At 42.8% G+C, this 137575-nt stretch overlaps 1 protein-coding gene across 1 annotated transcript; it reads right to left on the bottom strand.

The window, feature by feature from the left end:
* Window positions 1-47464: 47464 nt before the first annotated feature.
* On the bottom strand, window positions 47465-134165 carry LOC126176847 (neural Wiskott-Aldrich syndrome protein-like). Its single transcript, XM_049924035.1, has 4 exons — window positions 133993-134165; window positions 74791-75018; window positions 69989-70263; window positions 47465-47944 (listed from the first exon to the last, which is right to left on the bottom strand). The coding sequence occupies exons 1-4, from the start codon at window positions 134129-134131 to the stop codon at window positions 47675-47677; spliced, it is 912 nt and encodes a 303-aa protein (XP_049779992.1). The 5' UTR covers window positions 134132-134165; the 3' UTR covers window positions 47465-47674.
* Window positions 134166-137575: the final 3410 nt, after the last annotated feature.

Genomic DNA, 137575 nt, shown 5'->3' with positions numbered 1-137575 from the left:
CTTCCGCCGACCACTGGCGACAACATCGATGTACTGTGGAGACCTCACGCCCCACGTGTTGATCAATTCGGCGGTACGTCCACCCGGCCTCTCGCATGCCCACTATACGCCCTCGCTCAAAGTCCGTCAACCGCACATACGGTTCACGTCCACGCTGTCGCGGCATGCTACCAGTGTTAAAGACTGCGATGGAGCTCCGTATGCCACGGCAAACTGGCTGACACTGACGGCGGCGGTGCACAAATGCTGCGCAGCTAGCGCCATTCGACGGCCAACACCGCGGTTCCTGGTGTGTCCGCTGTGCCGTGCGTGTGATCATTGCTTATACAGCCCTCTCGCAGTGTCCGGAGCAAGTATGGTGGGTCTGACACACCGGTGTCAATGTGTTCTTTTTTCCATTTCCAGGAGTGTATTTATAACATTGGGAGAGCCAGCCATGACAAAACTCTACCATCTGGTGAGCAAAGTGTATCAGACAGGCGAAATACCCTCAGACTTCAAGAAGAATATAATAATTCCAATCCCAAAATAAGCAGGTGTTGCCAGATGTGAAAATTACCGAACGATCAGTTTAATAAGTCATGGCTGCAAAATACTAACACGAATTCTTTACTGACAAATTGAAAAACTGGTGGAAGACGACCTTGGGGAAGATCAGTTTGGATTCTGTAGAAATGTAGGAACTCGTGAAGCAATAATGCCCCTACGAATTCCCTTAGAAGATAGATTAAATAAAGGTAAACCTACGTTTCTAGCACGTGTAGACTTAGAGGAAGCTTTTGACAACGTTGACTGGAATACTCTTTCAAATTCTGAAGGTGGCAGGGGTAAAATACAGGGAGCGAAACGCTATTTACAATTTGTACAGAAACCAGATGGCAGTTATAAGGGTCGAGGGGCATGAAAGGGAAGCAGTGGTTGGTAAGGTGGTGAGACAGGGTTGTATCCTATCGCCGATGTTATTCAATCTGTGTATTGAGCAAGCAGTAAAGGTAACAAAAGAAAAATTCGGAATAGGAATTAAAATCAAAGGCGAAGAAATAAAAACTTTGAGGTTTGCCGATGACATCGTTATTCTGTCAGAGAAAGCAAAGGACCTGCAAGAGCAGTTGAACGGAATGGATAGTGTCTTGAATGAACCCTAACAAAAGCAAAACGAGAATAATGGAATGCAGTCGAATTAAATCGGGTGATTCTGAGGGAATTAGATTACGAAATGCGAAACTTACAGTCGTAGATGACTTTTGCTATTTGGGGAGCAAAATAACTGATGATGGTCGAAGTAGAGAGGATATAAAATGTAGACTGGCAATGGCAAGGAAAGCGTCTCTGAAGGAAAGAAATATGTTAACATGAGTATAGATTTAAGTATCAGGAAGTCGTTTCTGAAAGTATTTGTATGGAGTGTAGCCATGTATGGAAGTGAAACATGGACGATAAATAGTTCAGACAAGAAGAGAGTAGAAGCTTTCGGAATGTGGTGCTACAGAAGAATGCTGAAGATCAGATGGGTAGATCACGTAAGTAATGAGGAGGTAATAGATAGAATGATGGAGAAGAGAAGTCTGTGGCACAACTTGACTAGAAGAAGGGATTGGTTGGTAGGACATGTTCTGGGTCATCAAGGGATCACCAGTTTAGTATAGGAGGGCAGCGTGGAGTGTAAAAATCGTAGAGGGAGACCAAGAGATGAATACACTAAGCAGTGCCATAAGAATGTAGGGTGGAGTAGGTACTGGGAGATGAAGAAGCTTGCACAGGATAGGGTAGCATGGAGAGCTGCGTCAAACCAGTCTCTGGACTGAAGACCACAACAACAATAACATAACTCCAAATTAATAGTTGTAATTTCCACATGCAAATTCTTTGAAACCATTATGGAAATGAAAGAATAGAAAAGACATCAAAATAAAATATTTCTATAATTATGAATCTAATGCCACATGCTATATCTGACATAACATCGTTCGGTAAATTAACAAAAAATATAGTACTATTTATCTGGAATAACACAAGATTGCTAAAGTAAATGAATCCAAAGCAGTTAACCAATTGGAACAGAAGGTAGTTTTACACAACCTTTGTCCATAATTTCGGCAGATGTAAACCCATTTTCTTCAGAAACGAACGAACCTCTAAGACAGTGTAACAGCAGTAACTACAAACGCGCTAACTCACCTGTCAAAGTTACTTGCCACACAGAGATTGGATCTCCACAAAAGTATAGGAGTATCACACATATCGTAAAACGTAACTAAATTAATAAAACTAGTACTATCTAAAAAATCACATTGGAGAAACACCAAATAATGAATCGATTTTTTAACCAAAGAAAATGTGCTATTAGCGCATATCATTTTATAAGTTATTAAACATACTGTCTCTTATGATCAGGCTTGTCAAATGTGAAAAATTAAAAATCCAGAAATAAAACCAATCAAATCAAATAAAAACTTGGTTCATTGATTCATAGTACCTGCTCCGTTCACCGCCACCACCCACCAGCATGGCATGAGGTCTCAAGATAGTCTAAAACAGACCAAAACGTGTAACCTAAAAAAAAAGTTTCTTGCAGTTGTGATCGTTTATATTCATTTTATTCTTTGTTTTTCACTATTCTCTCATTCCCCCCCCCCCCCCCCCTCCCAATGCTCTTCCACATATTGACCATTCATCATGCAAGCGTACTTCTTCACTCTCAGTGCATACACCACCTGCCTTGTTTTCCTGGTGTTCACACTCTGTGTCCTTTCAGCTGGAGCACAGCTCATAGCATGGCCTGACATTTTATTTCACTGGGTTTATTTCTGGAGTTTAATTATTCTCGCCTAATAAGCCCTGATCATAGGGACCAGCATATTTAGTAACCCAGAATGAGATTTTTCACTCTGCAGCAGAGTGTGCACTGATATGAAACTTACTGAGTTCGAGTGTCGCACACAGTGTTAATCTGTCAGGAAGTTTCATATTTAGTAATGTATACAATGACGCGCACTGACAGCATATTCTCTTAGGACAAATGTCTCATTGCTTCATTATTTGGTGTTTTTCCAATGTGAAGTTTTAATGACTACCAGTTTTATCCTTTCAGTTATCTTTTACGATATATGTTATATTCACACCCCTTTGTGGGGCTCTAGTTTCTGTATGATGCATAATTTCGACATGTTTGTTTCCGGGTTTGTAGTTATTGCTGTTAAATTGTCTTTGGCTTACACGTATTTCTGTAGGAGACAGGTTTTCATGTGTCAAGATCATGGTCAAAGGTTGAATAAAACTACCTTTCGTTGCAACAGTGTGGCTGCTTTGGACTCAATAACTGATCTCTATCCATTGCTGAAGCGCAGCCTTGTTCAAAATAGTGAAATCAGATTGACCTATTTTCATGATACAGCCTGGTAGTGTAATAAACTATTGAGGTAAACTCTGTAAAGTATATATAAGCAGAAACTTCATCCAAGAGCTAATAAGCTTACTAAATATACAGAAACATGAATCAGGATACTTTACTATCGAAAACAGGCGTAAGCATGGTTAAAGGCCTGTGGTATCATAGATTTCTCTAACTGAGATCAAATCCGTAAGATTCTTACTTGTTGTAATATCCTCTACATGAGATCAGATATAAAATTTCTGTGACGCTGTATGGAATACGCATAATAGTTAGTCATCCAATAAAAGTTTAGCTGTTTGTGGACTTTTAGGTAATAATTGAATATAGAAAATCCTTTGTTAATGAAAGAACAACTTGTAATCATCATCATTATCATCATCATCATCATCTCAGCCTTTTGCTATGTCATGTGGGGTTGGCGTTGCTTTTCTGGATCCTTCTCTTCCATAAATGTCTATCCAGTGCTTCTTTTCTGAGGCATACTTTCTCCCGTAGGTCCCCTGCTACCTTGTCCTTTCATCTCAGTTTCGATCTTCCTCTTCTCCTTGATCCTTTGATTTTTAGGTCTTCAATTCTTGTCCCCACGTAGTACTCCCCTCTTCTCTGCACATGCCCATACCATGTTAGCCTCCTTTCTCGGATCTTCTTCCATATGAGCCCCACTTGCACTGTTACCCTGATGTACTCATTCCTTAGTCTATCATTTCGTGTCACCCCACTCGTCCACCTTAACATTCTCATTTCTGCCACTTCCACCTTTCTCTCTTGGGCTTTTGTAATTGGCCAAGTTTCTGTGTGATACATCATCGCAGGTCCTACCACAGACTTGTAAAGCTTTCATTTCACTTCATTCTGCAGCTAACCTTCTTATCACACAGTACTCTACTCAGTTTCCTCCGATTCATCCATCCACTATTTATCCTGTGCTATATTTTGGCCTCCAGTCCTCCATGTAAGAGCCTAGGTATTCAATTTTCTTGACCAGCTTCAGTTGTTCTTTTTGCTGGTTAATACATACGTCTTTGGCATCCTTTGTACATATATACTTTGTCTTCATCTTACTAATTCTCATTCCCATTTCCTCTAGAGCTTTTTTCCACTACTCAGGCTTGTCTTGAAGTGCCTCCTGGGTGGGTTCACACATTACAACATCATCGACAGACATCATGCTCCAAGGTGCCTCTTTTTCACATCTTTGACTAGTACATCCATGACAAGGTCAAAGAGGTATAGCCTGAGAGCAGATCCCTGATGTAGTCCTACTCTCACTGGAAATGCCTTTGTTGCACCTGCACTGCTCCTGACTTGTGTCAATGCACCTTCATACATGTCTTTTACCACCCTGATATATTTTTCTGGCAGGCATTAGCTTCTCAGACATCTCCATATCTCTTGCCTCGGCACTCTGTCATATGCCTTCTCAAGATCGATAAAGGCCATATGCAGTTCGGCTTGTACTTCAGAGCCTCGCCATAAGTGGCCTTAGTGCAAATATTGCATCGGTCGTTCGTCTTCCCAGGATAAACCCAAACTGTTCTTCACATACTTCAGTTTCTAGATGCAACCACTTCTCAATTATCCTTTCCCAGATCTCCATTGTGTGGGACATCAGTTTTATGCCTCTATAATTGTCACAGTTTTGGATAAACCCTTTCCCCTTATATATGGGGCCCAATATACTGCTCCGCCATGCATGCAGCATACTTTCTCCTTTCCAGATCTTCTGCTTTAGACCCCAGAGAACATCAGTTCCCAGACTCTTCCATGCTTCTATTGGGATTTGGTCTGCCCCTAGGGCCTTCCCATTTTTCATTTTCTTCATTGTGTGTTCGACTTATTTCCTACTTATACTTTGTGTCATTTGTTCATGTATATCTCCACCTTTATACTTCTCTTGTGCATTTTCCTCATTCAATAGCCTTTCAAAGTATTCCCATCACCTATTCAGGATTTTCTCAAGGTCGTGTAATACTGCACCTGATTCACCCTTTATATGCTTCATTGATGATACGTGCTTGGTCGCCTTATCTCTTGCTTTGGCAATCCGTAGGAGTTGCCTGCCATCCTGTCTTCTTTCCAGCTCTTCATACGCCTCCTCCATTGCCTCAGCCTTTGCTTTTGCCACTGCTCTTTTTGCCATATTTTTTGCAATCTTGTAGGCTTCCCTATCCTCCTGTCTTCCTCTTAAGTTCCATTGTTTTTTTTTCCCCTTTCTTCACTTTTATCACTTTCTGTACCTCCACATACCACCACCATGTCTACTTATCTTCTGAAATGATAATTAAATTAAGACCTACGCTGTCGACAGCCGTTGATATATATCAACATGGATAGTTGAAAATGTGTGCTCTTATCAGGACTCAAACCCGGGATCTCCTGCTTACATGGCAAACCCTCTATCCATCTGAACCATCAAGGGCACAGAGGATAGTGCGACTGCAGGGACTTATCGCTTACACGCTCCCTGTGAGATCCACATTCCCAACTTAATGTCCACACACTACATTCGTAGTACCCCTGCCCATTACACTAAATACTCGCGGCAGACAATCTTACCAAGTCCCATAAGAGTTCAGGCAATATGTGTGCATCTGCACAGAAGAAGAAGGTCAATGGCTGGTTAGCCTTGGTGTTGGCGATCATTAGGTCAAAAGACACAGCGTATTCTGGAATCTTGTTGCCTGCTGCATTTCTTTTTCCATAGCTCCATCCACCATAAATTCTGTCTTCCCTATTCCTTCTCTCAGCAACATGTCCATTTAAATCTCCCCCATTATCACTCTTTCATTGTCTGGTATTTCCATTGTTACTCCACATTTTCCAAAATTCGTCTTCCTCTGAACACCCTGTCTGGGGTGCACACACACTTAGAACTGTGATGAGGTCTCCTCCGATAGTAAGCTTTACACCCATAATTCTGTCATTGATTCTGTCCACTCCATAGAATTCCTCTTTTAGATCTTTATCCACAATAGTCCCTACTCCATTTCTGGACTCTTTGTCCACACTGCTATAGAACAACTTGTATTCTTCTGCCATTAGTTTGGCTTTGTCACCCTTCTGCCTAGTCTCTTGTAAGCACACGATATTTATCTTCCTTTTTTGCACCATGTCTACAATCTCTCGACTCTTTCCCTTCAATGTCGCAATGTTTAAAGTTTCGACTTTGATTTTCACTTCATTCCTTCTTTCACACCCTCTTCTTTTGTTGGATTCTTCACAAAACGTCTACCCCGAAGATCCGATTGGGAGATTATTACTACAGAACATTTACTTTGAGAAAACGAATTGTAAAAATCATAAGAAATTAAAATCAAAATCTTGAATGTTTAAGAGTAAATTTTAAAGAAATAAAATTTTTGTTTACCAAAGCTTATGTTAAATGACATGCTTTTTTGCCCTAAGTAAGAAAATTACAAAGTATACATTAAAAACGTTTTCAACTAGGAAACAGAGTACATATTGCATGAGAAAGAGTCCATTACATTAAAATAATCATTTCAAATTTTAAGCACAGATCAATTTTCAATTGTGTAGTTAATAAGTGTGTTCTGGGGTCCATCTGTTCCAAATTAGTTCCAGACAAATTCTGTATATAACTTGTGCGTCCAGCCATAGCTATAAACGAGATGACATTTAATATCATGGTTAAATTGTTTACACTTGCACATTACAAAACTTGGTCCCTGTTTTCTTCATATTAAACATGTTAACTGTCCATATAACATGTTAGTAATTACACTCAGTTGCGAATACAAAGATATAAAAGAACCTGGTACCCAACATAGTCCCAACTTCTTTTTCTCCGCAAATAATTGTCCTTTGTCTTCGTTTGGTTACCATAGACATTATAAGTTTCACTTAGCCCCTTGTCTTGATTGTGTCATATTTTTGTTTGTTAAGGGGGAGGGCTGATAGACAATTTTATATAAAACAATGTGAGTTCTTACTGACTACTTGGATGTGGATGCCTTTATATGCCAGAATAGACAAAGCAAATTGAAATAGTGATATTCAGTCTAGCAGTTATATTTAGTCTAGTTAGTATATCTGGGATTTTCTACGTGATCATTTAAATATAAAAGCTGTTTGATATTTTCACTCAACATCATGAATTTTTCAATATTTTCAACAGTCCACAAAAATGGTCAAATTTGGACAAGCATCTTAAATACACAGTGTAATAAATAATGGTAAGTATACAACAGGTTTAATGTAGTACCAAAGACAATGTGCATACATAGACAATTAAATGGTCATCACAGCAACAATTTTTGTGTTGTAAAATTAATTAACTTCAATTTTAATTAATTATGTGCCATTTAAAGCTGTGTTATATAACTGGCATACACCAAGATAAGAATAAAAGAATTTGATCACTATAAAATATCTTTAAAGTAATGTTTAACCCATAATGCATTACACAGTAAAATTTCTCAAAATTCCTTGTGTTTTGACAAGTAACACAAGCATGTATTTATGAAAACGGAGTAAATATTAACAGAACCCTTCTCAAATAATGGGCATAGAACTTACTTTTTAGTTAAAGAGATGTTCACAATAGACTTCCATTTAAAGAGAAATTGGCTTCAACCCCAGCACACACAAAATTAATAAAATGTACACAGTAATACAGAAAAAACAAAATATTCCTAGTTTCTACTTTCTGTAATCTTACAGTGTACTATGAAGTGTGAAATGTATCTCCCAGGTTCACTCTGCCTTTGCTAAATTTATTGCAGCCCGGAAATATCTATATTTTTAAATAAGAACAATCCATGCTCTTGTTTAGCATTGAATAAGCCCCTAATTTTTATCTGTGTTCAGTTTTCATTTAGCATGTCAGATATTTTCAAACTTTATTCAGTGGGTGTTAAATTTTTTATAGTCAGTAACAACATTATGTTTTCTATTTCATACAGATCCTTTCAGTATCCTTCTCATTTTAAAACTTGCCATCGCAATAAAGTACTCAACAAAAATTCACATACCACAAATATGTCAGATCCATTTGAAGCATTGCATAAAAATCATTAGCATAACCATAGAAAAAACTACTTCAACATGTAGCATAAGTAACCTTAGTCATTCTTCAAAACCATAGACAACATACCATCGCAAATGAGAGTAAACAAAATTACAAAACAACACATCAACATCCCTACATCATCGTCACAGAATATCATGAACATCTTCACAATACTATAAAATACAGTACATCAAACTGAACATATTTCTCAAACTCCATATATGACAATACAACACATACCACAAACCAAGAAACATTTTACAATCCAGCTGATCTTTCAGACATCTACCTGTATGCAGTGTTCTTTTGATCTGAGAACTATCACACTCTATTGAACGTTTCTCTCGCAATGACACAACAGTAACAGAACTGACACAGCTTTCAAATAATATAACAATTTCATTTCCCTTCAAGAGTTTTCACTCATTGGAGTTTAGATATTTTTTTGATGTTAATAACTGCTGAATTTGATCACAAAATACTAAAATATTTCCAGTCTGATTTTTCAAAATAGTTAACAAAATTTCCTCACCATTTATATTTAGTTATTTTAGCACAGCAACACACAAAATACAACATCTTTGTTTATACAATACTAAATAAAAGAAAATTATTTTTCAGAAGAGCATGAAAATCATTCATTATCAACTTTTGTGTACATGAATTTCATAATGTCCTACACATGGCAAAATTTCAAAATGGAGAAAATATTATTTTATCTTCATCAAAAGAATTTTCAATGTAAACAGTTGTGCATCTTATTTCTTTCTAGTCCCCAGATAATTTTCAGTTGATTATGCACCTTTCTGTGTACTGTACCCATTTTTGGTGAGATTATCATAAGACCCCTATATACTAACAACATGGTTCCTAAACTAAGCTTGTAGAACACAGATTGACAGTACAAGGTAATCAAGCGAAGATTAACAGATGAGTAGAAGGAAACAGGCAGTATAGACATAGAAAAAACTGAAATAATACTGCAGGAGCACCACTGCCATGGGTTTGCACACATACAATTACCCAAAGAGTTCGTAATCCTCTGAGGGTACTATGATTACAATTCTTCACCATCAATTTCCTGAGTTTCATTTGTTATCACTGTTTCAATAGCTGACCTCAGTTTCACCATTCTCTGTTCGTTAGATACACTACATGCTGTCATGAAAAATTTGTAAACTTCCTCTTAAGATTTCAGTGAATTGTTGCCAAAACATGTTACTAGTAAAACTGATTTTACGAAGTCCTCTCCACATTGTAGCTTCTAACTTTGTCAAAACACTTCTGAAATCACTGTCGCACTGAAATCCACTACAGAGAGTGTTATATTATTTATGAATTTGGTCCAAGCAAGTTAATAGTCAGGTGTCAACGCACAGAAATCTTAAATAAGAAGTTGTGCTTTTAATTCTCATGTGCTTCTAAATATTATCCTTCTGACTGTCTTATAAGTGCTAAATGAAGTTTTCCTGCATTCCACAACAGGTAAACTTATATATGGTAAGGTTGTGTCCACACTGGTTTCTTGTATGACAGCAATACTGCTAGTTTCAATAACGAAATGTTTTTCTTCAATAATACAATCGATTTTGCTGCCATGTTTCTGGATGTTGGAGTTATGTCAGCACTAGTTTCCTTAACTGAATGGTACTCTTTGACAACACAGCTGGTTTTATTGTTAAAATAATTTATCATATTGTTTGAAGAGATTTTTATTCTGACATTTGAGTGATAACTGATTCACTGTTGGCCTTCACAGTTCATTCTGTCTCCCCCATTCTAGATTCCAAAGGGTTTGTATTAGTTTTTATTTCAGTTTTCTTTTCTTCTATTTGAGATTCCATATTTCCTAATTTAAAGCTAATTTGTCCTAATACTGAACTCAGTTCATTCGTGTCAGGCTTTCTTTCAACTTGCATCTGGTCTGAGTCTTGAATCACATTTGATGCCTCTCCCACCACTTCACTCTCAATTTCTTCATTGTTTTTCATCATGCTAGAAATTTCCAAAAAACACTCACACCAAGGGTAAATATTTTGAAATTTCTTATATACTTATTTTGTCTCTTCCTTTATAGTCTTGTGCAATGATCTTGTTTGATTTTTTGTTTTCATGTACTGGTGTTATTTCTTATGAGTAATTATGGTTTTCAGAATGGGTGTCAGTTATTGAATCTTTTCTCCACACACTGCTTTAATCACATAGTGTTTAGTTCCCATATCATAGTATGTTTTTGAACAATATATTTTATATTAAAACTTCAGCCAACAAATCTTTGTGTCCCAGCTCGAGCTCTAAAGTACAAAATTCCTTTCTCAGCTATTATCTTCACAGATAATAGTTCTACAATGTATTGTGTATTAGTGAGTATGACTGTCAATGCACTAATTGTAGTCAAAATTTTAAGGAGAAAACTCTCTGCCAATTTAAAACATTTCAGTTAACTTACAGTTGGCATCACTGTTCAGGAGTTCCAATGTCTGTACAACCTTTTTTTTAAAAAAAAAATCTTTAGGTCCTGGGCTTTTCAGTAGAATAGGCAGAAGTTTGTTGTTTAATTTTCCCATATCTGCCATTTATTTCCAGGCACAAAATCATAAGTACTCTTTGCACGCACTAAAGTAAATAAAATTGTTACACAACTTAGTACATAGTTGTTCAGTGATAACTACTGAAGTGCTTCATGTCCTGCTCTTCAGTGAATGAAGTGACACTTATTACTCCAAAACAACAAGTAATATCGACTATGCCTTGTTCTGAAAGCTTCTACAACAATCCAAGACTCAAATTAATTATTTATGAACTTATGTGTTTGAAGATTTAACATAATTCTAAATTAGTAAATGTAATTTGCACATATAAATTCTTTGAAAGTATTATGAAAATGAAAAACATAGAAAAAGATAGCAAAATAAATAAAATATTTCTAAATTCATGGATCTTATGCCATGTCATTAGTTTGGTATAATAACAATTGATAAACTAATAAAAAAAGTTAGTGTCATTTAACTTAAATAAAATTAGATTTACTTAAATAAATAGGGATAGCAATGATACAGTTATGTTTTACATGCTTTCAATGTCATTTACAGGAAAACTAATTTTCATGATATAGCCCATTAGTATGTGAAACTATCGATCTACAATCAATAAATATATGTATATATATATACATATACATACATATATACATACACACACACACACACACACACACACACACACACACACACACACACACACACATATATATATATATATATATATATATATATAAGCCCAAGTTTCACTTGAGAACTAATTAACTTCAGAAACATGAATTACATGTTGTACTAGTGAAAATGGCTGCAGACATGGTCAAAATCATGTGGTATTGTAGATTTTTGTAATTAAGAAAAATTGCATAAGAATCTGACTTATTACAAGAGAAGCGAAATCTGTCTGTAGTCTAAAAACATTATTTTGTTTTAAAAATGGAACTTGAGATATAATTTCCCAGATGTAATTCAACTTTTAAATGAGAGGTGTCTTCAGTGGATGTTATGTAACAAGAGACATAATCACAGATTTAACAATAGTTCACATACTGTTTGTCACAAAATTAAATGAGTTAATCTTTGCCTATTCTGAATATATCTCTGCTTTCTGTATATTTGATTTATAAACTTGTTTTCAGTAATGGTACATATCACTTCTTTACAATATGATGAATAATTTTATGTCTGTTTCATTACATAAATGTATTTTTGAAAATTGAAGCACTGTATACACAGTAAACGATTATTTCATAACGGCTGCTTAACAGTCTTCTACCTGCACATCAAGAAAGTTCAAAAATGCTCTTCCTAGTTCACATGCTGGCTGCTGTGGCATGTTCTCAACACTGACTACCTTCTTACAACATTAGTACTGGGTGTGGGGGCAAGTAGTCTCCAATACAAAGTTGGTACAAATTGTAGAGGGAGGACAAGTCTTGACAACAACAAGTACATTCAAATGTATGTAGACTCCAGTTATTATCCAGAGGCTTGCGCATGATCGACAAGAATGGAGTGCTGCATGAAATCAGTATTCGAGCTGAAGATGACCACCACCATAACCACCACAGCAACAACAACAATAACGACATGTCTCGTAATATGGCTTACTCATCACCTGTAACGGACTGTTGTGCAAAATGTGACAGATTTCAATCACCTCCTTCCCATCCTCCCCTTGGTCTAACATTTTTTGCATTTCATTTCTTATTGCCTCTTGCTCTGACACAGGTACTCAATAGAGTTTCACACTGAAAGATTTGTAGTTTGTTACATCTAAGTGACACTCAGAATCTTTTACCTTAACATGTTCTCAGAAAAAAATCTTCTAACTTGTGCTAACATTCTAAACATATCTTTTCTTTTGCTCTGTTATCCCTTGTATGTAATTAATCTGTCGCCTAAATGAAAGAAAATCATATTTCGATATGGTGAGATGAGCTTTTTGTCAAATAGAAAGGATCTGTACGTTTCTTGATGTTATTTCTATAATCCAAAAACCATTATTATTAACAAAAATGTTGCACCAAAAGCCTAATAAAATGTTCACATCTTCTCTTCATCAGGACACACCAGACTCGTCTTTCTGCCGCCCTAAAAATGACAGTCACACCTCTCACATCTAACAGCATCTCTGCTGCAGCGCCTCGCTTTGTTTATCTTACGTATACCTCTTTGGAAACATCCAGCAAGTGCCACTATATCTGCTCCCTACTGAAGGCTGTGGATTCATAAACGTAGTACTCAATACACAATTTACTATTCATATTAATGTATACAAATTTATACATTTTACGTTTTGTACCCAAAGGGGCAAGGTGCAGTTGTCTGCTTTCATGGCCACAGGGTCAGATACCTTTGTGTTGGCCATTCAGCCTTTGGCCTAATTTTTTTTCTTTATTGTAATTTCATTCCTCTGCCCCATATGGGCAGGGGAGGGCTGTCAGCGGCACAATCTGCCGCTCTTCAGCCGAGTGACACAACAACTAAAACAAGAATAAAATGATACACACATAAGGCGATAAAAAAGGGGAACAAAAAACAGAGTAAGGGGAGGAAATGGAGGTAAAACTACACTGACATGGAGACGTCCATGGGGGACAGTTAAAAAAGTCACCAGAAAGTTAAAACACACAGTTGGCGATTCTTAAAACACAGAGAAGACACTGAATGCGCATGCACAGGTTAAAAGTCGGCCACAGTATAAAAACACACTTAAAACCCACTTCGAGCACACACGGCGAAGAATAAAACTGCCAGGTGGGACCTGCCGAGGGAAAGGCCAGAGAGGATGGAAAAGGACGGGAGAGCAAGGGGCAGCAGGGGAAGCGGCGGGATGAAGAGAGTAGGCATGTCAGCAGCTACACTATGAGGCAGGAGACACGTGGGGCAGGAGATGAAGAAGGAAGACAAGGCAGGAGGAAGTGCAGAAACACTGAAAGGGGGCACAAGAGAGGGAGGGGGAATAGGAGGGGGAAGCCGCTCAGTAGGAGGGAGGGGGAAGAGAGGGAGCCTTGAGGAGGAGGCAGGAAGATGGGGTTAGAGTTGGTAGGATGGGTAGATGTCAGGGCGAAGCTCATCATCCGGGAGGGGTAGATGGTGGAAGTTGCGTTGGGAAGGAGATGGAGGGTGTGGAGATGGAGGGTGTGGAGATGGAGGGTGTGGAGATGGAGAGAGGGTGGGACACAATGATAAAGGCGTGGCAACTGGTTGGGGGTGGAGAGGAAGGGAGACACCATGGGATGAAGGGGATCAAGGCGGCGGACAATTTATAGTGTGCGGATGTGTTCAAGAAAAAGGAAAAGGTGGGGGAAGGGGATGAGGTCGTAGAGGATGAGCGTTGGGGACGGAAGGCGGATACGGAAGGCTAGGCGGAGCGCATGGTGTTCGAGGATTTGGAGGGCTTTATAGAACTGGGGAGGCCTATTTGTCTATTATTCTTTAATATACTATTTGACTAACTTCTGTCAGCTATGAGGGAACCTAGCTTTTACCAAATGCGTTATCTGTCATACATTTTACCAAAAATTTTCTTACACTACTGGGTGGTTATAATTAAATTTTCCGTATTTAAAACGTTATAACACGGAAACTGATAACTGTACGAGTACCAAACTTGGTAGCATTGATGTCCAGAGTATGCAGTTCATGATTTCCATGCGTCACAGCGCCACCGTCTTGTTCCAACTATGACCGACAGGTGCCGTGATCAGTCATCGAGATTCGTAGTTTCACACGCCTAACCACTCGCAGTGCACTTATGGCGAGTCAACATGAGCTTGGACAAAATGAGCAGGGTGTTATTGGTGAAGCTCTATTATCAAAACAACAGTAACGCTGCAGCTGCACTTCGAGAATATCACCGGGTGAAAGGATTGCGAAAGGGCCCTCTTTCTCCACCTGCTGTGCGGAGCACGATGAAGAAGTTAGAATCAACTGGAGAACTGGGATTCTGTGTTACGACAGTTGAACATCCTGTGGTCCACTGTACGGAACATACAGGGTGTTTCAAAGATGACCGGTATATTTGAAACGGCAATACAAACTAAACAAGCAGCGATAGAAATACATCGTTTGTTGCAATATGCTTGGGACAACAGTACATTTTCAGACAGACAAACTTTCGAAATTACAGTAGTTACAATTGTCAACAACAGATGGCGCTGCGGTCTGGGACACACTACAGTACGATATTTTCCACATATCCACATATCCACATATCCACCTTTCCGGCACGTTCATCCGTCACGTTCCCAGTCCGTTGAAATTTTTCAAACAGATCCTTTATTGTATCGCTTTTCGGTCCTTTGGTTACATTAAACCACCGTTGAAAACTTCGTCTTGTTGCAACAACACTGTGTTCTAGGCGGTGGAATTCCAACACCAGAAAAATCCTCTGTTCTAAGGAATAAACCATGTTGTCTACAGCACACTTGCACGTTGTGAACAGCACACGCTTACAGCAGAAAGACGACCTACAGAATGGCGCACCCACAGACTGCGTTGTCTTCTATATCGTTCACATCACTTGCAGCGCCATCTGTTGTTGAAAATTGTAACTACTGTAATTTCGAAAGTTTATCCGCCTGAAAATGTACTGTTGTCCTAAGCATATTGCAACAAACGGTGTATTTCTATCGCTGCTCGTTTAGTTTTTATTGGTGTTTCAAATATACCGGTCATTTTTGAAACACCCTGTACTTTGAACCATTCTGAAGTGGTATCTGTACAAGATCCGTATCGAACAGCAGTTTCCACCACAGGACTCACAAAGACGTGTTGGCTTCGCTCTCCACTTCCTCGCAAGGATTGAAGTTGACGTGGGCTGGCGCTGGACCATCCTGTGGACAGACGAAGCTCAATTTTCTCTGAAGGGTGAGGTGAACACACAGAATTGCCGAGTGTGGGGATCTTCACCCCCCAGCCACTGCGCATGAAGTTCCTCTGTATGGTTAACGTGTCACCGTATCGTTTGGCTTCACGGCTACATTCATCATTAGCCCATTCTTTTTTGAACAGGTTGGCGCTCAAGGACCAAAGACGTTCAGTGCGACTGGCCAGCGCTGCTACGATATGCTTAGTGAGCATGTTGTACCCGCCTTACAGGAGAGAGGCGCACTGAACTCGACAGTTTTCATGTTTTCATGCAAGATGGGGCCCCATCGCACATCGCTCGTGAAGTTCACCCGATTCCCCGAAACACATTTGGAAACGATCTAATTATCAGCCGCTCTTTTCCAAATGCTTCACCAATACGGTCACCTGATGCCTGGTTGTGGTGTAACGTTACGAGTCAAGATAGCTGTAACGGAAATTGAACAGCGTAAAGTTATCATTAAAAACGCACGCCGCGCGATTTAATTGAATAGCGTAAAGTTATCATTAAAAACGCACGCCGCGCGATTTGTGACGATTTGGTTCGTCATAATAGTAGTAACATGCTTTCGAATACAATTAAAATATAACGGCGATACCTGTTTAGTGTTATTGGAAACAATATGTAGTAAATTAATGAGTAAGGTAGCCGATCATATAAGAAGAGGTGAAATTGGGCATATTAAGGTGTTTTGCTTTATGTCGACTAAGCCCATGATACGGCGTCTTTTTTTCCGTTTACTCTTAGAAACAAAACAAATAAGTAACGAAGTGCTAATTGTGCGTTGTGAAAAATATAGGAGCGAATTTTAAATAGCTACAGTGTATGATCAGACTAACAAATGGACATTCAATTACGCGAAATAGCGGACAGCGAAGTGTGGTCATTAAATTGAGTACACCTACAGGGCGGTCAATTCCGGGATAAGTCTATTCGCAGCTCACGAGGGACGCGGTATTGAGACCGGTTTTTTTTTTATTATATCACGGAGAGCGGGCTTCAGTTTATAAGAAGGAGAAAAGCTGTATCATTATCATTGACTGTTGGTGTTAAACAACCAAAACTGTTCATCAAAGGGTTTCGGTGAATGAGTGGTGAATGCGAAAAAAAAATGGCTCTGAGCACTATGGGACTTAACATCTTAGGTCATAAGTCCCCTAGAACTTAGAACTACTTAAACCTAACTAACCTAAGGACATCACACACACCCATGCCCGAGGCAGGATTCGAACCTGCGACCGTAGCAGTCCCGCGGTTCCGGACTGCAGCGCCAGAATCGCACGGCCACCGCGGCCGGCGGTGAATGCGAAATGAAACTGTGAACGAAGTTATGTTAAATAAAGCAGAAGAGACAAGACAGTTTGGTCGTATCTGTTATTATTCCATCAACCGTAACATTTCTTCTCGTTGTACGAAGCCTTTATAGACGATCGTTATGACAATTTGCTTTGAAGGGATCTCGTTACGAGTTAAGTTTTGGGGACCTGGTCAACAGGGGATAGTTCTTAGATCTTAGCTACTGCAGCTATTCTGGAATCAGGTGCTACCGTGACCGTTGTGTGTTGTCAATGGCTTAAGGTCATCATATCTCATGCTGTAAGATCGACGCGCCTTTCCTCTTGGTATAACGGTGTCTCACGGTAACAACGACAACGCCGACGACGAAGGAAGATACGGTAGAGTGGGACTACCTGAAGGACAGGGTTTACCAGGGGAACATTCACACATTTGATAAATTGAATCAACATATCAAGAGAGGTATCCAGCATACCTACGGACATGCTTCGTTCTGCTGTGCAGTCCTGTGCTTTCTGACTCTTCTAGGCACTGATGGGAGCCGTATTGAGCCCCTTTTGTAGCGGCATTGGTACCGGTAGATAATGGTATAATGTACCATAGCAGCACATTGAAAGTGTTTCAACTGAATTGATTCTGCATTATCTCTCTTCCCCATATCCTTAACATTAATGCTACCAAATTTGGTACTCGTACGGTAATTAGTTTCCGTGTTATAACGTGTTAAATAGGGAAAGTTTAATTATAACCGCCTGGTATATTAAAATTACAAATAAATCAATACTTAACATATGTAAGGAAATTATTACAAATTTTGTCTGACATCTAAGGTTGGTTGGTTTGGGGAAGGAGACCAGACAGCGTGGTCATCGGTCTCATCGGATTAGGGAAGGAAGTCGGCCGTGCCCTTTGAGAGGAACCATCCCGGCATTTGCCTGGAGTGATTTAGGGAAATCACGGAAAACCTAAATCAGGATGGCCGGACGCGGGATTGAACCGTCGTCCTCCCGAATGCGAGTCCAGTGTCTAACGTCTGACATCATGCAGTCCTTTTCCACATTCATATTTATGACAGTTGCATGTGCCTCATTTAGTTTACAACGAAAATTTGCATCTTCCCTGTCCTTCGTTTATCTGTTGTCGAGTCGTCGACGTGAGCTGGTTCTATTGTTAGAAGTTCCTCGCCGCTATTATTTTCTGCACCACGAAGAGCATTTTTCGATTGAGTAATGAAGTGTGAACAGTTCGGCCTCGACTCTGGGTAACTATTTACACTTGCCTACGGATTCCGCAAGCCACGACGGTCTCCACTGCATCGTGAGGCCGAAGGACCCTGCTGAACCATCTAAGTCTGGATCAAATCGTGACCTTTTACCTCTCCAGTAGCACATACGTACCACTGTTCCACCTATTCATCTCGGGAGTGTGTATTCGTTAAACTTTCTGCATCGCAGATGATGAATCACTTGGCGACTGAGAACTTGAACCGTTGCACAGCACTCTATTTTAAGCACGACGTGGCAATTCCACATATCCGAGGTACGTTGCACAACTTACACAGCATTCTTTCACACGTATTTGTACTTCCTAATACGTCCGTTGGTTTTTCACATATTTACAAAATATTTAAAAGGTTTACTATCTTTAGGTTCCAAAAATCGTTTTCTTAATTGCATTTTTGGATCCATAAAAGTGTTTAGAACCCAAACCTGAAACGGTTTTTCCGAATACGGAACGGAAATGTTTGTGGTTGAACAAAAGAAATGCACCTGCCTGTAATCGGCCTTTTACACGCACCAGTTTTCTTCTTTTCGAGGACTAGTTATTGTACCGGTGCTTGGGAGGAAATACACAAAATTCAAATGAAAGTCTGAGCGCGTGTGTTTGGAAGTTAGCCCCCAAGCATTTGCATTCTGGTGTGAAGACTGTGGAGATTGTGACTTTCTGGCAGTGGGCAGCTTCAACGAAGGGTATTCAGCAATTCTGGAGACCATGACAGCGACGGACGTCACCCTGAGACTCTATTCGACGCAGTTCGCCAAGCATTCGGAAGCCCACCGGATTCAAGCGGCCGAAAACCTTTTGTCACCGGCCGTACGAGCGGCTCTGGAGCCGCGCAGGATAATCCAGATCGAGCAGAACGCCCTCGATGTGGAAGACGAAGGACTAGTTTATGGACCCGGAATAGCAGATTGAATGTACGTTGTATAATATTGCATTTATATGTAGTCAAAACTTCAAACGCGTTTTCCTCGAAATGACCTTTTTTTTATCACGCAATATGGTAACTTCAAATCTACTGAACCGATTGGCATGATTCTTTGTTTTCGACGAAGCTAACTAAATTGTCTAGGAGTTGTACCACTTTTTTTCCGATCCATCAACTATAAATCGGTGAAAGCACTATTTTTATCAAATTGCCGCCGTTTTGTTTCCCATGATCCAAATAACTTAAGCGAGGTACAATTCCTAAAGAATCTTATATACTTCGCTAACTTCAACTCAATTTTGATTTCAGACTAGCCGGCTGACCTGTGACATACCGCGCGTGGAGGTCAACATCGAAATTGTGTTTCGTTCTGACGGCCTTTGGATTTTTTTTAGACCGGAAATGTAGAAGAGCAGTTTCAATTCTGCCAGCACCTTGTCTCCTACCTTCCAAACCTCGCAGAAGCTCTTATGCGAACCTTGCAGAACTAGCACTCCTGGAAGTAAGGATATTGCGGAGACATGGCTCGCACAAACGAAAAAATGGCTGACATCGAAATAAGTCTCCAAGGAATAGCAAAGCAACTGGAATCACTCAACAGAGGAGTCCACTGGACCTGACGGGACACCAATTCCATTCTACACAGAGTACGCGAAAGAACTTGCCCCCCTTTTAACAGCCGTGTACCGTAAGTCTCTAGAGGAACGGAAGGTTCCAAATGATTGTAAAAGAGCACAGGCAGTCCCAGTCTTCAAGAAGGGTCGTCGAGCAGATGCGCAAAACTATAGACCTATATCTCTGACGTCGATATGTTGTAGAATTTTAGAACATGTTTTTTGCTCGAGTATCATGTCGTTTTTGGAAACCCAGAATCTACTATGTAGGAATCAACATGGATTCCGGAAACAGCGATCGTGTGAGGACCAGAAAATATTAGATACAGGCTCCCAGGTAGATGCTATTTTTCTTGACTTCCGGAAGGCGTTCGATACAGTTCCGCACTGTCGCCTGATAAAGTAAGAGTCTACGGAATATCAGACCAGCTGTGTGCCTGGATTGAAGTTTTTTTTAGCAAACAGAACACAGTATTTTGTTATCAATGGAGAGACGTCTACAGACGTTAAAGTAACCTCTGGCGTGCCACAGGGGAGTGTTATGGGACCATTGCTTTTCACAATATATATAAATGACCTAGTAGATAGTGTCGGAAGTTCCATGCGGCTTTTCGCGGATGATGCTGTAGTATACAGAGAAGTTGCAGCATTAGAAAATTGTAGCGAAATGCAGGAAGATCTGCAGCGGATAGGCACTTGGTGCAGGGAGTGGCAACTGACCCTTAACATAGACAAATGTAATGTATTGCGAATACATAGAAAGAAGGATCCTTTATTGTATAATTATATGATAGCGGAACAAACACTGGTAGCAGTTACTTCTGGAAAATATCTGGGAGTATGCGTGCGGAACGATTTGAAGTGGAATGATCATATAAAATTAATTGTTGGTAAGGCGGGTACCAGGTTGAGATTCATTGGGAGAGTCCTTAGAAAATGTAGTCCATCAACAAAGGAGGTGGCTTACAAAACACTCGTTCGACCTATACTTGAGTATTGTTCATCAGTGTGGGATCCGTACCAGATCGGGTTGACGGAGGAAATAGAGAAGATCCAAAGAAGAGCGGCGCGTTTCGTCACAGGGTTATTTGGTAACCGTGATAGCGTTACGGAGATGTTTAACAAACTCAAGTGGCAGACTCTGCAAGAGAGGCGCTCTGCATCGCGGTGTAGCTTGCCCGCCAGGTTTCGAGAGGGTGCGTTTCTGGATGAGGTATCGAATATATTGCTTCCCCCTACTTATACCTCCCGAGGAGATCACGAATGTAAAATTAGAGAGATTAGAGCGATTAGAGCGCGCACGGAGGCTTTCAGACAGTCGTTCTTCCCGCGAACCATACGCGACTGGATCAGGAAAGGGAGGTAATGACAGTGGCACGTAAAGTGCCCTTCGCCACACACCGTTGGGTGGCTTGCGGAGTATAAATGTAGATGTAGATGTAGATGAAATATCAATAAACATTTTGACCACATTTGACATTGGTATCTATAACACATCCCGAGAAAGAAATTCTCAAAGAACATGCTTTTTTTCGGGCCAAAGATAGTAAACCTCCCCTTAAATTACCCTCAGATGTGGCTTGCGTAACCATCTATGTATTTCAGTGGACATAGCACACGAAGTTTTACCTAATCGTATAACACTTAGGCTAAGTTTATGTGAGATACACTGTACTCATTACTACTCCTCAGCTGATAGAGCTGCACCCATGTTTAGCTCTTTCGACGTACTGAATATAAATGTATCCTAACTTAGTGCCGGACCAAGACTCGAACTCGGGACCTTTGCCTTTCGCGGGCAAGTGATCTACCATCTGAGTTACCCAAGCACGACACACGACCCTTCTTCACAGACTCAATTCTGCCAGCACCTTGTCTCCTACCTTCCAAACCTCGCAGAAGCTCTTATGCGAACCTTGCAGAACTAGCACTCCTGGAAGTAAGGATATTGCGGAGACATGGCTTAGCCACTGCCTGGGGGATGTTTCCAGAATGAGATTTTTTCACTCCGCAGTGGAGTGCGCGCTGATGTGAAACTTCGAGACAAATTAAAACTGTGTGCCGGACCTAGACTCGAACTCGGCACCTTTGCCTTTCGCGGGCAAGTGCTCTACCATCTGAGCTACCCAAGCACGACTCACGCCCCGTCTTCACAGCTTGAATTCTGCCACTATCTCGTCTCCTACCTTCCAAACCTCAAAGAAGCTCTTCTGCGAACACACTTTTAATCTGTCAGGAAGTTTCACATCAGCGTACACTGCGCTGCATAGTGAAAAATCTCGTTCTGGATAAATGTATCGACTTATCCTCCTTTCCATAAATTCACACATAATCCCAATTATACATAACTTATAAACTAATGTGGGAGGGCTTTTATTTGGTACATTCCACCTCCAATTCAGTTCTTTCACCAAGCAGGGCGTCCTACTTTGTATCATTTCCTACAAAATTCTTATTAGTACATAACTTCTTAATTACGCATAACTGGCCATAGGTCAGTCAGAGTGTTCATTACACATACGCACACAAAGTACAAATGGGTACATTTACTACTTTTGCTGATAACATTTGGTCTTCTACCCCTCACAGTGTATGTTTATCAATATTTCGTACTTCCTCACGCTCTGTTCGACAGTGATTTGCCTGCTGTACTGTGTTTTTGTAAATACTGCTTATCCGCCGTAATGAACCTTTACTTACCATAAGACATGTAGTTGCTAACTATGCAAAGTTTTTGACATTTTATCAGGCGAATTTTTCTTTTCTTTTTAATTCCCTCGCATGCAGAACATTAGTTTTTCGTATTCGCTTTAATGGACAGGTAATTTTCAATAGAATAGCGCAAACTATTGTACAATTGTCATACCTTAATCGGTTGTAGTTTTATATATGTATGAATAGCGTAGTCCTTTGTTATTGTAAGTAGCTGTAAATCGTGTAATACTGAAGTGTAGACTTTCACGGCCGGAAATATCATGTCCATTATAATTATCCGGGCTGTTATGCCGTGGTCGGTTGATGAATTCTGTGTCGATTCCCAACGTTTCGTCTCCGACTGCGGGAGACATCTTCAAGAGGGTCCGTAGCTCGATGGAAGGTCCAACACACCCACTGGCTCGCTACTGACTGCCGCTAAATTCCGTGTCCGCGCGCTCCCACGCCGCGGCGTGACGTCACGTGTTTTGAAAACGTCAGTGCAATTGGCCGCTGTCCGTCGCCGTTGCCATCACCCAGTAGTGGACGAGTGGTACACATCTTCTTTAGCACCGGCATCCATATACCGTTTAATTTCACGCCCTCCTCCTTTCGGTTGAAATTATTTGGGTGTTTAGCGATTTCGATTGCCCCCCTGTAGAGCCTTTCGTAATATCCGCTTGTGGCCGCTAGTACTTGCGTCTCCTAGAAACGAATATTGTGGTTCCCTGGCTGGAAAGCATGCTCCGCAACAGCTGATCGTTCCATTTCTCCTCTTCTACAATTTCCCTTGTGCTCTTCCAAACGTTTAGAAACCGTTCTTTTAGTGGTACCCACATAAACATCACCACAGCTGCATGGGATCCTATACACTCCAGCTTTTTTCCAATGGTTTGCGAGCGTCCTTGGTAGGCTTAAGGTATTCCTGTATCTTCCTGGTGGGCTTGTAAATTACGGTAATATTCCGCTTCGTCAAGATCCTCCCTATTCTTTCCGTTACATTTTCAACAAACGGCAGGAAAACAGATTTTGCAGTAGCCTGTACGTCAGTATGATTTCTGCGTGGCTGCCTCAACGCACGTTTTATTTCGGCGGCATAACAGCCCGGATAATTATAATGGACAAATAGTGTAATGTAAATCTTGCATAATGTTGGTTCTGTCACTATATTCATTAGCTTTTTCTTCGAAGCTTACTTGTTAAACATTTGTTTTATTTATTACTTTACTATAATTGTAACCTTTCTGTAAACATTTCTTTCCTCGCACATTTCTTTCCTAGCTTCTTATACTGATATATCTTTCTCCTTGTGCATAGTCCTACGTCTACGTACGGTCGTATGTGTGAAGTTGCTTTTGAAGTTTGTCTCAGAATGATATGGTAGAATGGACATATCATTAGATAAAATACTTCATACTAGCAAAACCTGTGTATAAAATACCATGTGTGCAGTAATAATACTCATAAAAAACTGAAGAGCCAAAGAAACTGGTAAACCTGATAATATAGGGTAGGGCTCCCGCGAGCACGCAGAAGTGCCGCAACTCGAAGTAGGATGGACTCGACTAATGTCTGAGGTATCGCTGGAGAGAATTGACACCATGAATCTTGCAGGGCTGTCCATAAATAGTAAGAGTACGAGGGGGTGGAGATCTCTTCTGAACAGCACGTTGCAAGACTTACCAGACATGCTCAATTATGTTCATGTCTGGGGAGTTTGTTGGCCAGCGGAAGTGTTTAAACTCAGAAGAGAGTTCCTGGAGCCACACTCTAGCAATTCGGGACGCGTTAGGTGTCGCATTGTCCTGCTGGAATTGCCTAAGTCCGACCGAATGCACAATGGACATGAAAGAATGCAGGTGGTCAGACAGGATGCTTAGGTACGTGTCACCTGTCAGAGTCGTATCTAGACGTATTAGGGTTCCCGTATCACTCCAACTGCACACTGCCACACCATTATACAGCCTCAACCAGCCTGAACAGTCCCCTGCTGACATGCAGGGTCCATGGATTCATGAGTTGTCTCCATACCCGTACACATCCACGTCCATCCGCTCGATACAATTTGAAGCGAGACTCGTCCGACCAGGCAACGTGTTTCCAAACTTCAACAGCCCAACAACAGTCGTCGCCCAACAACAGTCGTCGCCCAACAACAGTCGTCGCCCAACAACAGTCGTCGCCCAACAACAGTCGTCGCCCAACAACAGTCGTCGCCCAACAACAGTCGTCGCCCAACAACAGTCGTCGCCCAACAACAGTCGTCGCCCAACAACAGTCGTCGCCCAACAACAGTCGTCGCCCAACAACAGTCGTCGCCCAACAACAGTCGTCGCCCAACAACAGTCGTCGCCCAACAACAGTCGTCGCCCAACAACAGTCGTCGCCCAACAACAGTCGTCGCCCAACAACAGTCGTCGCCCAACAACAGTCGTCGCCCAACAACAGTCGTCGCCCAACAACAGTTCAATGTCGGTTTTGACGGGCCCCGCCGAGGCGTGAGGCTTTGTGTCGAGCAGCCATCAAGGGTACACAAGTGGGCTTTCGGCTCTGGAAGCCCATATCGATGATGTTTCGTTGAATGGTTTGCACGCTGTCATTTGTTGATGGCCCAGCATTTAAATCTGCAGCAATTTGCGGAAGGGTTGCACTTCTTTCAAGTTGTACGATTCTCATCAGTCGTGATTGGTCCCGTTCTAGCACGATCTTTTTTCCGCCTCGGCGGTGTCGGAGGTGTGATGTTTTACCGGGTTCCTGATATTCACGGTACACTCGTGAAATGGTCGTACGGGAAAATCCCTGCTTTACCGCTACCTCCGAGATGGCGCGTCCCATCGCTCGTGCGCCGATTAGAACACCACGTTCGAACTCGCTCAAATCTTGATAACCTGCCTTTGTAGCAGCAGTAACCGATCTAACAACTGTGTCTGACACTACTTGTCTTATACAGACGTTGCCGACCGCAGCGCCGTATTCTGCGCGTTTACATATCTCTGTATTTGACTACTATACCAGTTTCTTTCGCACTTCAGTGTACATGTTTATTCTTATGGTTAATACACTGGCTAACAATACGGTTTATCAAGTGTACCCTTCGTTCCTATAACTAGCTGTGTACATAAAATGGAAAAACTGCTACCTCACTTGATAGATTTTCCCGTAATTTTGTGTTACATATGTGTTGGTATTTATTTAATGCGGTTTGTTCATAGTGTTTTCATTTCCTACTATCAGATAGACTTCCAAATTTCTGTAAGGATTATAGATTTTTCCCATAATCACTGCAGACGCTGAAGTGGCTGAGGCGATTGATCTCTTGTTTGGCATACGAATTCTTTGAGATCTTTATGTGGATGTAATTCACGTATTTTCCCTGTTTTTTGGTTGATCGGCAAATAGCATCCCTGCTGTGCTGTTCTGTGCATAATGTATGATCCTTCAGCAACTGCCATTTTTTTAAGCTTTTTGCGTTTGGTAGATGGAAGGTGTGTGCACAGTGGCATCTCCTGTCCGACGAGAAAAGTAGTTGTACTGCTTTTTCTTTCATGACACTTTTTCTAGCTTGTTCCTTTGCTTGCAACGTTATTAAGGGTTGTCTAACCTTTTCTTTTAACAGTATCTCTTAATCCGGAAATTTAGATGGATTAACCCAGTCTTCTAATTTATACTTCTCGTGCATCAGTTCGATTGATGTAAAGCCTGCTGGTGAGTGTGGCAAATTATTTACTATTTGCTGAAAGGGCGTCACGTATTCAACCTACTTAGTATGTGTGTGTGATGTATACGTCTTCAAAAACCTGTTGAACTCACGAAATACTTGTCCTGCTGGACTGGCCTCGGTATGAATTCTGGATACATGAATACATATGTTATGTGACTTGACAAATTCTTTGCACTTTCCATCTGCGAAGTTAGTTGCCTTATGAGTCAGAATAGCTTTTGCTTTACCCAATTTCACAAAACTACTCTTACAATTCGCTTGATTGTAGGCCCTGCCATTTGAGTTTTAGTTGGCACACATTTGCAGATATTTATAAAACACGTCATACGAGGCTATTACACATTTCACTCCTTTTGCAGTTGGAAAAGGTCCTGCGGCTTCTACTGACACGAGGTTAAAGCACTTAACTTATATAATAGGATGCAATTCATTGAATCGTGATCTGGTTAAGTATTTGATTTTTGACAGACTGCACATTTCTTGATGGCCTGTTGTACTCTGCGTCTGATGTTAGGGAAATAGCAGTATGACATTTTCTGAGCTGACTTGACTACACCATATTTACCCCATGAGCTATATGTACGTCTGACAAAACTGTCTACATATCCTTCAGGTACACGAACACACCAGTTATCAGACTGAGGAGTTCGACGATAAAACAAACATCCATTATTTAATTTACAACGTGTTCTCAAGTCTGCGTCGTCACTACAAGTTGCCTTACCTTTCTCCATCGAGAATCTTCCTAGGTAGTTTTAGTTTCCCTTTTATTCCGATGAACGAGCTGTACGAAACAAACTTCGTAGCTGCTCATGTGTCTAATATCACGTGTACATCTAATTCCTATTTTGGCATTAACCATCACCTATACTTCATAGTTTATTCCTTTCACGTCATTTGCCTTATCTGTATACAGCCGCGCGATCTATGGCGTCCTGTCACGGTTCGTGTGTGTGTGTGTGTGTGTGTGTGTGTGTGTGTGTGTGTGTGTGTGTGTGTGTGTGTGTGTGTGTGTGCACTTAGCTCCAAAAATTTCACTTATCCCTTCCTTGTTATACCTTAAATAATTGTTTATTAGCGTCCCGACCCAACTATCGTTTTCGGTCGGCGGCGGGGGACTAGGCCGACAGAGTGCCGCTTATCGTCTGGACAGGCGGTGTGCAGCCGCACCTGCCAGTCACTTCTACTTGTTCACAACGTGATCGGTGTTTTAACGTGTTCTATTCTGCGCGTTATTGGGGAAGGGGGGGGGGGGGCAGCGATTCGCTGATTTTGGTTGATGCAGCTCCCATAGCCGTTGCTTTCATAACTTATTTAAGTGTGGGTGTTCATTCACGTTCCTATTACCGTCGTTGTCTGTTATCACCGGTACCACATCAAGAATTCCAGCCACTACCGTTACTTCTTGATGGTGAGCCACGGTACCCTGAATTCCCTGTGACTGGTTTTTCTCTAGGAAGGCCCGTTCAAATTCTTTTCATGTTCGACAATGGTCTGCCTCTTCGGCCTCACTTTGTATGTAACCAACAACGAACGGAATCTCTTGCATTTCGGACCAATAGCGAGGTAAAACGTTTCTAAAAGCTCTCACAAAGACAACGTGTCGTGTTTTCTTCGATTCTTGTGAGAAACCTAGGAACTGTCTGTTTTATTAGACCCTCGTCTATTATGACTGACGACAGGCCAGGCAATACATCAGATTGCGACACCGTCCGACGCCTTTTCGTGGGCGGCAGTGTTAGATATGGTGACACTGGCACATACGTTTAATTGTTTGCGAACTGTTCTCCTTCACTATCGCCGTAATCTGGCGTTGGCGAAACAATGTCCGCGTGACTGTTTTGCTGGTATGATTAGCTGCGGAATGTGATTCTACATCTATACTCTGTACACCACCGTGAGGTAATTGGCAGCTGTACCAGTTATTAGGGGTTTCTACCTCTTCCATTCACGTATGGAGCGCGGGAAGAGAGATTGCTTGAATGTCTCTGTGCGTGCAGTAATTATTCTTATCTTATCCTCACGATCCCTATGTGGGCGATACATAGTGTATTCGTAGAGTAATCATTTAAAGTCGGTTCTTGAAACTTGAACAAAATTTCTCGTGATACTGTACGTCTGTCTTAAGTCTCTCCCAATTCAGTTCATTTATTATCTCTGTGACATTCTACGAACTAAACAAACTTGTGACCATTCGTGCTGCCCTTCTGTGTATGTTCACTATCTCTTGCTAGTCTTGTCTGGTACGGGTCCCACACAGTTGAGCAATACTTTAGAATCGGTTGCACGATTGATTTGTAAGCAATCTCCTTTGTAGTCTAATTGCACTTCCCCAGTGTTCTACCGATAAACCAAAGTCTCCCACCCGCTTTGCCCACGAGCTTACACTCAGGTATTTTTATGAACTGGCTGATACCAACAGTGACTCATTGATATTGTAGCTGTACGATACCGTATTTTTTAGTTTTGTGGAGTGCAAAATTTTACGTATTTGAACATTTAGAGTAAGTTGCCAATCTCTGCTCCACATTGAAATCTTATCAAGATACGACGCATATTGATGCAGCTTCTTCCGATCATTACTTCACTATAGCTAACTGTATCACCTGCAAAGAACCTGATTTTAGTGTTAACATAATCTACGAGTTCATTAATATACATTAACAGCAAGGGTCCCAACACATTTCCCTGGGGCTCACCTGAAGTTATTTTCACATCTGATGATGACTCTCCATCGAAGACAACTTGCTGTGTTGTCCCTTCAAAACGTCCTCAATCCAGTCACAAATTTCACTCGCTACCCCATATGATAACACTTTTGACAATAAGCGTAGCTGCGGTATTGTGTCAAATGCTTTTCAGAAATCAAGAAACACTGCATCTACCTGGTTACCTTGATCCAAAGCTTTCAGTACGTCATGTGAGAAAAGTGCGAGTTGGGTTTCACATGAGCGATGTTTTCGAAATCCATTCTGATTGACATTGAGGAGGTCATTCTGTTCAAGACACAGATTATATTCTAAGATTCTACAACAAATCCATGTGAAGGATATTGGACAGTAATTTTTGTGGATCATGTCTATTACCCTTCCTGCCGATGGATGTAACCTGTGTCTTTTCCAAGAAGTGGGCACGGTTTATTGTTCAAGGGATCTACGATAGATTATAGTTAGAAGATGGGGGCTAACTCAGGCGCAAATTCAGTATAGAATCTGACAGATTTGGAGTTTTGTTCAGTTTTAACAGTTCAATTGTTTCTCAACATCACTAACACCAATACTTATTTCCTTCGTTTTTCAGTGGTAAGAGGAATAAATTGGGGAAATTCTTCCAGGTTTTCCATTGTAAAGAAACATTTGAAAACGGAGTTAAGCATTTCAGATTTTGCTTTTTTACCCTCAATTTCAGTTCCTGTTTCATTCGTTAGGGACTAATCACCAACTTCGGTGCCACTAACAGCCTTTACAGACAACCAGAATTTCTTGGATTTCTTCGAAAGATCGCTTGACACTATTGTGATACGGTAGTCTATGAAGGCTTCACGCATTGCTCTCTTGACAGGCAAATGTGTTTCATTTAGCATCTCTATTTATAGCCCTACGCTTTGTTTTACACCTGTTGTGCAGTAAACTGTTTCTTCATGAGTTTCATTACAGTGACTGTATACCATTGTGAACTGTTCTCTGGGTACATATCTATGCAGTTCATGATGAACTACTCTTTTAAACTTGAGCCAGAGTTCCTCTACATGTTCCTGCCCTGTGACGAAAGTTTTAAGTTCCTCACTGATATATGACACTTCTGATTTTTTTGTCTAGTTTACTGAACACATATTTTCTGCTTGTTCGAGTTGCCTTTGTACTTTGGTACTCATTGTTGCCACAACTGTGTCATGGTCACTGATACAAGTTTCGATTTGGACATCCTCAAAGAGGTCAAGTCTGTCTGTTGCCATTAGATCCAATACACCTCCATCGTGAGTGGGTTTTCTAACTATCTAGTCTAGGTAGTTTTCAGAGAAGGCATTTAGTAAAGGTTCACATTATGTCTTATCACGCCCACCACTAACAAAACTGTCATTTTCCTAATTGTTAGATGGCTAAGTCTCCGATGATTACGGTTGATTGGGGAACTTACGTGCAGGTGAGCTGAGGTTTTCTCTAAAATTTTCGGTCACATCCAGAGACGAGTCTGGTGGGCGATAGGAGGATCCAATAATCATTTTATGCTCACCTCTGATATTGAGTCTTGCCCAAACAATCTCACAAGTAGCTTCAATTTCTACCTCGGTGGATTGGAGTTCCTTGTCTACTGCGACAAATACATCACCTCCATCTCCTATTTGCCATTTGCCTTTACTTTCGACACACACTTAAATTTTCCCCAAAACTCTAACTACTACCAATTTCACATCGTTGCAAGTTCCTCAGCTTGATGTGCACTTTGACCTTGATCTTTACTCATACTAGGAAGTTTTTTTATCTAGCTGATGGTACGTATTGCTAAATTTTGTATCTAATTTATCGGTTGCATCTGTCAACTGTGTTTTTACGTTAGTGCACAAATTTTCGACGTCGTATGAATGTGTAGTAACTGTTTGGTCTAAGGTAGTGAGACTAATGGACGCGTTTGTGACTTTTGCACTTAAGTCTGTACGTAACTCAGTATTTATTTATATTAATTTCTGTAACATACTTACCGATCCACATACTTGCCGATTTACATCTCATTAGAGACGACAGCACACTAAATAGCAAAAACGCTGACGGCTTTTAATGCTTCAGCATGTGTCCATGAGTCATTCGCGCTATAACAACAAAAAGTAGCTAATCTGTTGGAAGGGTCGATTTCCAGTTGTGTTACAACGCCTGGTGGATGTTTACTATGAACGACGACAGTAACCGAGTGTGCTGTAGTTTACACTAGGGTTGCATTCGCGATTGCCTTGCCAGTCGTGCCCATGTCGTCGTACGTACGCGCTTTCGAAATGACTGAAGATTTTTCGTATCATTCAGTGAATCACAGACACGTAAATATAAAGGATCCCGATCTAACTGTGCTAATTGTTCTGGTGTAACCACAAGCGCCGGAACGAAGATGCGGAACGCAAGACCAGAGAAGGCGGTGAGGAAACGTCGGCCGATGGTACGCGGAACTGGACCGCGCCGCGCAGAGAGCGCCCCCCTTCTAGATGTGAATATGAGCGCCGCTCCTGCCAGCCCCGACCGCTCAGATCAGCCCAGTCTGCATCGGACATCTGTGCTACGCTATCAGATTGTCATGATCAAGTGCTTGCTAGAACTTTGTGTATAGAAAGAATTTTGCGGTGTTCATGTCTCATTTCGCTAGCGACATTTGCTGTAATCAGAGTTAAATATTGTCAATTTGCTTTCTAGAAATAAAACTACTAATGTTATTTGTTTGAATTATTGTATAACATTTCGAGAGCGCCTGATCCCTTATGCACCCTATTAGCAACGAGTGGACAAGACCCCACACTAATTGGTTTAGAGAACATTTTAGAACAAAAAAATGACCGTCAATACAGACGCGAAAGACTGCAGAAATGAGTTCAATGGGAGTTTGTGCTGAAGGTCTTAAGTTCACGGCAATTAATCAGTACACGAGCGAGCCATCCACCCCTGGCAACATGAGAGAACGACAATTGTGTACATAGGAAAATGTGGCGAGTTTGTGAAAGGTGCTGTGCGGTCAAAGGTGCTTGAATATCTAGATGTGTTAATTAATCGACCCCACATCACTGCAGTATATGCTGATACCTCTAGGATACGCTCTTGTATCACACGAGAACGAGAGAAACGAGGAGGAGAGAAGGAGAGAAACGAGGAGAGAAACGAGAAGGAGAGAAACGAGAAGGAGAGAAACGAGGAGAGAAGGAGAGAAACGAGAAGGAGAGAAACGAGAAGGAGAGAAGGAGAGAAACGAGAAGGAGAGAAGGAGAGAAACGAGAAGGAGAGAAGGAGAGAAGGAGAGAGAGAGGAGGGGCGGGGGACGGGGGGCGCACGTGCGAGCCACGAGGTTGGAGCGTGAACGTATCCCTGTAGTCTCAGGCAGTGGCGCAATAGTGCCACGACCACACTTGCGGCTGGTCCGGTGAGACCAAGGTGAACGTGCCACGTGCAAGCTGCCGACTGCGGCCATGTGCTGCGTCCGGCCAGCCACTTGTCATGCGACGAGCCTCTCTGTTCCCAAAGTTGTTTGCAGCTGCGAGGAGCAGCGCACAGGCTAGACCGCCAGTGTGCGGCCAGCTATCAGAGCGGTTCCAACTGCAGTGGATTTTTGCATTTCATTATTTGTTACGAACAACTTTCTGGGGAGGGTAACGACAGCTCAGAGATATTGTGAATAACGGTGACACCACTCAATAGCCATTCAAATTATCATAAATATTTTAACAAAAGTCGTGAGCTGCTTTCAAAAGCCGCAAAGCTGTATGATGATGATGTTTGGTTTGTGGGGCGCTCAACTGCGTGGTTATCAGCGCCCGACAAAGCTGTATGAAAATGCTTTGTCAGGATAGACGCATCTTCAGGTGTATCTGTCAAGTATAGACAGCACTGTGTGAAATTTTTGATATGGTAAACGTACAGAACCACAGTGTTCGGCATTCAATAATTTTTAGGCATTTTATCCCGTTCACAATACTGACACATTCATTTTTCCAGCTTTTTTCGAGGCCTGCCTCATTCAGCAGACTTGCTACACATTTTGGCAAGCGTCTTTTGGATATACTCAGTTTTATGACAATCCACCAATGTGCTTTGACTCTTACCGTGGATAACTTCCCGAAAGCTGGGACTCAGTAATTATCCATCCACTCTATGGAAACATAACCACTATTGTTCTGCACTTCTACCATTTCAGAAATTTCACACAGTGATTTGTATTTTTGACAAACGTGAAAATACGTTATACTTACGTTGCGAATAAAGCACAACTAAGCGCTATTTCATCTTTGACTTTTGATAAATTTTATGATAATCTGAATGGTTATTTAGTTTGTTGCTGCGTTTTTATAAAAGGATCTGTCTGTCATCAAGGGCTTAAACACAGAAAATAATTATAAAATTTAGAAAGACTCCCATTTTGTGGGACTTTCCATCCGAAGAGCATATAGATAAAAACCTAAAGAGAAAAACTGGAGGGAGGGGGGGGGGGGGTAATGACCGCCGCAGGAACAAAACCCAATGTCTATGTTCTTTTACATTTTAGTACCCCAACAGACACACAATTCACAGAACGTGATCCAGCTGCCATGAGAGAGCGCCATCATCTGCAAACTAATCGGTCAATACGTTTCTCATTTCTGTAGTGTGAACTGAATCTATCACTTTGTATTCGTCGTGGAATCAACATGAACAGGAGGAAATCCATACGGTATATCCATAAATTATCCTTCTCCGCTTCGTACATTGTTCTGTAGAAAAGAACATGCATTAACAATGTCTACATCGACATCAGCGGCTACATTCAGTGGGTTGTAAAGATCCATGTATTTGCCATTGCCTCCAATGTGCACTAGCAGAAACACCTAGACTGGGAACGCCGACAGTTGAATACTTTTTGTTTCATTCAAAAAACTGAAAAATTTAGAAACTAAGAAATCTTGTGTAGAGCAACATATAGAAGTACGTCCATGTTAGGTTAAACTAAATAATGGTACTTTTATAATTGTAGCTGCGTATAGATCACCATTTGCAGCTACTTTTTAAAACTTGGATTCTTTGTTATACTATCTGTCAGGCAGAGGAAAGCAAACTATTGTGTGGGGATTTCAATGTAGATTTTCTGAAAGAGTCTGATAGAAAGAATGACCTTTAAGTATCACTTGGTTCTTTCACTTTCACATCAGTTACTGATTTTCCTACTCGGGTAGTACAGTAAAGCAGCACACTGATAGATAACATTTTCATAGAGCGAGACAAATGTAATCAAACATTTATATTGTTAAGAATGGTCTCGCTGATCGTGATGCACAGCTATAGTGGCCGGTCATCTCGACGTCTTACACCATTGCCAGTTTCTTTTTTATAGTGGTAATTTCAAATGTTCGTAAAAATTTAAAAAAATATTTCACAACTCTGTTTTTAGTCTAGAATATGATGGAGTACTTTCCAAAAGGAAATTCTCACTAGCTGCTAGAAAAAAAAAGAAAAAACTGACGCTACAAGAAATTCTGAAGGAAAATAATTTTTTACTTCAACCTGTCGTAAAACAGAATAACTAATGTAATTGGACTGAAAAAAATGAACATCTTCAAACTTTACAGATGCATATGCTACGTCATACACTCCTGGAAATTGAAATAAGAACACCGTGAATTCATTGTCCCAGGAAGGGGAAACTTTATTGACACATTCCTGGAGTCAGATACATCACATGATCTCACTGACAGAACCACAGGCACATAGACACAGGCAACAGAGCATGCACAATGTCGGCACTAGTACAGTGTATATCCACCTTTCGCAGCAATGCAGGCTGCTATTCTCCCATGGAGACGATCGTAGAGATGCTGGATGTAGTCCTGTGGAACGGCTTGCCATGCCATTTCCACCTGGCGCCTCAGTTGGACCAGCGTTCGTGCTGGACGTGCAGACCGCGTGAGACGACGCTTCATCCAGTCCCAAACATGCTCAATGGGGGACAGATCCGGAGATCTTGCTGGCCAGGGTAGTTGACTTACACCTTCTAGAGCACGTTGGGTGGCACGGGATACATGCGGACGTGCATTGTCCTGTTGGAACAGCAAGTTCCCTTGCCGGTCTAGGAATGGTAGAACGATGGGTTCGATGACGGTTTGGATGTACCGTGCACTATTCAGTGTCCCCTCGACGATCACCAGTAGTGTACGGCCAGTGTAGGAGATCGCTCCCCACACCATGATGCCGGGTGTTGGCCCTGTGTGCCTCGGTCGTATGCAGTCCTGATTGTGGCGCTCACCTGCACGGCGCCAAACACGCATACGACCATCATTGGCACCAAGGCAGAAGCGACTCTCATCGCTGAAGACGACACGTCTCCATTCGTCCCTCCATTCACGCCTGTCGCGACACCACTGGAGGCGGGCTGCACGATGTTGGGGCGTGAGCGGAAGACGGCCTAACGGTGTGCGGGACCGTAGCCCAGCTTCATGGAGACGGTTGCAAATGGTCCTCGCCGATACCCCAGGAGCAACAGTGTCCCTAATTTGCTGGGAAGTGGCGGTGCGGTCCCCTACGGCACTGCGTAGGATCCTACGGTCTTGGCGTGCATCCGTGCGTCGCTGCGGTCCGGTCCCAGGTCGACGGGCACGTGCACCTTCCGCCGACCACTGGCGACAACATCGATGTACTGTGGAGACCTCACGCCCCACGTGTTGAGCAATTCGGCGGTACGTCCACCCGGCCTCCCGCATGCCCACTATACGCCCTCGCTCAAAGTCCGTCAACTGCACATACGGTTCACGTCCACGCTGTCGCGGCATGCTACCAGTGTTAAAGACTGCGATGGAGCTCCGTATGCCACGGCAAACTGGCTGACACTGACGGCGGCGGTGCACAAATGCTGCGCAGCTAGCGCCATTCGACGGCCAACACAGCGGTTCCTGGTGTGTCCGCTGTGCCGTGCGTGTGATCATTGCTTGTACAGCCCTCTCGCAGTGTCCGGAGCAAGTATCGTGGGTCTGACACACCGGTGTCAATGTGTTCTTTTTTCCATTTCCAGGAGTGTATTTCGGAAACAAAAGTATTCTGAGATAAGAAAATAAAATATTATAAGAGGTGTGAAACTGTGCCGACTGCGTAGTGAAAACGTAGCTGCTGATGAATTTTCATTCTGTAGGACTGCGAAGAAACTTCCCGCTAAAAAGTTAAGAAAACTACAAAATTATTTTTGGTGACATTTCAGACATTATTGTATCGTACCACGTACAAGGCAAATTACTTCCGCGATATTCCGTGCGTGTGTCGTCGTAGGCCGTCGCCAAGAGTTTTGTTCGGACGGCTCGCTTTAACATGGCCGAGAATATTCCCTACTTCCCGAAAATATTTAACTGGCTGCTAATACATATCCTTCGTATTGCATCCATCACATGAAACGTTCTTACTACTGCAATGACCCTGTCTTGTGTTACATATTTCGTCCATCATTACAGTTTCTGAATTAAAAATCAAGTGGGTGGAGGAGACAGTGCATTTAAGTGACTGCAGAATAATCAGTTTTATCACAGACATTATCCTGTATTTCTCTAGCCACCGGATATTATCCTCTGTCATACTAAAGTAATACAATTCTACGTTCTAGCTTTTTGTAAAAAAGTAGCCAAATATCATAGATTTCTATGCTCTTCTCGGACAATCAGAATAGGTGCTGGGACTGTTCTGATGTTACTGCAGCCGGCCGAAGTGGCCGTGCGGTTAAAGGCGCTGCAGTCTGGAACCGCAAGACCGCTACGGTCGCAGGTTCGAATCCTGCCTCGGGCATGGATGTTTGTGACGTCCTTAGGTTAGTTAGGTTTAACTAGTTCTAAGTTCTAGGGGACTACTGACCTCCGCAGTTGAGTCCCATAGTGCTCAGAGCCATTTGAACCATTTTGATGTTACTGCACTGTTTAGATATACAGTCGATACAGAAGCACCACAACGTTTTGTCATTTTATGAACTGCATTACCACTACTACGAAAAGCCAGTAAATCTTTCTATGAAGAAAAGGAGAGAAATTTCGAATGTACAAGTAAACCGAATGCAGTAAGATTATATCCGAATGTAAAGACATTCGATATAGGTTTCTAACAAAAAATTAATGCAGAATTGACAATCTTTTTTTAATACTGTAAGGGAAAAACATTTGTAGTATGTCTTCTAACTGAAATGAAAAGACAAACATTAAATCAAGTCAGCTTTTTACATATACGGCACTGTAGGATCTTCTAGCTCCGTGTCTTCAGATTCACTGACGCTTGTTTCAGCTAGGTGTATCACAGATTCCACTATGGTGTCTCTTAAACCCTGTTTCAAGAAATCAGTTTCTTGCAATACTTCTGTGTGTTTTACGTACCTCTCCCAGTCCTGCTGAGTAACATTGTCAAGAGCTTCGTGTTAACTTCTCGTGATCAGCAAGTTTGAAATTAGTATTTTTTTCATTACTTCTCATTTTACTTGAGCTCATATCAGTTCAATGGGATTATACTGGCAGTTATACGGTGGTAGACGTACCGCTTGGTGTCCCATTTCATTTGCCAGTTGATCTAATTCGCAAGACTTTTTGGCACCTATGATTTCTTCCTTAGACAGGAGTTCAGCCTTGGTTTCATCGACTGAAAATTAAACATTCTTTCTGTTTAACCACTCCATAATATCTGCCTTGCGCCAATTTGAACGTGGCAGCCTTTCTATCTGAATGGAGTGGTAGCTGGTGTTATCCATCACGATAATTGACCCTTGTTCCAGCGCAGACAACAATCGAATAAACCAATTCTTAACAACTTCTCCATTTCTGAATGGTGAACGGATTGGCAAAAAAGTTTTCCTACCACGAAAAACAAGTTTGCCTCTGATAAGAAGCCTGTAGTTAATGAACCAGCGTGGGCGATGATTAATCTGCCACCTCTACCAGTAGGCGCTTTCAAATCGCCGTTTCCTTATTAGTGTGGTTCTGTGAAACCAACACCAAAGTTTCTTCCAAGTACACTACAGGCCTCGTGTCTTCAGCACGCAAGAAGTGCACTGTACGCAAAAACTTCGCTCTTGCTGTTGCAATGTCTCTGCGTTCAATTAAGAATTCCGTCCGCCATTACACTTCTTGAATCGGAAACCAAGGGAGCGGAGAAGACGAAAAACGGATGCCTCTGCGCCCAAGTAATTTTTCACGGAGGTCAACCCGTATTTTTTAGCCATTGGATACTCTCCTCTGTCGTAATATCCAAGTACAGTTCTACGTAATAGCTTCTTATTAAAACCGTCAAAGTCGGTTGATTTCCGTTCACGTTCGTATCCCTTTCGTGGAGAATCTAAACATTAATGTCTAGAGATTCTCCCAATAACACATTTGTTAATACGGCCTACAGTTGACTTTGAGACACCACACGCTTTAGCAGTAAGTTGATAAATTTTCGCAAAATATAAGTTATACCTCACTTCTTCATTGTCAGCCAGATCAGCAAAAAACGAAGTACCGGTAAAGCCGATATGAAAATTTTCGATTGTTTACGAATGTCTTTCTGCCCTTTGTGCACAGCAACCGGAAGAGTACTACAAGTAGGCCGTTGCTCCTGCATTGTTGTTCACTACCGAACACACGTCAAAGCTGCTCTGACCTACCGCAACGATACGTACATGGCAACGAAGCCGAGAAGCGAATCACAGCCTGCAGCCCCTGCAGCCCCTGCTGGCGACAGGCAGCGGCCGTGACAATAAGGATTCTACTTTCGTGTCAATCACTAAAAGTAACAGTATATGACATAGCTCCAAAATAATTCGTTCTATTAACGATTTAACAATTGCAAATTGTAGGGAAAGCTTGCAACTGTTATATTTGGTTGAGATATACAGGGAACCGGATGCAAATTTAAAATTTAACCTATTTCATAATACCTTTGAGAGTCTATTTGAAAACAGTTTCCCTAAGAAAACAATGAAACATAATTGTAAGAAACTATCTAAAAAGCCATGGCTTACTAAAGGGATAAAAGCATCTCGTAAACACAATAGGGAAAGATATAGCTAGGAGAAGCTATGATCCAGAAACAGTCGAACATTATGAAAACTACTGCACTATTTTAAAACGGTTATTATAAAGCCCAGAAGTAATTGCATTATGTTTGAGATCGTCACTTCTGATAAAAGTTCAAGCAATTTGGAATATTGTTAAAAGGGAAATAGGGCAACCGAGAGCACAGGAAATCTGTATTTCTATCAAACTCAAAAGTTTGTTGACAAAATGCAAGGCTGTATATGAAAGAGGCAATACCAATGCGATTTGATAAAACTGAAATTCAACCCACCTCTCCTACTGAAATAAGGGAAACAATAAATTCACTCAAAAGTGAAAGCTCACATGAAATTGATGGCATTTACAACAGGTAGGTAGGATTCTCAGCCACTTATGAAGTAACTCACCGAAACTGGGCAGTTTTCCAAGTAGACTGAATTGTGCTGTTGTTAAACCATCACATAAAAAGGGGACAGGTCTGATTCTAGCAACTAACACCCAATTTCACTTCTGACAGGTTTTTCCAAAATTCTTGAAAAGTAATGTATTCAAGAGTAGCATCACATATTTGTTGAAATGGACTAATAAAATGTCAATTTCGTTTCCAGAAAGGCTTTTCAACAGAAAATGCTATACATGCCTTCTCTGATCAAATATTAAATGCATTGAATGACTGAACATCAGCCATTGGGATATTTTGTGATCTCTCAAAGGCTTTGATTGCGTAAATCATGAAATTCTTCTAGATAAGCTTTAGTATTGTATGAGTGGGACAGTGCACAAATGGTTTAATTCATATTTAACTGGAATAATGCAGAAGGCTGAAATTAACAGTAGAGGTATTCTGCAAAAATAAGCATAATCCTCTAATTAGCGAGGTATCACGAATGGTGTCCCACAGGGTTCAGTCCTAGATCCTTTATGATAATATTTATCAATGACTTGCCACTCTATAACCATGAAGATGCAAAACTAATTTCTTTTCCTGATTATGTAAGTGTCATAACCAACCCAACAAACTAGAATTAGCTGAGGAAATCGTAAATAATGTCTTTCAGGAAATTATTAAGTGTTTCTCTGCAATGGACTCATTAAACACAGTATTCACAGTTCTGTACAGTAAATGGCATAAAACCAGTGATAAATATAGACTATGAACAGAAGTCTCTTGCTAAGACAGCAAATTCAAAACTTTTTGGTGTATGCATTGATGAGAAATTGAACTGGAATGAACACAATGACCTGCTGAAATGTTTAAGGTCAGCTACTTAGGATATTAGGGTTATTGCAAATTTTGGTGATGAACTTATCAGTAAATTAGCCTACTATGCATATGGTGTCATATTTTGGGTAATTCATCATTAAGGCAAAAAGTATTGATTGCACAAAAGCGTGTAATCGGAACAATAGCTGAGCCATCCTGAGATCACTTTGCAGAAATTTATTTAAGGAACTAGGGATATTCAGGGTACCTCCACAACACACATATTCACTTACGAAATTTGTTATTAATAACCCATCCACACTCAAAAAGAATAGCGAAGGGAATAGCTGCAGTACTAGAAGAATGAATCATATTCACTACTCCGGGTTAAATCTGACTTTGGCAAGGGATGAATTACGCTGCCACAAACGTCTTTGGTCATTTATCAGACAATATTAAAAGTGTGACAGATAGCTAACCAGCATTTGAAAACAAAAGAATTTCTTAATGATATCTCTTTATACTTAGTAAATGAATTTTTCGGATATGAAGTAGTAGTTGAAAGAAAAAATAAAACTTATGTGAAGAAACTTTGTTAAACTCTCATTCCACATCATTATGGAGTGTAATGGAACCGGTATTACTGTAATGTAATGTATGTTGTGGCCACATTTTTTTTCTCTCCTTTTTTAGTTTGGTGTCTATTCCAGAGGTACACAGCCGCAGCAATCTCCGTATCTTCCAGCGTGCTATACCGAGCTGCGACTGCAAACTGTGGCGATCTGCTACAGCTCTAGTCGTAGCAGCTGCTGCCTTGGCCAGTCGCCGTCTGTGGCCATGGCCGCAGTAGCGCACTACAGTCCTTAGTCGATTGTGTGACAGTGGCTACAGGAGTTCAGTAACGGAACAAAAAAGAAAAAACCGTATTACATTGTTTACGATATTGTTAAATTTGGGTTGAATAGAATACAGCTGCTGCACAGCCTGAAATGCATCACGAGTATTAGGGTACATCGTTCCATTCCAACCAGACAACAGGTTCCAGAAACCTATTAATAGGTTCCATGTAGATCGTGAAGTACATAAAAATCAGCAAAATAGCTCACATTATTGGAAAAAGGAAACCCAAGATCAGGTCCAGAAGACCACATGGTAGTCGATCGACCGACGTGTTATCCCCAGTGGCTCATCGGATGCGGTGCTGGAGGGGCATGGGGTCAGCACCCCCGCACTCCCAGCCGTTGTAGACTTACCGACCTTGGAGCCGCTACCTCTCAGTCAGGTAGCTCCACAATTGGCATCACGGATCCACCCCGTGAGAGTCTGCCGTGTTGATCATTCTGCTTTGGTCAGAATTATGGTTGGTTAAGGATGTGCGTGGAAGCTAAGGCGAAACGACTGTAACACCACAGCTCTTATGCTGTATGGATTTATTTATTTTTGCTTTATTTAATGTTACATTGTTGATCGTCTGTAAATGTGTTTGAATCGATAACACAAAATTGTGTACTCTTTTCTTTGTCAAACCTTTGATGTCGTGATTTGATTCTATGCAAAGTAGTGTATCTGTAATTTAAAATTCTTTGTCCCATTTGGAGGGAACAAAACTTACTGTATATAATTGTAATTTTGTGTGAATAATTTTTTGTAGATATGTCAATATGTGTAAATGTTTTGTTTTATTTAATGTATTTGGTTGCTGTTATGTAAATTGCTGATCCTCACTTAGGGCTCTTAGTTATTCTGTATGTAAAAGGTGTAGTGGTTCCCCTCGGGAACGGAACTGTGTAGCGCGCGCAAATTGTGGTTGGCCTAGGTGGAAAAGGTGGAACTGATAGTCAGTCGGGGACGAGCTACGAGTCGGGGACGAGCAAGCAGTCGGAGACGAGCTACGAGTCCGTGCACTGCCAACTAACAGATGCATATTGTGATGGTTCCGAGAGAGGCTTTTCCTGCCGCTTTCAAATGCCTCGGATGGATGGATAAATAGCTGGAACTATTCTGGAATTTGTGTTTATCATCGCCACCAAGAAATGACTGAGTCCAGCAATTCTGTCTGCGAATCCACCTACCAACATGCAGTTGCCACCACGTTGTGCAATCACTGTAACGTAATACTATAATGATGTACAGTGAAGGATCAGCTTAATGGATGTGTTATTGTACTCAAATATAAGGTAATTTATATCTGAATTTATGTACCTACCTTGATTTTTTTCCTTATCATAACACCTCTCAGGTTCCTCTCCTTTTGAGCTAAAGTGATACCCGAGTGTCCCTAATGAAAGAACATTTATGACCAATGTTATGCTAATTAATGCCTCTTGAACTTAGTAAAAAGAAAGTTAAAGTTAATGTGGCAATAGAGTGAGTTAAAGTAAATGTTTGCTGAAAACATTCCTATTAAAACTGCTTATTAAAGTGCTGTTGCTAACTTCAATATTAAAAGTTCTTATAAGACTGAGGCTTATAAGGCAAATGATCACATTATTGTCCGTAGTAAATTCTAAAAGGTGAGTCAGTTTCTTGCAATTTGGTCAGTATTATGTTTCGCTGTAGTAAAAGTGAGAAAGCTGCAGTTGTGAAACAGTATATATTCATGTTTGCTAAGTGTTTGTGTATCTTGTTTATTAGAAGTGCATGTTAATAGTAATGTTATAAAGACATTCACTTTAAGTAAGCCTGAAAGTAATAGGGTGTTTCGGTATCTCTTATAATTTTGCAAATAGTTTGTGCTGCTCCAGTTGTTAGCTTCAATCTTAAAACATATGTGTGTCAGAGTTCACTGAACTCGCGTGTGGCTAAGTATAGGCTGTGTTTATCCACTAAAATTACTAATAAATATTTTCTTGAACGAGAATGTTAATCATTCTCTTGCCTAGTTAGGCTGGCGACCATTTTCTTTATCCATTAAACAGTGCAGATAGGCAAAATTCCGTTTGTTACAGTTCGAATATTTACGTAATTCTGACTTTCATTTCCGATAAGCCACTTCCATTAGGAACAACACGGTCAACATAACAAAATTCCTCTCAGAGGGTAGCACTGCTCTGTTGCTTTGTGCCATAGTTGCTTTTACAGAATAGTTTTATGTTACAACCTGTTTCTAGCATTGAGGTTATGGTACAGTAGTAGCAGACAGGAGTGTTATACGACTACATGAAAAATATGAAGAAATGAAAAGGACTGATTATCCGAAAGACTGACTCGGCATACAGAAAAGTCAAAACAACCTTCGGTGAAATTAAAAGCAAAGGCTGCAACATTAAGAGTGCTATGGGAATCCCACTGTCAAACGCTGTGTAGAGAGCGGATAGACGAAAAGAGTACATTGGAGGCCTCTACGAGGATGAAGACTTCTCTAACGTGATTGAATAAGAAACAGGAGTCGATATGGAAGAGATAGGGGATCCAATATTAGAACCAAATTTGAAGAGCACTGCGAGATTTAAGAACAAATAAGGCGGAAAGCATTGATAACATGCTATCAGATTTCTAAAATCACTCAGAGAAGTCGCAACAAAATGACTATTCACGTTGGTATGAAGAATGTACGAGTCTGGCAATATACCGTCAGATGTTCGGAAAAGCATCATCCACACAATTCCGAAGGAACCAAGAGCCGACAAGTCCGAGAATAACTGCACAGTCACCGAGTTGCGGACAATAATAATATACAGAAGAATGAAAAAGAAAATTGAGGAAGTGTTAAACAATCATTTTGACTTTAAGAAATGTAAAGACACCAGGGAGGCAGTTCTGACGTGATTGATAATGGAAGCACGAGTGAAGAAAAATCAAGACACCTTCATAGGATTCGTCGATTTGGAAAAAGCGTTTTACAATGTAAAATGGTGCGAAGTGTTCTAAATCATGAGCAAAATAGGGGTAAGCTACAAAAAAGACCGGTAATATACAATATGTAAAAGACCCAAGACGGAACAATAAGCGTTTAAGACCTAGACCGAAGTGCAGGTATTAAAAATGGTGTCTTTCCCCCTGTTGTTCAATCTATACACTAAAGACGCAATGAAAGAAATAAAATAAAGGTTCAAGAACGAGACTAAAATTCAGCGTGAAAGAATATCAATGTTGAGATTCGCTGAAACACTGCTCTCCTCAGTGAAAGTGGAGATGTGATGCATGGGGAACAGTCTAATGAGTGCACAATATGGACTGGGAGTAAACAGGAGAAAGACAAAAGTAATGGACAGTAGCAGGAATGAGAACAGCGATAAACTTACCAGAATTGGGGATCACGAAGTAGACGAAGCTAAGGAATACTGCAACCTAGGCACCAAAATAACCCATGACGGAGCAAAGAAGACACAAAAAGCAGACTAGCACAGGCAAAAAGGGAATTCCTGGGCAAGAGAAGTCTGATATTATCAAACCTAAATCTTAATTTGAGCAAGACTCTTCTGAGTATGTTTGGAGCATTGTATGGTAGTGAAACGCGGACAGTTGGAAAACTGGAAAAGAATAGAACCGAAAAATTTGAGATGTGATGTAGAAGAATGTTGAAAATAGAGTGGAATGATAAGGTGAGGAGTGAAGTGTTTCTCCGGAGAATTTGCGAGGAAATTAACGTATGGAAAAGAGTGATAGGATGACGGGGAATCTTAAGACATCAGGGAATGACTTCCACGGTACTAGAGGGAGCTATAGAGGTTAAAAACTGTAGAGGGAAACATCCAGAAAGTAATTGAGGACGTTGTTTGTCTAAGTGCTACTCTGAGATGATTAGGTTGTCATAGGAAAGGAACTCGGGGCAGGCAGCATCATACAATTGCAAGGCTGATGACCCAAAAACAAAAAGATACAATTAATAATTTGCATTTTTATCAGACAATGTATCCTTGCTTAATCCAAAGTTCAGCTTAAAATTTAAAAACAGAACATTTTCCGCATGCTTCTTCCTTGAGTACAGCGACAGTATTGTGAACGAAAAATCAACTGGTGCTTTATTTCTTTTCAGATGTTTTGTCTAGTTACTCACAATAGTTTTTAAACAACGCTTGATCACAAATAATGCAAGTGTAATTTTTTTACTTTTGTCTCTTTCAGAAAAATATACACACACCCAGAGTTTTCGTTTATTCTTTGTTGACAACCACTCGCAACAACATAAAAAATTAATGTAAAATTTCAGTACTTCACTTCCTTGCGGTATAACATGTGCATAAGACACGAGAAAGGGACGGCAGTCGAGATTGCACAACGCACTTTGAAGTAAGGAATGACATCATGGAACCACTGATTGCTGTTATAAGATGAGCATGTTATTCACAGTGAGTTTCAAATCACCGCTACATTAAGTTTAAGGACGGTTGCCTGACGCGAAATGCATGTTTGATTTTAGTTGCAGCCTCTGTTACGTGCTCATTCGTGTACTATCTTTTCATCAGCCATCAACAAGTGCAAAAGGTGACCTCAATTACTGTGTTGCACCTACTGTCTGGTCAAAGAATACGGAATGTTTGATGACAGAGAACCTTCCTTAAACTTGATGTAGTCTTGATGTGTTGTTGAAGATGGTCACTGAAACTAGTTGTCTTTGGTAAAAACTTTCGGTCCTCAGAAATGTTTGTTATAAGACTTGTTTTAAGATGGATGTGCAATGATTGGAACATGTCCATCAAACTTAAACTGACGTGCTACTGTACATTTTATTGTATACTGTATGAGTTTTATGAGAGCAATCGTTTGTGAGCGCTAAATATATGGACATGGCCAGGTGTACGGTGCGCTTTTAGATTTTAAATGTTTTATGTATGAAAACCTTTATACAGGGTGTTACAAAAAGGTACGGCCGAACTTTCAGGAAACATTCCTCACACACAAAGAAAAGATGTTATGTGGACATGTGTCCGGAAACGCTTAATTTCCATGTTAGAGCTCATTTTAGTCTCTTCCACCTACGCTCAAAGGAGCACGTTATCATGATTTCATACGGGATACTCTACCTGTGCTGATAGAGCATGTGCCTTTACAAGTACGACACAATATGTGGTTCATGCACGATGGAGCTCCTGCACATTTCAGTCGAAGTGTTCGTACGCTTCTCAACAACACATTCGGTGACCGATGGATTGGGAGAGGCGGACCAATTCCATGGCCTCCACGCTCTCCTGACCGGAACCCTCTTGACTCATTTATGGGGTCATTTGAAAGCTCTTGTCTACGCAACCCCGGTACCAAATGTCGAGACTCTTCGTTCTCGTATTGTGGACGGCTGTGATACAGTACGCCATTCTCCAGGGCTGCATCAGCGCATCAGGGATTCCATGCGACGCAAGGTGGATGCATGTATCCTCGCTAACGGAGGACATTTTGAACATTTCCTGTAACAAAGTGTTTGAAGTCACGCTGGTACGTTCTGTTGCTGTGTTTCCATTCGATGATTAATGTGATTTGAAGAGAAGTAATAAAATCAGCCCTAACATGGAAAGTAAGCGTTTCCGGACACATGTCCACGTAACATATTTTCTTTCTTTGTGTGTGAGGAATGTTTCCTGAAAGTTTGGCCGTACCTTTTTGTAACTGCCTGTATAATGGACTACATTTTATCCACGAACATGACAACTTGGCGAGAGGTTTCAGAAAAAATGAACACGTTTTATAACAAAAATTTTTGAAGACCTGATCATACCGCAAAGTCTATAAAACGGAGTGTTGTAAGTAAGGAAATATTTATGCGATTCTGTCTTTAAAAAGTTTTTAGCAACTAAAACAGACCTCTCCTGATTTCTAGATATAAGAAAATTCAATCTAGTTGTCTGTGAATAAAAATTCAATACAGCAACTTTCATTAGTTCTGTGACGCACATCTCTAAAAACATTGAATGTGTTGAGCACTGCCTAAAGGAAATATTTTACTCTTCTAACTGTAAAGGTGTTACGGCTTCCAGGTTGGAAAGGTTGCACTGGTTTTGTGGTGGAACGAGTCTGCACACGACAGTTAACTGTTAAAGATGGAACGACTATGTTCCGGTCAGGAGTAACACTTACCCCGGGCGAGCATATCTGTGTCTAATACATCTATCCCGGGCGGGCGTATCTGTGCGTAACATGTTGCAGGACTGAAGCCTGAGGGTGGCTGTTCCCGATTTGTCTAAACTGCAGGAAGAAGAGCTCTAAAAACCACACTAGTTTCTCATTGATATCCAAAAATAACCGTATTACAAATTTAACCTATTTATTTAAGTATGTTTCAGTAACAGTGTTAAGTTCATCGTTGCGTTAAATATCGCCCTTCTCTATTGCACTGGCAGTTTCATCCGAATGGCTGTCATGCGCGTGAACTGGAGCAGCTGGTGGAGTTGAGCCCTTTGGTGGAGGGATGAGAGCGACTTTTTTTCGAGAGCTGGCCAGTGTGTGGTGTGGGTCTAGGGCGGCGGCCGGCCACGGCGGCTGCGCCAGACTGCGTCCTCGGGCACGGGCGTGGGCGTGGGCGCTGCCGAGCCGGCGGCGGCGGCGGCTCCGGCCCGCGGCAGGACCGCGCAGCCGTCGCGCAGCAGCCGCAGCCGCTCCTGCTGCAGCGCCTCCTGGTTCTGCAGCCGCAGCTGGTGCAGCTCCTCCTCGTGCTTCAGCCGCAGCTCGTGCAGCTGCCGCGACTGCTGCAGCTCCTGGCGCGCCAGCTCAGGGTCCTCGCACCTCTGGCCACACACGAACAACGCACATCACAACTCTCCTCACCCCAGTGGAGTGCACCAGACTCGTAGCAACGAGTCAGTGACAGGTTGGGAAGAACTACATCTAGAAGAAAGAAAGGGTTGTTGCTCGGTAATAGTCGTGAAAGCGGTGCAGTCCAATTGCATAGAAAACACCAGTTGTACAGACTGTCCATAATACAAGTTCCAGTTTCAAAACACCCCCTCAGATTTTGTGGTAAGATGGTCCAGGGAATAGCCCATCAAATACTGAACACACATCTACATCTACATCCATACTCCGCAAGCCACCTGACGGTGTGTGGCGGAGGGTACCTTGAGTACCTCTATCGGTTCTCCCTTCTATTCCAGTCTCTTATTGTTCGTGGAAAGAAGGATTGTCGGTATGCCTCTGTGTGAGCTCTAATCTCTCTGATTTTATCCTCATGGTCTGTTCGGGAGATATAAGTAGGAGGGAGCAATATACTGCTTGACTCTTCGCTGAAGCTATGTTCTCGAAACTTTAACAAAAGCCCGTACCGAGCTACTGAGCGTCTCTCCTGCAGAGTCTTCCACTGGAGTTTATCTATCAACTCCGTAATGCTTTCGCGATTACTAAATGATCCTGTAACGAAGCGCGCTGCTCTCCGTTGGATCTTCTCTATATATTCTATCAACCCTATCTACTACGTATCCCACACTGCTGAGCATTATTCAAGCAGTGGGTGAACAAGCGTACTGTAACCTACTTCCTTTGTTTTCGGATTCCACTTCCTTAGGATTCTTCCAATGAATCTCAGTCTGTGATCTGCTTTACCGACGATCAACATTATATGCTTATTCCATTTTAAATCACTGCTAATGCGTACTCCCAGATAATTTATGGTATTAACTGCTTCCAGTTGCTGACCTGCTATTTTGTAGCTAAATGACAAAGGATCTATCTGTGTATTCGCAGCACATTAGACTTGTCTATATTGAGATTCACGCATCAAGCGTGAAAGCAGGAAGAAGATGTACTTAACTGTGAAAAAAAAACAGTGAACGGTCCAAGCAGTTTTTTTGTTTTGTTTAGGGCGCTCAAGTAGGTCATTAGAGGCTAGTCACAAACGTTAGTGCACTAACAACGTAGAAAAACGCACGGGGGCAACACCAGAAAGTAATCACAAAGTCGCAGATAAACAAAATAAAAGAGTTAGATCTTTTTGGACAAGTCCGTCAATGTAATAAAACTAAGGATACGAGCAGCTGCTCGAGCGTGATCAGCTAAAAGTTCCTGTAAGGTAGACGGCAGACACAGGACAACACGAGAGTGAATAAAACGGGGACAAGTCAATAAAATATGGCGCACCGTCAATGGATGACCACAGGGGCACTGATGGGCGGGGTCACTGGACAACAGGTAGCGGTGGCTAAGTCGGCAATGCTCAATCCGCAACCTGACCAAAATGACGTCCTCTCACCGGGAAGGGCGTGAGGAGGTCGTCCAAGCCGTCGGGATCGGTTTGATGGCCGTAAGCTTATTTTCATGGAGAGAGGACCAAGCCTCATGCCACAATGATGAAACGCGCCGACAAAGAACCCCACTAAAATCAGTTGATGGGACACAAAAGGAAGCTGTCCGAGGCAGGAGGACAGCAGCCTCGGCCGCAGCATCAGCAGCTTCGTTCCCAGGCACACCAAAGTGGCCAGGAATCCACAAAAAAAAAAAAAAAAAAAAAAAAAAAAAAAAAAAAAGACACGAGCACCGGTATCAGCTAGCGACTGAAGGGGCCGTTGAATTCGTTGCACGAGAGGGTGGTCCGAATGTGTGTCACGGAGACTCTGAATGGCGCTCAAAGAATCAGAGCAGATGGCATAGGGAGAATGACGACGGCAGCGGATATACAGAACAGCCTGATAGAGAGCAAAAAGCTCAGCTGTAAAGCTTGAGCACTGGTCAAGGAGCAACGAGCACAGTGGCGGAACTACGGCGTCGTGGTTAAGTGGTCAGTCTGCTTTCCGCAGCGGTGCGGCGAGGACGTCTTGTTTACGTCCCGCCCGTGCGGTTGCGAGTGCCCGTGGTTGTTTACTACTTCGTTGTCGCTAATTTAGAGTCCATCACTACCGACGCAACATGGCACATTCACACAGACAAACCAGCATCAAGATCAGTTTTCAACCCGATCATGCACGACCGCGAGCTTTTGAAGTGGACGACGTTAAAATTGAACTGCGCGACATAATTGGTATCCATCTCTCTACCACGAGCAGTGTTGTCTACGTCGAGTTAGTAAGTGACGAGGTGTGCAACAGAATTGAGCGCGCACATGCGAACAATCTTAAATTCAAACATTCTGATGCCCATATTGGGGCGGTCTTTATCGATCACGCGGGGCTTGGCCTCCGCACGATACGCGTTTTCTAACTCCCTTTCGAAGTACCACCGGGCGTAGTCACCGCGGCTTTCCAGTATTACGGCAGTGGTCAGCCGTATGGCCGAAAAAATGGACCACCTTTACCACGTACCCCGTTCTTAAAGGGGTACGACAGATCAAAATTGAACTGACCAAACATATACCATTATATCTTGTCATCGGCGGATGTAGGGCGATCATTATGTATGACGGTCAGCCACGCACTTGCTCCGGTTGTGGCCAAGAAGGGATTGTCTCCGACGATGGCTTACTCAAATCCCGACAGGTGAATCTATGACCTCTTCTACGGTGACGACCCTTCCTCTGAATTATGCCGAGGTTGCACGGGCAGCAACCCTTTCCGATGCTGACCACATTAGTCCGATAACCACCCCCGATAGCAGACCATGATGGATTCTGCAGTACCGGATCCGGACTCTACAACGGCGCCCCCACCTGAAGATAATCACCGACCGACCATTCAAGAAGGCATGGATGCCAGGATGTAAATTGACCCACGGGTTGTGCCGATAGCGGCTTTTCTACCAGACACTGGAGCAGCTGATGAAATCTACCCACATTCGGATACTGAAACACGTCCGTAAACAGCGTTCCCCGCTGAAACACAAGAGACGGCGGCGTGCTCCATCGGACGAGTGTTTGCAGCGATCGTCTGACATGGACTGTGGTCACTCCAACGACGGTACCGGCGGTACAAAGGCCGCAGTAACATCCCACCCAACAGATCGCCATGATGACAGCTTCAGTCCTCCGACCCCACAGAACAGTAGGATCACAACCAGACAGCCGCCACCGATTCCCAGCCAGTAGAGCCGATGGAGTCAGCGCAGAGTGGCCCAGCAGCCAGGAATAGCCGATGGTATTTCATGGTGACTGGGCGGATGACAGTGAGGAAAACTCCTTGCCCATCTTGTCGGACGACACGCGCGGGAATTTACCCCACCAGTGTTGATCCTTTCCCGCCATCAGATAGTGACGAGACAGCGTCACAAGGGTATTTACGACCAACACGGGTGCTGTGGATAAACCTCAAACATATCGCGTTGCGACTATAAACATGAACAATATACGGACGCGCGCTAAGTTATCCTTGCTTCAAGATAAGTTGAATTCTGCTTCCATCAATATAGCCCTTCTCCAGGAAGTATACGTCGACGACTTCCCAGGCATGTACGGTTACAATGCTTGCGTCTCTCCAGCTTCCTCCACAGGCAGCGGTGTCGCTGTACTACTTCGGGAAGGGATAGTGGCGGATGATATCCTCTTTCTGCCCGGGGCAAGAGGAACGGCACTCACAGTACTAGGCGTACGCCTTATCGATATCTACACACATTCCGGGACGGACAAACGCCGCGAACGTTCACCATTCTTTGCGGAAGACGTCGCCCCGCTCTTCCAAGGCCGTCGCGAACATCTGCTGTTTGGAGGTGACTACAATTGCGTACCGCCACCCAGAGACCAAATCCCACGACATAATCCGTACCCGGAACTCGAGACACTAATTCGAGACCTGCAGATGGTGGGACATCTTCAAGGCCACCGACCGGGATTCACACACTTGACGAGTCACTCTTCCAGTCGCATCGACCGGATTTATGTCACACACTCTCTCGCCGCTGGAACACAGGATGAGGAACTGTGGCCTGCATCTTTCTCGGACCACTCAGCTTGCATTCGTGCCGTCACCCTGCGGCGGCAATTAGTGTGAAGTAGTCGCAGCCCGTGGAAATTAAACATCGCTCACCTGTCGTACCCGGATTGCCGCCAAGCTATTGAGGATACGTGGCATTCGTGTGAAAATCGCCTCCGTGCACATCCCACAACGATCCGCTGGTGGTTGGACTGCGCCAAATGGGCACTGAGGCGAACGTTGATAACCTACGGTCGCGACCACGTTGCTTGGCGTAGACACACACTCGACTTTTACTATGGCGCCGTCTCCGGAACGACAAACTGCGGTCCACCGTGCTAAGGCTCAGATCATCGCTAATATGCGACACCACCTAGAGGGGATGGTTATCCGCTCGAGGACGCAGGATAGGATACCGAGCGAACGCCCGTCGATGTTCCACGTACTTCGTGAACGTAAACGATGCCAACGAGCGATGATGTGCTTCGACACGGAGGACGGCCGTCGCTTCACCACGCAACAAGACAAACACAGCGTTCTACGATCATTATTCCCAGCTCTATTCCGCTCAGACCCCTCATCCGACAGTACAGGAGGACGTCTCTCAGACAATTTACGGCACCGTCACCCCGACAATGGAAGCTGCCTTGATGGAAGAAATTATGGAAGTAGTAGTGATCGACGCCACTGGAAAAGGAGCTGTCAACGAGTCTCCGGGTTCTGATGGCCTCCCCTTGGAATTTTACCGGACTTTTCCATATTTATTAGCCACCCGATGGACGGACATCTGTCGCGAACTACTATCCCCGGAAGTGCCACTCCCTGCGGCCCTTGTGGAAGGGATAATTATTCCCATTCACAAACCGTCCGGTGGCTCACGGCTGCAGGACTACCGCCCGTTGACGCTATTGAACTGTGATTAAGATCTTTTCTCGACTGTTAGCGGCGCGGATACTCCAGACCTTACTAAACGATATCTCGCCCTATCAAACGTCATTAGGAGGCGGCAATAATATTCAAACATCACTCAGTGAAAATCGTGTCTTTATCTCACTGGCGAAGGTATGCCGTCTGAAGGGTGCACTGGCGGCAATCGATTTCAATCAAGCTTTCGACCGAGTGGACCACGACTATTTGGGAGCGGTCCTCCAACATATGCGGTACCCACAGCCATTCGTCACTGTCGTCATGCGACTATTACGTGGCGCGACATCCAAGGTGTTCGTCAACGGCCGACCAACGCAGCCCCTCACCAGTTCTCGATCGATACGCCAAGGCTGCCCTCTGTCCACTTTACTTTACGCAGTGGCATGCAACCACTCCTATGCCGCCTGCGCCAACGACTAACGGGTATGACGTTACGAGGCCACACTTTCCGATGTAAAGCGTACGCTGACGACCTGGTGATTGTCATCCGCAACGGCGACGACACCGCTAGCGCACTCAATTGGATAGCGACATCTAGCATGGCCACTGGTAGTCTTAACGTTGTAAAATCGGTGGCGACGAACATCGGGGTCGTATTGTCTGAACAGTGTCACCTCCTTACAGCTCAGAGATAGTTTGAAATGTCTCGGCATCGATTTTACCGACGATATACGACGAACCGCTGCTCACAACTTTCGACGGGTTTTACGAAATGTTCAGACTGGGATTGCTAACAACCGCCTACGAGCCCTGGACATCGTCCAACGGAGCCAATATGTCAACAAATTTAGCGTCACGCATTCCGCACATCGCCCAGATATTACCTATACTGGTGATGTTAGCTCGCCGTATACTTGCGGCTTTTGAGTACTTCGTGAGTTCAGGAATGCTTTTCAAGATCAAATATGAGACTCTCACACCTCCCCCGGATCGTCGAGGGCTTGGCCTTTATCACATTTATGACAGCGGTCGCCCTATTTGTGAGCGCGTTAGTCAAACTATGGCACCACCGTCCGGACAGTCTGACGAGTTTGTTAATAGAAGAACAAGCACCGCCCTCCCTGTTGCCACCTGTGCCGAAACACCACGTACCCTCCTCGCTCTTCTACATCGGTGTCTTTTTACCTCTAACTCAGTTACGTTCGACTTGCCTTACCAGCGACTCAACTGGCGACGTCAAAGGCGGTTTATCGGGTCCTGCAACGTGGACGACCCGATAACGTCGTGGAGAGGAAGCACGCTAACGTCAACTGACGAGTAGTGTGGAGGACAACACTGCACACTGACGTCACGGCGATGTGGTACATCACTTTCAACGGTAAGCGGGTGACCAGATCGAGGCTACATGCGATCCACATGGTCGACTCACCCACGTGCACGAGCTGTGGCGTTCAAGACAACGATGAATACCGTCTTAGCTGTGGCGAGTCTATGGCCGTGTGGCACTTAGTGAAGCAAGTGTCAGCATACTTCCTTCGAGTGACGCCGAATCGTATCGACCTTATTCCCGGATGAGAAGTATTACCCACGCACGAAAACTAATGCCGTGACATGGCTTCGTGGACACGCAGTGCTTTATTTGTTTCAAGACGGCACTAAGGACACTTTCCACTTTTGGAACTATTTACAGGAACGACATTGCAAGATCCTCCGTAACCCAAAATATCGACAATATTTTTCCAATTATTTGTGGAGTGCGTTCCACGACCCTCCACGCAGCTGGATCATCACGGGTGAGAGAAGCTAAAATTACAAGACGATGATAGAACACTACACGGTACAATGTGGTATCTACCTCGGTCATTGCGAGAAGTCATACCTGGACGATACAGCAGATGGAGCGTTTCGTCGTGACCCCTCGCACTCTATAGCAGTATTTGCCCCATTTCCTCTTTTTGTCCCCGGTGCGTAAAGGTCTTCGCAGTTTTTGTTTAATGGTTGGAATACAGGGTGATTCAAAAAGAATACCACAACTTTAAAAATGTGTATTTAATGAAAGAAACAAATATAACCTTCTGTTATACATCATTACAAAGAGTATTTAAAAACGTTTTTTTTTCACTCAAAAACAAGTTCAGAGATGTTCAATATGGCCCCCTCCAGACACTCGAGCAATATCAACCCGATACTCCAACTCGTTCCACACTCTCTGTAGCATATCAGGCGTAACAGTTTGGATAGCTGCTGTTATTTCTCGTTTCAAATCATCAATGGTGGCTGGGAGAGGTGGCCGAAACACCATATCCTTAACATACCCCCAGAAGAAAAAAATCGCAGGGGGTAAGATCAGGGCTTCTTGGAGGCCAGTGATGAAGTGCTCTGTCACGGGCTGCCTGGCGGCCGATCCATCACCTCGGGTAGTTGACGTTCAGGTTTCATAACTAACCTTTTTCGTAGGACTCTCCATACAGTTGATTGTGGAATTTGCAGCTCTCTGCTAGCTCTGCGAGTTGATTTTCCTGGGCTGCGAACAAATGATTGCTGGATGCGTGCTACATTTTCATCACTCGTTATCGGCCGTCCAGAACATTTCCCTTTGCACAAACACCCATTCTCTGTAAACTGTTTATACCAACGTTTAATACACCACCTATCAGGAGGTTTAACACCATACTTCGTTCGAAATGCACGCTGAACAACTGTCGTCGATTCACTTCTGCCGTACTCAATAACACAAAAAGCTTTCTGTTGACCGGTCGCCATCTTAGCATCAACTGACGCTGACGCCTAGTCAACAGCGCCTCAAGCGAACAAATGTACAGCTAAATGAAACTTTATAGCTCCCTTAATTCGCCGACAGATAGTGCTTACCTCTACCTTTTGTCGTTGCAGAGTTTTAAGTTCCTAAAGTTGTGGTATTCTTTTTGAATCACCCTGTATAATGGTGCACAGAAGAGTCGCATAGCATTTGCCAGAGACGGTACAGATAAATGGATCCGCAGGACTCACCTCCTCGAAAAATGCGGCCCTACCGTAAATGATGCCGTCAACCCGCACCACAGAGTCACGTCTGCAGAGTGAAGTGGTACCGGTTGATGTGCGCGTGGATTTCCCGTTGCCCGTATTCAGCAATTCTGCGTATTGGCATCTCCATGGAGATAGAAATGGGCTTCGTCTGCCTACAGAATGTTCCACGGCCATTCACTGTCCGTTTCCATCCAAGCAAGAAATTCGAGAGAGAACTTTTATCTAGCTGGCAAGTCAACAGAAAGCAACTCCTGAACTTGAGATTATTTTGTGAGGAGAGCAATGTAAAATACTGCAACGTGCGGGCGATTCCCCACGCACTGCATGTTCGCACATCACGGTTCGAGCCCTCGTGCAGTGCTGTGGCCCCGTCTTCCACAGACGTCGGACTAACTGCTTTCCTCCCTCTGCAATATTGCACGTGAAGAGTTTTGTAATCATTTTCTCGAGTCACTTAACACACGTTGGACCAATGGCGTTTTCATGCCCTTGAGTGTATGGAACTTCTGGAGGGCCTGTGGTGCAGTCACTGTTCTTGTAAAAAAAGCTTTACCAGCTCCGCGCGGCCCTTCAAGGGGACAAGTCACGTTGGGTGTGTGACTCAAAGTGAGGAAACAAACGTAGACCGCGCGTCTATTTCTGTGCGCACTCTGCTTACAGCGCCTTCAACCGGTTCAGTTTTCGTTAAGGGGCTCCGGAAAGGCTCAAAATCATGAAAAGTTCAATTCTTACTTTTTTGCGTTTTCTGAATCTGCAGACTATTACCTTTTAATAGATATATAATTTATTCAATTCCGAAGACTACAACTATTTTTAAATTTTTTTGAAATGTGTTCTACATGGGCGTGACCCACTGTGGCGCTGTTAAACTCCTGTCAAATTGTGTTATTATTAAGGATTGCTAACTGGTGAAGTGTACACTCATAAGCATAGTCTGCCTCAAGCAGTAATGGAGGTGATAAAACCTATTTTCAGAGACTTAGCAGCACCTGAACTGTTGAAAAAGTGTATTCACGGAAAAACTCAAAACCCCAATGAAAGTGTAAATAGTGTTATGTGGTCGAGAATCCCCAAGACTGTATTTGTTGGAATAGAAACACTTCACTTTGGTGTGTATGATGCTGTTGCGACTTTCAATGATGGCAACATTGTAAAGTGCAAGGTATTTAGAAATATGGGAATGAAGATATGTTCTAACATGGTACGAGCGATGCTTGCTTTAGACAAGGAACGCCTTCGGGCTGCAGACAGGGCTGTAAAGAGTCTAGAAATACAAGCAAGAGTAAACAGGAGGAGGAACAAGAGGAAGCCGGTGGAGGAGTTTGCAGAGGATGAAGATAATCCATCCTATGGACCTGGAATGCACTAAAAAGTTAATCCAATCTTTGTCGCTCGATTCCCAAAACTTTTATTTTCTCATACTAATTACATGTTTTCTAAGGATCTTCCAAACATATTTGTTTCAAACTTTCAGTAAATGTTACACAGTACCTTCTGCATAATTTAACACAGCCTTTTTCCAAAAAACTGTATATTTTTGAATATATAAATAGAAAATTGCAAAAAAATGTTGTGAATTTTCATTACAATTGAAAAAATCATCTTTAATAACTGAACTAAAATTTTGTAAAATCCCTGTGTTAAGTTGTAGCCCATATTCCAATAAATAATCTGTAAAAAATTCAACTTCCTACCTCAAATACTTTGTGAGGAAAGATGTAATTTATAAGCGTTATTTTAACATTGCAAGTATAGGGCGTTCCGGAGCCCCTTAAATTTTCCTTTGTTCCATTACGTAATTTGTTTCTGGGTGAATAATATGCTGTTCAAATTTGACGTCATTCTGAGCGGTGATTCTAGTTTTGCTGTGTTTTGAAACTGGAGCGTCAATTATGGGCACCGTGTACAATACATCAGACGGGCGCTGTTCACCTCAGCTTGACTGTGTGGCCACTGAATAGTGCCGAATTCACCCAAATCATCCAGCCCAATTTGTTATCGATCCTGCGATGTCAGGGATATCATTTTTCAGTAAATAATTCAGTACGACATATCCACTAAATTTCTTTTCGATTTTCATAATTGATTTTAGAATTCAATTTACAAGTAAATTCGACTGAGTGTAATTTCAAGTGCTCATATTTTATTTCGCTTGCTTTATAAAAGAAATCAAATCGTGTTCTGGGATGATTGACGATTGGAAACGAAGAGGGAGAAGTTCCTTTCTCACCCAACCTGATGCTTTCTATATATAAACTAGCGAGCTGACAATACGTCAGAGGAGAAGATACGGGAGGGGATTGTCAATTCCAACATTTGCTTGAGAAGGAAGGCAACTTCCAGAAAGGACTGGTACCGTGAGATTTCTTTATGTCTGGGGCGACGCTACAGTACACCAAGCGTATACTGGCACATACTGCTTTGTTGTACGGCCAAAACTACCGGTGAAACTGTAACAGGCGAAAGGGGGAGGATCAGAAGGGAGAAAGTCAATGCATTATGTGGAATGGGAGACAGTATTTATACTATTTACAACAAACTCATTATCTTATGGCGAGGAATAAAAATTCGTAACTTGATGCTTCTACTTTAGCAAAGGTGAAGAGTGAAGCTATATTTGATCATTAAGCATTCAGTTACGATTATATCAAAAGAATGTGTGAAATCTTATGGGACGTAACTGCTAAGGTCATCAGTCCCTAAGCTTACACACTACTTAACCTAAATTATCCTAAGGACAAACACACACACCCATGCCCGAGGGAGGGTTCCAACCTCCGACGGGACCAGCCACACAGTCCATGACTGCAGCGCCTTAGACCGCTCGGCTAATTCCGCGCGGCTACGATTATATCAATAACACCACTCACAGAATAGCGACTTAGTCCTTAATGATCAAATATAGTTCATTATTCACCCTTGCTAAAGTAACGGCAGCCCGTTAACAAATTTTTCCCTCGCCGTAAGGAAATATGCTTGTTATTAATGTTACAACTGTCCCCCCACTCCTCACAATGCATTTATGCATTCCTCCCGCTCACGTTGCACCACCTCTTGTCTGTTCATCACTTTCACCAGTAATTTTCTCCATACAATGTAGTAGTCTGTGCAGTACTTGATGTGTGTTTTAGCATTTTATTCTTAGAGGCGTACTTTTAATTTTTGTATGTACTGTAAGACATATTTACTTATACCTTCTTTATGGATTTCGACGTGCACATCAGTTTGATTAATTACATTTTATCAATTTGTGTATAGCTGAGAAACCTTAACCAATATCAGTGTAACTTGTTTAGCACAATATGTTTAAGTCAGTCAATGGGTTTAGCGATTTATACTGCAAAGGTATAAGCTAATAATATTCAATACTTCATTAGAGAATATTTCCTGCTTTGTAACCAAATAAAACAGAAGTATTGCTATTTGTAATTTTTGTATAGTGTGTCGTGAAATGGTCAGCTATCGTCGAAAATACACACATCAATAAAAGTTTTGTATCACCTCGGTTCCGAGAGTTCCTGAATCTGTACAGAAAATTGGAATAGAGATCAACATAAACATCATTCCCGCCCTTTTATGGCTCATGAAAATCACACATCGCATGTTGTACCACCATACAGTGAGACCTTCAGAGGTGGTGGTCCAGATTGCTGTACACACCGGTACCTCTAATTCCCAGTTGCACGTCCTATTGCAGTGGTGCATGCCTGTATTCGTCGTGGCCTACTATCCACAAGTTCATCAAGGCACTGTTGGTCCAGACTGTCTCACTCCTCAACGGCGATTCGGCGTAGATCCCTTAGAGTGGTTAGTGGGTCATATCATCCATAAACAACCCTTTTCAATGTATTCCAGGCATTTCGATAGGGCTTATGTCTGGAGAACATGCTGGCCACTAGTCGATTGATGTTATCCTGAAGGAAGTCATTCACAAGATGCGCACGATGGGGTGGGGGGGGGGGCGAATTGTCGTCCATGAAGACAATCATCGCCAACATGCTGCCGATATGGTTGCACTATCGGTCGGAGGATGGCCTTCAAGTATCGTACAGCCATTACGGCGCCTTCCATAACCACCAGCGGCGTACGTCGGCTCCACATAATGCCACCCCAAAAGAGCAGGGAACCACCTTGCTGCACTCGCTGGACAGTGTTTCTAAGGCGTTCAGCCTGCCCAGGTTACCTCCAAATACGTCTCCGACGATTGTCCGGTTGAAGCCATATGCGACACTAATCAGTGAAGATAATGTGATGCCATCCCTGAGTGGTCCATTCGGCATGTTGTTGGGCCCATCTGTACCGCGCTGCATGGTGACGTGGTTGCGAAGATGGACCTCGACATGGACGTTGGGAGTGAAGTGGCACATCATGCAGGCCTATTGCGCACAGTTTGAGATTTAACATGACGTCCTGTGGCTGCATGAAAACTATTATACAACATAATGGCGTTGCTGTCAGGGTTCCTCCGAGCCACAATCCGTACGTGGAGGTCATTCATTGCAGTAGTAGCCCTTGGCCGGCCTGAGCGAGGCATGTCATCGACAGTTCCTTTCTGTATCTCCTCCATGTCCGAACAACATCGCTTTGGTTCACTCCGACACACCGGGACATTTCCCTTGTTGAGAGCCATTCCCGGCACGAAGTAACAATGCGGACGCGATCGAATCGCTGTATAGACCGACTAGGCATGGTTGAACTACAGACAAGAGCCGTGTACCTCATTCCTCGTGGAATGACAAACTGATCGGCTTTCGGACCCCGTCCGTCCAACAGGTGCTGCTCATGCATGGTTGTTTACATCTTTGGGCGGGTTTAGTGACATCTCTGAACAGTCAAAGGGATTCTGTCTGTGATACAATATCGATAGTCAACGTCTATCTTCAGGGCTTCTGGGAACCTGGCTGATGCATAACTTTTTTTGTGTGTGTATAGTATTTGTACAGGTGGAAACTGTAGTGTTAATGAACTGAGTATGAGCCGTGGCGGCTCATTTCACTATCGATAACGTTTAGCTCGCGTCCCATCAGGGGGCCGCGGATTACACTCTTGGGCGATTATTGCTGCCTCGCCTAGTCTTCGAAAGTGGCCGCTGGAGTTGCTTCTATCGCTTGTAAAAAGAGAGAGAGGCCTCTGAAGAGAGCGGGGAAGGCAGTTAATGGGTAGTTTTCGCACAGTGTGGAGTCGGGAGCGCCAGCAGCAGTGCTTGGAGCAACGCACGTCTTTTCCTGGTCGTCATCCACTCTTCTTCGCCAGGACTGGGCAAAAGCAAAGTTCGCTGATGATGTGCGCAACTAGTTGTTCAGCTCTGTACACCAATTTCCCACTCCGCAAGCTGTTTGAACAGATGTGTATTTATGGCCATTGAGTCGTCATGCATACCTTGTTACTTGACTCCGTGTTTTTAGGAATAGTGTATTGGCCGGTCTGCTCTGTGTGATTTTTAAGTAACTTTTCTTAATCTGCTGGCCAGCGTTCTCTCTCAAAAAATTTGCCATGGTTAATGTTCTTGTTATGAAACGTGCAGAGTTGGCCCGCATAGCAGCATTATAGGCCGACATCTTATCCACGTTCTTTTAAGCGTTTGTTTTTAAATTCTTATGCAAGTAAAATCACTTGTTTCTAAGGTTAAGTATTTGTTTTCACGGTGTTTTGGAAGTTTGTGGGCTTTGGTGTCACTATTTTTCAGCCCTATTAAGCTTATGAGCCCTGTTGATGGTAAGACCCTAGCGAGATTTTTATTATATTCCTTCCTGGAAGAGATTACAGCTTTCTTCGTGTTAGCAAAGGTTATTTCCTAGGCCGTACCAACTTACTGGAAACGCTCTACGGGTGCAATCATGTTAGACCGTAACTTCAACTTTAGTTTAATCCAGTCTGATACTTATGTTCTGTGTTATTAACAGCACGTAGTGAATTGGTGGGAGAGTGTTTCGAACCAGCAGCTTCTCGCCGCGTGGGCCTGGCTTATTTGAGACAGTCTGATCGGCCCTCGAGTATTTCCTAGAGCGACTTGCTGGTTTGCAGTTGCGCGTCCTGGCTGCCTGTGTTCAAGCTGAGTATCTTACGTTATCTGATTTGTACGGTAAATTTGGTTGTCGGTCAAGAGGTCTTTGATTAACTGGCTTCGCGCAAGAAGTTTTCCCTTTAATACATATTGTATTATTGATCCTAGTTTTCTGTAAATCTTTGGGGGGTCTGCCTAATGTTTTGAAGAAATTTATCTGGAGCTGCTTCATTTGCTTGATTTATTAAAATTGTTTAATTAAAAAGCAAGTATTGTTAAGGTCTTATTTCTTTAATTGGTTTGAGGTTATTACTGTAATTCAACGACTGGCTCATTTACCATTTTGAACGCCTTCACCTTTGCAATATCTCATCAACTTCAATGTTCTCAACTTTTTCAAAGGGGACCTGTTACCTAAAAAATATATTAATCTTGTCTAAGGCTAAATGATGTTAGTTGAAGGGGCCTAGCTCTTCCATGTCATTTCCCTGATCCTGGTAATTCCCGACTTCAGTTTGTTTAGTCTTAAGGTCTCTGAATGGCCTAACAAGCCGGTTCACATCGAAAAATGAAGTAAGTATTATGGAACATTAATACCGCGTATTTCGGTCTTTCATAGCCCATGTTCCTCCAGGTGACGATGGAATACTTCCTAAATTCGCTAAATTATCGTACTAATTAACGCCGTGGCGTCACTGGGAATCTAAACCCACTCCTACGTCATGCAGTACACCTCTGAGCAATCGTCGGCACAGGTAAACGTAACCCGTCTGACTCCAAACGGTCCAGTTTCCCCAGAGGCACTGATGACGTTACAGTTTGATGTATAAGCATTCATTCATTTCAGTTCCTACTTATGTAACTTTTTTGATGCAATTCTTACTCACCACTCTAACAAGAACCGTGGTAATCTCTTTGCAGTGTTCGTAACAAAACAACCACAAATGTCACAATTTCGAAAGAAAATTAGTGACATCTGTGTTAACACACAACATATTCGAGCAAAGGAAAAACCAACACTCTCCAGGCAAGTAGAAACGGCAAGTTGAACAAAAAAAAAAAAAACATCAGAATAATGTAGGTATGTGTCTAACTGAAAAAAAGATTTTGCAGTTTTATTTACATTGTTGTTTCGTTACTGAAGCCTAAACTATATTTTGCTGGCAAGTTTTGCCCTTACGCGAAACAGTACAACTTAAGAGTGTGGTCAATTGTGAATCAGCTCCTTAACTTTACAAGTTTTTTGCAAAAAATGTCACTTGTTTTCCGCGTAGGAAAGTTGATACCTTGTTTGTTGTGAATTGAAAATGGGCAGTAGTGAGTTCTGGATATGTTCTTTAATGCAGCTTCAGCGATGGAGGTTCAAGCCAACGTGAATTTTAAAAACCTGAGGTGGTTTGATGTGCTCTATTACGTTCACAAAATCTGATTTTCTTTCTTATTTTCGTTAATAGCGGATCTGTCTCCAGAAAAATAGTAATAATGCAACAGAATTACTATGGTGGCCACACAATGCCAACAAAGTGAAGCTTCATCTGAGAACAACAGACACCGGGAAAAAAGCAACGAAGGTCTGGTGCGCGTTATGTCGGAATGCAGTTCAGTTTTCAAGTGTTCTGCACATTATTTATATGAAGTGCCCGCAGCCAATGAGATTAAGTCGTCTTCTGCAGCGCCTTACTGCCAAACACTGGATGGAGGGAACTGCCCTACTCTTACATTTTCCGTTCCATAGGACGGAAGTACTTTGACTACTCTCATGAGGAGCAATTCAGACCAGGAAACCCGTTACCAATGCAGGAAGAACAGGGGACAGAAAACCTTCACATTGCATTCTATGAGACCACCCGTCCATGCGGCAAGTACTTTCAACCACTTATTTCGTAAGTAAATTGAGAGTACTTGCCACGTGGATAAGTGGTCCCATAGAATCCAATATGAACATCTTCTGTCTCCTGTTCTTCCTGCATTGGTAACGGGTTTTCTGGTCTGAATTGCTCCTCAGATTAGTCGAATTACATCCTTACCGTGAGATCTTGTTAACACATACGATTGTCTTTTCCGAGTAAGGTGAAATTTTCCATAAAGGTAATTCCTCCTGACATATGAGAAAATTTCTTACAAACCTTCAATGAACTTCCCAGGATACTAACTTTCCAAAATCCTCATTCAGCTAAACATATACTGAGGCGACCGTAGTCATGGCATCCCTCCCAATATCGTGTAGAACCTCCTTTTGCTTCGCGAAGTGCAGCAACTCGACGTCATATGGACACAACTCGTTTGAGTCCCCTACAGATATACTGAGTCATGCTGGATCAATAGCCATCCATAAAACTCTACCATCTGGTGAGCACGATGTATGAGACAGGCGAAATACCCTCAGACTTTAAGAAGAATATAATAATTCCAATCCCAAAGAAAGCAGGTGTTGACAGATGTGAAAGTTACCGAACTATCAGTTTAATAAGTCACAGCTGCAAAATACTAACGCGAATTCTTTACAGACGAATGGAAAAACTGGTAGAAGCCGACCTCGGGGAAGATCAGTTTGGATTCCGTAGAAATGTTGGAACACGTGAGGCAATACTGACCTTACCACTTCTCTTGGAAGAAAGATTAAGAAAAGGCAAACCTACATTTCTAGCATTTGTAGACTTAGAGAAAGCTTTTGACAATGTTGACTGGAATACTCTTTCAAATTCTGAAGGTGGCAGGGGTAAAATACAGGGAGCGAAAGGCTATTTACAATTTGTACAGAAACCAGATGGCAGTTATAAGAGTCGAGGGACATGAAAGGGAAGCAGTGGTTGGGAAAGGAGTGAGACAGGGTTGTAGCCTCTCCCCGATGTTATTCAATCTGTATATTGAGCAAGCAGTAAAGGAAACAAAAGAAAAATTTGGAGTAGGTATTAAAATCCAGGGAGAAGAAATAAAAACTTTGAGGTTTGCCGATGACATTGTAATTCTGTCAGACAGCAAAGGACTTGGAAGAACAGTTGAATGGAATGGACAGTGTCTTGAAAGGAGGATATAAGATGAACATCAACAAAAGCAAAACAAGGATAATGGAATGTAGTCGAATTAAGTCGGGTGATGTTGAGGGAATTATATTAGGAAATGAGACACTTAAAGTAGTAAAGGAGTTTTGCTATTTGGGGAGCAAAATAACTGATGATGGTCGAAGTAGAGAGGATATAAATTGTAGACTGGCAATGGCAAGGAAAGCGTTTCTGAAGAAGAGAAATTTGTTAACATCGAGCATAGATTTAAGTGTCAGGAAGTCATTTCTGAAAGTATTTGTATGGAGTGTAGCCATGTATGGAAGTGAAACATGGACGGTAAATAGTTTGGACAAGAAGAGAATAGAAGCTTTCGAAATGTAGTGCTACAGAAGAATGCTGAAGATTAGATGGGTAGATCACATAACTAATGAGGAGGTATTGAATAGAATTGGGGAGAAGAGGAGTTTGTGGCACAACTTGACCAGAAGAAGGGATCGGTTGGTAGGATATGTTCTGAGGCATCAAGGGATCACTAATTTAGTATTGGAGGGCAGCGTGGAGGGTAAAAATCGTAGGGGGAGACCAAGAGATGAGTACACTAAGCAGATTCAGAAGGATGTAGGCTGCAGTAGGTACTGGGAGATGAAGCTTGCACAGGATAGAGTAGCATGGAGAGCTGCATCAAACCAGTCTCAGGACTGAAGACCACAACAACAACATTTAACGCAGTGTCACCCGTCTTAGTACTGACAACTCTACCCAAACGCCATTGATCTCGGTCATTGTCCTTGGTGAGAGGTAGTACCTGAAATTTTGTATTCTCGGCACTCTTGTCACTGTGGATCTCTGCATACTGAATTCACTAACAATTTCCAAAATGGAATGTCCTAAGTATCTTGCTCCAACTACCATTCTGCATTCGCAGACTTAATTCCCGTCGTGCGGTTATCATCAGGTCGGAAACCTCTTCACATGAATCACCTGTGTTCAAATTACAGATCAACCAACGCGCTGCCCTTTTATACCTTGTGTACGCGATATTATAGTCATCTGTATATGTGAATATCGCTGTCCGATGACTTGTCACCTCGGTGTATGTTGGGCCAAATCTACTTTATGTCTGTTGTATGAAACACGTTTCAAAGTTGAAGGGTGCGAGTTCTGGGCTGTAGGATGGATGTGAAAGTAGAGTCCAGTGAAGCTTTGTGAACTCCTCTTGCGTGTACAGGCTTGTTTGAGGACATGTGCTGTCATAGAGGAGTAGTTTCAAGGAATTTAAGAGAGTGGCGTAACACACTTCAGAGCTGTTCATTGCACCGTGAGGGAGGACCTCAAACAGTAACTCCTTCAGAGTTCCTTTACCGCCTGAGGGTGCGACTTGGAACTATTTCTCCAGAGGAGTGATGGTGTGGCACCATTCGATGGGTTGCCGTTTTGTTTCGGGTTCGAAGTGATGAACCTATGTTTCATCGTCTGTGACGACGTTCGAGAAAAATTGTTATGATCAGCAGTGTTACGCGAAGGCGCGAAAACACGTGACAGTCCTGGTTTAATGGTGACAACATGCGCAGAACGCAATGCTCACTCCAGAGATATTTGCTCTATGATCCCTCCGCACTCTACTTCCGCGATTTCTGCGACTCCTGCGATTTCTGCGACTTACCACCGCATGAAAAAGTCACATCTCCCCACACAGAAAATTGCATCTCAACAAACCTGTCATTAGTATGTATGTTTTACGTTTGTTCTTCTGTTGGCTTTAATTTTGTGTTAAAGAAACAACTGTGAAAATATTAATAGTGTAATTAATATGTAAGTAGCCATACAGTACCGTAATAGTTCGTGTTTAGAAAATGAATTCTAACATTGTTATACTCACAGGTACCCGAACTACATTTCAGTCACTCAGTGAAGTGATAACTCAAAATATCATTGTCAACAGATCTGGAGAAATTGCCACTGCGTCTTTAGACCGTTTTCGTCAGACGAGATATTAGTTTCAAATTGTTTCGATGAACTTAATTATTTAAGTGAGATCGTTGTTGCGTATGTGAAATATACCCCATTGATTGGCTTTCATCACAGCAAATATTAGCAATCTATTCTGTCAATTATATTGCTTGTAATTAGTGACAGCAAAAATGTTTAATAATCCTTGTGATTTTGCAGACTCAGTTCCGACTCTGGTTACTGGTTACTGTACGTATCTATCCACATCAAGGCTGTTGAGAGAGACTCGTGAAGATTCAAGACAGCTCTTAGAGAATTTGCAGTTTAAAAGTGCCATAATTATGAAGTAAGTGTGCAGATGAGTGATTAAACTGTTTTATTGAAGTAGTTGTGCGATTTTAAATGAATAATAAATGTTAAATACAGTGAGTGAATAATGAAAATCTCATTTTCCACATGTTAAGCCGTCCTATACCCGTGAATATTCCGCCACTTATTTATTGGTAAAAAGTTGTTGGAGAGTGACATGCCACTCCCCACCCCCCCACCCCCCTTTCTCCACAGTCCACAGTCTTGGTGTGGCACTGACCTGTAACATATCCCGAAGTCTACAATATGCATTTTGAGGCTGCTGATATGAAAGTGGGAAGTACAGATCTTCCAGTTAAATCAGGAATAGCTTAAGTGCATTACTTGAAAGTAACACAGGAAAAACTTATGTAGGTGGTAGTAGTGTCGGCAAAAAGTTCTTGTGTGTGAAGTTGCCATGTAGAACACCAGGTGTAAAACTTTTCTCGAAAGTCTTTAACTGTGTCGGAACAAAAGTGAGGTGTTCATATGACTCAATAGTACTGTTTTCATTTCACTACACTTATACAGGTGTGAGTTCTGCTGTGTTAACATTGCAAAGTCCTGTAGGCATGTGGAGTATTAACCAAAACTGTCATATTAGAAGCAGAATCGAACGCATTTGTTATTTTACTTGATATTTTCAGGAGAAAAAGGCAATGTTGCTTCTTATTGATATAATACATTCAAAGTCACAGCTGTGTTTGACCAACCATAACTGATGCTGAATGTGCATGTCATCATATAATATGAAGGGCTTATTTCAATAGTGCTACAAGTCCATTACCTGAAATTAATGATCCAAACAAACATAAATAAAGGTTCATCTCTAGCAAGAAGCCATGTGCTTGAATCTCTGGTATCTCAACTTCAGATTTTTCAGCGCTCATTTAACTTTATGGCTCTGTATCTCAAAATGAACAAAAATGGACTTTTACCACTATTGAAATAAACCCTTTGTATGCACACAGCACATCGATCTCATGAGGCACAAGGCTCTCATAACGTATGTACGTCGGTCAACAGATGGCACTAGGAAAAGAATGTTAACTGCGCTTTTTAGTTGCTACTTGCGACTCAGTTGAGACTTCTCACGGAAATCACAGTTGGACTCTATAGCATGTCACAGAGATGAGCGTAGTATGAACTTTGGCCAACAGATGGCACTGCTACTTGCGACCCCTAGTTGCTACTTGCGACCCCTAGTTGCTACTTGCGACCCCTAGTTGCTACTTGCGACCCCTAGTTGCTACTTGCGACCCCTAGTTGCTACTTGCGACCCCTAGTTGCTACTTGCGACCCCTAGTTGCTACTTGCGACCCCTAGTTGCTACTTGCGACCCCTAGTTGCTACTTGCGACCCCTAGTTGCTACTTGCGACCCCTAGTTGCTACTTGCGACCCCTAGTTGCTACTTGCGACCCCTAGTTGCTACTTGCGACCCCTAGTTGCTACTTGCGACCCCTAGTTGCTACTTGCGACCCCTAGTTGCTACTTGCGACCCCTAGTTGCTACTTGCGACCCCTAGTTGCTACTTGCGACCCCTAGTTGCTACTTGCGACCCCTAGTTGCTACTTGCGACCCCTAGTTGCTACTTGCGACCCCTAGTTGCTACTTGCGACCCCTAGTTGCTACTTGCGACCCCTAGTTGCTACTTGCGACCCCTAGTTGCTACTTGCGACCCCTAGTTGCTACTTGCGACCCCTAGTTGCTACTTGCGACCCCTAGTTGCTACTTGCGACCCCTAGTTGCTACTTGCGACCCCTAGTTGCTACTTGCGACCCCTAGTTGCTACTTGCGACCCCTAGTTGCTACTTGCGACCCCTAGTTGCTACTTGCGACCCCTAGTTGCTACTTGCGACCCCTAGTTGCTACTTGCGACCCCTAGTTGCTACTTGCGACCCCTAGTTGCTACTTGCGACCCCTAGTTGCTACTTGCGACCCCTAGTTGCTACTTGCGACCCCTAGTTGCTACTTGCGACCCCTAGTTGCTACTTGCGACCCCTAGTTGCTACTTGCGACCCCTAGTTGCTACTTGCGACCCCTAGTTGCTACTTGCGACCCCTAGTTGCTACTTGCGACCCCTAGTTGCTACTTGCGACCCCTAGTTGCTACTTGCGACCCCTAGTTGCTACTTGCGACCCCTAGTTGCTACTTGCGACCCCTAGTTGCTACTTGCGACCCCTAGTTGCTACTTGCGACCCCTAGTTGCTACTTGCGACCCCTAGTTGCTACTTGCGACCCCTAGTTGCTACTTGCGACCCCTAGTTGCTACTTGCGACCCCTAGTTGCTACTTGCGACCCCTAGTTGCTACTTGCGACCCCTAGTTGCTACTTGCGACCCCTAGTTGCTACTTGCGACCCCTAGTTGCTACTTGCGACCCCTAGTTGCTACTTGCGACCCCTAGTTGCTACTTGCGACCCCTAGTTGCTACTTGCGACCCCTAGTTGCTACTTGTCACAGAAATCGCAGTGGGACTTGATAACGTGTCACAAAGATGAGCATAGTACGAACTTTGGCCAACAGATGGAACTGTTAACTCTGCTTTTTAGATGCTGCTCGTGACTTCTAGCCGTGACTTGTCACTGAAATCGCAAAAACCAGTACGGAATTCGGCCAACAGATAGCTCACAGAGTTGAATGTGAAATGATACTTGCAACTGCTGTGACTGAAATCGCAGTTAGATTCTGTAAAGTTGCTATTGCGATATCTGACTTCTCAATCACCGTGATTTCTAACAGATACGCGATTTCCTGCCCACCACTAGTAGCAGCTGAGAGGCAGTCTCTCCAAGTAAGTTACCTGTGCACACGGCTCTGTCGGGTAGGCCGGTGTCGTCATCTGCATCGGTGGTGTTGGGAAGGCCGCAGCAGGTGGCCTCGGGCGCAGTGGTCCCAGGCCTGGTGGGACGGCAGCTGCAGGTGGGCCAGGTGGTCCAGGCAGGCCGGGTGCCCCAGGAGGTCCAGGGGGACCTGGGAAGCCCGGGGGACCAGCGGGGCCTGGAGGACCTGGAGGACCACCTGGAAGGGGGGCAGCCTCAGCTGCCGCCTCAGGGGGCGGCTCTGGCGACACCAGCTCTGCAACAGGGCAACAGCTGATGTGTCACACAGCTACAGCCCGGAGCCGCCAGCGGCCAATTTCAATGTCGTGCTCGCTATGGATATTAAGCTGTGCACGAATACGCATTAATTGCATTTATCAACAAACATTTTGTCAGGTGCTCTGGCTGTAACTACCAGCCTGTGGGTATTTTTTGATAATAATACGCCACTTTTCAATCACAATCTTCTCTTTCCTTGTTTTAATTCTACATGGCCATTCTCATGGATTACGTTTTCTACGTTTTACAGCTGCTTCAGTTTATCACCTAACAGTAAATGAACATCATCATAGTTAGTTTTACACGAAACAACATATCCGACGAGATAAACGAAATAAATAAATTATTAATGATTAAATTCATCTACACTTACATTATTTGCAATGTACTATATTTATGGTTGTATTGAAGGTCATAAACGGCAACTCTTTACAACATAGCACAGTGATGTAGGGAAATCTAAACCAACGATTTGATAAAAGGAACTGATGGAATGTCAAGCCAGGAAATGACCTCAAGTTGACCTCCTAAAGCTACATACGCTACACTTCATGCTCGTCACGCGAAATTTTTAATATCCTCTTACGCCATCTTTATTAAGATAACCTTTCGTTTGAGGCTAATGGAATGAAGAGACTTTAACGAAACTAACTACATTTCAAATTCGATCTGATCTTTACGATTACAAGCGCAGTCGTCTCTTAGTACCAAGAACAAGGAAACAAAACTATAACTTAATTTTACTCTGTTGAAATTCACAAAATTGTGAGGTAAAATTTACATAAACATCAATTCTACATGCATTAATTTGATTCTATAATGTGTCAAAGCACCTGACAAAATAACATTATTCAGGGTATATACAGTCAATCATCATATTCACATTCTTGCATACACTGTATGTGTAGAATAATGTGACAAATTATTCGTTAAGTTTCGCTCCTTTCAATAGAGGTATGGTTTAGACATTTCTTATATTTTTGAGCAATATTATCCTACTGTTTTTAGCTTATGAACAAACAGGAAAAGAAGAAATATTGAGACAAGACGGTCTAGTAATAAAAAAATTTCTTAACCTGTAAGATGCACTTATTATCTTTCAAATGTGAACTATAGCCCAGCATTTGTAGTTAGTATCAACTAAAAGTATTAGGTGTGGCAGTTGCAGGAATATAATTAAAGTTATGTACAGTGTTAATGCAAGACATTTTAGTTTTGAGACTTTTTCAGTCGCAGGTTCCAGAAGAGAGATACAAATTACCATTAGCCACTGCATGATTGTCTTTTACAAGGTCTTTCTTAAATAAATAGAGCGCCTTGAGCGTGAAACACACGAAAGCGAAACATTCTGTGACATGACGTTTGTCCTAGAAGGCATAGTCTCACTCTGACTTACTAATTCGGAGAATAATTAGTACAGTCCGTTTTTTGTACATTTAGATGATTCTGGGCAATGACGACGGAAATGTATTCTCTTAAATTAACAGAGATAAAACATCAGAGAGGAAAAGGTTATTTACAATTTTCACAGAAAATAGAATGCAGCCAATATAGTCAAGGGGCAGGTAAGGAAAGCCAGTAGGTGGGAAAGGAATGAGTGAGGTTTAGTCTATCCTCCATGCTTCTGAATTCGTACATCGAGCACGCGGTAAACGAAATCATACAGAAATTTGGAGAGAGATTCAAAATTCAGGGAGAAGAAATGAAATATGAAAGTATCCAATGACACGGTTATTCTGTTAGATGGCAAAGGACTTTAAAGATTAGTTGACTGGGCTTAATGATGACCTGAAAAGATTATGATATAAATGTTGATAAAATTGAAGATAACGGAGTAGCGCCAAATCAGATGATGCTGACGGAATCAGATCAGGAAATTAGGAAGGAAGACACTAGGCAGTAGCCGAGTTTTGCTACTTGTGCAGGAAACTGCCTGACAACAGCAGGAACGTAGAGGCTAATATGGACTGTCAACAGAAAAGGAATTTTGTTCAAAAAAGAGAAATTTGTTACGAGCAGATATTCCTGGAAAAAAAGAAAAGTTCGTAAGAGATGGAAAAGAGTCACCGTGGTGCAACAACCGAATTAGGAAACTATTGCAGAAGCGAAGGGAATTTCACAGCAAACAAACACAGCCAAGGCCTTGCAGACAAACAAAAATTACACGAAGCGAAATGTAGTGTGAGGAGTGCTATGCGAGAGGCGTTCAGTGTATTCGAAAATAAAGTTCTATGTACTGACTTGGCAGAAAATCCTAAGAAATTTTGGTCTTATGTCAAAGCGGTAGGTGGTTCAAAACAAAATGTCGAGACACACTGACCAAAATGGTACTGAAACAGAAGATGACAGACTAAAGGCCGAAATACTAAAAGTTTTTCCAAAGCTGTTTCACAGCTGAAGACTGCACTGTAGTTACTTCTTTAGATTATCGCACAGATGACAAAATGGTAGATATCGAAATAGATGACAGAGGGATAGAGAAACAATTAAAATCGCTCAAAAGAGGAAAGGCCGCTGGAGCTGATGGGATACCAGCTCGATTTTACAGAGTACGCGAAGGAACTTGCCCCCCCTTCTTGCAGCAGTGTACCGTAGGTCTCTAGAAGAGCGGAGCGTTCCAAAGGATTGGGAAAGGGCACAGGTCATCCCCGTTTTCAAGAAGGGACGTCGAACAGACGTGCAGAACTATAGACCTATATGTCTAACGTCCATCAGTTTTAGAATTTTGGAACACGTATTATGTTCGAGTATAGTGACTTTTCTGGAGACTAGAAATCTACTCTGTAGGAATCAGCATGGGTTTCGAAAAAGACGATCGTGTGAAACCCACCTTGCGCTATTCGTCCACAAGACTCCGAGGGCCATAGACACGGGTTCCCGGGTAGTTGCCGTGTTTCTTGACTTCCGCAAGGCGTTTGATATAGTTCCCCACAGTCGTTTAATGAACAAAGTAAGAGCATATGGACTATCAGACCAGTTGTGTGATTGGATTGAAGAGTTCCTAGATAACAGAACACAGCATGTCATTCTCAATGGAGAGAAGTCTTCCGAAGTAAGAGTGATTTCAGGTGTGCCGCAGGCGAGAGTCGTAGGACCGTTGCTATTCACAATATACATAAATGGATAACATCGGAAGTTCACTGAGGCTTTTTGCGGATGATGCTGTAGTATATCGAGAGGTTGCAACAATGGAAAATTGTATTGAAATGGAGGAGGATCTGCAGCGAATTGACGCATGGTGCAGGGAATGGCAATTGAATCTCAATGTAGACAAGCGTAATGTGTTGCGAATACATAAAAAGAAAGATCCTATATCATTTAGCTACAATATAGCAGGTCAGCAACTGGAAGCAGTTAATTCCATAAATTATCTGGGAGTAGGCATTAGGAGTGATTTAAAATGGAATGACCATATAAAATTAATCGTCGCTAAAGCAGATGCCAGGCAGATCCATTGGAAGAATCCTAAGGAAATGCAATCCGAAAACAAAGGAAGTAGGTTACAGTACGCTTGTTCGCCCACTGCTTGAATATTGCTCACCACTGTGGGATCCTTACCAGATAGGTTTGATAGAGATAGAGAAGATGCAACGGAGAGCAGTGCGCTTCGTTACAGGATCATTTAGTAATCGCGAAAGCTTTACAGAGGATAGATAAACTCCAGTGGAAGATACTGCAAGAGAGACTGCAAGAGAGACGCTCAGTAGCTCGGTACGGGTTTTTGTTGAAGTTTCGAGAACATACCTTCACCGAGGATACAAGCAGAATTTTGCCCCCTCCTAAATATATCTCGCCAAGAGACGATGAGGATAAAATCAGAGATTAGAGCCCACACAGAGGCATACCAACAACTTTTCTTTTCACGAACAATACAAGACTGGAATAGAAGGGAGATCCGATAGAGGTATCAAGGTACCTTCCGCCAGACACCGTCAGGTGGCTTGCGGAGTATGGATGTAGATATGTTAAGGATTAGGACGCCTTTTTTGAAAGTATTTCGCGTGTGACGTCATATGAAAGTGAAATGTGGACGATTACCATTGCAGATTAGGAGAGAATAAAAGCTTTCAAAATGTGTTTTAAAAAAAAATAAACATTAGATGTGTGTGGATCAGCTTATTACAGACAGAACTGGAGAGAGAAGAGATTTATGGTTTAACTTTACTAAAGCAGATGAGCAGTTGATGGGATAGGATCTGAGGCATCAAGGAATCGTCTGTTTAGACCTGGAGGGAAGAGAGGACGGCGGGGGTGGGTGGGGGCGGGGGGAGGAAGGCAGAGAGAGAGAGAGAGAGAGAGAGAGAGAGAGAGAGAGAGAGAGAGAGATTTATGCAGAGATGAAGGAACTTGCACACAATATACTAGCAACGAGAGCTGCATCAGACATGTTTTGTGACTAATTACAACAAACAAAATTCTATGCTGTGAAAAGAAATGGAACAGCCAACGTTTAGGGCGTTTCCTCGTACTACATGGAGCAGTCAGAGACGCCTCCTCCGCTCACCTTTAACTGTGAAGCTCTGGTCGTCCCGGCGGTAGCCCAGGCCGTCGGCCTGCACGTACACCCAGTAGTTGATGACGTCACCGGGCTTGAGGCGCACGCGGCGGTCCTCGTAGACCCAGCGGCCGGCCTTGGGCTTGGTGATGTCCACCGAGATCTGGCCCGCCTCCAGCAGGCCCATCGGCTTGTTGATGTTGGCGTGCACCGCGAACAGCTCGATGCCCAGCTCGTCTGCAACCAATTGCGTGCTCACGTCCTAGCTGGAGCTAAATGATGATGTTTGTGGTGGTGGTGGTGGTGGTGGTGGTGTAAGCGGTGTTTCGTTACAAACGAATGATTCCTTCATTATAAAACATAGTAAAACTTTTCTGGTGTTCTGCAACCATTAGATGGAGACCAGAAAACAAAGATTAAACATTTGTGGAGTATCTTTCAACAGAATGCCACCTAAACTTTGAACCTCCTCAGAGTTTCAGTTGGATTATAACAGTAAAATCAAGTATATTATTTATTTTTCTTAACTGTAACTATACGTCGATTTATCGATTGTTCGTATGATTTTGAAACATCCCTGTTGGTTTTTGAACACTTTCTAAATTGCCATCTAAACGAATCAGAAGTTAATTTTTGAATGTGTGCATAATGTATGTGATGTCTATACCAGGGGAATCCCCACTGCATCTGTTTATGTTGTTGATTGGATGTGCAAATGATAAGCGTTGTTACAATTATTAGCGAAATCCCTAGATTCACATGACATATATTTGAACGACTAGCTGGAATAACGAGTAAGAAAGATTCTATTATCTTCTCGGTGTATCCAAGAAAATGAAATTGACAGAAAATTTTTTGCCACATCCCGAGTTACTAAGGGCCAGTTGTCCCCTCTTAGCACCTGCTTACTTCTGTTCTCGGAGGAGCGCGGAAAACGCGTTGTACGAGCATGTAATAACGCTTAACCGGAGAATAAACGCTGGATAACTAAAGCGGTGATTCTGGCATGGTTGGTGAAGTTAACCGGAGAATAAATTTTGACAAGATTGTTTATTAGAACAAGGAAGAAGAAACGGGGACATCACGCAAATTATATGAAAGAATATGACCATTCCAGATTTATACAAATATTTCGTCCTACCACCATTTTCGATCTCTATAATGTCACGAGCGTTGAAAGAGTCCAGGCCCAGCTTGAGAAAGTGGAGCATACGAATGAAATATGAAACTGTTTCCTCACGTAAGACTTCTTGCTTCTAGTAGGCCTAATAGGCATTTCATATTGGTTCTTAGTGAATAATATTCTGTGGTATTATTTATGTAAATGAGGTAGATAAAAATGAGTTTGTGCCAAAACAGTCTCGCATATTTTGCGAGTATTACAACTGCTGCAATATCAGAAAGGCTTATATCGTTTTACCTAGCAGACAGTGACAAAATAGGGGCAATCAAATCGAGAAACCATACCACACCCATCTTGGGTACTATTCGTATTAACAGCTTTTTCGGAATTAAACAGCGACATTTTGATTCTCCATGTAGCAAAACGTTTAATGAACTTTGATGAGGTAATAGATCCTTTTGCAGTAAGGAAAGCACTCCGTTTAAAGCCGTAACAAGATTAGAGTGAAAAAAAATTGCTGTGACCTAAGTGTTGTGGCGTAGCAAAACAGCCACGCCACTTTGAGGTAGCCGAAAGGCACGCGTACACACACGCCGGCTGGCGTGAGTTCTGGAACAGGATACTTAATTAATGCTATAAGAAAAGTATGCAGCTCCTTGAATACTTAACTTTAATGCATCCTTGTGGTACATCGCTATTGACGATACAAATGAGACTATCTCCAGATACGGTTAATTACAATCACTGTAAGGCTAATGGCGCCTTGCTAGGTCGTAGTCATGGACTTAGCTGAAGGCTATTCTAACTGTCTCTCGGCAAATGAGAGCAAGGCTTCGTCAGTGTAGTCGCTAGCAAAGTCGTCGTACAACTGGGGCGAGTGCTAGTCCGTCTTTCTAGACCTGCCATGTGGTGGCGCTAGGTCTGCAAGTACTGACAGTGGCGACACGCGGGTCCGACATGTACTAATGGACCGCGGCCGATTTAAGCTACCACCTAGCAAGTGTGGTGTCTGGCGGTGACACCACACTAAGGATTCAAGAAATGTGTACTGTCCTGCTTGCCTCTAGTCTTTATTGCTTTTAAGTTTCCCATCTTTAATTTGTGTGTCACACGAAAGAGACATTTAATAGGTAATAGGCAATAAAGAAAAAACTTTCAGAAGAGTTTTATTCTCCTGATCACAAATAATCCCACCCACTATTGAGATTTTTTTAAAGGGGTTCGGATGTCAAACCGTCTGACTGGGAGCAGGAGAGGCACCACAGGACATTTTAATTTCCACTGTCCTTGATATAGGTTTGATGGCTCCCAATACAAAAAATTACACGTTTGAATTCTACAGAGCGAAATACAGTGACGTGCGATAGAAGAATGCTCTGTGAAGAGGTGCGACACCATTTTGGCACATGTAAGACCAAATAACATGTCTTACATTTCCTCTGACCCATGTATTATATATGAAATTCTTCAGGCAGATGGGTGCTACAGAACGAGCTTATATTTGAAAAACCGACCGATTTTTAGATTTTTGTAGTCCTATCTCAAGCGGTCGCAGGGGAAGGGAGAGAGGAGGCCACTATCAAGTTTTTGCCCCGGTTCGTAAATATCGTGGATCCGAGGCTACTCATGTGTAATACAGAACACTGACCATCCAGCAATCAGTCCGACTAATACCAAACATATCACTAACATCAACCCAGGATCCGTCTACTCCCATACAGTGGTTGATAGCCACTGGCAAATAGAGCCACAGGACAAGATTAAGGGAAACAGTAGCAGAAACTTTTTAGGGAAATTAAAAAATCTGACTGGATAAAAGGACAGAACTGTTTATCTATACTTCAAGTTTTAGTTTAACGTTGTTACCAAAACTCTCGGGGAGTTCTTGATCCATTTATTTCCTATATTTACACGATACTCTAATAAACATTCGGACAGACATTTTTTAAATATATGTAATATATAATTATATATTAAATATATAAGGGGAAACGCCGAGCGCTCTAGGGGAAACGCCGCTCTAAACTGAAGCCTAAGCTCACATTTTTTTGTAAATATTAAGTGGGGCTCCTCCATGCCCACATTTGCATGGTAACCATTCATGAAGATCTACTGTCACCTCTACTTTCGTCAGTAACTAAAAATAATTCTGTCGAAAGTGCAGCGATTTATTTTCGCCTAGCTTGTTAACCATTTGTCTATATACTCCTTCCACCTTTCTGCTTTCCCTTCTTTGCTTACAACTGGGTTTCCATCTGAGCTCTTGATGTTCATACAAGTGGTTCTCTTATCTCCAAAGGTCTCTTTAATTTTCCTGTAGGCAGTATCTATCTTACATTTGTCCTCTAGCCATCCCTGCTTAGCCATTTTGCACTTCCTGTCGATCTCATTTTTGAGTCATTTGTATTCCTTTTTGCCTGCTTCATTTACTGCATTTTTATATTTTCTCCTTTCAGCAATTAAATTCAATATTTCTTCTGTTACCGAAGGATTTCTACTAGCCCTCGTCTTTTTACCTACTTGATCGTCTGCTGCCTTCACTACTTCATCTCTCAAAGCTACCCATTCCTCTTCTACTGTATTTCTTTCCCCCATTCCTGTCAATTGTTCCCTTATGCTCTCCCTGAAACTCTGTGCAACCTTTAGTTCTTTCAGTTTATCCAGGTCCCATCTCCTTAAATTCCCACCTTTTTGCAGTTTCTTCAGTTTTAATCTACGTCGCTTGTCTTAAACGTGCCAATTTAAAGTGACGCTACCGAACATCTCATCAACAGTTCTATAAAAATTTCGTCAAAGAAATCTGTAGGCGTATCTACCTTCTTGCGAAAACAGCACGGCTATGCAAAATGGCGCGCTTAATGAACAGCAGAAGCCATCTACAGGCTCAGATAGGAAAAGAAATTATGTTGGAAGTGATGGGGGCACTTTTTGAAAAGAGAAAGGACGTTGTTTCCTCAATTTATGGTATTTATTGTCAGCAGCAAGCAATACAAGAAGAACCGAAACATTGGCTGCTGACAGTAAAAGTAGTTTGCTCCAACTTCTGCGAAAGACGCCTTGCCACGCCATAGCACTTGTGAATCTTTTGACATTTTTAATGAAGAACAAATGTCCACTTTTATGCGAATTTTGGATATTTAAAGTAAATTTTGTAGGAACGAACTGCTATCAATATTGTCGTTTAGCGACAAGACGGGCCCCCCTGAGATGATCGCCAAAGGAAAGTGACTAGTAAAGAAAATCGAGGATAAGAATGCTGGGCTACTATCTTATCTTCGCCTAATACACAAGGCAGACCTTCGTGGAAATCTTAGTACCACTCTGATAAGTAATGGCTAGCTTGATCAGGTTGATCAATTTTATGAGGTTCTGCTCTGCAGCACAGATAGTACTAAGAGTTTCTATCCGAGTGTAATCCGTCGCATTCTGACTCATTGCAGCACAACCATGTTCGCTGGCTAAGTAAAGGTCTTCTGGAAACAGAAGAAAAAGTAGTCAAGAAGCTAGGGCGTGTCTGGAGTTCCTACCAAACGAACGCAGTATTCGGTCTGTAGCTTTCCTGAAAGACATTATGAATGTTCAGAAGCGCTCAGCACCGAGCTACACCGAAATGGGAAATTAGTATGCGAGCTGATACAATACATGTCTTCCTTCCGTCACAAGCTGGACATCTTTGAAAAAGAAATCCAAAAATGGAAAATCCAGGACGGATTGTAACAATATTATGAAAAGGACAGTTGCTACTCACCCTATAGCAGAGATTCCGAGTCGCAGATAGGCACAAGAAAAAGACTGCCACAAATGAAGTTTTCCGCTAGTAAGGCCTGTTGAACCAGCCATACTGCTGCTTTGTTCGTCACTGCAGGGGCTGTTTTTATACACAGGCTTTCACTTTAACTGTCACACGATACGCATGGTTTGAAAATGGACTTAGATGTCCGAAACTAATGGCCATCAGAAAATAAGATTTTTCCTAATTTGAGTTACGACGGAGCTACAAAAATTTATGTAATTCATTTCTGAAAATGAATTTGAAGAAACATTATCTCTCAAGATTAATAGTCGCCCACCTTCCTCGAAGACGCTTTTCGCATAACCCGCTCCCCGCGTGAACCAAACTTAGAAAACTGGCTTAAGACCGCAAAAGTAATTTCTCCTATCGCTTTTCTAATACAGTTATACCTACCTGCTGTTCATATTTTCTGAGTGTAAATTAAAATATTAATAAGGAATATGAGCTGCTTTATGGGGACCTCGATACAAATTTTCAGAAGTAGTCCCCATCTACGATTACTTGCCGACTCCTGGAGTACATATGAATATCAGTATCCTTGAACTAACGAAATTAAATGCTGCTTCGTGTTCCTAGCTGATCGAAACCACTAAGATCTTGAAAATAGCACCCTGAGCTGAAAGAACCGTTAAAGTTGTTGGTTAACCATCAAGAAAACTGTTTGGAATACTGCGAACCTCAGATTAGCGGTGCCGTCGTCAGAGAACCAACCACTCATCAAAATGTACTTGGGCTCTTTCGTAAGTTGGTACCATCAGATGTTCCCAGATAATCTAGCATGAGCATTGGTAACTGGCGCCAAGTCAGTGGAGTGCTACGTGAGAAGAAAGTGATCATCCTTCTCAAGGTGAATGTTCATAGGCCCATCATCCTCACGGCGGCTCTGTATTACTGATAATGTTGGACATCAACGAAATGTGAACAAGCGCTGCTTCGAATGTAAATGAAAAAGTTGGGATTCTCCATGTGTGGCACAAGGCTGGACAATATCAAAAACAAAACACGTACGGGAATGGATCCGAGTGACATAAATCACCATCAAATGAAGAGAACTTTATAATGAAACTGTGGTCTTGACAACAAGCATTTATCATATTTCTTTAATACGTACGCGTTTCAGCATTAAGCCATGTTCGTTGGAACAAATCATTGACAAAATATCGCGTCAGTGTTAATCACACGAAGCAAAATTGCAGGAAGTGCTTTGCTCGCACAGGAAATTCCGACAGCCCATTTTCCTAAGTGAGTGAAGAAATATATTACTGCCTCCAACACCCTTCTTCTGTAATTACCACGACGCAAAAATTACAAAAATTCGGGCCCGACCTGCCGACAATTTTCTTCCGGTTTACCCTTCACGACTGAAATACTAAGGGGGACAAATGGAAGAAGTAGGTAAACTCCGCGACACACCGTATCCTGGCTTGCGGAGTATAAATGTAGAATGGGCGAGAGAAGGAAAGTTTATCTACTTTTGTGAATAAGAGCACGAACAGCACGGAAAATGAACATTGCACAGCCGAAAAAGGAGGAGCACTATTTCGCTGCAGGCGCCCTGCTCTCGCCGCAGCCCCATCATCTGCACCACCGTGCTTACAGCCTGTCATACCCAGCCCGCGTCGGGTCGTCACCATCGCCTCGTGTCCTCTCCGTTTATCTCCACTGTCACTTTTCACCACCTTCTCGTTAGACACTGTGTCATCATCCGGAACTAATCTCCATACGAGCACATTATAGAAGATCATTCACCTCATCTCTGTTCCACAACTTCGTCTATATTTGCAGTAGAGAAGAGGCTTTGCCGTTAAAAAAATACAGAAGAGTGTATTAATGTCAGCGGAGAATAGCAGCCGTTGATTAATATTTAAACCTGGGAGCGAAAGGGAAATATGCGCCGAGTCGACCTTAGTTATAAATAGCAGCACGATGTCAATACTTCACAGTTCGCTTGGATAAAAATACAGCTCGCAGCACCCGAAGACGACGATTGGTCGGCCATCGAGATATTGAACATAAAATCGAATCAACAACTTGGCTCAACACGCGAAAGCATGTCATTTAATCACCCTGAGATAAACCGATTTTGACAATTTATAAATATGAACTAAATACTCAGTATACAATGTCAATTCATCAAATCGTCTAACAAGTGGTAGAGAACACGCGAGAAATTTAGTTTGGGAGACAGAATTATCTGAAACGTTTATTCAGCCAGACCTACAGATCTAATATCTACAGGATGGTCCACTGATCGTGAGCGGGCCAAATATCTCACGAAATAAGCGTCAAACGAAAAAACTACAAATAACGAAACTTGTCTAGCTGGAAGGGCGAAACCAGATGGCACTATGGTTGGCCCGCTAGATGGCGCTGCCATAGGTCAAACGGATATCAACTGCGGTTTTTAAAATAGGAACCTCCATATTTATTACACATTCGTGTAGTACGTAAAGAAATATGAATGTTTTAGTTGGATCACTTTTTTCGCTTTGCGAAAGATGGCGCTGTAATAGTCACAAACATATGGCCCACAATTTTAGGCAAACAGTTGGTAACAAGTGGGTTTTTTAAATTAAAATACAGAACGTAGGTACGTTTTCAACATTTTATTTCGGTTGTTCCAATGTGATACATGTACCTTTGTGAACTTATTTCTGAGAACGCATGCTGTTACAGCGTGATTATTTGTAATTACCACATTAATGCAATAAATGCTCAACATTATGTCCGTTAACCTCAATGCATTTGGCAATACGTCTAACGACATTCATCTCAACATGGAGTAGTTCGCCTTCCGTAATGTTCGCACATGCATTCACAATGCGCTGACGCATGTTGTCAGGCGTTGTAGGTGGATCACGATAGCAAATATCCAACTTCCCCCACATAAAGAATTCCGGGGACGTCAGATCCGGTGAACGTGCGGGCCATGGTATGGTGCTTCGACCACCAATCCACCTGTCATGAAATAAGCTATTCAATACCGCTTCAACCGCACGCGAGCTATGTGCCGGACATCCATCATGTAGGTAGTACATCGCCATTCTGTCATGCAGTGAAACATCTTGTAGTAACATCGGTAGAACATTACGTAGGAAATCAGCATACATTGCACCATTTAGATTGCCATCGATAAAAATGGGGGCAAATTATGCTTCCTGACATAATGCCGCACAGTACATTAACCCGCCAAGGTCGCTGACGTTCCTCTTGTCGCAGCCATCGTGGATTTTCCGTTACCCAATACTGCATATTATGCCGGTTTACGTTACCGCTGTTGGTAAACGACGCTTCGTCGCTAAATAGAACGCGTGCACAAAATCTGTCATAGTCCCGTAATTTCTCTTGTGCCCAGTGGCAGAACTGTACACATTCAAAGTCGTCGCCATGCAATTCCTGGTGCATGGAAATATGGTACGGGTGCAATCGTTGTTGATGTAGCATCCTCAACACTGACTTTTTGAGATTCCCGATTCTCGCGCAATTTGTCTGCTACTGATGTGCGGATTAGTCGCAACAGCAGCTAAACACCTACTTGCGCATCATCATTTGTTGCAGGTCGTGGTTACCGTTTCACATGTGGCTGAACGCTTCCTGTTTCTTTAAATAACGTAACTATCCGGCGAACGGTCCGGACACTTGGATGATGTCGTCCAGGATACCGAGCACCATACATAGCACGCGCCCGTTGGGCATTTTGTTCACAATAGCCATACGATATCGACCTTTACCGCAATTGGTAAACGGTCCATTTTAACACTGGCAATGGATCACGAAGCAAATACCGTCCGCATTGGCGGAATGTTACGTGATACCACGTACTTATACGTTTGTGACTATTACAGCGCCATCTATCACAAAGTGAAAAAAGTGGTCAAACTAAAACATTCATATTTCTTTACGTACTACACGAATAAATGTAATAAAAAAATGGGGGTTCGCATTTTAAAAAACGCAGTTGATATCCGTTTGACCTGTGGCAGCGCCATCTAGCGGGACAACCATAGCGCCATCTGGTTTCCCCCTTCAAGCTAGACGAGTTTCGTTCTTTTTAGTTTTTTCGTTTGACGCTTATTTCGTGATATATTTGGCCCAGTCACTATCAATGGACCACCCTGTACATACTGTTTCTGCGGTGTCGCCGCCAGACACCACACTTGCTAGGTGGTAGCCTTTAAATCGGCCGCGGTCCGTTAGTATATGTCGGACCCGCGTGTCGCCACTATCAGTGATTACAGACCGAGCGTCGCCACACGGCAGGTCTAGAGAGACTTCCTAGCACTCGCCCCAGTTGTACAGCCGACTTTGCTAGCGATGGTTCACTGACAAATTACGCTCTCATTTGCCGAGACGATAGTTAGCATAGCCTTCAGCTACGTCATTTGCTACGACCTAGCAAGGCGCCATTATCAGTTACTATTGATGCTGTAAAGAATGTACCGTCAAGAGCGATGTTCACCAATTATGGATTAAAGTTAAGTATTCCAGCAGCTACGTACTATTTTTGCTAGTCTCATTACCTTGTCCAGTTCCAGACCTCACGCCAGCCTGCGTGAGCTTAAACGCGTGCCTTTCGGCTTCCTGTCACAGTGGATTGGCTGTCTTGCCAATCCACAACGGTTTCCTTTGTAGTCTGTAAGGCATTGCGGAAGATAATTAGCACAGTGAAATATAGAAACACCATTACGTAATTACCCGGTACACAAACCGTCACAAACGGGATATAGAGTTTTCACAGAGAGCATTTCCCGCATGGACAGCAGCTCCCGCTTTGCGTCAGAGGAGGACAGCTAGTGAATCATCATATTTAAACTGTTTTCAGTGCTTGGCAATGGCTGTGCAAGACAACGTTCTTACTACGGACGGGTCTGGAACTCCAGTGACGCTGGAGTGTCTGCAAGCAGTGGGGAAAGGGGGAGCCCCTTGGTCAGCGGAGTGGAAAGGCCTTGAAGGCAACGACCCTGACGCAAAGCTTTACGTGCTACGGATGACGTGCCTGCTCCAGATGTGACGTCACAATCCGCGAGACCAGCGGCCGGGTCGAGTCATTCAGTGGCCTTTACGCGCGGCTGATTGTAACACTAAACTACGGGAGCTACTGAACGCGGACATTGTTCACAACTTTTGACAGCAGTAGTACGTTTACGTACAGTCCAATAGCTCCGTTATTCACAGCTGTGGTCGTATCACTGAAAGTAAACGTCTGCCAAACGGTGGTAGGTTGACATTAGGTGTGACGTCATAGTCGGCTCTATGAGGTTTTCTATCACCGATTTGTGCACCTGAGCCCCAACGGCAGATGTCCGCCATTTCTGGCTACGGAATCAGTTTTTTTTTTTTTAATCCATATTTATTTCGACAGATTTGATGCTCACTAATCTTGACCGTTTTAGACATTTTGCCATTATTTTATTTTCTGCTAACTCTGCTAACGTGCTGGCCAGAACGTTATTGCAGAGGAAAAACAGGCAGAAATGTTGTAGTACCCTATAACGAGCACCAGTAAGCTTTGCGAACGAGGAAATATAGCAAATAAGTTGTTGGGTGTAGAGGTTATATTTAGGTGCGAAGATTATTTATTCACTCATTCGTGTCCAATTTCTAAACAATGAACTGTTAAACCTCAAAGATCAGCACGTGATAGGAAAAACAAGTTGTTTTGGTTTACGCAGTTGATTAGTGGCCAGTATAGGGAATTACAACTTCATTCCTGCCTTTGCTGCAGCCTGAAGATAACGTAGCTGACACTCGATTCCACAAAATAAAATAAGAGTGACTTTTAGTGTGTCCAGGTCAGTGGTTCCTTTTCAGTCGTTGTACATCATACGTCGTTTCTAAAGTTAAATGGCTTGCTGCTGTCCTCTAGTTTTCTTTCTTTTCAACTATTACAATCAACAGCCACTATAATCTGTTTTGCGTATTCTAATGTGTGTCTCTCCTTAGTAACTCCCCTTCCATCCTCCCCTTTTCCTATTACAACTCCTTCATGCACCAGTTAACTGTATTAGATGCCAAACTAGCCTACTCCTCCTCCCACCTGTTCTTCCGATAAATCTTTGATAGTTTACCTGTTTTAGATTTCCAGTCGTCCACGTTTCAGTTCCATAAAATGTGGTGTCCCATACGTACACTTTCAGAAACGTCTAGGCATTTCAGTATGATAACCGAGATCATTTATTGAAGAATATTTTCTTGAATTGTGCCAATCCATTACTGATATCTTGCTTGTTTCGACCTTTCTTTACTGTGTCATGTAGTAAACAGGGAATCTTTCATGTAAACGTAGGTTTCCGCGGCCGTTGCCAGAGTCAATAAAATTATTCTGGGGTTGAGGCCGACGTTTCGGCAGTTAGCAATAGTCCTTGAGGAAGGCGCCTTCCAACAGTCGCCGAAAGGTCGGAATTTTATTGATGACAATGCGGCCGCAAACTTAGAAGAATTTTATTTACAGGGGAATCCTTCACTTATTCCATTACTGTATCGATTCCAATTATGTTAGACAAGTCGTTACTATCCTAAAACTACCTTCTTTTGTTTCTGCTTAAGCAGTAGGCTGTTAATTCCTCTCAAAAGGGTGTCTACTTTACCTTATATCCAGCCAAAAGGGATATGTCGCCTACTAAACTCAACATTGGTAACTGTTCTACTTTCACTTGTGTTCTGAAATTGGCTTTCACTTGCTTCATTGATTCTTCGGCGAAGAAGTTTAACGATACTGATAAACGGCAATCTTTTGCGCACCCTCAACACGGACTACACGCTGATTTTCCCCATTTAGGTTTTGTAGATCTAATTATCCTCTTTGGATATCTTATCCTCTTTTTATATCTTGTCCTATCTTACAGTGTCAACAGCAAACCCTCCTCATACTAAATCTCTTCCTAACTACGGAATGCCTTCTATAACTTCACAAATGTTAGGACAGTGTCCTGATTTTTCTCAGCCTGCCTTCTATCACTAGGCTCAACGTCAGAATTGCTTTCGAAGACCTTTCTACTTCCTGAAACTGAACTGATCTTCCTCCAGTACTTCAGGTTTTCAGCTCTTTATGGTAATCACATTGCAAGCTTGACTTATCAGACTAAAACTTCACTTAGTTTACGTATCTATTCACATATGATTGACTATTGTATGTTAACTGGGGACCTAGAAACGAAGGAGAGGCTCCGTTTACGCCGCAGCCGCAGTGGTCCACAACCCCATTACGACTACCGCAGTCCACTTCACCCGTCCGCCGCCCCACACCGAACCCAGGGTTATTGTGCGGTTGGGCTCCCGGTAGACCCCCCCCCCCCCCCCACAGGGAGCGTCTCACACCAGACGAGTGTAACCCCTACGTTTGCGTGGTAGAGTAATGGTGGTGTACGCGTACGTGGAGAATTTGTTTGCGCAGCAATCGCCGACATAGTTTAGCTGAGGCGGCGTAAGGGGAACCAGCCCGCATTCGCCGAGGCAGATAGAAAACCGCCTAAAAACCATCCACAGAGTGGCCGGCTCACTGGACCTCGACGCAAGCCCGCCGGGCGGATTCGTGCCGGGGACCAGGCGCTCCTTCCCACTCCGGAAAGCCGTGTGTTAGACCTCTCGGCTATCCGGGCGGGCTTGATTGACTATTAGGTAGTTCCCTGCGTTTTGAAGTGTAACGGCCATTGTGTGTCAATGTCTTTGGTCTGCAAGGGCGATTATTGGCTGTATTGGTTCTCTGGCTTTCCATCTCTCAGTAATATCACAAATACTGAACCTGCAAACATGGAACTAGTGTGAACTCTAAAGGTATACGTTCGAATTCAGTCCTCTTCATTGACACATTCTGGTGTCTGTTACGTATCATCTTAGAATTCGGTAATCTAGAAAAAGTTTTCGACAGTGTAAGGTGGAATTACGTGTTCGCAATTCCGAAACTATTAGGTCAAAGGGCAGACGCGGACGAGTAATCCGCAGCATCTACAGAAGCCAAGTAGGAGTAAGAAAAGTGGGAGATCAAGAAATGAAAGTTCGTGTTTAGCTTCTAAGGCATCATTGCAGCGTATTGCCACAATGGCTCATCTACGTCGAAGAAGCAATGCATAAAAAAAAGAAAATTGCCACTGAGGTATAAACAGTGCAAGAGGAGCAGGTAACGATGCTAAGGTCTGCAAATGTCATTGGGGATAGAAGAAATACACGCCATAGAATATAGCTTAAGAGTAAACGAAGCATAAACGAAAGTGATGATGATTGGTAGAAAATATATCTATTTGCTTAACATCAAAGTCAGGATCGACACAAATCAGCACTGACTTAGAAAGAATTACTGCTCCTAAACTCAGCTTGCCCTTTCGTCAAAAGATATCTCGCAAACCATTTATGGAGGGCAACAGGCATGTTCCACATGCCTAGATTTACGGAAAATGTTTGAAAAAGTGCTCCACTGTAGACTGTGTAAGTAGGCTGTTTATGTTTTCTTATTGGCAACGTTACGTAGCGCTCTGTAGAGACAAAATCCTATTGACATAACAGAGTCCAAAAAATTTTCGTCGGCATTGTAATACATTCACGCATTTACATACATTTCATAACTCAAAGTACGATTCTTGGTTTCCAACGACCTTTTTCACAAACCAGAGTCCCTAACCACTACTCATTATTCCTTACCTTATTCGTCGACACTTCAATATATCATCATAAAATACGTAGCATACTCAAATAACTCATATAGCATCAGCTTATTGATCATAAACATACCGCAACAGCATAATACACATAGTCATCGTAATAATATCATAACACCTCAGTCAACTCTCAAAATCGTCGTAGCTTCCTCCAATAATTTCAAAACCTAAAAAAAATTCTCTGCTCATGTCAAAAGTGTCATCTGCCTCTAACGTACTTTAAAAATCGTGATCCCATACCAAATATATCATTCGAAGCTCTCATAGTATCACAATGGTTCTGAAAAAATATGAACAGTTCACAAAGTACAGACAAAATACCATTTCGTAAGTGTGAAGTTACCCAACTGTGTAATTGCGTAAACATGTGTCACTGATGTAGTAAAAAAAAATGTTTATCTCTCAGTTAAATGATCAGATAGGTGTGTAATTTGTGTGTTAGAGAAATATGGTACCGATGTGTAAAGTTGTATAAGCAAATACCATATTAGCTAGGGCTCCTTGTGCTTGCCAAACACATGGTACAACTGTTGAAGGTCCGACCGTAAGGTTTAGGATCCAGGTATGCGAGTGGCTCGAGGAATTTTTAAGCAATAGAAGCCAGTACGTTGTCCCCGATGGCGACTGTTCAGAGACGAGGGAATCATCAGGAGTGTCCCAGAACGTGTGAAAGGAGCTCTCTCTCTCTCTCTCTCTCTCTCTCTCTCTCTCTCTCTCTCTCTCTCTCTCTCTCTCTCATGGACAGAGTGAGCAGCAATTTATGGATGTTCGCAAATTTTACTCTGTAGAAAAATTTAAGTTAATGTGAGTGAATAGGAGAAACAATCCTGAAAGTTCGAACAAAGCGCTATAAAATGGAATGAGAACGCCAGGTTAATAGGAGAGAAAGTAGTCCTTGATTTTTGTTGCGTGGACATAAGGCCGTGATCTACGGCATTTTTCTGTGCCGCATGCCAAGCAGCAGAATAGAAAATCCCTTGCACATGCGATTAAGTATGAAGAGGAACTATAATCAGAATCATTAGCAACCGGCTTAAGGAACACAAAATCAACTGTCGCCTGGGAAAAACAAATGTATCGTCAGTAGTTGATCATTCGCAGGAACATGAAAACCACGAAATCCCTTTCCCCGCTGTTATATAGGGTGCTTATAATTAAACTTTCGCTACTTGAGCCATTGTAGAAGGCTGGTGATCTGGTTTGTTGATCATCTCGCCCACGAAGAAGTATAAGGTACTATTCGTAAACCATTTACCCAACTAATACCGCATTTTGCAGCAATATTGCATTACATATTTTCCTCTGCTTCTCAGATTGTAAAAAATCAGTACTTAAAAAATGCTGCTGCCAATTAATATTTCTATTTCCATCTTATGGTGCAAAACAAATATCTGCCATCCAGATTAACAGAACATGGTGTATATATTATCTTCTCAACACAGCGAATATTTTTAACAAGATATAGAATTTTGCTTGCTTATGTCCCTACATGCTTTTTATAATAATATAATTGTGATTATGCTTTACTTAAGAAAGCCTTGGAACAGCTGAAGAAATTCACTCAGTGTGTTTCAAGATTTGTGTTCAGTATTTTGCCCTAATACTTTTTTTCTAATTTCGTAACTGGAAATACACTTGCATTTAAGGGGCTCCGGAAAGGCTCAAAATTATGAAAAGTTCAATTTACTTTTTTGCGTTTTCTGAATCTGCAGACTATTACCTTTTAACAGATATATAATTTCTTCAATTCCGAAGACTACAACTATTTTTAAATTTTTTTTGAAATGTGTTCTACATGGGCGTGACCCACTGTGGCGCTGTTAAACTGCTGTCAAATGGTATTATTAACGTCCGTGTTCATCAGGTACATTTTAGTGATGTGAGATAAAGTATGTGTTGTGGCTAACCTGTGATGGTTCAATATACACTCCTGGAAATGGAAAAAAGAACACATTGACACCGGTGTGTCAGACCCACCATACTTGCTCCGGACACTGCGAGAGGGCTGTACAAGCAATGATCACACGCACGGCACAGCGGACACACCAGGAACCGCGGTGTTGACCGTCGAATGGCGCTAGCTGCGCAGCATTTGTGCACCGCCGCCGTCAGTGTCAGCCAGTTTGCCGTGGCATACGGAGCTCCATCGCAGTCTTTAACACTGGTAGCATGCCGCGACAGCGTGGACGTGAACCGTATGTGCACTTGACGGACTTTGAGCGAGGGCGTATAGTGGGCATGCGGGAGGCCGGGTGGACGTACCGCCGAATTGCTCAACACGTGGGGCGTGAGGTCTCCACAGTACATCGATGTTGTCGCCAGTGGTCGGCGGAAGGTGCACGTGCCCGTCGACCTGGGACCGGACCGCAGCGACGCACGGATGCACGCCAAGACCGTAGGATCCTACGCAGTGCCGTAGGGGACCGCACCGCCACTTCCCAGCAAATTAGGGACACTGTTGCTCCTGGGGTATCGGCGAGGACCATTCGCAACTGTCTCCATGAAGCTGGGCTACGGTCCCGCACACCGTTAGGCCGTCTTCCGCTCACACCCCAACATCGTGCAGCCCGCCTCCAGTGGTGTCGCGACAGGCGTGAATGGAGGGACGAATGGAGACGTGTCGTCTTCAGCGATGAGAGTCGCTTCTGCCTTGGTGCCAATGATGGTCGTATGCGTGTTTGGCGCCGTGCAGGTGAGCGCCACAATCAGGACTGCATACGACCGAGGCACACAGGGCCAACACCCGGCATCATGGTGTGGGGAGCGATCTCCTACACTGGCCGTACACCACTGGTGATCGTCGAGGGGACACTGAATAGTGCACGGTACATCCAAACCGTCATCGAACCCATCGTTCTACCATTGCTAGACCGGCAAGGGAACTTGCTGTTCCAACAGGACAATGCACGTCTGCATGTATCCCGTGCCACCCAACGTACTCTAGAAGGTGTAAGTCAACTACCCTGGCCAGCAAGATCTCCGGATCTGCTATGAGGTGTTCCCCGCGCGGTTGGCGCTGCAACCAGCTTCACTGTCGTCGCAGTTTTGCCCCTCTGTGGTATTTTCTCTCTTCGTAAACAAAGCATTGTGCTGGTGGCATCTGTTCAGATATCTTTGTGCACCGATGATACGTGTACCATTGGTTCTCTGACGGCATACCTCTTGGCTAACGGCACGGCGGCCCAGCTATGTGCAGTTAGCTGGGAAAGCCCGCTGTGAGCGGCGCCTTACCACCAGATGCGCCGTGACGCACGAGTGACGAGCTGGTTGCAGCGCCAACCGCGCGGGGAACACCTCATAGCAGCCATCTTGCATTGTGGTCGCAGCTCACCGGTCAGGTGAAGCTGAGAGCGGAGGGAGAGCATGTGCCCTGCCTATTCATAGAGAGAACACAATAGGCGCTAACTAAACTTTCCTCGTACATGCTTCATATTAGGCTGAAGGGGTAGCTATTGTTCGGTGCGTTGGATTTATATTAAGTGGGTGTAGGTAGGACATCGCCTCAGCATCGTTATTCCCTGTAATTTGTAACTGTATTCGATACATGCCATGCAACTATCTAAATGAAATTTACCGAAGGACTTCGGAATTTTTCAGTCAGTATTTGTCTTCACATTTTTCTAATGTCAATATATCTCCATTTAAGGATTTAAGGGGCTCCGGAACGCCCTATACTTGTAATGTTAAAATAACGCTTATAAATTACATCTTTCCTCACAAAGTATTTGAGGTAGGAAGTTGAACTTTTTACAGATTATTTATTGGAATATGGGCTACAACTTAACACAGGGATTTTACAAAATTTTAGTTCAGTTATTAAAGATGATTTTTTTCAATTGTAATGAAAATTCACAACATTTTTTTGCAATTTTTTATTTATATATTCAAAAATATACGGTTTTTCGGAAAAAGGCTGTGTTAAATTATGCAGAAGGTACTGTGTAACATTTACTGAAAGTTTGAAACAAATATGTTTGGTAGATCCTTAGAAAACATGTAATTAGTATGAGAAAATAAAAGTTTTGGGAATCGAGCGACAAAGATTGGATTAACTTTTTAGTGCATTCCAGGTCCATAGGATGGATTATCTTCATCCTCTGCAAACTCCTCCTCCAGCTTCCTCTTGTTCCTCCTCCTGTTTACTCTTGCTTGTATTTCTGGACTCTTTACAGCCCTGTCTGCAGCCCGAAGGCGTTCCTTGTCTAAAGCAAGCATCGCTCGTACCATGTTAGAACCTATCTTCATTCCCATATTTCTAAATACCTTGCACCTTACAATGTTGCCATCATTGAAAGTCGCAACAGCATCATACACACCAAAGTGAAGTGTTTCTATTCCAACAAATACAGTCTTGGGGATTGTCGACCATATAACACTATTTACACTTTCATTGGGGTTTTGAGTTTTTCCGTGAATACACTTTTTCAACAGTTCAGGTGCTGCTAAGTCTCTGAAAATAGGTTAGCCACAACACATACTTTATCTCACATCACTAAAATGTACCTGATGAACACGGACGTTAATAATAACACCATTTGACAGCAGTTTAACAGCGCCACAGTGGGTCACGCCCATGTAGAACACATTTCAAAAAAAATTTAAAAATAGTTGTAGTCTTCGGAATTGAATAAATTATATATCTATTAAAAGGTAATAGTCTGCAGATTCAGAAAACGCAAAAAAGTAAAAATTGAACTTTTCATGATTTTGAGCCTTTCCGGAGCCCCTTAAAAGCTATTAGGTGCTTTAGAGAAAAGTGCCACTTACGTTGCTGTAGAGCTCGCCGACGCTCTTTAATGGCCTCAGCGATTTCCGGTGACCACCAGGGTACTGACTTACGCCATGGTCACCCCGAAGAACAAGCTATCGTGTCTTCCGCCGCAGAAACGATCGTTATATTTCTGACGAGCTTCAGTACAGGATGAAAAGATCAAGAGACTTTTACTCCTGCATCTTTTCTTCCTTACATGACAGGCAACTTGGTGAGGAGACTGATAGTCATATCATCACTCACAGGCAACGGAATGCAAGGGGCTCCACTCAGAGAGGGTGTCCACTGTCACTACATAGAGGATCTGCTGAACAGCGGGAAGACATGAGCCCTAAACGCAAGCACCGAAAACACCCATGGGTGGTGAGACATGGCTTCACATCACATCAGTTACACAGAACATCATTCATCTCCGAGAGGCTACCTCCATCAGACGCCAGAATGAAGGCACCAGTGTTGGTGCGATTGTCCTTCCGACATTTGTGAACAAAACTAACACCCTGTTGTTCCATATTGGCCCCGAGTTCATCAGTTTTAAGGTTGAACATCTGTGACGTCTCCTAGCAAGACATTTACAAAATCGTTATAATATAAAAAATAATAAACATTTATCCGTATTATTATTTCATTACTGTATGAATGGTAAATTATGTACAAAAGGAAATAATTGTTCATTTCTATGTTTCTGCAATATTTATGTATTCATATTTCACGACGTCTGTGATCGGCGAATGTACGTATCGAAGCTGACAATGATCATTAGAAATAATTACACAGATGCATATTAAATTGCCTATAAATAGTGGAGGTTGAAACATTGCTGTCTGTCTTCTTGTAGCCGTTAAAGTTTTAAGAGCCTGTGACGCTTGCTTGAATGCTTAGGTAGCCTTCGTTTGTTATTTTATCGAGAAAGACGCCATTGGAGGCTGATATTTGTAAATCGTGTGTACTTTCAATTTATGTTGATTTTTTGAATATAGAAATTGTTAAAATTACGTCTAATAATTTATTGCTAGCTTGTCCAAGATTTCATTACACATTCTTAGCAGTTTTCAGCATATCAGAAATTTTTCATGACGCAGAGCCGTACAGCGATAGCGGGAACCGCTGCCGCGGCAAATTCAAATTAAAGTGAATGAAAGCAGTTTTCCCGCAATATAGCGGGCGGGTAACGGTACATTAAAATTCTCTCTTTCATCTTCCTGGAGACTTCAAATGAGATTGTGGATTTTATTAAGTCACTTTCAGGTGGACATGGGCAACTGCTATTATTTTATCAGTTACATAAATAATTCATGAGTGATAAAATTTTAATTGTGTGTGATCAAAGACTGCTGTGCAAATCCTGCTCAGGCTAATAACATAAAAACCAAATTTCATTTTTTTGTGTGTTTCATGCTCTCGTGTTAGTCGTGGCAGTTAATAGTGTTCATATATTAAAAAAATCCCGTTAGCGTACATAACATACTGTAACTACCATACAGGTAATAAGAGAAATTTTCAGTGCATTCAAGAGACGAAAGTAGCGAAGGGCATCTTTGTTTTATTCCTTAATTAGTTACAGTAATGATACCATGTTCCATATCTAACACGCCAGATCAGTGTTATATAAAAATAGTTTGCAAATTAAAGATCGTACGTCCACAGCAGGAAATATTTCAGTGTTGTCCGTATCGCCACGTAATAGGTCAAAGTGCATAAAGTCAAACTATTTTCAACTGCAGAAACTAATAGTGAGAATCTTATTTTATCTGTCGTGCTCGCAACCATAAGCAATATAAAATTAATATAATATTGTGTCATATAAACTGCATATAAAGTAAAAGGGGGGCGCGGTGGGGTTTACGTGACACATCCCAATGAAAAATTACTCCATGAACCATAGTTAAACACTGGTGAGGAGTAATGGACACCAGGACTCCGCCAAGATGATCACAAGCACGAAGGGCTCCAGAGGTAGTTTTTATCGACAGTGAACCTGAGCATATCTTACAGAGAGACTCTACATTTCAGTATCTTCCACAAAAAATAACGGCTTTGTGGCGGTGAACGTGGTCCAATGCGTTCTAGTGCAGGCAGGTAGGTAGCAATGAAAGTGTTTCAGCCCGCTGGCCCGTGTCCCTGGGCGTTGCCAGGGAAGGGAGAGTCGCAGGGTCATAGGGCCGTGTGGCATCGCCCGCTCTGCTTGTGAGTGGACATGTGGCCGCTCATTCAGCAAGGTCTGAACAGGCACGTGGGGGGAGGCGTTATTAGTGATTGGGAGCTCCAACGTTAGGCGGGTGATGGAGCTCCTTAGGGAAATAGCAGGAAAGCTCGGGGAAGAAGGCCAGTGTTCACTCTGTCTGCTTGCCGGGGGGTCTCATCCGAGATGTGTAGGAGGCCCTGCCGGCGGCGATAGAGAGCGCTGGGTGCACCCGACAGCAAATTGTTGCTCATGTCGGCACCAATGACTCTTGCCGTCTGGGTTCAGAGGTCATCCTCAGTTCGTACAAGCGGTTGGCGGAATTGGTGAAGGCGGAAAGCCTCGATCGCGGGGTGGAATCGGAGCTAACTATTTGTAGTATCGTTCCCAAAACCGATCGCGGTCCTCTGGTTTGGAGCCGAGTGGAAGGCTTAAACCAGAGGCTCAGGCGATTCTGCGGAGATCTGGGGTGCAAATTTCTCGACCTCCGCTATCGGGTGGAGAAATGTAGGGTCTCCCTGAATAGGTCAGGCGTGCACTACACGCCGGAAGCGGCTACTGGGGTAGCGGAGTACGTGTGGAGTGCACATGGGGGTTTTTTAGGTTAGAGAATTCCCTCCCTAGGCCCGACAAGACGCCTCCTGAGACGCGGCAAGGTAGGAGTAGGCAAAATGCAACAGGGAATAACAATATTAATGTGCTAATAGTAAACTGCAGGAGCGTCTATAGAAAGGTCCCAGAACTGATCTCTTTAATAAACGGGCACAACGCCCACATAGTACTAGGGACAGAAAGTTGGCTTAGACCCGATGTAAACAGTAATGAAATTCTAAACTCAGATTGGAATGTATACCGCAGAGAGAGGCTGGACAGTGAAGGGGGAGGCGTGTTTATACCGAAAAGAAGTGCAATAGTATCGAAAGAAATTGATGGAGATCAGAAATGTGAAGTAATTTGGGTGAAGGTCACGGTTAAAGCAGGCTCAGACATGGTAATTGGATGTCTCTATAGGCCCCCTGGCTCAGCAGCTGTTGTGGCTGAGCACCTGAAGGATAATTTGGAAAATATTTCGAGTAGATTTCCCCACCATGTTATAGTCCTGGGTGGAGATTTTAATTTGCCGGATATAGACTGGGAGACTCAAACGTTCATAACAGGTGGCAGGGACAAAGAATCCATTGAATTTTTTTAAAGTGCTTTATCTGAAAACTACCTTGAGCAGTTAAACAGAGAACCGACTCGTAGCGATAACATATTAGACCTTCTGCTGACAAGCAGACCCGTACTATTTGAAACAGTTAACGCAGAACAGGGAATCAGCGATCATAAAGCGATTACTGCATCGATGATTTCAGCCGTAAATAGAAATATTAAAAAGGTAGGAAGATTTTTCTGGTTAGCAAAAGTGACGAAGTAGATTACAGAGTACCCGACGGCTCAACACAAAAGTTTTCTCTCAAGTACAGATAGTGTTGAGGATCAGTGGACAAAGTTCAAAACCATCGTAAAATATGCGTTAAATGAGTATGTGCCAAGCAAGATCGTAAGAGATGGAAAAGATCCACCGTGGTACAACAACTGAGTTAGAAAACTGCTGCGGAAGCAAAGGGAACTTCACAGCAAACATAAACATAGCCAAAGCCTTGCAGACAAACAGAAATTACGTGAAGCGAAATGTAGTGTGAGGAGGGCTATGCGAGAGGCGTTCAATGAATTCGAAAGTAAAGTTCTATGTACTGACTTGGCAGAAAATCCTAAGAAATTTTGGTCTTATGTCAAAGCGGTAGGTGGATCAAAACAAAATGTCGAGACACACTGTGACCAAAATGGTACTGAAACAGAGGATGACAGACTAAACGCCGAAATACTAAATGTCTTTTTCCAAAGCGGTTTCACAGAGGAAGACGGCACTGTAGTTACTTCTTCGGATTGTCGCACAGATGACAAAATAGTAGATATCGAAATTGATGACAGAGGGATAGAGAAACAAAATAGCTCAAAAGAGGAAAGGCCGCTGGACCTGATGGGAAATCAGTTCGATTTTACACAGAGTACGCGAAGGAACTTGCCCCCTTCTTGCAGCGGTGTGCGGCGGCGCGGTTCTTTCCGTCCCTTTGCGACAACCCTGCACCTACCTGTGAACATTGTCTCAGCAGATCAGTAGGAAAGCCGAGTGAAACCTATTGTACTTCGACGTGAACCCGGCTGCAATTAAAGTCACTAATCTACGTTTCGGGAGAAACACGAAATGAAAGGTTGGAAATTTTGTTCTCAATTAATATATTCCGAAACTTAGGTGAACAAGTATCACTGCCAAGCCCGTGCTAGTCTCAACACAGTCACTCACGTTAGTAAGTTTATGGTGTTGCATTTCCCGAAAACGTAATAGCGGCAAAAATACTGATTGATTGATTGAGAATGCTCGCCAAATATTAAGTCTGTCGGTACCAAATGCAGTCACAGTTTTTAGCCACCGACCTGCTCAATACGCCAAGCGGAATAATGTCTTCTCGTCACAAAATTCACTTAAAAATTCCAAAATTTCTACACACATATCGGAATAATTATGCCGTCACTGTCCAACACTTTTGATGTATAAAACACTGCTAGATCCGGCAACGTATCATTTCCATCTGAACTACTACTACCACCACCCTCATGTTATCTGTTTCATGGCTAGGCTCCGATGACTTCTCTAGAATACTCAGTCTTCTCTACCAGCAGAGAAAAGCGCGCGAAGAATACTGCTTTACCATTGGTCAGTTTACTTAACAGCCAATAGTAAAACAACATTCTTCTGCATCAGTCCGCGCTTTTCATCAATAACCAATCGCAAAATTTAAACCTAACGACTGCACTTTTTACCGACGTAATTATCTAATATGCTGAAGTTTTGCTTATGCGTAAAGTTATTTACTACTGTTATTTATAACTGAATTAACTTTCTCTTTACCATAAACTTACTTTACAAATCTATTCTACAAAAATCCCCTTTGTCCAAATCCGTACTACTTCGAAATGTTCCCACACGATATCCTGCTACGTAACTCGTTAAACAATTATCTGCATATTAACCTTAAACCACACTCACGCATCATTCATACTGCTAAAACACATAACAATTTATATACACAAAAAGACATGACACTTAATGAAAATACTAGAAAAGTTTATGAAAAACATTCAGTTACTTTAGTGCACTCTAGTGGGCACAATTTAAACTAAAATAACAGTTACCCTATCCAATACTGTCCTCTATCGGCTGATACATAAACTACGTGCGCGTCCAGTCTCGCGTCACCATCTGTCACTCTCCAGCTCTGAGACACATCTCCCACTTAACCGCCTCCAAGGCAGGATCGTTATACGGCGCTACGCCTCAGGTGTACCGTAGGTCTTGATGAGCGTAGCGTTCCAAAGGATTGTAAAAGGGCACAGGTCATCCCCGTTTTCAAGAAGGGACATCGAACAAATGTGCAGAACTATAGACCTATATCTCTAACGTCGATCAATTGTAGAATTTTGGAACACGTATTATGTTCGAGTATGACTTTTCTGGAGACTAGAAATCTACTCTGTAAGAATCAGCATGGGTTTCGAAAAAGACGATCGTGTGAAACCCAGCTAGCGCTATTCGTCCACAAGACTCCGAGGGCCATAGACACGGGTTCACAGGTAGATGCCCTGTTTCGTGACTTCCGCAAGGCGTTCGATACAGTTCCCACAGTCGTTTAATGAACAAAGTAAGAGCATATGGAATATAAGACCAATTGTGTGATTGGATTGAAGAGTTCCTAGATAACAGAACACAGTATGTCATTCTCAATGGAGAAAAGTCTTCCGAAGTAAGAGTGATTTCAGGTGTGCCGCAGGGGAGTGTCGTAGCACCGTTGCTATTCACAATATACATAAATGACCTTGTGGATGACATCGGAAGTTCACTGAGGGTTTTTGCTGATGATGCTGTAGTATATCGAGAGGTTGTAACAATGGAAAATTGTACTGAAATGCAGGAGGATCTGCAACGAATTGACGCATGGTGTAGGGAATGGCAATTGAGTCTCAGTGTAGACAAGTGTAATGTGCTGCGAATACATAGAAAGAAAGATCCTATATCATTTAGCTACAATATAGCAGGTCAGCAACTGGAAGCAGTTAATTCCATAAATTATCTGGGAGTACGCATTAGGAGTGATTTAAAATGGAATGATCATATAAATTTGATCGTCGGTAAAGCAGATGCCAGACAGATTCATTGGAAGAATCCTGAGGAAATGCAATCCGAAAACAAAGGAAGTAGGTTACAGTACGCTTGCTCGCCCACTGCTTGAATACTGCTCAGTAGTGTAGGATCCATACTAGACAGGGTTGATAGAAGAGGTAGAGATGATCCAACGGAGAGCAGCGCGCTTCGTTACAGGATCATTTAGTAATCGCGAAAGCGTTACGGAGATGACAGATGAACTCCAGTGGAAGACTCGGCAGGAGAGACGCTCAGTAGCTCGGTACGGGCTTTTGTTGAAGTTTCGAGAACAATTCTTCACCGAGGAGTCAAGCAGTTTATTGCTACCTCCTACGTATATCTCGCGAAGAGACCATGAGGATAAAATCAGAGATTAGAGCCCACACAGAGGCATACCGACAATCTTTTCCACGAACAATACGAGACTGGAATAGAAGGAAGAACCGATAGGGGTACTCAAGGTACCCTCCGCTACACACCGTCAGGTGGCTTGCGGTGTATGGGTGTAGATGTAGAACAGAGTTTACGTCGGAGTTGATCCCATATACTCTATTGGTGACAGGTAAGGCAATATTGTTCGCAACGGGACTACCTCAGCATCACACAGACAATTCACACACACATGTGCCATGTGTGAACGAGCGTTTCCTGTTGAAAAATGGTACCACGATGCTGTCGCGTTAGACGTACCATGAGGACACAGGTCGCCCGTGACGTACTGTTGTGCTGCCAATGTTCCCTCAGACACTACCAGCTGTGACCTGGAGTCATACACAGTAGCTGCCCCACACCACGACGCCATGGGTAATACCGTTCTGCCTCTCCAAAACAGTCTAACAAAGAGGTCGTCGTCATTCTCACCGACGATGACCATCCGGTATAGTACACAACCACGATTCATCACTGAACACTATGTGACGCCATTCATCTGTAGTTCATGTAAGAATATAAAATATGTAATGTGTAGACATTGAATGACATTCTTTTATCTAATGTTTAACAGTTTAGATGCACACCATGTTTCTACACACACACACACACACACACACACACACACACACACACACACACACACACGCACACACACACGCACACACACACACGGTTTGAATGATTCTAATTTCATGGACTGCTCTGTAGCTTGTATTATACATGCTTACATTTCTGACTGGATAGTAAAATATTGTGTATCTTACATTCATCAATCCTGTTACTCTCACTTTATTTTATTAATGTTTTTATGTAATATCAATCAAGTTTAGAGCTTAATACTTCAGTTTTGTAACCTGATTACCACAGAAGCGTTTATTGGTTACTTCTTTGGATTTGGTCAAGGCTGTTATCTTCGACTCTGAAGCTCTCTCGCTTGTACTGCTATACATCACATGATATTTTGTCAATGGGCCATCATATTTCATCTTGCTACAATTTTTCATTTTTACTGGCAATTATGGTTTCCAGTGGTAACGTATGTCAAAGTATGTATGACATGTAATACATCTGCGATAACTTTTGTATTTCGATTGATTTAGCGGTTTTCCTGTTTTCGATCTTGTTTCGCATTGTCACATTGTCCACTTTTCTATGTTGTACAACTGCGATGATTATGGTTCAAGACCATAACCAGTAACAGAATTAATGACGTCGCAGACAGCACGGTGTTGTGCATTTTATAAAATAATTAACAATAACCACAATGCCACTAATATCGCAAATGATCTACACATCCTGAAACACAGCAACAGTTTTTTCCGAAAACTAACAATAGAAGAAAATGGTCCTAAGTTTGTTTTTCCGTGTCTAAAAGTAGCTGCAAGCCATGTAACAAACGTGACTACATGACAAACTACGTAACAACCTAGTACAATCCACAACACTACCACAATCCCAATTGTATAACGCTGACATTTATTTACTGTCATTTGTACAACTGCCGGTGCCATGATGTATGCCGAGAAAAACGGCAACGACAAAGAAAAGCAGAAAGTACGCCGGAAACAGCAGCAACAATCGTACAAACCATGCTGTGACGTATAATAAGGTACTATGAATTTATTCGCAGAAAACAGTATTTGGAACCAAACAGTAAGCATGTAATAATGTTTTACAATCTCAGAAAGTATGCTATTTTTGCATGTTTTAGAATCAAACTGGCTGAAACTATTTTGGGAATGAATAAATAACAAGTGTTTTGCATCAAGGCGGACCCACAATCCCATATTCTTTCTCTGCAGTGACCCACGAATCTATCATCGTGTAAATCTTCACAAAGCTTTACAATACCTTGCTCCAGTCCTTAAACTGTGTCTCAACGACAGTGCTGTACATTTCATTTTTAAGATTCCCCAAACAGAATTAACCAGAGGCTTAAGGTCAGGTGATCTTAAAGGCCAAGCTATCGGCCCTGACCCACCTATCAATTTTGGCGCTTTAGATATGGAGTTGTACGCTCAATTATACGAGGACTTAACTGAAAAAGTTTATATTTCAAATACATTTCGACTAACTAGGACGTTATTACATAATGAAGTCTGTGGCGGATCCTAACTACAGATTTACAATTATCTCGTAAACGGCTTGTTGCTGATCCACGTTTCATGGAAAGCTGTTTCTACTAACGAGCAATTTCACCCGTGTCAGTTTCGGATATTAATAATGACACGCCTATTCACAGTCAACAGTAATAACTGGCCCACCACACCAACTTTAAGCACAGCGCGCACTACTTTCGCCTCTGACGTAGGCTGATGAACGACGCTGCGCAGACTTCGGTTTCCACCGCACTCTTCAGTCCAAACACATACCGGTTCATCTGTCCCGTAAGCGGGACAGACGACGCTGCGGAACTGTGAGGCAAGGCCCCTCCCTACACGCGCACCAAACTATCAACCCACCGACCGACGGACCTACCAAACCCGTGGCAGCCTACACAGGTCCGGACCAACTGCACTCTGCGATTACTGCGCCACCATATTTTGTTTCTTACATTCATTGAGTTCGTGTTCTACGAGAGCCCACTTGGTTTTAAAGTAAAACAAGGAAGGGGATTTACCTTTAATGTTTTAGAGGTAACAAAGGGCAAAAAAGACGAGGGGAAAGCTGCGGGCAAAGAAGTGACTAATGCAACGAAAGAATTTTACCCATGTTCTGTTACTTAAACAGCTGAAAGTCGATGATTTTCGTACCATAATTATCTAAGAACGGATGAATTATGCGTTTCCAGCTGAACACATCAGTCCATTCCTAACGAAAAAGAATACGGTCATGGAAGAGGCTGTAGGCTGTGACGGGAGGCTGCTAGCTACAATATGATTTCTAGCCACTGGGAGAAGTTAAGAAGACCTCAAAATTCAGTTCTATTAGATCCCCACGATAATTAACCAAAATGATTCCTGAAACCTTAACGTGAAGCAAAATAAATAAAACTTTAAACTTTCGTGTAAACGTCATTAATTTAATTATGTATGTAGAATAAAAGGTGACCTACTGTTCCTTATCTATATGAACGATTTGGGAGACAATCTGAGCAGCCGTCTTAGGTTGTTTGCAAATGACGCAGTCATTTATCGGCTAAAAGTCATCAGAAGATCAAGACAAATTGCAAAACGTTGTAGAAAAGATATCTGAATGGTGCGAAAATTGGCAGTTGACCTAAATAACGAAAAGTGTGAGGTCATCCACATGGGTGCTAAAAGGAAGTCAAACTTCGGTTACACGATAAATCAGTCTAACCTAAAAGCTGTACGTTCAACTAAGTACCTAGGTATTACAATTACGAACAACTTAAATTGGAAGGAACACACAGAAAACGTTGTGGGGGAGTCTAACCACAGACTGCGTTTTATTGGCAGGACACTTTAAAAATGTAATAGGCCTACTAAGGAGACTGCCTACACTAGGCTTGTCCGTCCTCTTTTAGAATACTTATGCACAGTGTGGGAGTCTTACCGGATAGGATTGACGGAGTACATGCAGAAAGTTCAAAGCAGGGCAGCACGTTTTGTATTATCGCGAAATAGGCGAGAGAGTGTGTCTGAAATGGTACAGGGTTTGGGGTGGACATAATTAAAACAAAGGCGTTTTCCGTTGCGACGGAATCTTCTCACGAAGTTCCAAACCACAACTTTCTCCGTCGAATGCGAAAATATTTTCTTGGCACGTACCTACCTAGGCAGAAACGATCACCGCGATAAAATAAGGGAAATCAGAGGTCGTACGGAAAGATATAGGTGTTCGTCCTTTCCGCGCGCTATACGAGATTGGAATAGAGAATTGTGAAGGTGGTTCGATGAACCATCTGCCAGGCACTTAAATGTGATTTGCAGAATATCCATGTAGATGTAGATCTGTGAGTTTAAGAAACTCATTTCAAATTCGAAGAAGAAAGACTGCATGCACATGGTGATGGCGCACATGATATAATAAATACAACAGATACATAAGGACTGAAACATTTAGCAAATGTTAGAACTGTGAAACGATTCCACACTGCTCTTCATAGCTGGAGCCTTGGATACAGGTTGGATTTTTTTTATCATTTACGAAGCAAGCATATTTTATGAATTAACTTCTGTTGAATGTCGGTATTTTGGAAACAAATGCCTAAAAACAGAAATACAGAAGGTCGACTGACTTATTCTCCGTATGTGCCACACACAAGCATCGTGGATTCGATAAAAAAGTGAGAAAGTATCTTATTTCCATCTGCTTTATACCACCGTACAACCCGCACGACGTGTGTATTAAAACAGCATTTAATCACGCGCGCAAAGACAAGAAACGAAGTTTTGTTTGGCGGTTGGCGGAAGAGCACTGCACATCACAATTTGCTGGGCGGTGCGGGGCGTGGGGGTGGAAGATGGGGGAGTGACCGGCTTTCTGGTGGTTCCACCTGCCCTACATCCCGACAATGAAAGTTCGTTGTTCGGTCGGTCAAAACGACTACCCACACACGTCCAGTTTGTTAGTCACTCAGTACTTTCCGAAAGACAAGAAAACACGGCGACAAACAACACTCGGCTTTCCACACCCTTATCGATTCCGAGACGAGCAGAGCAAACTGGTGTCCTCACAACAGTTGCCTGCGAAGTCCGCGTTCGTTCCTAGAAGGGAGCTGTTCGGTGTCCATGAAAGTACGAGATCAGGGAGTCAGGTCTAGTGGTTTTGTGAATCTGCTCTGCGGCAACGAGTAAAGACCAGAATGACGTGCGCCGGTTCCATTCAAGTAGGAGACACTTGTCACCTACGATAGACTTTGTAGGGGGGGGGGGGGGGAGGGAATGGGTCTCCCACATTTTTTACACGCAATCTAATTGGTACCCCATCAGGTCCTGTGGTCTTTCCTGTAACAGGTTTCTTCAGGTTTTCTATGCCGCGCTCACTGATCTACAGTGTGTAACCGATTTCCGGAAAAATTTCGGAAGTTGTCCAGGAATATGTTCCGAATATTTTGGTATGCAGGTCCCGTTGTCTCCGGTATCTCCTTACAGTATTTTTTTTTTATTTCTTACTCCTATTTACCTTTGTATCTTGTTTGTTTTAGGGCGCAAAACAACTAGGATCATGCGCGCCCAAGTCAGAACTGTAGAACACGAAGACAAGGAGAGGAGTTGTAAACTACTACACGTTAAACTCAATCGACGGAAGAGAAGACAACTAAAAACAGGGACGTGGAGAAAGGTCTATAAATACCCCACAGAGAGACGGAGGCCATGAACTAAAAATGGCCTTCGCCTTATTGCTTCGACGGATAAAAACAAACGCAGTCGACACACCGCGTGTCGCTCGCTAAAACGGCCGATAACACAAACGAGTTGTTAAAAAAGGGCATTCCGTCAGGAAATGGCAAACCGTCAAAGGTTGAGCGCAATGAATACAAAGTGGTGGGGCACCACATAAATGGCAATGGCTAAAAAGACAGTGCCCGATACCCACGACGTGGTATGATCTCACGGCGCGAGGGCCGAGATAAGGTCGTCCAAAAAGCTAGGAGAGGATTAGCCCGGAGATTGTTCCTATGAAGGGAGGACTAGTGGTGATGAAGTGACACCACCTGCTGACAGACGGCAACACACTGAGAGGAATGTAAGAACTAGCGGGCTGAGGTACAAGGACTGCAGCCTTGGCAGCAGTATCAGTGGCCTTCTTTCCTGTCAGACCGACGTCACCGGGAGCCCACATACGAGGTGTGGCTATAAAAAAACCGGACTAGTACTGGTGAAACAATGAAACGAATGCAATAAGTCTGAAAGTCGCGTGGCCTGTCACGAGACTCTCGCTCCGCCTACTGCTCGAGTTTCATCTGCCTCCTGCACTCTATCTGCCCGTGGCGTCTGTTTTAAGTAGTTGACGTTTTGTCTGTGCGTCGGAAAATGTTGAGTGTACAGAAAGAACAGCGTGTTATCAAATTTTGTTTCAAACTAGGAAAAGCTGCAAGTGAAACGTTTGTAATGTTACAACAAGTGTACGGCGATGATTGTTTATCGCGAACACAAGTGTTTGAGTGGTTTAAACGATTTAAAGATGGCCGCGAAGACACCAGTGATGACACTCGCACTGGCAGACCATTGTCAGCAAAAACTGATGCAAACATTGAAAAAATCGGTAAACTTGTTCGACAAGATCGCCGTTTAACAATCAGAGCAGTGTCTGAGTTAACAGGAGTTGACAAGGAAAGTGTCAGGCAGATTCTTCATGAAAGTTTCAGCGTGAACAAAGTGTGTTCAAAAACGGTTCCAAAGTGTCTCACAATTGAACAGAAGGAACGCCGAAGAATTATTTGTTCTGAGATCCTGGAAAACATTGAAAGTGATCCCACCTTCTTACAAAATGTTATTACTTGCGATGAATCGTGGTTTTTTACTTACGATCCCGAAACTAAACGCCAATCGATGCATTGGAAAACTCCTGGTTCTCCACGACAAAAAAAGCACGAATGTCAAAATCGAAATTCAAGGCAATGATGATTGTTTTTTTGACATCAAAGGGATTGTGCACATTGATTGGGTACCAGAGGGACAAACAGTGAATCAGCATTACTACATTAGCGTCCTGGCTACCCTACGTGAGCGAGTACGGAGAAAACGGAACGATTTGTGGAGAAAAAAGTCACGGATCCTTCACCAAGACAATGCCCCAGCTCACAGTGCGTTGTCAGTGAAGACGTTTTTGGCAAAACACAACATTCCCATCTTAGATCATCCACCCTACTCACCTGATTTGGCCCCCTGTGACGTTTTTCTTTTCCCTAAAGTCAAGTCAGCTTTGAAAGGAACTAGATTTGAGACTGTTGAAGCAGTAAAAGAAAAAGCGACGGAAGTAATGTATGGACTTACCGAAAATGATCTGCAGCATTGCTATGAACACTGGAAAATTCGTATGGAGCGGTGCAGAGACCGAGGAGGAGAGTACATTGAAGGAGATAACATGAAATTGTAAATAATTGTAAATAAATGTTTTTTCCAGCATCAGTCCGGTTTTTTTCTAGCCGCACCTCGTAAACATCACAGTCGCTCCATCAAGAGAGAGTAGGTGACAGCTTTCCTGGACCCGTTGCACTAAGGGATGTACGGTGTACACTACACAGAGGCTTTGAAGGGCACAGAGTCGGAGTGGATGACGCAGTTTAAAAGCCTGTGTCGCCGGATGTACTGCGTGGGCTGTTACAAGGCGAAGAACTCTGCTATAAACAACGAGCAGCGTTCCGGAAATCGATACCGTAAAACGTCGGTGCTAATGACGAAGGCACACCCGATACCACGGTCTGTCCGAGAGCCACCAGTATACACAAAGGTACTACCGCGAAGTTCCGTGCGAAGGTCGTGGAACTGGATGCGATACAGCGAGGCTGGAGTAGTCTCCTTAGAAAGCGAATGAAGGCCAAGGTGAACACGTGCCGCCACAAGAAGCCAAGGTGGTGAAGGGTTTAGTCACCAGGAAAGCTGCAGGTAGCGTGAAGTTAAGCTGCTGGAGCAAGAGCCGACAGCGACCTCCACGAGGTAACGGAAGAGGGATGCACCCCACACTGGCGACTAAAGGAGTCGTTGAAGGAGGCATAGGATGCGTGGCCACGTATGGCAGACAAACGGCATGCATATCTACTGAGGAGAAGGTTACAGCGGTAAGACAGCAGTATTTCGGCAGTTTCTGCATGCAGACTCTCAACTGGTCGTGTAGAAGGCATCAGTGACCAAACGGATGACTGGTGGATAGTATTGAGATGGAGTAAGAGCGACGGACGTGCAGATGCTTATACGAAACACCCATAGTCTACGAAGGCTTTCCCGGCGTAATAATTGATAATATTCTTCTCGGGTATGCAGCCGGATCATAACGTCTTCATGACAATATTTCCGCGGTCCAACTGGCCGCCATCTTCAGGTGAGGGTGCTGGTGCACGATCTCGCCGGAACTGACTTCCTAGCGCAAGCTGCGGCCCCTATATAGGCCGCAGAAGACCCACAACACGTGCGCGAGAAGGCGCCGTAAATGCCCTCTAGCGCAGTAAACATACGGCGCCGCCAGTGGTGGAAATAGGCGAAATCGAGATATCGCTGTCAAAAATTAAAAAATTTTTATTCCGACGATCGAAACACAGACCGTTGTTTTTTGATGTCAGATAAAACGGAAGACGCTTTCTCTGCTGAAGAAGAGTTCGTTACCTGACGACGTTCTCAAAAAACTTCGTCCTGGTGCTGTCGTGCCACCGAGATTATACGGTCTACCCAAGATTCATAAGAAAGGGGTCCCGCTTCGTCCGATCGTGAGTAATTTGGGTGCTCCTACCTACAATCTAGCCAAGTATTTAGCATCTGTTCTTGGCCCTCACGTCGGTAAATGCGAGCATCACATTTCCAATTCTATGGTGTTTATTCAGAGATTGAAGTCCTTGTCTCTTAGACCCTCAGATTTACTTGTGAGCTTTGATGTGTCTCTTTTTACCCGGGTTCCTCTGGAAGAATCCTTGCAATTAATTGGTGAGAAACTGGATGAGGAAACAACCAGGCTTTGTCGCGACGTGCTGACGTCGACGTACTTTTTATTTAATGACATATTTTGAACAGACTGGCGGAGTGGCTATGGGGAGCCCATTGTCCCCAATAGTCGCCAATCTTTTTATGGAAGATTTTGAGGACATGGCGCTGAAGACGGCGTCCTTAAAACCAACTTGTTTCTGGAGGTACGTTGACGATACGTTTATGGTGTGGCCTCATGGGAGAGAAGCTCTTGACCGCTTCCTAGATCATTTTAATTCCCTGCATCCTAGCATCAAGTTTACTATGGAGGTAGAAAGTGATGGAAAACTTCCGTTTCTGGATGTTCTGGTGTACAGAAAGGATGATGGGACACTGGGACACAGTGTTTATCGAAAGTCTACGCACACGGACCGTTACCTGCATGCTTCTAGCTGTCATCCATCGTTCCAGCGTACGGGGGTCCTGCGGACGTTGGCGAGAAGAGCTTATGCCATTTCAGATGGAGAAAGCTTGACACAAGAATTGGACCATCTTAAAGTTGTGTTCAAGCAGAATGGCTATACTGATAAACAGATCCGTCGTGCTTTCCAGTTTGGACCTTCGCCTGAACCACCAGAAGATACCTGCAAATCGGTGGCTTTTCTGCCTTTTGCTGGGAGCATTTCCTCGAAGATAGGAAGAATTCTGAAAAGATACCATATCAAAAGTATTTTTCGTCCGCCAGCCAAGATTAGGGCGCTCCTTGGCTCTGTAAAGGATGACTTGGGTTTGAGGAAGCCCGGTGTATACAAGATCCCTTGCCACTGTGGGAAGGCTTATATTGGGCAGACAATCCGGACCATTCAGGACCGATGTGTTGAGCATCAGCGGCACACACGGCTGCTTCAACCTGAGAAATCTGCAGTGGCGGAGCACTGTCTCACCGAGGAACACAGAATGCTTTATGACAAGACACAAATGGTTGCCCCGGCATCTCGCTATTGGGACTGTGTTTTAAAAGAATCCATAGAGATTCGTTTGTCTGACAATCTTATTAATAGAGACAAGGGCTATCTTTTAAGTTAGACTTGGGACCCGGTGTTATCTGACATCAAAAAACAGCGGTCTGTGTTTTGATCGTCGGAATAAAATTTTTTTAATTTTTGACAGCGATATCTCGATTTCGCCTATTTCCACCACTGGCGGCGCCGTGTGTTTACTGCGCTAGAGGGCAGTTGCGGCACCTTCTCGCGCACGTGTTGTGGGTCTTCTGCGGCCTATATAGGGGCCGCAGCTTGCGCTAGGAAGTCAGTTCCGGCGAGATCGTGCACCAGCACCCTCACCTGAAGATGGCGGCCAGTTGGACCGCGGAAATATTGTGTCATGAAGACGTTATGATCCGGCTGCATACCCGAGAAGAATATTATCACCCATAGTCTAGTTTCTAACGCGCAAGGGACCAGTACAAACGGAGGAGGATGTTTCCGTCTGCTCACCAGGAAGTATCACTGAGGACATACAGCATGTTGAGGGACCGCTCAGCGAGCTGCCAGGTAAGACATGTGGGAGGACCAATAAAGTTTCCTATCGAGCATGAGCCCCAGGAACTTCGTAGTTTAAACGAACGGAAGAGCGACAGACCCAAGACGTAAAGACGGTGGAACAAACCAACTGCACCCGCAGAAATTCATACGAACGGTTTTGTGAAACGAAAGCTGATGTCGATACTCCACGAGTAAAGACGATCGAGACATCGCTGAAGATGCCGCTCAATGGGACAAGTCCGTGGAGAACTGCCACAGATGGCAAAACCGTCAACGAAAAAGAAGCCGGAGATGCCCGCCGGAAGACAGGCCATTACAGGGTTAATGGCGACAGCAAAGAAGGCGACGCTCAGGACGGAACCCTGAGGCACACCGTTTTTCTGGATAAAGGTGTATGACAATTCAGAACCCATACGTACCTTGAAAACACTGTCTTTTAAAAATTCCTGAACAAAAAAGGGGCAGGCGGCCACAGAAGCCTCACATGTATTGAGTATGGAGGTGGTGCAGGCCACAGTCGTATTTACGCAGAAAGCCATGCATGACATGGTGGACAAAGTGACGAGATGGTCAACTGCAGAACGGCGCGCTCGAAATCCACTGCGCAGTGGTTAGTAAACTGCGAGACTCGAGCCACCATACCAGCCACACATGAATCATACGTTCCATCACCTTGCAAACACAGTTGGTGGGCGAAATAGGGCGGTAGCTAGAAGGAAAGTGTTTGTCCGTACCAGGCTTAGGTATGGATATGACAGTGGCTTCACTGCAGCGTCTGGGAAATGTGCCCTCTGCCCAGATGTCTGTACGTATGAAGCAGAAAGTGCTTTCCGGCAAGAGAAATTTGCTGCAGCATCTGAACGTGAACATCGTCTGGCCCTGGGGCGGAAGATCGGGAAGAAGTGAGCGCATGATCTAGCTCCCTCGTGGTAAAGGCGGCACTGTAGTGTAACGTGGGCGTGGGGCACACAATACTCAAAGCCTGTGCTACGGTAACTGAGCGGGGTTCACCTTATGAGAAAGGATTTTCGTACAGATATCGACCGCGTGTACCTGAATGGTGGCAAATCCCACTCTGTAATAACAATGATCCGTCAAGTAAGTTCGAAATGCAATTACACGTCAGGATGGACCAAAAGGAAACCAGAAGATGTTACCAGTTTAATAATAATACGGTCGCCAGCCTAATTAGGCATTAACTGAGTTTCTTCCCTGTACAAGTTGGTGTATATTCATGCAAAAGAACACGTAGTAACACTGCATAATATAGTAGAATTTTTGAACCAGAAAATCTATTGAACTGATAGTTTCACGTTCTGTACTGATACGGAAAAACCATGAATGCATAATACTACACTATAATGTATACTACAAAACTTCGTACTCTCTATTGATCTGATTAAAATCGGACATGGGTTACCCTAGAAATAGCACTTTCGAGCCACACACAAAATGTCAATTTTAATAAAGATAAAACACTGATAAATTTTGGCTTTTATATTGACTAACGTTTGCTGGTCAAACCAATTTAGAACACTTCAGAATTCAAATGAATAAAGGGGGGGGGGGGGGGGACCCTGAAACTGTTATGATCACTATATTAAAAAATTGATTACTGAAATTATCATGCGTTCAAGATTTCCAGTATAAGAGTTACTACTCTTTATCTCTTTTACTTCTCATTTAAATACCTTTATATCTGTCTCGAAATAATTAAACTTCATTACTATATCAATATTAAAGTTATCTTTCAACTTCGTTAGACCTTCGTTATTATTTTACTGGTTCATTAACAAAACAGTTCTTTAAACACCATTCTAACTTAGTTAGGTCTGCAAGTAATTGTTATTAACACAAAATTTAATTTTTCATTTCGGGACACTGATTACTCAACATTTGAAAAGGACCCTGTCTATGTTAGTTGTGAGGATAATTAAATGAGGGGAAAGTTCTGGTAAAATTTAGGTTATTATTGAACAGTTCACTCTATGGTCCATACGAATACAGTACTAAAGTTTCAACCTTCTTGTATCGATGCGGCGGTTGGTGAGCGGCGAGATGGCGAGGCACAGAGCTCACATACAACCACAGCTATGGCTCTTGACGTACCGGCACTTTAATTCTTCTTAGCGTCGCAATACTTTTCCATTTAGTGCCTATGGAATTTTGCCATGCTGTGAGGGCGTTGGAGCAGCATACCCGAGGCTCAGTGAATCTACGTCTTCCAGGAGAGCCTCCTCGCTCCAGAAGGTGTTGCTCAGACCAGTGCCAAACTCCGACTACCACTGCTGCTGAGCCCGTTGTGCCGTGCAGCGCCCGTGCGCATTTTCCCGCGCTCGCCTGCCATCCACCTTTTTCCGCTCCCTTACAGACAGGGTATTCACCCGAGGTTTTGCATTCTACATATCCTAACACATTGCCTACGTATGGACCAGACGCACAGTTACAATTTTAAACACCTTACAACAGTCAACATCTGTTAGATTTCAACTATCACAATATTGCTTGACATTTGACATAAACAATATTCACATTGAAACTTGTTTACAGTTTTCTTAACACAATGACATGAAACAAAAAAGAAATGAAATCAGAACATCAATTACACTAGTTTATCGAAAAATCAGATGGAAAAAAAATTACTTACATGTACAATAGTACAGCGTCGTCGTCGTTACAGTAGCACTCACTGTTCTGAGAAGAGAAAGGTATCGCCCGAGCGTCCTCCGCTCGTTTCCGATAGAGGAAGGCAGGGTCAGTGGGAGGAGCTCGAAGTCTCCACAAAATGCCGGCCCGAGGTGTTGGAGACAGCAATACGGTCCACGATGACATTGTCTGCTACTGTCAAGACCGGGACTTGGGAAATGCTTCTTAGTCCCAGAGAGCGCGGGAGGTTGACCCTAATTACGGAAGAGGGAGTGGAACTGTTAACGGAACTAGACGACGAAATCCAGACAGCTTTTTTGCTATCCCAAAGAACGCAACGACACTGTGCACGAAACTGTTTATAACGAATGCAGTTTGTTATCGTTGGATGATAGAAAAAGGAGAGCACGTCTCCGCGAGCAAATTGCGTCGCGACACGCCTCTGTCTACCAAGCGATCAGGACACGGTGTGGTAAAGAGGAAGTGCGAGGATTGGAACGTTCTGCAGCGGTGAAGATAACGTTTGTAAGATATTCTACCTGGTCATGGCAGCTGGAGAAATTTTGTTCATCGAAGGTCGCCAGGAAGGACTAGAACCTCCAGTCAGCCTTAGTAAGCTGCCATTTGTGTGTGCACGTAGGTGGCTTAGTAAACGGATAGCACATGGGAAAGTATGTGTCAGAGAGAACGGACCAGTAGAGACGATGGGCAAGCTGAGCTGTGAAGAAGGATAGGTCCAAATGGGAATAGGTGTGCTTGAAGTCTGAAAGGAATATGGGAGCTCCTGTGTTTAGGCAGAAGAGGTTAAGTTGATTGACATCAGCGAAGAGGGCATATTTCGGACAGGTTCTGGGAGAACCCCAAAGGGGATGTTGTGCATTACAGTCACTGAGCAGCAGAAAGGGGTGACGTAGCTGCCAAATAAGTTGGAGGAAGTCTGCCCTGGCGACATCGAATGACTGAGGGATGTAAATGGTGCAGAGGGAAGAGATAAAGTGAGGAAGGAGAAAGCAAACTGCAACAGCTTGACGGCGGATAGTCAGGGAGATTGGTTGACTATGAACGTCATACTGCATGAACAGAATGACTCCCCCATGAGATGGAATGCCGTCTTCAAAGAGGGGAGGTCAAAACGGACCGGGAAGAAATGCGAGAGCTCAAAGCAGTCCTGAGGGTGAACTTTTGTTTCCTGAAGGCTGAGAACAAGTGGACGCTGCGATTCTAAGAGCAGCCGGAAATCCTCTTTGTTGGATAGAAGACTGCGAACGTCCCACTGGAGGCGAGTCATGACGATTAAAAAATGAAAGGGTGTCACTTCGGTGGCAGCCGAGCGGAAGCCTTCGAAGACTCACTGCTACAGGGCACAGAGGCTCCGTTAAGTCTGCAGAAGCGTCAGTATTCTCCTTAGTTGGGCTGCGGAGTCCAGGGCAGGACAACGGTTGGTAATGCACACCAGCAACACGGAGGTCGGCCGGGCGAGGATATCAAGTGGCGACACCATCGAAGAGGATCTTCGAGTCGGCGAAGAAGACAATTTACCTTTGTTGGACTTCTAGGAGCCTTACCGGGTGGCAGAGGAAGACTCAGGTGGTTGCTGGCTGGGGGGACATAGGGAGTCTTCACAGGAGAGTCCCTTCTGTCCTTTCCAGCCTGCCAGCTGGGTAGCTGGTGACTTCACTCCCTGAGGCGAAAGTTTGATGGTATGTTACACAGCTGGAGGTGGAGATGGGTACGCTACCATGATGCTGGGCGGTTTCACAAGCCCGGTGCTAAATTTGAAGTCACATGTCTGCATCACCATATACTTCGTAGAGCGAGGTATAGCAAGAACAGTATTTTAAGTGCCCGATGGTAGAACATTGCACAGCCATTAAGGCGCCTTTCATGAGCTTCAGCGGCGTACGTCGGCCCCACATAATGCCACCCCAAAACAGCAGGGAACCTCCACCTTGCTGCACTCGCTGGACAGTGTGTCTAAGGCGTTCAGCCTGACCGGGTTGCCTCCAAACACGTCTCCGACGATTGTCTGGTTGAAGGCATATGCGATACTCATCGGTGAAGAGAACGTGATGCGCAATGCTGATCGGTCCAGTCGGCATGTTGTTGGGCCCATCTGTACTGTGCTGCATGGTGTCGTGGTTGCAAAGATGGACCTCGCCATGGACGTCGGGAGTGAAGTTGTGCATCATGCAGCCTACTGCGCACAGTTTGAGGCTTAACACGACGTCCTGTGGGTGCACGAAAAGCATTATTCATCATGGTGGCGTTGGTATCAAGGTTCCTCCGAGCTATAATCCGTGGGTAGCGGTCATCCACTGCAGTAGTAGCCCTTGGGCGTCCTGAGCGAGGCATGTCATCGACAGTTCCCCTCTGTCTCTCTGTCTCCCTGTCTCTGTCTCTCCTCCATGCCCGAAAAACATCGCTTTGGTTCACTCCGAGACGCCTGGATACTTCCCTTGTTGAGAGCCCTTCCTGGAACAAAGTAACAATGCAGACGCGATCGAACCGCGGTATTGACCGTCCTAGGCAGACTACAGACAAGACGTGCCGTGTACCTCATTCTTGGTGGAATGACGAACTGATCGGCTGTCGGACACCCCCTGTCTAATAGGCGCTGCTCAAGCACAGCTGTTTACATCTTTGGGCGAGTTTAGTGACATCTCTGAACAGTCTGAGGGACTACGTCTGTGATACAACATCCACAGTCAACGTGTATCTTCAGGAGTTCTGTGTACCGGGGTGACGCAAAACTTTTTTTTATGTGTGTATTTTCTTCTACGATGCCGATATGATCAACGGGAATATGCACAGGCGGCTGACGGATTACCCGTTTTTACGTAAGAATAAACATTTTAATATTTTTTTTCTTAATTCAGTAGATACGATCCTGCTTCTGAATTAATTGAATCTTTTCGTGTATTTGCCCTTACGCTTATTAGTTTACGCAAATATTCTCTGCTTTTCAATCAATTTAACGCCCGAACATAGAATTTAGTTAACAGTATACTACAACGGCAAACTATGAAAGCAACGAATATTCGAATTTAACGTCTCGTCGATGACAAGGTCACTAGTGACTCTGCTCAAACCCGTAGATATAATCGTGGTTTTACCTTAAACGGTTTACGGAAATCAAGTAAAACGTTAATATGGGTGGATGAACAAAGTAATTCGGTTCATTTGGATACAGCGAACACATTTCATTTCTTTCTGTAGATATTCGGTATGTAGTTGATTCCACGAAAATAAAAAACAGAACATTTTATTTCGTCTTGTACTGCCGTGCAGGGATGAGGAGCTGCTGAGGGGTGTACAGTTGAGTAAAGGAAGAGCTGACAGATTCTGAAAGAGCGCTGGCTGACGATCATTACTTTGTATACAGCATGCCGTGCGTAGCGAGGAAACTGTGTATCGTGCACTGCTCGAAAACTGTGAAACTGTGGAACCTCGCAGAGAGAGCATAATTCATTCCAGAATCTTACCCGTAGTGCGAAACACTCGTTAAGAGAAGCAATTTATCCCATATAAATTAATGTAAAATACGATAGTGCTTTCCATGCAGAAAGAGTACTAATAGTTTTATCTTATGTCATTGATTCAAAGAAAACGATATATATATATATATATATTATGTACTTTATTATTCACGATGCATGACTACTACTTTTTTCTAGAAAGCTATCTATAGTCATTTGTTTCTGCCGACGATTCGACACTTGGCGAAAATGCGACACAGAGTTATCTTCAAATAAATTTATAGCGCGCATAGCCTCGGCTTTATTGGGGTGATGATTTTCAATGTATGTTGTTGTTGTGGTCTTCAGTCCTGAGACTGCTTTGATGCAGCTCTCCATGCTACCCTATCTTGTGCAAGCTTCTTAATCTCCCAGCACTTACCGCAACCTACATCCTTCTGAATCTGCTTAGTGTATTCATATCTTGGTATCCGTCTACGATTTTTACCCTCCACACTGCCCTCCAATGCTAAATTTGTGATCCCTTGATGCCTCAGAACATATCCTACTAACCGGCCCCTTCTTCTTGTCAAGTTGTGCCACAAACTCCTCTTCTCCCCAATTCTATTCAATACCTCTTTTAGTTATGTGATCTACTCATCTAATCTTCAGCATTCTCCTGTAGCACCACATTTCGAAAGCTTCTATTCTGTTCTTATCCAAACTATTTATCGTCCATGTTTCACGTCCATACATGGCTACACTCCATACAAATACTTTCAGAAACCACTTCCTGACACTTAAATCTATACTCTATGTTAAATTCCTCTTCTTCAGAAACGCTTTTCTTGCCATTGCCAGTCTACATTTTATATCTTCTCTACTTCGACCATCAGTTATTTTGCTCCCCAAGTAGCAGAACTCCTTTACTACTTTAAGTTTCTCATTCCGTAATCTAATTCCTTCAGCAACACCCGACTTAATTCGACTACATTCAATTATCCTCGTTTTTCTTTTGTTGATGTTCATCTTATATTCTCCTTTCAAGACCCTGACCATTCCGTTCAACTGCTTTTCCAAGTCCTTTGCTGTCTCTGATAGAATTACAATGTCATCGGCGAACCTCAGTTTTTATTTCTTCTCCATGTATTTTAATTTCTACTCCGAATTTTTCTTTTGTTTCCTTTACTGCTTGCTCAATTAACAGATTGAATAACATCGGGGAGAGGCTACAACCCTGTCTCACTCCCTTCCCAACCACTGCTTCCCTTTCATGCCCCTCGGCTCGTATAACTGACATCTGGTTTCTGTACAAATTGTAAATATCCTTTCGCTCCCTGTATTTTATCCCTGCCACCTTTAGAATTTGAAAGAGACTATTCCAGTCAACATTGTCGAAAGCTTTCTCTAAGTCTACAAATGCTAGAAACGTAGGTTTGCCTTTCCTTAATCTTCCTTCTAAGGTAAGTCTTAAGGTCTGTATTGCCTCACGTGTTCCAATATTTCTACGGAATCCAAACTGATCTTCCCAGAGGTCGGCTTCTACCAGTATTTCCATTCGTCTATAAAGAATTCGTGTTAGTATTTTGCAGCTGTGATTTATCAAACTGATAGTTCGGTAATTTTCACATCTGTCAACACCTGCTTTCTTTGGAATTGGAATTATTATATTCTTCTTGAAGTCTGCGGGTATTTCGCCTGTCTCATACATCTTGCTCACCAGATGGTACAGTTTTGTCAGGACTGGCTCTACCAAGGCCGTCAGTAGTTCTAATGGAACGTTGTCTACACCCAGGGCTTTGTTTCGACTCAGGTCTTTCAGTGCTCTGTCAAACTCTTCACGCAGTATCTTATCTCCCATTTCATCTTCATCTACATCCTCTTCCATTTCTATAATATTGTCCACAAGTACATCGCCCTTGTATAGACCCTCTATATACTCCTTCCACATTTCTGCTTTCCCTTCTTCGCTTAGAACTGGGTTTCCATCTGAGCTCTTGATATTCATACAAGTGGTTCTCTTATCTCTAAAGGTTTCTTTAATTTTCCTGTAGGCAGTATCTATCTTACCCCTAGTGAGATAAGCCTCTACATCCTTACATTTGTCCTCTAGCCATCCCTGCTTAGCCATTTTGCACTTCCTATGGATCTCATTTTTGAGACGTTTGTATTCCTTTTTGCCTGCTTCATTTACTGCATTTTTATATTTTCTCCTTTCATCAATTAAATTCAATATTTCTTCTGTTACCCAAGGATTTCTACTAGCCCTCGTCTTTTTACCTACTTGATCCTCTGCTGCCTTCACTACTTCACCTCTCAAAGCTACCCATTCTTCTTCTACTGTATTTCTTTCCCCATTCCTGTCAATTGTTCCCTTATGCTCTCCCTGAATCTCTGTACAACCTCTGGTTCTTTCAGTTTATCCAGGTCCCATCTCCTTACATTCCCACCTTTTTGCAGTTTCTTCAGTTTTAATCTGCAGTTCATAACCAATAGATTGTGGTCAGAGTCCACATCTGCCCCTGGAAATGTCTTACAATTTAAAACCTGGTTCCTAAATCTCTGTCTACCCTTATATAATCTATCTGATACCTTCTAGTATCTCCAGGATTCTTCCATGTATACAACCTTCTTTCATGATTCTTGAACCAAGTGTTAGCTATGATGCAAAACTACCAGGCGGCTTCCTCTCATTTCTTACCACCAATCCATATTCACCTACTATGTTTCCTTCTCTCCCTTTTCCTTCTCTCGAATTCCAGTCACCCATGACTATTAAATTTTCGTCTCCCTTCAGTACCTGAATAATTTCTTTTATCTCGTCATACATTTCATCAATCTCTTCGTCATCTGCAGAGCTAGTTGGCATATAAACTTTTACTACTGTAGTAGGAGTGGGCTTCGTGTCTATCTTAGCCACAATAATGCGTTCACTATGCTGTTTGTAGTAGCTTACCCGCACTCCTATTTTTTTATTCATTATTAAACCTTCTCCTGCATTACCCCTATTTGATTTTGTATTTATAACCCTGTTTTCACGTGACCAAAAGTCTTTTTCTTCCTGCCACCGAACTTCACTAATTCCCACTATAACTTCAACCTATCCATTTCCCTTTTTAAATTTTCTAACATACCCGCCCGATTAAGGGATCTTACATCTCACGCTCTGATCCGTAGAACGCCAGTTTTCTTTTTCCTGATAATGACGTCCTCTTGAGTAGTCCCTACCCGGAGACCCGAATGGGGGACTATTTTACCTCCGGAATATTTTACCCAAGAGGATGCCATCATTAAAGCTGCATGCCCTCGGGAAAAATTACGACTGTAGTTTCCCCATGCTTTCAGCCGATCGCAGTACCAGCACAACAAGACCGTTTTGGTTAGTGTTACAAGGCCAGATCAGTCAATCATCCAGACTGTTGCCCCTGCAACTACTGAAAAGGCTGCTGCCCCTCTTCAGGAACCACACGTTTGTCTGGCCTCTTAACAGATACCCCTCAGTTGTGGCTGCACCTACGGTACGGCTATCTGTATCGCTGAGGCACGCAAGCCTCCCCACCAACGGCAAGGTCCATGGTTCATGGGGGGTTTTCAGTGTATATGGGAACCGATTTCCATGCTCTCAGCATTTCTTTTGTTGCGGCAGGAGATTGCTGCTTTGCTGTCACCGCCTCCTCCTCCTCGAGCTCCTTTCCGTAACTTACTGCTGTGAAACACACTACAACTCCATAAGCTCCTCGGTGGTCATTTTTGGCTGTGATCTTCCACAAGCTCATCGATATCATTGTCATCCCTTTCTAGTCCCACGCTCTTGACCAATGATACAAACTCGTTGACTACAGGCTCCTCAGTTACTGATTCAAATGCCCGAGTCACATTCGACAATGCACTCTGGCCAAAGCTGCTTCCAAGCAGAAGTGGGAGTTCTCTTGGTAACCCCTTCCCACACCTTTTCAATCGCCTTTAAACAGCCAACGATGTTGAAGTGATATTTCCAAAACTCTCAGAGTGACATTGGTATCTTCAGTCAACTCACAGCAATGCTCAAAGAGCGCTTTAGTATGGAGCTTCTTACAGTTAGAAATATTCTGCTGGAGTAATGCAGCGATGTTGGGAGGCAGAAACTGGATCTTGATGAATTGAAATTCTTCATTGGTGGTCTTGCAGGTCTGGGGAATGGGCAGAAGTGTTTCATAACAAACAAGACATGGAGTGGCATATTCATCTCAAGCAAATATTTTTTCATCGAAGGACCAAACACTTCATTGATCCAATCACGAAAACGATCACGTGTCACCCAAGCCCTGTTGTTGGACCTCCACATCACATTTGACCTGCTCTTCTAGACTTTGCACTTACTGAAGGCTCATGGAGTTTCTGGACGATGAACAAGCAGCGGTTTAATTTTCAAATCGCCGCTTGCATTGGCACAGAACAGCTGTGTGATACGGTCTTTCATTGGATTGTGACCAGGCAATGCATTCTCCTCTGCTGTTATAAAGGTACGCGTCGGAATCTTTTTTCCAGAACAAACCCGTCTCGTGTCAAAAACCTGTTGCGGCAGATAACCATCAGATCAAGTTCTCTGTTGCCTTTGTATCGGACGCGGTGACTAACTATGCTGTGGATGCCGGGTCTTCTGAAACTTCTCGAACCACCCACAGCTTCCGTCGAACACTTCGGCCGTTGATGATCCTGGTGTTTCCTTAACGAGGTCGGCGAAAATTGTTCCCGCCTTCTCACAGATGATGTTCTCGTTAATACTGTCTCCTTGCAATTGCTTTTTATTTATCCGTTGTTTAAATACTTTTCACTCCCTTGGAAGCATCGATCTCCTTAATCTTGTCCTTGTTCTTGAGGATGGTGCAAACAGTTGATTTATACCGATTGTATGTGCGTGCTACATCAGCAATGCTCACATGTTTGTGTTTTTCAATGATTTACGTTTCATTTCTGACAAGGGAACCTCCCCATCGCACCCCCCTCAGATTTAGTTGTAAGTTGGCACAGTGGATAGGCCTTGAAAAACTTAACACACATCAATCGAGAAAACCGGAAGAAGTTGTGTGGAACTATGAAAAAAATAAGCAAAATATACAAACTGAAGAGTCGATGTGGAAGATAGGCGACATTAAGGATAAAACGCGCAGAGGAGTGCCGTGGTCCCGTGGTTAGTGTGAGCAGCTGCGGAACGACAGGTCCTTGGTTCAAGTCTTCCCTCGAGTGTAAATTTTATTTTTGCAAAGGTATGATCTGTCGTTCGTTCATTGACGTCTCTGTTCACTGTAATAAGTTTAGTGTGTGTTTTGCGACCGCACCGCAAAACCGTGCGATTAGTGGACAAAAGGACGTGCCTCTCCAATGGGAACCGAAAACATTTGATCTCAAGGTCATAGGTCAACCGATTCCTCCACGGGAAAACACGTCTGATATATTCCATACGACACTGGTGACGGCATGTGCGTCACATGACAGGAATATGTTGTCGACCCACCTAACTTGTACACTTGGCGAATGGGTAAAAAGATTCTTCTACCTTGCACTATTTAGGTTTTCTTGTGGATGTGATAATCACTTGCAAAAAAGTGATGAAAACCTAAGAGTTTGTCACATAAACTGCAACAAATGAATGCAACAGTTTCACAGTCGCACAGCTTTTCCTGTGCTCTGTCAAAACATGTTTTTACGTTTTCAGATTTTTCTGTGTGTAGATAGTCAAATCCTGCGTATGTCCAAGCAAATCTGAACATGTCCTGGAATTTTGGAGAGCGAAGTTGATTATGTGTGAGTGCTTGAACCTTGATAATTGTCTGAAAAAAATAAACTTTTCACACGAGGGAAGACTTTAACCACGGACCTCTCGTTCCACAGTTCCACACGCTAACCAGGGGACCACGGTGCTCCTCAGCTCAGACTAACGTTGATGTTGCATGTCTGGCGCATGGACTACTCAGTTTGTGTATTTTGCTTATTTTTCCATAGTTCCACACAACTTCTTCCTGTTTTCTCGATTGATGTGTGTTCAGTTTTTCAAGGCCTATCCACTGTGCCAACTTATAAATAAATCTGAAGGGGGTGCGATGGGAAGGTTCCCTTGTGAGATCATTTTCTTTCTCTTATGGTCATCTTATTGCGGTTTTATCTTCGGCGACATTTCTACGAAGGTTACTAAAATTTGCACACAAGGAACACTGAACACAAGTTTAGGAAAATGAGTGATCACAAGCTGCACGAAGATGGTAGCAGAAAAAGCGCTAAACCCAGACTGCGGTACGCACTGAAGACATTGTTCATATGTTGCTGCCGACAGCGAAGGGTGTTCGTATTGTTGAACGTTCCCCCAGCCGCATGCGAACGGCTGGTGACGTCACACTAAATCGTCGTTACTTGTTATGCGAATCAGTTCGTTAAGCGAGTAATTTTTTTATGATTTGTTTTCTCGTTATGCGAACTGCGCGTTATGGGACGTGCTCGTTATGCGAGGTTCCACTGCATAACGATTTTCTGCAAGTTGTAGGTATCTGATAATGAAAACTTTTACGTATCAAATGTAAAATCATATGAGAAAAAGGAACATTTGCTAAAAAAAATGTAAAACACTATCACGTAAACTATCAACGTGATGAAATAGTTTTCAATGGGAAAATGTATTATAATATTGTATAATAAAGAATACGATCCACATCACAGAGGTCCTAATTGTGGTCCACGGACACGCAAAGTGTTTGTTATCCGTTAGTTTTAAGCATTCTGTAACAGTAAGATATATATAGGCATTGAATAGTTCGTGTGAAGAGCAGTTCAGCGATTTAACACATGTCCATGTTACTTACGATACGCATCACTGAACAGTACGGTAAGGGAGACAAGCAGTAGCCAGAAATTAACTTCGATGCCTGTAGCAAACTTCCGCCTAAGAAATCTATAAAGGAACAACCAAACTGGTAGAAAAGTTGTTTGAAAACATCTGCTGATTTACCATTTATAAAGACTACCTTGTTTTTAGATCTACAGCTTGCTCAATATGTGCCTGACCACATTGACTCTGCAGGAATCCCTGTAGACCCTTATATCCTACCACACTAATCTTCGTTACGACGAACGGCAAACAATGAAGACTCTCGTGGCTGTGTTCCAAGGACAGCATTCACTCCGCTCAGGTGTGTGCCTTCCATTGTCTGAAAGCGACAAACGATGGCGGGCCTGCTGCCTCTATGGGTTGAAACGGACGGGGAACTGCGACAGTCCAGTTAGTGACCGAGCCGACACCATATTTGTTCGATGAGTCCTAATACGACATCCGCTAAAAAAAGAAACACCTCTGGAGTACGTGTGCCTGATGCCCGTGCCGGTGTCGTGTGGTATCCATCTTTAATCAGATACTGAGCACTGCGCTAATTTTAAAGAAGACTGTCCATGTAGATCCAGCTGGTGGAACCAAGACCAAACAGCGATACTTTGTCAAATTTGGTAGCGAACTAGGTGGCCCAGTGAAAATGCATTCCGGAGGACGGCTGTTCAAATTCCCGTTCGGCCATACGTGTTTCGCTTTTACTAAATACCTTAATGCAAATGTTGGAATGGTTCCTATCGAAAGGATCCTACCGATGTCGTTCCCCGAACTAGTTCTCAGCCTCTAATGACATCAGCGACGGAACCTAATCTCGATTCCTTCTACCACGTTTGTAGTCACCTTAACACCCGTAAATTTTATGTTTTCTAAGTGTTAAAAATATTTTGTAAAAGAAGTTGGTGCGGGGTATGCGATAGGATACCGAAATTTCTTACGTTTTTCCCCTTTTCTCCGTCTTGTGTTTTCTATTGATACTACTTTATGTAAGCTTATTTTGATTGTAATAAACAACGAGTACACAACAGTTACAGTACGAAGTCCAGTCAACAAAGACCAAACAAATGTAGAACAGAGGGAAAAATCAGTAGTCGCAAATTTTTGTACATTCGCAGGAAGGACTGTCACATACTAAAAATCCTGACAGGTGGTGAGGGGGTGGAGGTGGCTGTTAAAAGAAGACTTTAAAAAGTTTTCCTTTAATAACTAAATCAGCAGATTTCAGTGGAAACGTTTCCCAATACAGAATTTTCTACAAAAAAGATGCTACTCATTTATCTAGTTCTCTAGTTTCCTTGTGGCAGGGGATGAAAAGCCGGAAGATAATTGTGTTCTAATGGTATATAATTAATGTTTATTATTGAATCAAGTGAGTTAATAATAAACATTAAATGTGTGTAGCACATCTAAGTGCACTAGACCCGCATTAAGAGAAATTATTTTCTGGGGGTTTAACAGGGTCAGAAATGTGGGACGGAAGTGTGAGGAATGGTACGTTGCCGGATTATGATAATGCACTTCCCTATTACGTGGGTGTCACTTGTCATACGTGTATACGCGAGATTTCCACACTCCTAAACATCCCTACGTCCACTGTTTACGAAGTGATAGTGAAGTGGAAACGTGAAGGGGAGTGTTATGGGACCATTGCTTTTCACAATATATATAAATGACCTAGTAGATAGTGTCGGAAGTTCCATGAGGCTTTTCGCGGATGATGCTGTAGTATACAGAGAAGTTGCAGCATTAGAAAATTGTAGCGAAATGCAGGAAGATCTGCAGCGGATAGGCACTTGGTGCAGGGAGTGGCAACTGACCCTTAACATAGACAAATGTAATGTATTGCGAATACATAGAAAGAAGGATCCTTTATTGTATGATTATATGATAGCGGAACAAACACTGGTAACAGTTACTTCTGTAAAATATCTGGGAGTATGCGTGCGGAACGATTTGAAGTGGAATGATCATATAAAATTAATTGTTGGTAAGGCGGGTACCAGGTTGAGATTCATTGGGAGAGTCCTTAGAAAATGTAGTCCATCAACAAAGGAGGTGGCTTACAAAACACTCGTTCGACCTATACTTTAGTATTGCTCATCAGTGTGGGATCCGTACCAGATCGGGTTGACGGAGGAGATAGAGAAGATTCAAAGAAGAGCGGCGCGTTTCGTCACAGGGTTATTTGGTAACCGTGATAGCGTTACGGAGATGTTTAACAAACTCAAGTGGCGGACTCTGCAAGAGAGGCGCTCTGCTTCGCGGTGTAGCTTGCTCGCCAGGTTTCGAGAGGGTGCGTTTCTGGATGAGGTATCGAATATATTGCTTCCCCCTACTTATACCTCCCGAGGAGATCACGAATGTAAAATTAGAGAGATTAGAGCGCGCACAGAGGCTTTCAGACAGTCGTTCTTCCCGCGAACCATACGCGACTGGAACAGGAAAGGGAGATAATGACAGTGGCACGTAAAGTGCCCTCCGCCACACACCGTTGGGTGGCTTGCGGAGTATAAATGTAGATGTAGATGTAGATGTACAGCACAAAAGCGTACAGGCCGACCTAGTCTGTTGACTGACAGACCACCGACAGTTGAAGAGCATCGTAATGTGTAATAGCAGACATCTATCCAGACCATCACACAGGAATTCCAAACTGCATCAGGATCCATTGCAAGTACTATGACAGTTTGGCGGCCGGCCGCGGTGGTCTAGCGGTTCTGGCGCTGCAGTCCGGAACCGCGGGACTGCTACGGTCACAGGTTCGAATCCTGCCTCGGGCATGGGTGTGTGTGATGTCCTTAGGTTAGTTAGGTTTAAGTAGTTCTAAGTTCTAGGGGACTTATGACCTAAGATGTTGAGTCCCATCGTGCTCAGAGCCATTTGAACCACTTTTTGACAGTTAGGCGGAAGGTGAGAAAACTGATTTCATGGTCGAGCGACTGCCTATAAGCCACACATCACGCCGGTAAATGCCGAACGACGCCTTGCTTAGTGTAAGGAGCGTAAACATTGGACGATTGAACAGTGAAAAAAACGTTGAGTGGAGTAATGAATCACGGTACACATTGTGCCGATCCGATGGCGGAGTGTGGATATGGCGAATGTCCGGTGAACGTCATCAGCCAGTGTATGTAGCGCCAGCAGTAAATTTCGGAGGCGGTGGTGTTATGGTGTGGTCATGTTTCTCATAGAGGGGGCTTTCACCCCTTGTTTTGCGTGGCACTATCGCAACACAGACCTACATTGATGTTTTAAGCACCTTCTTGCTTCCCACTGTTTAAGAGCAATTCGGGAATGGCTATTGCTTCTTTCAACACGATGGAGCACCTGTTCATAATGCACGGCCTGTGGCGGAGTGGTTACACGACAATAACATCCCTGTAGTGGACTGGCCTGCACAGAGTCCTGACCTGAATGCTATAGAACATCTTTGGAATGTTTAGGAACGCCGACTTCGTGCCACGTCTCACCGACCAACATCGATACTTTTCCTCATTGCAGCATTACGTGAAGAATGGGATGCCATTCCCCAAGAAACCTTCCAGAACCTGACTGAACGTATGTCTACGTGAGTGGAAGGTGTCATCAAGGCTAAGGGTGGGCCAACGTCATACTGAATTCCAGCATTACCGATGGAGGGCGCTACGAAATTAAAGTAATTTTCAGTCAGGTGATCGGATACTTTTGATTACGTTTAGTACGTCCGCAAACTGCAGAGGGCATCCCCATTCTCTACATGGCACTGCGTCACAAAAAGCAGCTACACCGTGTTTCACAAAGTTATACTGACCTTTCAGCAGATCGCCTTGTGAATTACTGGCGACACAGTCTGAGACATGCCAGATATGAGATGCTAATATTAACGCAAGTTGCATCTGGACAGATTCTATGTAAAGCTCTGAACTCTGTTCTACATTACTACATTTCTTGCCATTCTGTACGGCAATGAATGCTGCTCACTTTTCAGTTTACAAACAGACTATACCTCCCCAGCATTTCCAATACAGTTCACTTATGTAAGTATTCAAAACAACCTCACTGAGCTAGTATTTATATAGTGGAGTTATTTTCAGTTTATTCAGTGCTTATTTGCAGTTATTAAGTCAGCTTTACGTAAAATACGTTCCTACAAACAATGGCTGGGAAGTGCATAACTTGTGAATAGATGCATGACTTTAAGGCTACGGCCAAATGCAAATAAATAAAATTTGACGTTTGTAAGTGTGATGCAAGCAGTAAAGGAAACAAAAGAAAAATTCGGAGTAGGTATTAAAATCCATGGAGAAGAAATAAAAACTTTGAGGTTCGCCGATGACATTGTAATTGTCAGAGATAGCAAAGGACTTGGAAGAGCAGTTGAACGGAATGGAAGGTGTCTTGAAAGGAGGATATAAGATGATCAATAAAAGCAAAACGAGGATAATGGATTGTAGTCGAATTAAGTCGGGTGATGTTGAGGGAATTAGATTAGGAAATGAGACATTTAAAGTAGTAAAGGAGTTTTGCTATTTGGGGAGCAAAATAACTGATGATGGTCGAAGTAGAGAGGATGTAAAATGTAGACTGGCAATGGCAAGGAAAGCGTTTCTGAAGATGAGAAATTTGTTAACATCGAGTATAGATTTAAGTGTCAGGAAGTCATTTCTGAAAGGATTTGTATGGAGTGTAGCCATGTATGGAAGTGAAACATGGACGGTAAATAGTTTGGACAAGAAGAGAATAGAAGCTTTCGAAATGTGGTGCTACAGAAGAATGCTGAAGATTAGATGGGTAGATCACATAACTAATGAGGTGGTATTGAATAGGATTGGAGAGAAAAGAAGTTTGTGGCACAACTTGACCAGAAGAAGGGATCGGTTGGTAGGACATGTTCTGAGGCATCAAGGGATCACCAATTTAGTATTGGAGGGCAGCGTGGAGGGTAAAAATCGTAGGGGGAGACCAAGAGATGAATACACTAAGCAGATTCAGAAGGATGTAGGTTGCAGTAGGTACTGGGAGATGAAGAAACTTGCACAGGATAGAGTAGCATGGAGAGCTGCATCAAACCAGTCTCAGGACTGAAGACCACAACAACAACAACAAGTGTGACGTCATTGAGCTACGTAATGCTGGTGAGAAATTGACTGTACTGGTAAATGTGGTTTCTTGTTGTTATCTGTTGTTGGTAACATTGTAAAACCGTGTAACTATTTAAGTAGGTGGTGAACTAATGAATGACGAGAAAGTTATTGCACTTGTCTCACCGTCAACTGTTACTGGTAGACGCCTTCCATTCATAAACTGCTGGCACTTGCAGAGTGGGCTGCGCTGAATGGAACCACTCACCATATATACACAATGTCTTGCAAGGTGTCTGATGGAATAGGACTGTTCATGGTCAGATCTGCTGGAACGCATTGCTAGACTTGAGTTGAAATAAATGAAGTTCAATGACACCTAGGTTGCTTACTTTGTTACAGAGAGAGTCAATACAAGCCTACTAGCCTCTTAATGTTTTGGCACAGCTAAAGCTGGGGTGATGCATTTCATTCTTTCGCTGCGAACAAAGCATTCCAACCCATTGAAGTTATTTTGTCTACTCACATGAGAGCTGGGCAGCAAATGATGGGAAGGTATAGTCAGTCTGTAAACCAAAAAGCGAGCAGCGCTTACGTTGGGGGAAATAGCCTCTCTGAAGAACACTACAGCTGCCGTACATGGTGACCAAGGATCAGTGTCCCTGTAGCAGTGTAGAACGTTGTGCAGAGATTTTAGCAGATTCTGTTTATATGCGTTTCTTGCATTATTATTAACTCATATCTTATGATCATGTTTCATAAAAACACACTGTACGTCCTGTAGTTTCTTTTTGTGACAGTGCGGTGGAGAGAGAGAGAGAGAGAGAGAGAGAGAGAGAGAGAGAGAGTTCATCTGCTCGCTCTTCGGTTTGCAAACCTAAGGAGGGGGGAAATGTCTTATAATACGGCGACCTACCTTACCTCGCGATTTTACGCTCTACCCTGTTATGCCCTCAGACCACAATTTATCCCTCAATACGGTTCTGCTGCACTTAGATGTGGTATGCTTAATATTTGTTCTTAACACATTTCACTCAACAATTTGATACCATTAAAACAATTTATTAATCTGCTATTTTTCCATGCCCTGCAACGCAGAAACTGTTAGTCCTCGAAAACAAAAATGAACAGCAGCTTTTTTGTAGGAAGTATAATGCAATTTATTTTCGTACCAGGAAAGATTTTCTCTGGAAGCTTCGGTTTTCGCATTATTCAAGAAAAACTCGAAATGTGTGACGTTTAAATGTTGTTCAAGACACTCCCGCCTACCACTGTACAAACATTTGCGACTATACTAATATTTTCCTCTAATTTTCCTTCGTTGACTGGAGTAACGTAATCAATGCCGGCATAATTGCAAGTAACAAATGTAAAATTGTAGTTAACCACATTATAAAGATAGGAGAATGTTAAAATTTAACTTGGTATCTGTCCAGTTTCTTGGGGGAATTTCTTAACAAACGCAGCATCTGCGCAAAGTTTGGTGTCACACAATACAATCGGCCAAGCAGTTTACGCACAACGTGACTTCATAACCTACAATATTTAGAAATTTATTAGATACAAGAACACGCGTTGCAGTAAGTGATAATCCTCAAATGCGTGATTTGTTCCGCCGTGAATATTCACCTTCTCAACTACCGAGCTATCTAAGCAATTGCCATTCTCTGTAACTGACTAACTTCACAGGAGCGTGCTAAAAAATACGGCAATGTACGATGCTTGTTACGATCTGTAATAACACTTTTTGAAATAGATGAAGACAAATTGCAAATTAGGAGCTAGTACTACAGCGATTCATCAGTTTACCAAGCAGCACATAAGATTGCGTCTTCTTAGCCAAAGAGCATACCAGGTTCATAGATGATGAAGTCGCTGTCCAATGAGCTAACAGTATCTTTTTTCAACATGATAAATATCATTTATAGCCGACAATATATTTATTAGCTGACATTCTAAGCTGTAGTTATCCATTTCAGAAATATTATAAGGTTTGTAGACCATTGATTCATCAAATAATTAGCAAAGAGTTGGGTTGTTTGGGGGAAAGAGACCTAAGTGTGACGTCATCGGTCTCATCGGATTAGGGAAGGACGGGGAAGGAAGTCGGCCGTGCCCTTTCAAAGGAACCATCCCGGCATTTGCCTGGAGCGATTTAGGGAAATCACGGAAAACCTAAATCAGGATGGCCGGACGCGGGATTGAACAATTAGCAAACAGTACTACCATCGAAGAGAGGACTCATACGTCTACATCACTTAGATTTTGAAGTTGTAATAAAAAATAAAAAAGTTGTAATAAACTGGGAGATGAAGCTTGCACAGGACAGAGTAGCATGGAGAGCTGCATCAAACCAGTCTCAGGACTGAAGACCACAACAAAAAAGGGAGCATTCGACGAATGGCACCGGTTCCGAAAAACCTCTCATTACTAGAGCACCACACTGCAAGGATTCAATCGTTCATTCCAAAACGAACGTGAAATTCACAACATCAATAACAAGAACACAAAATGGACGCGAGTGCTACAACACACATCTCCACAAAATCTTCATTCAGAACTGGCATATCTCAACCACTTACTAGTCGGATGTTCCCATTCGCATATACCATTAGCAGCCCAAACTCCGTAAGACAGTTATTGTACTGGGCATTTTTCCCTTACAACGAATGTTTTGAACCTTGCTCAGCAGCCTAAGATCTAACAATCGCAAGGCACCTTCAAAGGAACATTCTTCTATAAATTCCAAGATAAGACACCGAGCCACACCAGCCACGTAAATTGACGCCAAGGCTAGTGTACACTAACAACTGATATCAAAAAGAAACACTGTCTGCAGCTATTCATGCTTTAACTATTTGTATACAAAGTTTAAATTCTAGTCTATTACTAATTTATCCCTAATTATGGACCTCCAAAACTTATTAAGAGCATCCTCAGCATAAGACTTAGTTTCACTTAAAAACTGAGCATTATATCTGTGTTATTCGATGTGCCAATAAATGATTCAGAACGAAGAGAGAGACGTCCCGAAAACGTTTCAATTATGTAGTTTCTCAATGGGCTAGATAACTGTATAGTAAGGGTAAATAGCTGCACACCGTAACAAATGTCCAATTTCTGTTATTTTTCAGGACACTCATGGTAGCTTCTGGTTAAGAGAACTACTTATATGGTAATATATTCTTCGCTCGTTTGCCAAATAACACTTGTAAACTCATCTCTATATCCTTGAAGAGGATGACCGAACTGCAACGGTCGCAGGTTCGACTCCTGCCTCGGGCATGGATATGTGTGATGTCCTTAGGTTAGTTAGGTTTAAGTAGTTCTAAGTTCTAGGGGACTGATGACCTCAGAAGTTAAGTCCCATAGTGCTCAGAGCCATTTGAACCATTTTTTTGATGACCGTACTCCCGAAAGCGACTTCTGTGTCTTCCTCCTGCAACATCTCGCTCGGTAAATAGAGCATCACTGAGACGTACAACATAGTAAAGAGTCAATTATTCAGCCGTGTGAATGAAGAAAACGGCATGCACCGAGCATAGGTCAACCAGCAGACCTCCTTCCTACTGTTGACGTATACAAGGCCTACAATCCAAAGTTGATAAAGAGCATTCGCGGTTTGCCGATTTTCTGTCTCTTCCACAGCAGAAAGACAGCAAAATTACGAAAACTACACAGATACATTTGGAGTGAAGCATAACAGAACACTATCGAAACGATAGAAGTCGTTCAGCAACAATAAAAGTTCTCTATAAAAAGGAATGAGTATCAAAGTCAGTTAATCACAGTTTACACAGTAGTGTCGTATTTGTGTTGTCAACGGTGATGAAGGTAAAGAAGCGAGAGAACACAACCCACTCCTTATAAGAAGGGGAAACTCCCCTTCGCACCCCTCCCCTTCCGAGATTTAGTGGTGAAATAGTGCATAGCCCGTCAAACAATGAAAACAGATCGAGCATGAAAACAGGAAGTGTTCAAATGGCTCTGAGCACTATGGGACTTAACATCTGTGGTAATCACTCGTCTAGAACTTGGAACTACTTAAACCTAACATAAGGACATCAGACACATCCATGCCCGAGGCAGGATTCGAACCTGCGACCGTAGCAGTCGCGCGGTTCCGGACTGAGCACCTAGAACCGCGAGACCACCGCGGCCGGCAAAGGAAGTGTACTAAACTGTAAAAAAAGAAGCAAAATAGAAACAGTGAACGGTCCAGGCTCAGCATTAGCAACTTTGAGATACCCTGGAAAGCCATGTTATCGTGGTTGTGTGATCACGTTGGACCGCTGAGCGGGAGATGCGTGTTCAAAACTACCTCATACATACTTCTTTTCACAAAATTATGAACTTTCCCGTCTGGTTATTGGCGTGTACATTCTCTTCCTGTAGTGTTGGCAATTGCCATACTACACATTGCTACAGAATATGAGTCACGTGGTAAGAATATATGACCGTCGCAAGTAAATGTGATAAAAATTGAGAGCAGGTGAGATGCTGCATCGACCTCTCACAGAAATGAAAACAGACGGGTGTGAACTATGTTACAACAAAGGAATTCAAGAGACGAAACTTCCAAAACTAAGCACAAGAATGAAAATCTACTTCTGTGGAACAAACAGCAAGTACGTACGTCTGGAGGCCCATTCCTTATACCTCTGTGTTGCAGACGATCGGTACACCACGACAGAAATTTGAATTTAGGGAACAGACACGTCAATGAGCGGATGGAAGTTGATAATTCTGCGGGGTAGGGCGGAGGGGGAGTGGGGGGGGGGGGGGGTTTCGAGGGAGATTTGAACACCGATCGCCCGCTTGGCAGTCCAAACAACCACGACGCCGTGGCTACTCCCCTTAGCTCGATGCCGCATATCTTAACTTGGACCGTTCACTGTTTCTATATTGATTTTTTCACAGTTCAGTACACCTTCCCGTTTTTATGTTCTGTGGTCAATTTTCGACGAGCTGTCCACTGATCCATCTTATCACTAAATCTGATGGCGTGGTGTGGAGTTTCCCTTGTAAGAAGCAAAAAGCTTTACTGTTCCAATCTGTCAGCAACAGTACTAAACGCTGGGGGGAGATATAGGATTTAATTGACGACAAAGGTGCCGACTTTAGTCATGAGGCACTATGTGCCACGAGCTCTTCTCTCATTGAGAAACACTGGGAATAGAAGGTTCTTCCACCACCAGGACTCAAACCGGCTACTTCTGAGTACCATAACACTAACATTGCCTTAGCGACCCCTACGGAAGCAGATTTAAGGTGGTATTATTATGGTGACAGCCTGACAGAAACGCTGACTGTGTAGACGAGCAGCACAAAATTTCCGATATGTGACTTCTTGCAGCGTAAAATCTTGTTTAAATACTATTGTCATACACAGCGTACATATACCTTCATAATATTTGTTTTAAAAGAAAATAACTTCCCCTTTCGTCACACAACGTGCACAGAACACCAGCCAGTTGAAATTTTCTACGGTTATCAGCCTATTACCAGTGTCATCCTGAAGCCATGTTTCCAACAAATTACTCTTCACCTTCAGCTGAAGGTGAGTAGGAAACTCTTTGAAATATTAATTCATGACTACGTTACCCCAAGCTACAGAAGATTTCATCAATGAAGTTCGCCAAAAAATCCTACGTTATTATATTTACCACTTTTTAAGTTTGTTATTGATTTTTCGGAATGGAAGGTAATGCCCACTGAAGGTGCAACAGAATAGGAACGTGGTCTGTCACTAAGCAACGAACGGACGAAATTTCATTTTTTACGAATTAAATACTGTGGAAGCTCACGGAAACTAAATAAATCTGTAGTGATATCAAATTTGGCAGTGGAGGGTAGTATTGCAACTGCAGATAGTGAAGCGTGCTCTTTGACGGCACGTCCTCACGCAGGTATACTACTAGATGTAACAGGTGGGTTACCTGGTATGGATATGCGGAGTCCCCTCGGGCTGAGGGCCTCGATGAGCGGCGGCGGCACCGTGTAGAAGGGCGACTGCGCTGTCGTCCGCTGCAGCAGCGTCAGCAGGGCACACGCAAGCGGCAGCGCTGGCGGCGCCATTGTGAACGTGGAGCGCTTGGTCCAGCCCGGCCGAAGGCGCACGGAGCTCTGGCGGCCGGCTTCCCGTTTCCCGCCACTGTGTGCCGCCACGAGGCTGCCGCCAATCAGGCGACTGCCCGCCGCTGACGTCGCAAGAGCGCAGCTGCGCGCGTCACACCACCACCACCTAAAGAGAAGGCCGCGGCGCGCTCTTGTGACGACACGCAAAGCGGGCCAGGGTTGGATTGGCGCTGAGCTTAAAGAATCGAGACGCACGGCCTGCAAATCTTTGTCAAACGGTTTTACAGAACCTATTCCGTAAAAAATAATTAATTTCTGAAATACTTTTAGCTTTATATGGCAGCTTCATGATGAAGTGCCAATCATTTCGATAATCGTCATAACTATTGTGGTGAGAACGTTGCCATCAAAAATAGAGGTCGCTATGAATTTGTGTTTGATGCATATTACACATTCTATTGCTGAGTATGAAATACAGATGAGGTTTTGAAATTTTCGTAAAACTTTGGATCAATATCTGCTCCCAATCTCGAAAAAATTGAGCATCTGCAGCAACTTCACTTCCGATCGCAACGCGCGGGAATGAAATATTCATAACGCCTGTCATATCTCGTAAACCGCTGGAGATAACGAAACGAGATCTTGGCAAATGATACCACGCAAAGAGGAGAGTTCTTTGCCGAATGGTTAAAATAAGTAACTTTATCAATCGCGATATAGCAGAAACTATAGTTTATAATTCTTTTTTACCGGTAATGTAATTGCATAAGACTTAGCAATAGCCAGTGAAAACGTACGAGTGCGGGATGTAAATAATATTGCGATATACATGATAAAACAAGGTACATTTGTGAAAAATGCACTGTGATAAAGTAGATTCTTTCTGGACCAGACAACTATTATTTACACTCACTTGAAAAATTCTGCACTAATACAGTGTATAATATTAAATTCCTCTGCCTTCAGTATCCCCTAAATAAATATTGTGTAGCTGTTTATAGAGCTCCCTCAGGAAAGCTGAGTACATTCCCCAAGCAAACAATCACTTTTAACTCACCTCACAAAAACAATTTTGCGTTGTTATTGTAATGTAAATTTTCTTTCCTGTAAAAACATGGCAGATTTTGAGCATAAGTCAACAATGAAAATCTACAAACCTTCAGCAGACATTTGCAGCAGTTGGAATGAGACAATTCGTCAAGCTAAAAACGTCAATAATAAATTTAACCTATTTCTAGATTAATTTGTTCCATTGTTTGACACATCGAAAAATAACACAGATATGCTTCATACAGACAGAGAGATCGCTTTTTAAACATGAAAACAGCAGTTTCAACATACGTTAGCACTCATGCTAACTAATGCGAGAGTGAAAAACAACACCCACTCACAAATAGAGAATAAAACGTATCGGTAATGCGTAACAAAATACGAACTGCAGAGAAATTTAAACACGAATAAAAAGTAACACGAGCCACAAATTTATATTTCGTTTTCAAAATAAAAATAAAGCCACTTGATAACGAATACTAGGCCTACTTACTGCGAACTTTTGCTCACAATTTTAGTCTAATGTATCCAAAATGCAAGATATTCCACCAGAAAAAATAACAATTGTACTAGGTATACAGTTTTTACATACCTTCGTGTGCTCAGTGGGTTGGAAATTGTCCCGATGAATCGCTGAAAGACATTTCCAACACAGATTCGCATCTTTCGGAAAGGAAAACAACATTACTTTCGGTCGAGTTCCGTAATTCCCACGACACCTTGGCACACAGCACTTCTAAACCATGTTCACAGTAGCTTCACTACAGGCAAACACTGTAATCGCTAGTTTTAAGCACGAATATAGCACTCGATCCAACAAACGTGTAGATAAACAAACGCTTCGAAACACAACATGGTGGCCCGCTTGGAGTGACGTCACGACCTGCTATGAATTTCGCGCCGCGGCCTTGTCTCTAGGTGGTGGTGGCCACACCCAGCAGACAGTGCGCTCTGCTAGGCGAAGAACTGCCACAATACACAGATCGTAGAGCTCACCATTAAAAATATTGGGTGTTTAGAAACTCGTTACTGTAAGCCCAGTGTACACGGAGACACTTGCGAAACTTAAGTTTCGAAACTGTACTGCTCACTGCTGCGCGTGCGCGGCCAACAGTAGTGAAAGATCTTTGGGGAGACTATGCAGTTAAAGGACAACTTCCACGACACACAGCTATTACTAGTGTGTGTTTTTAGGTTAAGGGGCTCCGGAACGCCCTATACTTGCAATGTTAAAATAATGCTTATAAATTACATCTTTCCTCACAAAGTATTTGAGGTAGGAAGTTGAACTTTTTACAGATTATTTATTGGAATATGGGCTACAACTTAACACAGGGAGTTTACAAAATTGTAGTTCAGTTATTAAAGATGATTTTTTTTCAATTGTAATGAAAATTCACAACATTTTTTGCAATTTTTTATTTATACATTCAAAAATATACAGTTTTTTGGAAAAAGGCTGTGTTAAATTATGCAGATGGTACTGTGTAACATTTACTGAAAGTTTGAAACAAATATGTTTGGAAGATCCTTAGAAAACATGTAATTAGTATGAGAAAATAAAAGTTTTGGGAATCGAGTGACAAAGATTGGATTAACTTTTTAGTGCATTCCAGGTCCATAGGATGGATTATCTTCATCCTCTGCAAACTCCTCCTCCAGCTTCCTCTTGTTCCTCCTCCTGTTTACTCTTGCTCGTATGTCTAGACTCTTTACAGCCCTGTCTGCAGCCCGAAGGCGTTCCTTGTCTAAAGCAAGCATCGCTCGTACCATGTTAGAATGTTATTATTTACAGTAATAACACATACCTTTGGCTTTCCAACATTTCTCCTTTTCTTAAAAGCCTTCAGAGAATTTCTAATAACTTTACTTTTACTCATTATTATACTTCAACAAAACAGAGACTCAAGAAACAGAATTAATTACGAATATTTTCGAGATAACGACAGAGTAAATAAACATGAAACAATCGACAATCACACCAGCGATATATATTGAACCATCACAGGTTAGCCACAACACATACTTTATCTCACATCACTAAAATGTACCTGATGTCACGGACGTTAATAATAACACCATTTGACAGCAGTTTAACAGCGCCACAGTGGGTCACGCCCATGTAGAACACATTTCAAAAAAAAATTAAAAATGGTTGTAGTCTTCGGAATTGAATAAATTATATATCTATTAAAAGGTAATAGTCTGCACATTCAGAAAACGCAAAAAAGTAAAAATTGAAATTTTCATGATTTTGAGCCTTTCCGGAGCCCCTTAAGTGGCAGGAAGTCGTATTTATTTGTGATTTCTGGGCAGTTAGTCTATGCACAGGTGCTTATGGGAACGTGTATGATAATCATTACAAGAACAAACGGCGACACAATACCGCATTTG

Source organism: Schistocerca cancellata, chromosome 3 (assembly GCF_023864275.1).
Source record: "Schistocerca cancellata isolate TAMUIC-IGC-003103 chromosome 3, iqSchCanc2.1, whole genome shotgun sequence".
Classification (NCBI taxonomy): domain Eukaryota; kingdom Metazoa; phylum Arthropoda; class Insecta; order Orthoptera; family Acrididae; genus Schistocerca; species Schistocerca cancellata.
Note: the sequence above shows the minus strand (reverse complement) of the source record. Positions and strands in the feature narration are given on the sequence as shown.

Bases quoted from the DNA above. Each gene is read 5' to 3' on its own strand.
- LOC126176847 (XM_049924035.1), bottom strand. From the start codon at position 134,131: ATGGCGCCGCCAGCGCTGCCGCTTGCGTGTGCCCTGCTGACGCTGCTG. The intron at 75,019-133,992 runs GTAACCCACCTG...AATTGGTTGCAG, and splicing joins ACTCCGCATATCCATACCAG to ACGAGCTGGGCATCGAGCTG. The intron at 70,264-74,790 runs GTGAGCGGAGGA...GCCCTGTTGCAG, and splicing joins CCAGAGCTTCACAGTTAAAG to AGCTGGTGTCGCCAGAGCCG.